At 33.6% G+C, this 144179-nt stretch overlaps 2 protein-coding genes across 50 annotated transcripts; one reads left to right on the top strand and one right to left on the bottom strand.

Moving 5' to 3' along the window:
• Window positions 1–29922: 29922 nt before the first annotated feature.
• On the top strand, window positions 29923–38485 carry LOC148954388 (uncharacterized). The gene is made up of 4 exons (XM_089086428.1): window positions 29923–30060; window positions 32173–32364; window positions 33950–34207; window positions 38124–38485. Exons 1-4 carry the CDS (start codon window positions 30046–30048, stop codon window positions 38388–38390), a joined length of 732 nt encoding a protein of 243 aa, XP_088942554.1. The 5' UTR covers window positions 29923–30045; the 3' UTR covers window positions 38391–38485.
• A 2419-nt stretch (window positions 38486–40904) lies between these two features.
• On the bottom strand, window positions 40905–138200 carry LOC148954387 (myosin heavy chain, muscle-like). Of its 49 annotated transcripts, none has more exons than XM_089086418.1 (34): window positions 137900–138200; window positions 136365–136508; window positions 132405–132561; window positions 130863–130890; window positions 129799–129901; window positions 123137–123229; window positions 120717–120879; window positions 116835–116938; window positions 113175–113312; window positions 105056–105175; window positions 99875–100024; window positions 97113–97283; window positions 94267–94446; window positions 92666–92822; window positions 91705–91763; window positions 85909–85996; window positions 83913–84030; window positions 79127–79244; window positions 76441–76577; window positions 74265–74601; window positions 71226–71354; window positions 65753–66244; window positions 64989–65254; window positions 61917–61995; window positions 57425–57670; window positions 55497–55693; window positions 54434–54641; window positions 53290–53467; window positions 48657–49035; window positions 47537–47816; window positions 45323–45527; window positions 43689–43924; window positions 42418–42599; window positions 40905–41184 (listed from the first exon to the last, which is right to left on the bottom strand). In XM_089086418.1, exons 1-33 carry the CDS (start codon window positions 138104–138106, stop codon window positions 42432–42434), a joined length of 5835 nt encoding a protein of 1944 aa, XP_088942544.1. In that variant the 5' UTR covers window positions 138107–138200; the 3' UTR covers window positions 40905–41184; window positions 42418–42431. The 49 variants fall into 49 exon arrangements, with proteins under 49 accessions (XP_088942544.1, XP_088942505.1, XP_088942510.1 ...); XM_089086379.1 differs by lacking the exons at window positions 79127–79244; window positions 129799–129901 and adding exons at window positions 81888–82005; window positions 126985–127093; XM_089086384.1 differs by lacking the exons at window positions 61917–61995; window positions 79127–79244; window positions 129799–129901 and adding exons at window positions 61759–61837; window positions 81888–82005; window positions 126985–127093.
• Between the last annotated feature and the right edge of the window lie 5979 nt (window positions 138201–144179).

Below are 144179 nucleotides of genomic sequence, written 5' to 3'. Positions count from 1 at the left end.
TAGCAGCCGCAGGTGTTGTAAAATAATTGCTGCTGCTCCTTGTATTTTCAATTATTGAATCTTCTTCTTTTTTAAATGGTGGTGGTGCTGTTGGAGGACAATATTCTCTTAGCTTATTAAAAATCTGATTATTGCCAATAAGGCTTTTGTGGAAGTTTGATACGCTTAAAAAGGTGTATAGATTAATTTCAATTGATAATACTCCTTTACGATTTCACACCATGTCAAAAATAAAATAAACTAGATTTTAAATTTTTTCCTGTTTTATAATTCGTTTCCCTGTGCTGTCGACTTGAACTTGATCACCAGTTTCCAATATGAGATATGATAATACTCTTTTACTCTGTTCACGATAGGTGAGTGGCAATAGGTTTCCAATTTTCGATACAATTGAATTCAATTCCTTCTCCTTTGATGCTGCTGCAGAATCTTGAGGAAATGTTTCCTGTTCAGAGGGATCGGCGACAGCGACGGTGGGTCTCTCACTATAAGGTTTATGTTTGTCCACACGTCGCAATGCATCTTGGAGTAAAAGCAGTTTTTTATCATCTGCAATATTTTCATGGTTAGTGAATTTGCTTAGATTGTCTTCAAAATATTCAACAGGTGAGAGGACAAGTTAAAATGGTGTCAATTTATAGGGTTTAGCCATTATCTAGAGAAAACTGTTTACAAGTCCAGCAATTATTGGCAGTAAAAGTGTGAAAAAGCTACCGCCCGCTTGAAGGAGTCGTTTTCTTTTAAAAAATTTTCACTTGTTTTTACAAGCCAAGGCGCGTACAGTGGAACGATGTTGCTTTGTCTGTTGTCTAACACCTTCTGGCAGTTGAACATTGCCCTCAGTTAAATTAAAACAAAGTTCAGATATTAGATTAATGAAATCATTGTCAACACCATGTTTGAGTATGACCTTCCTAAGCAAGGGTTTTGAAGTGCTTAAAACGGAAAATAAATGCCGTTGTTCGTGTAGTTTCTTCAGTGTCATAACGCCAACTAATAGCCTTTTCTAGTGTTCACCGGAAGATATACTGTAATTTCATTGTCGAAAATGTCGGTGACTACACGTAGATCCTCGGGTATGCTCTGATTAAGATCCAGCAAAATGTAACCGTAGGGCTTGCTAGTCGCCTGAGTGTACGCTGACAACAGAACTTTAGGGGCGCCAGGGTATATCTGTTTATTGAGAGTTATTAGTGAGGTAGAATCACGAACAACTCGATAGATAATATAGATAGTGCAATTCAAAGCAAGGGTTCGCATACATTTGCTCTGATGAAACAGATTGTGTAGAACTAGTCTTATGGAAATATGTTCATGATGGGAGCGAACAGTGAACAGTTGTAGCATTTCATGTGAGAACTGTTAAATGGGTTCAGACAAATTATCAATAATCAGCCACGAGTTCGATTCAATACTATTGAAAACATCAATTCCCTGTATGAATTGTATTGGTATGGTTGTGACAATAGCTTTTATTTTATCGTATGACTCCCGTCAAATACTATAGCAATAGTAGATTTTTTTCAGCTTTTCCAAAAACATTTTATCACAATTTTGAGTTATTTTAGCTAAAAGTGTTGTTTTCCCCGACATTGACGGACCACACAGAAACGATTTGAAGGCTATTTTAAATTTATACATGATACTGCTGCTGTTGACAACAGTTGGACTATAACTAACTGTAAATCATATGTGTCCAATGAATAAGTAGCAGCAATAATTTTCCCATAGATCTATCTAGTACGTTAACAAGAACAGTTGACAAAATTTCATGGCAACATTTATTTCGGCAACATGAAAACAAATATTTGTTCAACATGAACAACAACGATAAAAATGACACTTTATGTACAACAAAAAATAAAAACACTTTTTGTCCATGAAGAGCAACACTTATTGTCTTTAAAAACACTTTTTGTCCATCAACATGTACAACACTTGTTGTCTTTAAACACTTTTCTATACAACAAGAGCACTTGAAAACAACACTTGAAAACAACACTTGAAAAAAACACTTGAAAACAACACTTGGAACATGAACTAGCACAGTTGAACATTACAGTGAATTTAAAGGTGGGGTCCCACCCGCGGCCGGCCTCTGGCCCCGTGGCCCTGGGGAATCCATTGAACAGTTCTCACAGGAAATGCTACAACTGTTCACTGTTCGCTCCCATCATGAACACATTTCCATAACCCTAGTTCTACACAATCTGTTTCATCAGAGCAAATGTATGCGAACCCTTGCTTTGAATTGCACTATCTATATTATATATCGAGTCGTTCGTGATTGTAGCTCGCTAATAACTCTCAATAAACAGATATACCCCGGCGTCCCAAAATTTCTGTTGTCAGCGTACACTCAGGCGACTAGCAAACCCTATGGTTACATTTTCCTGGATCCTATTCAGATCACATCCCAGGAGCTACTTGTGTTCACGAATATTTTCAACAAAGAAATTACAGTATATCTTCCGGTGAACAGTAGAAAAGGCTATTATTTGATATTATGACACTAAAGAAGCTACATTAACAACGACATTTATTTTCTGTTTGAGGCACTTCGAAGTCCTTGCTTAGGAAGGCCATACTCAAACATGGTGTTGACATTGATTTCATTAATCTAATATCTGAACTTTGTTTAAATTTAACTGAGAGCAATGTTCAACTGCTAGAAGGTGTTAGACAACAGACAACGCAACATCGTTCCACTGTACGCGCGTGGGCTTTAAAAAACAAGGGAAAAATTTTTAAAAGAAAACGTCTCCTTCAGGCGGGCGGTAGCTTTTTCACACTTTTGCTGCCAATAATTGCAGGATTTGTAAACAGTTTTCTCTAGAGAGTGGCTAAACCCTATAAATTGACACCATTTGAACTTGTCCTCTCGCCCGTCGAACATTTTGAAGACAATCCAAGAAAATTCATTAACGATGAGAATATTGCCGATGACAAAAAACTGATTTTACTCCAAGATGCATTGCGATGTGTGGACAAACATAAACCTTATCGTAAGAGACCCACCGTCGCCGCCGCCACTGATCCCTCTAAACAGGAAACATCTCCTCAAGATTCTGCAGAAGCATCAAAGGAGAAGGAATTGAATTCAATTGTATCGAAAATTGGAAACCTATTGCCAGTGACCTATCGTGAACAGAGTAAAAGAGTATTATCATATCTCATGTTGGAAACTGGTGATCAAGTTCAAGTCGACAGCACAGGGAAACGAATTATAATTCAGGAAAAAAGTTATAATCTAATTGATTTAATTTGTGATATGGTGACGAATCTTAAAGGAATCTTATCCTTTGACAATAATCTATACACCTTTCTAAGTATATCAAACTTCCCCAAAAGTTTTATTGGCAATAAGCAAATTGTAAAGAAACTAAGAGAATACAGTCCTCCAACCCCACCAACATCATTTAAAAAAGAAGAAGAAGATTTAATATATGAAAATACTAGCAGCAGCAATGATTTTACAACACCTACTGCTGCTAGTCAAAAGCGAAGACGAATTGATTCACCCTCCAGTGTGCAAAAGGGGAGTGGACATTCTACTACATGTTTGCGTTCAAAATGGATGAATTTCTGAAAGGTGTCTATGAAAATATTGGTGAAGCGGGAAGTTTAAGTTCTCCCAAAACGGTTTCTAAAGCTGTCTCCGGCATCACATTGAAAAAAGCAAAAGAGTATCTAGAGAATGAACCGAGTTACACACTGCATCGGAATCACAGGCTTCACAGCAAACAATATCGACAAACTAAAGCCTTTTTCCCTCTGCATATAATGCAAACGGATCTTTTAATTTTAGACACAATTCAACGGCGTCACAATGCACCCTAAAAATATATTCTGGTGGCAATCAGTATCTTTAGTCGCTATGCATATGCCACTCCATTACCACCAAAGAGAGGTATTGAAGCTGCTCGGGCCATTAAAAGTATTCTTGAACAGGACTTGTATATAAATATTCATTGTGATCGTGGTGGTGAATTTGTTAATCCTCAAGTACAAAAGGTTCTACTGAGATATAATACAACACTTTATCATAGTCACAGCCCAATAAAAGCTGCATTGGCTGAACGATTAATAAGAACGATTCGTCTATTAATTTCAAGATATTTTACCCTGAAAAATAAACCGGCTTTTATTCATGATTTAGAAAAAATCATGCAGATATACAACCATTGACCTCATCGATCTCTGTCCAACTCAAGCCCTCGGGATGTTCACTATAGTGAAAATACATTTGATGCTTTTCTAAAGCAATATTCCAATGGTGGAAAAGAAAAAAAATGTGAAGAAGAAATTCAATGTTGGTGATACTGTTCGAATTAATAGAACCACCAATATTTTTGAAAAGGGGAATTATTTATGGAGCACCGAACTTTTTAAAGTGTCCAAAATCCTGATCACCCAGTCCACGACCTATTGACTGCGAGACACCAAAGATGATGAGATTCTTGGCGGTTTTTATGATTATGAGCTGCAAAAAGTTAGAAACACCAGTGAAATTTATCAGATTGAAAAGATATTAAAGAGTCGTACTCGTAGGGGGAAGAGACAGTTGCTTGTTCGCTGGCTAGGATACAACTCAGATTTTGATTCTTGGGTCAGTGCTGAAGATATTAACAATGCCCAATGATTTCTATGTGACTTTCATTTCCAATGTTTCTGATCCTCTCTACAATGACTTGAATAGAACAAGTGATTTTTGGACAAAACTCTCCCCCACCATCAAATTCGATGGTGCGTATGAAGTGGCTCTTGTTGACTGTATTCTCAAAAATACCTATGACATCCTGAGAAAGGACCGTAAATATGAAATAAAAATTAGACCCTATGATTGGCCGCCACCACCATCCTCAAGTGATCAAGAACAAATTCAAAAATTCAATTGGATGGATTATCCATATATTGAATTACCCTACGAGGAACTCACCTGTATGAACGATTTATGTCGTTCTATTAATAAAAGAATTTCCGCTCGTAAAAAAGGAGCTTTTCATTTCAACTATTCAAAGGAGGAGGGCAAGATCTACATTAGTTCACCTATTGCCACCGAAAAGGTTATTCTCAATGATAGCCTAAAGGATGTTCTTTGCTTTAAGCTCAATATAATCAATGGTAAAAGTACCGGAAACACTAATTTCATTTTTGCTGACTACCCGCCTGCCTTCTCTACAGACACTTGTATTTTTCTCTACGCTTCATTTGTGGAAACATCTCGGGTTGGTAATTCAAATGTTCCCATCCTACGAGTTCTTGAACGAAAAACCAATCAAGAGCATATTCACCACAACAATATAAAGCATCTTCAGTATATTCCCGTAAATACTTCCTAATTGAATCTCTGTCACTTAACACTAAGAACTGAATTGGGTGATCCCATAGCAATTTCAAAAGGTTTGGCTGTGATTACATGCCATTTTCGACCCATCGTTCAACAGCAAGATGTCTAATAGAAAAGTGGTATTCACTTGTCCTGATATTGACTGCTATGTTAATACTCTTAGCCCAAGACAACAGGGCAATGGAATGGACTATTACAAGGGTCGCTCGTCAATGTCTGGCTACGGTCTTGACAGTTGGTTTGCTAAGCTCTTTTGCTCTTCACTACCACTGGCTAGAAAATATCTTGTACCAGCTGCGACAGATTTTGCATCCTCTAAACTATACGATTGGGGCTCTGGCAAGGATTTCAAAAAAAGTGCTACGGAAAATCTTAGGTCCAGTACGCGAACCCTTGACAAGAAATTAAAACAAAATGATAAAGGTTTAAAAAGGTCGAGAAACAATGCATCACTCATCAGTCTCCACTCAGGTCCGAAACGAAAGACATCCTCCCTCTTGTCAAAGAAAAGAAGAAAAAAGCTGACACGTGCTGCATACAGAAGAACAAGCCCCTGGAGGAAAATTGTTAGATCAAAACTAGATTTCTTCTCCTAAGATGTCCTACCTACCGCATAAGGATTCTCAACCTTCACTCACCACCTCATTGAATGTCTTCATTGCTGAAAACGTTGTTTTGAGTGTCAAGCATAGATATTATGAACAATTTTATCCGCAGGAACCTCTCTCCGGTAATATCCGCTTTCAAATTTATTCCGATGAAGATTACTTTGTGGACATTTCTTCAAGATTTATAGATTTACAAATGAAATTCCGGAAATCCGATAATACAATGCCAATTCGGGCCGATGGAATATCCTATGAAAATTGTATACTACACAATTTATTTCGTCAAATTAGTGTCTACATCAATGGCACGCTGGTGAGCACAAGCAAAAATCTCTCAAATTATACTAGCTATATGCAATTCATGCTGATGACACCCAAGTCATACAAGGAATTGAGAGGCACCTCCAATGGATATGAATATATTACTAATACTGATAGTACAGATGCACTTAAAAATGGTACAGCTAGTGAATTACATCTAGTTGGAAAAATATATCATGAAATATTTAATATAGCCCAATGGCTGCCGCCCAATGTTAAAGTGGATATAAAATTGACGCTTGCACCCTTCAATTTCATATTGAGAAAAGAACTTGCTGTCAATCCTGATGTAAGTCTCTCCCTCACCTCAGCAATACTTCATGTACGCAAACAACAGGTCATGAGTTCTGTTGCTTTGGCAGTGGAAAAACTGAGAGCCAATGGAAATAATATTAAACTACTTGTTCCTTATACAATCACCAATCAACGTCATATTGCAATGGGCTCACGCACCTTCACCGATTCATCCTTTATCAATGGTGAAATTCCGTCAAAACTTGCTTTGGTATTTGTAAAAAGCGCCAGTGCAATAGGATCGTGGACTGAATGCCCACATAAATTCGAGATGTTTGGACTTTCAGCTCTTGTGTGCAAAGTAAACGGTATCCCACTCTACAATCTATCTTTTGATAAATCCTATAGAATATTGTATGAGTTGACCATGCAAACCCTAGATCATGACTCTCAACTATTTGAAAATGGTATAACCGAAGAAATGTTTGCTAAAACACATGGTATCATTGTACTGGATTTGTCTGGCACACAGGATATGAGCATAGTACGTACGGGAGAGTGTGCGTTTAGAGTGTACATTTGCCGACCCATTGGCTGAGAGTATTGCACTAATCTCACTAAATCAATATGAAACCTATTGGGAAATCACTCCCGAAGGCAGTGTTCTACTAAACTTGGCACCTTGAGCACCAGTCAAATAATCAATGTATTTAATATGGACCCCTAAATGTCCCAGTACAAATCCTATCGTCTACCTTCGGACTTTCTTGGAAATATTCAAAGTGTCAACAATACCTTAATTATTGTTAATCGCAGTCCGTCGACTGTGCTGACGGGTCATTGGTTGTGCACCTTTCAAACAATGAAGACTATTGAATTTTTTAATCCTCTTGGTCTACCCTATACATTTTACACACCCCACATCAGCAACTACATTGAGAGCAGTAAGAAAACTATTATTCAAAATCGAAAAAGGTTGCAGGATCTAATGACTAAAAGCTGTGGCTTCCATGCACTACTATATTTTGTGTTCCGATGTTGCGGTTATACTTACAAGCAATTTCTCAACATTTATGTTGACAATCCACGTCTGAACGACTTTCTAGTGGAAAATATCCTCTCAGACCTATACAGTATTGATTTCAGTGCCCTAAGAGTAAAGTGCTTTAAAAATGTTTGTGAATTTGTTTATTAATAAAATGCATATATATACAACAATGTCTTTAAATTTTAACTTTAGATTTCTTCTTCTTCGATGTATAGACAACTGTCGTGAACCACTAATGCCGGTAAATCATTTGGATTCGCTGTATATTGATCTTGATTGACTTCAAAGTCAGGGTCACATTTTCTACAGTACAATGTAACTTCAATCTTGTCATATCTCTTTGTATAGTCAATGATACTATTTGCATCCATAATATGAAATTCACGAGTTTCAATCTGTCTATTTGAAGCAATATCACATACAGTGTTTTGAAATGGTGAATCACATTCGTTAACTGCAAAATAAAAATCAATTGGTTTATAGTCATAATTGGCAGTTTCGTAACAACGATGACGTAGAAACTAAATTGTCTTGTTCCTCCAACAGTTTAATCGTAGACCAGATTCCTCTTCCCATAATATTTTAAATCCACGACGATACCAATCTCGTAGAAATAAACTAAAATCACGTTTGGGATTCTTTCCAATCATAGCGGGGTAAGTATTCTCCCACTGATCACATTTATCATAGTGACAATTGGAGCACAGGTGCCCTCTAGGGTGAGAGTCAAACACCTCCTCAAGACATGAATTACATCCTTTAATTTGTACTGCATAGCCTCTATGTAATTTACAAGGATTACATAATTTGCACTTTTCACTATAGTCATCAATAATTGTACAATTCTCACATTGAGTCCAACTGCCAAGAAGAGATAACTCGAGAAATCATCATCCAAAATCAAATGTTTTTCCATAAACACTAGATTTGATCTAATTCTCTCTTTCTCAAATTTATTCATTTTTCAATCCTTTCACTCTGACTGCTGACTCTAGACTGACCCAGATTCGTTAGTCCTATCCAGAAGAGAAAGGGAACATTTTCGATTTCGAAACCATTGTATTGAATAATTACAACAACATCAATAATACAGAGCATGTACAATTAGCGATAGAGTTTATTGTCTTCAATATGTTTCACTAATGCACTTAAAGCACATTGAAGTCTATTCACATGTGATATATCAACTTTAGCGGCGAAACATAATTGATCCTTCATTTTAAATTTGCTCAAGGATATCACATATCTTGCATATACTTCATCCCATTCCAGACAAAGCCGTGATCCTCTCGTGATTTCCACCGCAATTTTTGGTGCTCTTGTATTATTGCCATCAACTCCACTATCAACTTCTAATAGGGTAAACATTCCATTCGCCATCAACACAAATATATATCCAAATGAGTAAAGTCAAAACTGTTCTTCTTCTCACTCCTTTGAATTCTATTCACAGACTAATAAAACTTTAGCAAAAATCCTTTCCTTATATTCCCTCCGCCGCTAATATGTAAACCGACTCGCTGATTGGCTGAGAAGGAAACACGTGATCTAACTGTTTCCAGGATTCCTGGACGGCATAACATTCGTAAGAAGTTTCATTGACCCTGTTCCCGTTAGACTCAATAATCCATCAAAGTGAGAAAAATACTGTTTTTCCATTCTCACTGACAAAAACCATAAAACAGACTTGAATTGCTGTTGACATCCATGAAAAACATCAAATAAATTGACCAACACACATAACCGTCCAAGAAACATCCATCAAAGTGAGAAAATTCCTGTTTTTTCAAGTGAGAAAAATTCTGTTTTCCCATTCTCACTGAGAAAAAACATAAAACAGACATAAATTACTGTTGACATCCATGAAAAACATCAAATAAATTGACCAACACACATAACTGTCCAAAAAACATCCATCAAAGTGAGAAAATTCCTGTTTTTTTTCATTCTCACTGACAAAAACCATAAAAACAGACATAAATTATGTAAAAAAAAGTTGTAGGTGGCAGCGGGGGTGTCGTCCCGGAGTAGCACCCTCCTTTCTACTAAAACATTTATATTTTTTCAGTAAAGTGCAAATTTTGTTCTGGTCTTGGGAAGGCATAAGGGTTTTGTGCACAACATATGTTAATTTCTGCTCGTTTTGAGTTTGACTCGGTTATTTATTGTAATTTCTGTTCGCTTTGGGTTTCATTTATTTTTCGATGCTGATTTGTGGTAGTTTCACGCTTGGTAGATTATTTGATTTTATTTTTGTTCATTTTTTGTTTAATGGAGTTCTTTACTTTTCCTTGAAAAACTTATTTTGTGGAAAAAGTTTTAATTAATTATAGTAAAGATCGATGTGGGTACAATGTATTATTATTTTTCTTTTGTTTAGACCAGGGCACTTCGTATTGAAGGAGTTGTCGTAGGAGCTTCGAAAAGGGCTCATTCGATTGATAATATAAAGGGCTAAAGCCCTTTTAAATAGTCGAAAGTGATTAGAGGGCAACTAGTCCACCGATAGTGTCCAGTAGTGCCAGTGCTTGGAATTACTTCTTTTGCAACGGGGAAGCAAAAAATATAGTTGTTCATATTTCTAAAAATTCAAAATTTTAAAGTAAAGCGCTAGTTTTCTGTAATGTCACGAACATAGAGATATAACACCAGTTTGTTTATTTGCATTAGTTTTATTGATATATGCTAAAAGTAGTAAGCATGTATAAGGTCCGAATTCCACAAGGAATTACACATGAATATACAGTGCAGTTTGACCAGTACATTGGCTTACCACGGTCATTAATCTATTACTAGGACTGGTATATGCCTTAGAAGACAGGTTTCTGTGGCAACGCCTATTTTCTGTGCCAATCAGAGATGTATAAAGAATTACACAAGAATATGTGTGCAGTTTCCCGGGTTCATGCCTTACCATGGGTAGGTATATATTTCACAACTATAAGCCTTGTCAGAATTTTTTCCTAGGTTCAATAGCCAAAACTCGACTTCGTCATATTAAGTATTCAAAGGTTTAATACACTTTTCTGTAAAAAAAAAAAAATACTGGTTTCAGTCGTAGGGTAGGGTAATCATGTTTTTTCATATAAATAATGTTTTACTAAAGATACAGCCAAGCCAAGCATGTTTCTGAGTCAGAAATTGTCAGACAATAATAACCTCTAGCCTGAAGGTACCTTGCATCTTGTCCAGAATTGATCGCATATGGTGTTAAATATCAAAAAAATTTTGATTTGCTTAGGAATGAGTCATTGATAATTATAGAATGGAATGCTATAGTCAGAATTATTTTAAGTTGAAAGTTGTATCATTGCGTAAACTAACTCAATTTGCGAAAAAGGTATCTAATAATGATAAAAAGTTTTATCATTGCGTAAACTAACTCAGTTTGTGAAAAAAGGTATAGCATTTGCAAATTGGATTGTATGATGGTGGTAAAAAAGGGTTAAACTGCATACCAGTTAAGGTAAGCCCGAAGGGGTTGATAATTCAGGATAACATCGTTGGCATCAATCTATAGGAATGATTAACAATGACAAGATGACCTTGTGACATGACCTTGCCTTACTTCTCGGATTTGTTCTGTATAATACTCAAGTACCATTTGAACAGTGTTGTCAATATAAAATATGGTCTAACATTGTAGTATACTAAACATTTGATACTACTAGAGATGTAGATGCCAAGAAAATAATGTTAATAATGAAATTCAGAACAATCTTTAGAAATCCTTAGAAATCGAGTAGTGAGGTGATTATAAGTTTGGAGCATCAACGATCGCAACCATCAATGAACCTAATCACCAAGGACCTAAACCTCCAAAGGTCCCCTATCCCCAACCTCCAAGGACCCCCTCCCCCCACTTTTTGGGCCCCTCCCCCCCCCCCCATTTTCTTATACATTTTTTTAGTTTTTTTTACTTTTTTTTACATATATTTTTTTCAACTTTTTTTTACATGTCTTCGAATGTGATAAAACATACTTAAAGCATAAGAAATTGACATTTAATATTCTCCAAATTGAAAATGAGAATGATATAGATTTTTTAGTCGTGACTATTACTATTAGAAAAATAATGCTTGCAGTAGTACTTTTTTTAGTGAGTTTTTTATGCACTTACAAATTATTCAACTTGTTTTTACGTGTCTTAAAATATCGTGAAATATGCTTGCGTATCTACCAATCGTACTCTATACTTGCTCATTGACACGATGTGGCTTTCCCACTGGTGCTCTATGATGGGTTATCGACACTACCTAGTTTATTGCATTTATTAAATCAGTATTTTTTTAAGTAATGGAACGATAAACACGTAATTCATATCTTTAAAAAAATGACGATGAAGCATTTTATAAAAGTTTGTTCACGTGATACTGTTATTGTAGCATTGAATGCTGACATGGTGAAGTATTTGAACTATGAAACAAGTACAAGTGGTAGCACTATCGCAATCGTATGCGTGCATTGTCATGACGGTAAGGAATTAAATTTCTTTGGAGCACAAACAAAATTCCATTGTGCAAATGGCGGATATGCGAGATTGAGATCTCCGGAGATGATTGCACTCAAAGAGAATATCAATATAAAAATAATCGTTGATGAAGAGGGGTATCTAGAGTATTAGAGTGCTAAGTATTAGAGTGAATAAATTCATTATCAATTTCTTTTGAGAGATACGTTTGATAGCACTGACAAAATTTAAGTATCATAGTGAACAAACTCTTCATCAACATTCTTTTTCGATATCATTTGTCGGTTATGTTTGATAAAATTGACAAAATCTATATATTAGGATGAATCAATTCTTTATCATCATCCTTTTGTCAGGCACGTCGGATAAAATTGAGAAATTCTAAGTATCAGAGTGAATAAATTCCTTATCAACATCTATTGTCAGATAGAAATTTTTTATCAACATCTTTTGTCAGATACATCGGATAAAATTGTCAAAATCTAAGTATCAGAGTGAATAAATGCTTCATCAACATCCTTTGTCAGATATGTCGGGTAAAATTAACAAAATCTAAGTATCAGAGTGATTAAATTCTATATCAACATCCTTTTCTCAGATACAAAGGATAAAATTGAAAAAATCTAAGTGTCAGAGTGAATAAACTTTTATCAACATCTTTTGTCAGTAACATCGGATAAAATTGACAAAATATAAGTGTAAGAGTGAATAATATCTTTTTTATCAACATGGTTTGTCATAGTGTCATAGTGAATAATTTTGTTTTATCAACATCTTTTGTCAGATACATCGGATAAAATTTAAAAAATCTAAGTATCAGAGTGAATAAATACTTTATCGACATCCTTTGTCAGATATGTTGGGTAAAATTCACAAAATCTAAGTATCAGAGTGATTAAATTCTATATCAACATCCTTTTCTCGGATTCATAGGATAAAATTGACAAAATCTAAGTGTCAGAGTGAATAATGTTTTTTTGTCAAAATCTTTTGTCAGATACATCGGATAAAATTGACAAAATCTAAGTGTCAGAGTGAATATATTTATTTTTTACCAACATCTTTTGTCAGATACATCGGATAAAATTGACAAAATCTAAGTATTAGAGTGATTAAATTCTATATGAACCTCCTTTTCTCGGATATATAGGAAAAAATTGACAAAATCTAATTGTCAGAGTGAATAAATGTTTTTTATCAAGATCTTTTGTCAGATACATCGGATAAAATTGAAAAAATCTAAGTGTCAGAGTGAATAAATTTTTTTTACCAACATCTTTTGTCAGATACATTGGACAAAATTAACAAAATCTAAGAAGCAGAGTGAATAAATGCTCTACGAACATCCGTTGTCGGATATGTCAAATAAAATTGACAAAATCTAAGTATAAGAGTGATTAAATTCTATATCAACATCCTTTTCTCGGATACATAGGATAAAATGGACAAAATCTAAGTGTCAGAGTGAATAATTCAGAGTGATTAAATTCTATATCAACGTCCTTTTCTCGGATACATAGGATACAATTGACAGAATCTAACTGTTAGATTGAATAATTTCTTGTATCAACATCTTTTGTCAGATACATCGGATAAAATTGACATAATCTAAGTGTCAGAGTGAATAATTATTTTTATCAACATCTTTTGTCAGATACTTCGGATAAAATTGACAAAACATAAGTATCAGAGTGATTAAATTATATATCAAAATCCTTTTTTCGGATACATAGGATAAAATTTACAAAATCTAAGCATCAGAGTGAATAAATTTTTTCATCAAGATCTTTTGTCAGATAAATCGGAAAAAATGGACAAAAACTAAGTATCAGAGTGAATAAATTTTTATCAACATCTTTTTTCAGATACATCGGAAAAAAATAACAAAAACTAAGTATCAGAGTGAATAAATGCTTTATCAACATCTTTTGTCGGATAAAATTGACAAAATTTAAGTATCAGAGTGATTAAATTATATATCAACATGCTTTTCTCCGATATATAAAATAAAATTGACAGAATCTAAGCGTCAGAGAGAATATATTTTTTTATCAACATCTTTTGTCAGATATATAGGATAAATTGACAAAATCTAAGCGTCAAAGGGAATAATTTTTTATCAACATCTTTTGTCAGATACAACGGATATACCAACAAAATCTAAGTATCAGAGTGAATAAATGCTTTATAAACATCCTTTGTCGGATATGTCGGATAAGATTGACAAAATCTAAGTATCAGAGTGATTGAATTCTATATCAACATCCTTTTCTTGGATACATAGGATAAAATTTACATAATCTAAGTGTCGGAGTGAATGAATTTTTCTTTATCAACATCTTTTGTCAGATACATCGGATAAAATTGACAAAATCTAAGTATCAGAATGAATAAATGCTTTATCAACATCCTTTCTTGGATATGTTGGATAAAATTGACAAAATCTAAGTATCAGAGTGATTAAATTCTATATCAACATCCATTTCTCGGATACATCGGATAAATTGACAAAATATATATAAATGCTTATAGAGTGAATAGAGTGAATAAATGCTTTACCAACATCCTTCCTCGGATATCTCGGATAAAATTGACAAAATCTAAGTATTAAAGTGATTAAATTCCATATCAACATCCTTTTCTCGACTACATAGGATAAAATTGATAAAATCTAAGTATCAGAATGAATAAATGCTTTATCAGCATTATTTGTCGGATATGTCAGATAAAATTGACAAAATCTAAGTATCAGGGAGATGAAATTTTATATCAACATCCTTTTCTCGGATACATAGGATAAAATTGACAAAATCTAAGTGTCAGAGTAAATACATTTTTTTATCAACATCTTTTGTCACATACATCGGATAAAATTGACAAAATCTAAGTAGCAGAGTGAATAATTTTTTTTATTAACATCCTTTGTCAGATATATCGGATAAAATTGAAAAAATCTAAGTATCAGAGTGAACAAATGCTTTATCAACATCCTTTGTCGGATATATCGGATAAAATTGGCAAAATCTAAGTATCAGAGTAATTAAATTCTATATCAACATATTTTTCTCGGATCTATAGAATAAAATTGACAAAACCTAAGTGTTAGAGTGAATAATTTTTTTTATCAACATCTTTTGCCAGATATTTGTCGGATAAAATTGACAAAATCTAAGTATCAGAGTGATTAAATTTCATATCAACATCTTTTTCTCGAGTACATAGGATACAATTGATAAAATATAAGTATCAGAGTGAATAAATGCTTTATCAGCATCCTTTGTCGGATATGTTGGATAAAATTGACAAAATCTAAGTATCAGAGAGATTAAATTCTATAGCAACATCATTTTCTCGGATACATAGGATAAAATTGACAAAATCTAAGTGTCAAATTGAATAATTTTTTTATCTAACATCTTTTGTCAGATACATCGGATAAAATTGACAAAATCTAAGTGTCAGAGTGAGGAATGTTTTTTTTATCAACATCCTTTGTCAGATACATCGGATAAAATTGACAACATCTAAGTATCAGAGCGGATAAATGCTTTATCAACATCCTTTTTCAGATATGTCAGATAATATTGACAAAATCTAACTGTCAGAGTGATTAAATTCTATATCAACATCCTTTTCTCGGATACATCGGATAAAATTGACAAAAGCTAAGTGTCAGAGTAATAATTTTTTTATCAACATCCTTTGTCAGATACATCGGATAAAATTGACAAAATCTAAGTATGAGGGTGAATAAATGCCATATCAACATCATTTGTCAGATATGTCCGATAAAATTGACAAAATCTAAGTACCAGAGTGGTTGAATTCTATATCAACATCCTTTTCTCGGATACATAGGATAAAATTGACAAAATCTAAGTGTCAGAGTGAATAAATTTTTTTTATCAACATCTTTTGCCAGATATATCGGATAAAATTGACAAAATCCAAGTGTCATGATTGAATAATTTTTTTTATCAACATCCTTTGTCAGATACATTGGATAAAATTGCAAAAATCTAAGTATCAGAGTGAATAAATGCTTTATTAACATCGTTTGTCGGATATGTATGATAAAATAGACAAAATCTAATTATCAGAGTGATTAAATTCTATATTAACATCCTTTCCCGGGGTAAATAGGATAAAATTGACAAAATCTAAGTGTCAGAGTGAATAAATTTTTTTTTATCAACATATTTTGTCAGATACATCGGATAAAATTGACAAAATCTAAGTATCAGAGTGAATAAATTCGTTTTCAGTGTCTTTATTGGATACATCAGATAAAATTCATAAAATCCAAGCTCTATTTACTTTGACTTGATGCATCGTTACGTTGAATTTAGGTTAGACCGGTTATACATGACAGCACACGCGGTCAGACACACAGTCATAGTGAGAGAGACATGCAAAAAGTTGGATTAATTTAGGTTCACTTAGAGTGGCGCACCACTCTAAGTGAACCTAAATTAACACAACTTTTTGCATATCTCTCTCAACGTAACGTAATATCTAAATTCAACGTAACGATGCATAAAGTCAAAATGAATAGAACTTGGATTTTATGAATGTTATCTGATGTATCCGATAGAGACGTTGAAAACGAATTTATTCACTCTGATACTTAGATCTTGTCAATTTTATCCGATGAATCCGAGAAAAGGATGTTGATGTAGAATTTATTCATTCTGATGCTTATATTTTGTCAATTTTACCCGACATATCCGACAAAGGATTTTGATAAAGCATTTATTCACTCTGACACTTAGATTTTGTCAATTTTATCCGATGTATCTGGCAAAAGATGTTGATAAAAAAAAATTATTCACTCTGGAACTTAGATTTTGTCAATTTTATTCGATGTATCTGACAAAAGATGTGGATAAAAAAATGTATTCACTCTGACACTTAGATTTTGTCAATTTTATCATACATTTCCGGCAAAGGATGTTGATAAAGCTTTATTCACTCTGATACTTAGATTTTGTCGTAAGTCAAAATGAATCAAAATGCATAAAGTCAAAATGAATAGAACTTGGATTCTATGAATGTTATCTGATGTATCCGATAAAGACGTTGAAAATGAATTTATTCACTCTGATACTTAGATTGTGTCAATTTTATCCGATGTATCTGACGAAGGATGCTGATAAAAAAATTATTCACTCTGACACTTAGATTTTGTCAATTTTATACGATGTATCTGACAATAGATATTGATAAGAAAAATTCATTTACTCTGACACTTAGATTTTGTCAATTTTATCCGCCATATCCGACAAAGGATGCTGATAAAGCATTTATTCACACTGACACTTAGATTTTGTAAATTTTATCCTATGTCCTCGAGAAAAGGATGTTGATATGGAATTTAATCACTCTGATATTTAGATTTTATCAATTTTATCCTATGTATCCGAGAAAAGGATGTTGATATAGAATTTAATCACTCTGATGCTTAGATTTTGTCCATTTTATCCAACATATCTGACAAAGGATGTTGATAAAGCATCTATTCACTCTGATACTTAGATTTTGTCAATCTTATCCGATGTATCTGACAAAGGATGTTGATAGAAAAAATTATTCACTCTGACACTAGGAATTTTGTCAACTTTATCCGATGTATCTGAAAAAAGATGCTGATAAAAAAAATTTATTTACTCAGACACTTGGGTTTTGTCAATTTTATCATATATATCCGAGCATTTATTCACTCTATCCGAGGCATTTATTCACTCTGATACTTATATTTTGTCAATTTTATCCGATGTATCTGACAAAGAATGTTGATAAAAAAAAGTATTCACTCTGACACTTGGAATTTTGTCAATTTTATTCGAAGTATCTGACAAAAGATGTTGATAAAAATTTATTCACTCTGACACTTAGATTTTGTCAATTTTATCCTATTTATCCGAGAATGATGTTGATATAGAATTTAATCACTCTGATACTTAGATTTTGTCAATTTTATCCTACATATCCGACAAAGGATGCTGATTAAGCATTTATTCACTCTGATACTTAGATTTTACCAATATTATCCTATGTACTCGAGAAAAGGATGTTGATATGGAATTTAACCACTCTGATACTTAGATTTTGTCAATTTTATCCGACATATCCAAGAAAGGATGTTGATATAGAATTTAATCACTCTGTAATAAAGCATTTATTCCCTCTGATAGTTAGAATTTGCCAATTTTATTTGATGTATATGACAAAGGATGTTGATAAAAAAAATTCACTCTGACACTTAGATTTTGTCAATTTTATCCAATGTATCTGACAAAAGATGTTGATAAAACAAAATTATTCACTCTAACACTTAGATTTTGTCAATTTTATCCTATGTATCCGAGAAAAGGATGTTGATATAGAATTTAATCACTCTGATACTTAGATTTTGTCGATTTTATCCGACATATCTGACAATGGCTGTTTATAAAGCATTTATTCACTCTGACACTTAGATTTTGTCAATTTTATCCGATGTATCTGACAAAGGATGTTGATAGAAAAAATTATTCACTCTGACACTAGGAATTTTGTCAATTTTATTCGATGTATCTGAAAAAAGATGCTGATAAAAAAATTTATTCACTCTGACACTTAGATTTTGTCAATTTTATCATATATATCCGAGCATTTATTCACTCTATCCGAGGCATTTATTCACTCTGATACTTATATTTTGTCAATTTTATCCGATGTATCTGACAAAGAATGTTGATAAAAAAAAGTATTCACTCTGACACTTGGAATTTTGTCAATTTTATTCGATGTATCTGACAAAAGATGTTGATAAAAAAATTTATTCACTCTGACACTTAGATTTTGTCAATTTTATCCTATTTATCCGATAATGATGTTGATATAGAATTTAATCACTCTGATACTTAGATTTTGTCAATTTTATCCGACATATCCGACAAAGGATGCTGATTAAGCATTTATTCACGCTGATACTTAGATATTACCAATATTATCCGATGTACTCGAGAAAAGGATGTTGATATAGAATTTAACCACTCTGATACTTAGATTTTGTAAATTTTATCCGACATATCCAAGAAAGGATGTTGATATAGAATTTAATCACTCTGTGATAAAGCATTTATTCCCTCTGATAGTTAGAATTTGCCAATTTTGTTCGATGTATATGACAAAGGATGTTGATAAAAAAAATTCACTCTGACACTTAGATTTTGTCAATTTTATCTGATGTATCTGACAAAAGATGTTGATAAAAAAAATTATTCACTCTAACACTTAGATTTTGTCAATTTTATCCTAATGTATCCGAGAAATGGATGTTAATATAGAATTCAATCACTCTGATACTTGATTTTGTGAATTTGATCCGATATAACCGACAAAGGATGTTGATAAAGCATTTAATCACTCTGACACTTAGATTTTGTCAATTTTATCCTATGTATCCAAGAAAAGGATGTTGATATAGAATTTAATCGCTCTGATACTTAGATTTTGTTAATTTTATCCGACATATCTGACAAAGGATGCTAATAAAGCATTTATTCACTCTGATACTTAGATTTGTCAATTATATCCATTGTATCTGACAAAATATGTTGGTAAAAAAATTTATTCGCTCTGACACTTAGATTTTCTCAATTTTATCCGATGTATCTAACAAAAGATGTTGAAAAAAAAATTTATTCACTCTGATACTTAGATTTTGTCAATTTTATCCGATGTATCTGACAAAAGATCTTGATAAAAAAATTTATTCACTCTAACACTTATATTTTGTCAATTTTATCCTATGTATCCGTGAAAACGATGTTGATATAGAATTTAATCAATCTGATATTTAGATTTGGTCAATTCTATCCGATGTATCTGACAAATGATGTTGATAAAAAAAATTTATTCACTCTGACAGTTAAATTTTGTCAATTTTATTTTTTGTATCTGGCAAAAGATGTTGATAAAAAAATTATTCACTCTAAAACTTAGATTTTGTCAATTTTATCCTATGTATCCGAGAAAAGGATGTTGATATAGAATTTAATCACTCTGATACTTAGATTTTGTCAATTTTATCTGACATATCCGACAAAGGATGTTGATAAAGCATTTATTCACTCTGATAATTAAATTTTGTCAATTTCATCCGATGTATCTGACAAAAGATGTTGATAAAAAATATTCTATCTGACAAAAGATGTTGATAAAGAATTTATTCACTCTGATACTTAGAATTTCTCGATTTTATCCGACGCACCCGACAAAAGTATGATGATAAAGAATTTATTAATCTTAATACAAAGATTTTGTCAATGTTATCCAACATACCCGACAAATGATATCGAAAAAGATTGTTGATGAAGAGTTTGTTAATTTTTTATACTTAAATTTTTTCAGTGCTATCAAACGTATCTTTCAAATGACATTGATAAAGAATTTATTCACCTTAATACTTAGATTTAGTCAATTTTATCCAATATATCTGACAAAGATGTTGACAGAACATTTTTTTCACTCTGATAGTTAGATTTTGTCAATGTTATCCCATGTATCTGACAATAGATGTTGATACAGAATTTCATCACCCTGACATTTAGGTTTTGATAATAGTAGTAAGGCAATAGGGAATACAAAACTAGATGGTATAAAGCGACCAAAACCTCCCATATTATGGACCTATAACGCGATCAAACACGTTTTGGAACTAGGGACGAGATTTCAAAAAGCGACCAATCCCTTTATATTATAGACCTATAAAGCGATCAAACACGTTTTGAAACTATGAGTGAGATTGTGTAATGCAACCAGACTGGTTTGGATGATATATGCCTTAGCAATTTCATTCATTCTACATCATAACATGTTTTTTTCTTTCCTGATTCAATATTCAAAATTCTTTATATTACGTGTTCAAAGGATGGTCTCATTCTAGAAATACTGGTTTACAGCTGGAGGCCTTATAATCATGTTTTTTCGATATAAATTAAGATGCAATTGATCTTTCTGGATCAGTTGATTAATAGAACTTGTAATAAGCCTATTACAATCAAACATATTCGTTCTAATGGAGAAAAAAAGAATTATGATGGTAACATTATTCACATTATTCTTGAATTATCATAAGAACATAATCCTTTTTTTCCTATAGGTGTCTACCAATATGCCTTTGGGATTCGGTGATTAGCATCTCACCATACTTAAATGTGGCTTTTACTTTAAGTGATGAGCAAAGGTTTTTCGTTATAGCTGTCTTTTAATTACCTCTAATAGTGTTCGAATCAACAAAGGGATCGTATGTTTTTTCGGTAGCGTCAAGGCAGGTGTGCAGGTATATTTGGCTAAAGTAGCGTTGGCAACAATTTCTATTTCAACTCAACAGATAGCAATTATCCACAGTGTTATGTATAATAGAAAAATATCTGTAATTGTCATCTTTTCGGATAGTGCATTGTGGACTTGAAGGGGGCAGTGCCTAATGGAGGGTTCTGCCATTTTCGTTACTAATGAATTATCTAACGAAGGCTTAGATTTGTAAGAATAATAGAGCTTAGTTATGGCCAATATAATACTGGGAGGGGAATTAAATTTTGAGGGGGTGAAAAATGGTACTTATTTAGTACCCGGTAAACATGTGACTTGAAATGCTTCATTAGAAATAGATTAGCATTTAACGATATGTAAATCTGGATTTTACTTTAAGTGATGAGCAAAGGTTTTTCGTTATAGCTGTCTTTTAATTACCTCTCATGGTTTTCAAATTGACAAGGGATCACATGTTTTTTCGCTATCTTGAAGACTGTTGTGCATGTATATTTGGGTAAAGTAGCGTTGGCAACAATTTCTATTTTAACTCAACAGATAGCAATTATCTACAGTGTCATGTATAATTGAAAAATATCTGTAATTGTCATCTTTTGGGATTGTGTATTGTGGAATTGAAGGGGGCAGCGCCCAATGGAGGGTTCTGCCACTTTCGTTACTAATGAATTATCTAACGAAGACTTAGATTTGAAAGAAAAAAAAGAGTCTGGTTATGGCCAATATAATACTGGGAGGGGACTTAAATTTTGAGGGGGTGAAAAATGGTACTTATTTAGTACCCGATAAACATGTGACTTGAAATGCTTCATTAGAAATAGATTAGCATTTAACGATAATTAAATCTGGCTATTACTTTAAGTGATGAGCAAAGGTTTTTCGTTATAGCTGTCTTTTAATTACCTCTAATAGTGTTCGAATTGACAAAGGGTTCGCATATGTTTTCGCTAGCGTCAAAGCAGGTGTCCAGGTATATCTGGCTAAAGTAGCGTTCGCAACAATTTCTATTTTAACTCAACAGATAGCAAATCTCTACAGTGTTATATATAATAGAAAAATATCTGTAATTGTCATCTTTTCGAATAGTATATTGTGGAATTGAAGGGGGAATTGCCTAATACAGAGTTATGTCATTATCATTGCTAATGAATTTTCTAACAAAGGCAAAGATGTGTAAGAAAAAAATAGAGTCTAGTTAAGGTCAATATAATACTGGGAGGGGATTTAAGTTTTCAGGGGGTGAAAAATGGTACTTATTTAGTACCCGGTAAACATGTGACTTGAAATGCTTCATTAGAAATAGGTTATTGCTAATTATACCTCCTCGACGGATATTTTTTTATTGTATTTTATAGATTTTAGCCAAACGTTGCGTTGTGTTTTCACACCAAATAGTAAATATTTATCGGGCTTTTTCTCTGGTCAATTATTTTCACAGTAATTAATAACATAAAAATGGTGAAATTTAGAATTGACTAAGATCTATTTTGGCTACTTTATATGGGTGAGAGGTGGGGGCAAGTATTTAGTTAAAATAATGCGCGGAGGGGGAATTAAGTTTTGAGGGAGGTGAAAAATGGTACTTATTTAGTAGCTGGTAAAACATGTGAGTAGAAAATAAATGAAAAAGAATTTCTATTTCCAGGACTCTGATATTCAAACATCGAGTCAAAAGCAACCAAAGCTCGATGGCGAGTCTGCCATCACTGACATGAACATAATCAGAAGCATGAACTTGAGGAGGGATACGGTGATTCACTTCGCACCTCGAACAGTTTCTATCAACCTACCTGTAATTTCAACGGTAAGCACCATTTATCAGATAGCTTTCAGGTTTATAACGTAAACGAAAGGTTTATTTTTCGAAGGAATTAAAAAAAATAGATATTTTTCATTTGCGCATTTTTTTTTTAAACTAAGCACTAGTTTTACAATTACGAGACAAGAAGGGGTAGATATTCTGAAACTATTATAATAATTTCGTAAATCATTTCTTTCTATGTTTGTGGTCAATAGACTCTTTCGAGATTCTTATGATTCTAATTGACTTATTCTTTTATCGTATGTTGGCTTATGCAATTGTAGAGGGGGTGCACAGCACCCCTCATTAATATTCTGAATAAATAACAAAAAACGGACTAAATAATTATTTAGCTAATATAATGCTAGGAGGGGGGAATTAGGTTTTGAGGGGGGCGAAAAATTGACCACAATCATAGAAAGAAATGATTTAAGAAATTATTATAATAGTTTCAGAATATCTATCCCCTCCTGGTCTCGTAATTGTAAAACTAGAGCTTAGTTTTTTTTAATGCGCAAATGAAAAATATCTTCTTCTTTTTTATTCCTTCGAAAAATAAACCTTTCGCTTACGTTATAAACCTGAAAAATATCTGATAAATGGTGCTTACCGTGGAAATTATAGGTAGGTCCGTATAAATTGTTAGAGGTGCGAAGTGAATCACCGTACCCCTCCTCAAGTTCATGCTTCTGATTATGTCTGTTTCAGTGGTGCAAGACTAGCCATCAAGATTAGGTTACTTTTGACTTGATGTTTGAATATTAGAGTCCTGGAAATAAAAATAATTTTGAGTTCTTTCTACTCAAAGCTTTTACCATCTACTAAATAAGTACCATTTTTCACCTCCTTCAAAACTTAATTCCCTCTCCTAGCTTTATTTTAACTAAATACTTGCCCCACCCCTCACCCATATGAAGTAGCCAAAATAGAGCTTAGTCAATTCTAAATTTCACCATTTTTATGTTAATAATTACAGTGAAAATAATTGAACAGAAAAAAAGCCCGATAAATATTCACTAATTTTGTGGCAAACAGAACGCAACGTTTGGCTAATAGCTATAAAATACAATAAAAAAATATCTGTCGAGGAGGTATCATTAGCAATAACCTATTTTTAATGAAGCATTTCAAGTCACATGTTTACCGGGTACTAAAAAAGTAATATTTTCACCCCCTGATAACGTAAATTCCTTACCCGTATTACATTGGCCTTAACTGAACTCTTTTTTCATATAAATCTAAGCCTTTGTTAGAAAATTAATTAGCAACGGAAGTGGCAGAACTCTGTATTGGGCAATGCCCCCTTCAATTCCACAATACACAGTTCCAAAAGATGACAATTACAGATCTTTTTCAATTATATATGACACGGTAGATAATTGCTATCTGTTGAGTTAAAATAGAAGTTGTTGCGAACGCTACTTTAGCCAGATATCCCTGGACACCAGCTTTCAAGCTAGCGAAAAAATATACGAACCCTTGTCAATTCGAACACTATTAGAGGTAATTAAAAGACATCTATAAGGAAAAACCGTTGCTCATCACTTAAAGTAAAAGCTACATTTAAGTATCGTTAAATGCTAATCACCAAATCCGAAAGGCATATTGGCAGATATCTATAGGAAAAAAAGGATTATGTTCTTATGATAATTCAAGAATAATGTATATTTACTTACCATCATAATTCTTTTGTTCTCCATTAGAACGAATAAATTTGATTCTAATAGGCTTATTACAAGTTCTATTAATCAACTGATCCAGAAAGATCAATTGCATCTTAATTTATCTCAAAAAAACACGAATATAAGCCATCCAGCTGTAAACCAGTATTTCTAGAATGAGACCATCTTTTGACCATGTAATATAAGGAATTTTTAATATTGAACCAGGAAAGAAAAAAACATGTTATGATGATAGACGAACGACCTTGCTAAGGCATATATCCTCTAAACCCGTCTGGTTGCATTACACAATCTCACTCATAGTTTCAAAACATGTTTGATCGCTTTATAGCTCTAAAATATAAAGGGATTGGTCACTTTTTGAAATCTCATCCCTAGTTCCAAAACGTGTTTGATCGCTTTATAGGTCCATAATATAGGAGGTTTTGGTCGCTTTATACCTTCTAGTTTTGTATTCCCTATTGCCTTACTACTGATAATGTTAACCGACATAGTCGGCAAAGGATGTTGATAAAGAATCTATTCGCTCTGATACCTAGATTTTATTAGTTTTATCCTGACCTGTCCGACAAAAGGTGTTGATAATGAATTTATTCATTCTTATACTTAGATTTTCTCCATGTTAACCTATGTATCCAACATATGATGTATGCAAATTCCTTTTCTTACATCTCAAATTTTTTAATAGACATTCTAAACGTTTGATATGCTAGCATACTCTAAAAATAATGAACACATAACAATGTAATACATAATATACTTTTAATGAAATAATGTCATTTAGGATATTAGTAAAAAAAATATATTATTATACATTATTAATACCATTGAACAACTTTGGACATTTTGAATCTGTTCCATAAAATAATTCATCATGTTCTCTCTTGATACTGTAGTTACTCTCTTCTCATAGTTCGTAATCAGTAGAATAATCATTATTCCACTTTGAGTAATACACAATTTTTACTGGTGTGTCACCGACAGGTTCAATATGCGTTTCGTCTTTGTTGTTATTTGGTTCATTGACTGTTTGATTAATGATGCTAGTAACGTTTGCTGGCACTTTGTTTTTCATCGATTTATCTTTATATTCCTTAGTGATATTTTCTACCAATGCCCTTTTTATTTTCCCGGCAATTTCATTGTCTATTACCACTTTATTTTTACACAGGTAACAGTTCCAGCATGTAGACAAGATATGGTTTATGATATTAGTAGAAGAGTACGCCTGTCTTCTTCTGAGCTTCCGTTGAATGCTAATACCTGAAAGCTGATGGTATGATGTATCAGTAGGTAATGTGTTACCAGAAGCCCTAGCTAGAAGATACCCCACTTCATTAACGATTATTTTTATGTTGGTATTCTCTTTGAGTGCAATCATCTCCGGAGATCTCAATCTCGCATATCCACCATTTACAAAATGGATTTTTTTTGGTACTCTAAAGAAATTTAATTCCTTACTGTCATGACAATGCACGCATACGTTTTCGATAGGGCTACCACTTGTACTTGTTTCATAGTTCAAATACTTCTCCATTTCAGCATTCAATGCTACATTAACACTGTCATGTAAACGCACTTTCTTAAAATGCTTTATCTTTACTTTTTCAAACATATGAATTATGTATTTATCCTTCCACTGCGTAAAAAATACTGATTTAATACATGCATTAAAGTAGGTAGTGTCGATAACCTATCATAGAGTACCAGTGAGAAAGCCGCATCGTGTATGAGCAAGCATAGAGTGCCATTTTAAGATAGGTAAAAAAAAGTTGAATAATTTTTAAGTGCATAAAAAATTCACTCAAAAAAAGTACTACTACAAACATTATTTTTCTAATAGTAATAGTCAGGACTAAATATCTATATCATTCTCATTTTGAATTTGGACAATATTAAATGTGAATTTCTTATGCTTTAAGTATGTTTTATCACATTTGAAGACAAGTAAAAAAAAGTTGAAAAAAATATATCATGTTAAAAAATAAAAAAAAGTAAAAAAAACTTCAAAAAATAGTAAAAAATGGGGGGAGGGGGCCAAAAAGTTAGGGGGCCCCTTGGAGGTTGGGGATAGGGGACCTTTGGAGGTTGAGGTCCTTGTTTATTTGTTTGTTTGTTTTTTTTTGTTTTTTTTTCTTTTCCCCAGGGGTAATCGTATTGACCCAGTGCTCCTAGAATATCCTAGGAGGGCTCATTGGAACGGAAATTAAAAGTTCTAGTGCCCTTTTTAAGTGACCAAAAAAATGGAGGACAACTAGGCCCCCTCCCACGCTAATTTTGTTCTCAAAGTCACCCAATTAAAATTTTGAGATAGCCATTTTGTTCAGCATAGTCGTGTCTTTTAGGATGACTTAATCCCCCACAGTTCCCAGGGGAATGGCTGCAAGTTATAAACTTTGCCCATTCCTTACATATTGTATTGGTTATTGGGAAGTATACAGACATTTTCAGGAAGGATTTTTTTCTGGTGGGGGGGGGGTGGCTGGAGGAGGGGGTTCCTCGGGAGAATCTTTCCGTGGAGGATGTTTCTTTGGCGTAAGTGACATTTCTATGAAGAGGGCACCGGATTTCCAAAGCATTATTTAAAAAACGATCAGAAATTAAATTTTAAAAAAAACAAGTTTTTTCAACTGAAAGTAAGAAACAACATTAGAACTTAAAACGAACAGAAATTATTACGTATATGAGGGGGTTCTCCCCCAAGTCAATACCTCGCTCTTTACGCTACATTTTTTTTTTTAGTGTTTTCAAAAGAGCTATCTATTATAATTAAACGGCCTTTGTGATTCAGGGGTTTGTGAATTAAAATTTTATTTACTTTAAACTTTAAGAGCGTGGTATTGAATAAGGGGAGAACCCCATCATATAGGTAATAACATATACGTAATAAAAAAACAATAAAAAAAACAAGCGGTACGGCTCAATAGTAATCGAAACTCTTAAAAACGGAATTTTGATGTCAATAAATGAATCAAAAGAATGGCCTTATAATGCTGATTCTAAATATATAAATTTTATTAAGTTTAGCATTACTCATCAAAGGCTACGAGCCTGAGAAAATTTACTCGATTTTTTAAAGAGGGGGGAAATATCCCCTACAAGTGAAAGAATTTTAATGAAAATCACACCGACATATTCAGCGTATCAGAAAACCCTTTTACATAGGTTTCAAGCTCATATCTACAAAAATCTGCAACTTTGTATTTTTTGCCAGAAGAAAAATATACGAATATAGAAGTTCGTTACGTAAGTTAATTTGTAAATTACGTCAGAAACAAATTTAGAGACAGCCATTTAGAAAAAGAAAACTAAACATTTTATGCAAATTTTGTTTACTTATTCAATGACGGTGAACCAAAATAAAACCTGCATTAACTAAAAAACGATCAGAAATTAAATAAAAAAAACAAGTTTTTTTAACTGAAAGTAAGGAGCGACATTAAAACTTAAAACGAACAGAAATTAATCCGTATATGAAAGGGGCTGTCCCCTCCTCAACGCCTCGCTCTTTACGCTAAAGTTTGACTCTGTCTCACAGCTTTATTTTTAAAACAATAAAAACTTTGGCGTAAAGAGCAAGGCATTGAGGAGGGGACAGCCCCTTTCATGTACGGAATAATTTCTGTTCATTTTAACTTTTAATGTCGCTCCTTATTTTCAGTTAAAAAAACTTGTTTTTTTTATTTAATTCAGATCCAAAACGACAATCAATCACTGAACTGAGCTCATTGTGCAGAAGTGATGCCAAATTAAACGACAAAAAATCAAAATAAAACAATCTAAATATGCTTTACTTTTATACTGTTAAAATTGTCCTTAAAACGTTTACTCTTACCGTACCAAAACTCCTATATTGTTTTGTGTTTCTAGTAAAGCGCTAGTTTTCTGTAATTCTACAAACATAAGGAAATATGACCAGTTCATTTATTTGCATTAGTTTTATTGATATATGTTAGACAGGCTGTGAAGTACTAATTTTTGTTCGTTTTAAGTTTCAGTTTTGCTCTTTACTTCCCTCGGAAAAACTGTGCTTTTTAAATTAATCATCTTCAAAGACATAATTTTCGGACCTTTCAACAACGTTGAACGAAATAGCTATCTTAAAATTTGGATTGAATGTGTTTCGAGAAATGGTGGGCCTGGGAGGAGGGTTAGTTGGCCTACAATTGTTTTTAACTATTAAAAAGGGCATTAGCCCTTTCAATTCCCAATCGAATGAGCCCTTTTCGAAATTTCTACGACAACTCCTTCAATACGAAGTGCCAGTCCATCTTTAATAATTGTTAAACAATGCTGACGAAGAAATCCGCTGTTTATTAGTGTAAAATTATTAAGAAAGTAATTTTTATTGAAATGCACCCTTTTGATATAATTTGTGTGTCAATAGTTCCTCCATTGCCATAAATGATTTGGACATAAGTTAGTTCCGAATGTAGTAGTCAATTTGAAAGACTCGGGTTGCTCTTTACTAACATTTTGTTACACCGAACTCTTTGAACATGTAAATATAAAATGAACCTATTTCTATTTCTGTATTCGTCAATTTCTCAGATTCCATCTTTAATTATTCTTGAACGATGCTTACGAAAAAACCCATAGTTAATTGGTATTAAATAATTATGAAATATAATTTATTGAAATACAACTTTTCGTTATAGTTTTTGTGTCTATAGTTCGTCCATTGTCATAAGTGATTTAGATATTAGATAGTTCGGAATGTAATAGTCAATTTCGAGGATGTGGGTTGCTCTTTACTAACATTTTGTTGCACCGAACTGTTTGAAGATAAAAAAAATATATAAACCTATTTCTATTTCTGTATCGATCAATTTCTCAGACCCCATCTTTAATTATTTTTAAACAATACTGAAGAAAAAACCCACTGTTTATTGGTATTAAATTATTAAGAAGGTTAATTTTTATTGAAACACATTTTTTCGTTATAATTTTTGTGTCTATAGTTCCTCCATTGTTATAAAGATTTTGACATCAGATCGTCCCGATTGTCAATTTGAAGGACACGCTATTTTAAAATCTCGCTATTAATCTCAAATTGCGTCAATAAGTAGAAACCGTTAGGCAGATAAAGACCCCTTTTGAAAGATGAAAATATTTGACGCATATACCGTAAACCAAACAAGAAATTGCGTATAAAATTGACACAGATCTGAAGTTGGATCAGTTCAACTAGATTTGAGAAAGAGTTAGCATAATGACCTTCCTTCTTGTAAGTAAACATCATTTAAGTTATTCAGAATTTGTTAGTTTTTTTACTTTTGCATTCATGATTCCCACAATCAAATCTACTCATTTTGAAATCCTCCAAAATATATTTCGCTAAAATTCCACTTTAGCTATTTGGCTATTTTGAAAGGGGGTTGGGTTAGGAAAATAAAACTTTCAGGGTAAAATTCTACTTTAGTTACTTTTGGCTATCTTGGAAAGGGGTTGTGTTAGGAAAATGAAACTTTCAGGGATGGATCTACATGCTAAGGTATGTCCCGGGAAGGTACTTTGAAGTACCTACCTACACTCCTTCCCCCAAGGGGAGCACGCCCCTTTAACGTAGTCTCCAACCAAAATACCATCTCTATGTATTCAATATTTAATAAAAATATAACAACGTAGATTTCAACTAAGCTTAAGCTAATTGTCTCCGTATACAGACAGCTAATAAACCGGTTATTGTCTAATCTTGCGATCCAAATTATGGAGTATGTACTGGCTAAAAAGGAAGTACCAATGCTTCTTTTGGTATTAAAAATGGCTAAATCCCTAAAAGTTTTAGTGATTTTTTAAAATTACTCCTCTTCCGCCAGATTTTGAAACAAGTTTTGCCCCTCCCCTGAATTTTCATGAATTGACGCCACTGTCCATGATAAAATGTAAAATATGGAAATATTCTATAAAAGGTGATATGAAAAACGTTTTTGTTCCTTTTTGGAGGGTGGTGTCCAGTCCCCTCCTCCATGGATCTATGCTGGGATAAAGGATGGGGGATGGCCAATTTATTATTCTGATCGATGTATCGATTTTGGGGCAGCAGTAGAAACTGCTCATTATATTTGTTTACCCTTTCATTTTTACCGATTTGACTACCGTAATCCCGTTTAACCTTGGTAAAATCGTATTTATTGAATTTTGCTTAAATTTTCCGATTAACAAACTAATGACAGTTAAGAAATACACACCTTTAAAATCAGAATTTCATCTTGAATCCAAATAGGCTATAGCATTAATTTTCGTCGGAAATGAACTTAACATCTCCTCCCCCCAATTTGCAAATGTATACCGTAAATTGCATATATGAAATGAATTTCCCATTATTTTGACAAGCTGTTAAATGAATTTGATGAATAAAGTGACTTGCGAAGAATTCAGTGCATATTTACAGCTCAGGATATATATTTGTAAATGGGGGTGGGGATGTCAGTAAAGTTAATTTCCAAAGCAGATGAATGCTATATTTGGATGGAGCCATGGGCGTAGGGGGGGCCGCTGCCCCCCCCCTTTTAGACGTTCAAATTTACTTTAGATATGGCTGAAAAAGCAGATGGTTTGGAAAAAACAGTTGATAAAACTCCATCACACTATCGACTGCCCCCCCCTAGACAATATGCTGCCTACGCCCATGGATGGAGCTTAAAATCTGATTTTAAAGATATGTATTTTTTAGCTATTTAATTAGTGAGTTAATCGAAAATTTTGCCAAATTTTGACCTGAACCATAAATTATTCAGTGTATTGTTTGTAATTTTTGAACAATTCATCTCCAAACCCCCTCTTATGGTATCACACAGCCATTGGCTGTGTAAAAAAAAAAGAAGCTAGAATAATAATTGATGAAAACTGATTCAAAAACAGATAAAATTGGGAAAAACGAGAAAACATGGTTGATACTTGCTGCATATTATAAAGTAAGAATTCCATTATTTTTGGGTTAGTTTCTTTTATATAGCCAATGGCTGTGAGACCTTTAGAGGGGGGCTAAGAGTGAATTGTCAAGAATGTGAAACAAACCCTAAAAATGCACATAAAATTGACGCTATTCTAGACCTTCACCGAACATCAAACCAAAGAGTTGTCACTCTTCAAACTGGCTCCGATCAAGAAATTTAAATGGGTTCCAAACAGACAATTGAAACTAATTTAAAAAAAAATTGAAACCGATTCAAACAGGCAGGAAATGTTTTATTTTTGAACAGCCAAGATAATATTTTACTATTATGCCGTCTGGCTGCATCTTCCAGATCTTCGGCAATTTTATCAATGGACTCCACTTCACACCTCTTTAATTCACATTTTAATGTTTTCTCTACTTAGTTCGAATATTTTTCAGACCGTCGTATACGCAACTTTGGCGTGCTCGTATGCCGCACCCTCCAATTATGGGTATGCATCAGCAGCAGGACAAAGCGCGTATGCACCAGCACCCTCATACGGCGGTCCAGGCCCAATGGCAGCCACTATGACTGCCATGAAGGATACAGCAGCCATAATGGAGCAACTCCCTGTTGCTCAACCACCGCCAGTAAGTCATTATTTTATATTAGATGTACACCAGTTTACAAAAGACCTAACTACATTTTAACGGTACTGGTGCATTATGCGGACATCTCTATGTACTGTATCCAAGAAACCAGTCACGAAACCCGTCAGACTGCTATTTCATTAGCAGACAACGGATGATTTGCTAGATAAATTAATGGCAAAGCGTGGTTTCTCAATATTTAAAATATTTACAGATTATTTTTTTGGGTTTAGGAGGGAGAAAGGTACCTAGGTTAGATTAGGCTACGTATTTAATATATGCTATGCCTTACCCCCCCCCCCCACCTCCCCCTAATGTGCAAACATATAGCCCAATTTTTTTTCAAAAATATTATATATTCATCCAATTTTATTATATTTCATTAGCATTAACCAAAATTGACTTCTTCGCGGTGCCCGCATAATGCACCAGTACCATTTTAACATAAGCTAGCAAGCAATTGCGTAACATATTCAACCATTTTTTAATTTTCAGGGTCTCTGTATGTAATTAGGGTCTTTTTTGTCTTTTCTCAGTGGTATGAATTTTAGTGATACTCAGTAGTACACTATCATGTGTTAAATGATGATCTTTTTTTCATCTTTTCTCATTGGTACTAACTGTTTTGGTGGTACTCAGTGGTACTATTAAATCATACGTTCAATTGAGGTCTTTTTATAAGTTTTTGGCAGTGGCATTAAATTTTTACTGTTAATCAGTAGTACTATAATGTGTTAAACCAGGGTATCTTTTTTACCTTTTCTCAGTGGTAGGCTACTAACTTTTTGGTGGTACTCATTGGTACTACAATGCGTTTATTTAGGGTCTTTTTTTGCTAATTATCTAAACATATCCGCTTTTTCCCTTTTAAGGAATGCCCTGCAAAGGTTTGCAGGGCCTCTATCAAGACCCCTTCCAAGGTGACCTCAAAGGTTCGAAATACTTCTTTTTTTGTGAAATTATCTGAAAGAAAAATGGTAGAGATTCTATAATAGATGATCATGTTAAACGGAAGTTTGTTTTAAATTTGAGCGGGTAGGAGCCATAGGTTGTTTTTGTTTTTTTTTTTACCGGGAATCGAGCGTATTTTCGCCAAATATCCTGATTCATAAAATATGATCGCTTAAGGAAGAAATTTTGCCAGGCAAAACTAACATCAGGTATGCTAAATGAGGTTACATGAACGTGAATCTCTAAGCTCTTCCGCAAACAGTTTAAAAAAAAATTGCTGGGTCTGAACCTCACACTTGAAACATTAAACATTAAGGGTAAGCAAGGCCGTATCCAGAATTTTTTTTTTGGGGGGGGGATATGTTTTTGGGTGGAGGGGTTTTAAAACCTTCAAAAACATCAAAAATTTGTTTATATTCATTTGTGTTCCATTTTTGTGAGTCAGACAAACATTTCAGGGGGAGGGGTCAAACCTCTTACCTTACCCCCTGGATGCGGTCTTGAGCCACCTGCAAAAAATCGTCTCAAATTTTCAATCTGTCAAGTTTCTATTTTATAAGCAAAAGAAAAAAAAACATTTGAAAGCAATGCTCATGTCTTTTAAGCTAGTGTAATTTTAAGTTTTAAATTCCAGCGCGATTACCAGTTCAACTACAACATTAACGATGAAATGTCAGGAACTCTCCACCAGAGATCCGAGGAACAGAAGAACGGTGTCATCACCGGATCATTTGCTTACACCGCACCAGATGGAAAGCTGATGACAGTAAAATACGTCGCAGATGAGAAAGGATACCGACCAGAAATTAGTGAAGCTCAAGCACCAATTATGAAAACAAACACTGCGTCTACCTACACAATGAACCTTCCCGATGCTCCTGAACAAGTGCAGGTACTGACAAATTCAATAAGAAATAAAACACTGCATCTACCTACCCAATCACTGAAATAAAACACTGCATCTACCTACCCAAACACTGAAATAAGCACTACATCTACCAACACAATGAACCTTCCTGATGCTCCTGAACAAGTGCAGGTACTGACAAATTCAATAAGAAATAAAGCACTGCATCTGCCTACTCAAAACACTTGAAATAAAACACCAGCATCCACCTACATAAACATTGAAATAAAACACTGCATCTACCTACATAAAGGCCCTTCTTGATGCTCCTGAACATGTGCAGGTACTGACAAATTCAATAAGAAATACTGGGACGCGACACTCACAGAATAAGCGTAAATAGCAGTGCTTCTATTTCTACTATATTTTAGAGTACTTACTTTATTTTGAAAATTTCTCCTCATTTTTAGACCTACTCAAATACTTTATTTCTACTTTAAATTTTGATTTTCTATTTTTTTTTCTTGCCGAGCCTATGGATATTTTTTACTGAAAACTGAAACGGCAGTAGCGGTCTACACTACCCAGTTTTCCAGTTTTCCAGAAAATGCCGAAAGTAGACGCACTCTAACGAGCGCCTTTAGTGAACTAACTTCTGCGCAATCATCATTAAATAGGGAAAACTACAGACTGAAAACTATAGTTAATAAACCGTTCCAGGCTTGCAGTCAAGGTAGAGATGTCGTCGTGCGTAACATTTCTAAGGGGCAATTTTTCCAAATAATTTATATATGAGCAGATAGAACTCGATAAGACGAAATCGGCTGTTTAACGGCTTTCGATTTTTCCACCTGAAAATGCTTTATTTTAAAGAAAAATCAGGAAGACCAAAAGCACAAAAAAATCGGCAAAACCAATTCAAACGTTGAATTTCTACCATTTGAAATTCTTATCTGAAGCTATTTTGCCACTTTTGTATTTTAGTCTTCATAATATTTCTTAAAAACAGCTTTTTAGTTGAAAAATCGAAAGCTGTCAAAACAGCCGATTTTGTCTCATCGAGTTCTGTCTCATTCGAGGAAATACACATAAAATAATTTAAGACTAACAGTGAATAAAAAAAATATCAAGATTTTAAAGAATAAATATGAACATATGTATATTAAACTGGCAACACATTCATTTGTATTTTTTCAGTAGATTGCAAATTATGTTCTGGCCTTGAGAATTCATAGGGGTTGTGAGCCCTAATCATGTTAATTTCTGCTCGTTTTGAGTTTGACTTATCTATTTTAATTTCTGTTCGTTTTGGGTTTGATTTATTTATTGATGCTGATTTGTGGTAGTTTTACGCTTGATAGATTATTTTATTTTAGTTTTGCTTATTTTTGGTTTAATGGAGCTGTTTACTATCCTTGAAAAACTTATTTTTGTGGAACGTTTTTTGTAATGGAAATATATTTGGAGACATTTTCCTTGGTTTGTTTATTAAAGAAAAAATAATACCGGGTGCTTATTAAAATTTCTGAAGGGCGTGACAATTTTTTTCCATAAAAATAGTCATTTTCAAAATTGTTGCTGGTGTCCAGTAAATAAACTAGCTCATCTAGAGTAAAAAGAAAATAATTTCCATGTTTTTTGGAAAAAAACTGGGGTTTTGAATGGACAAGAAAAAAAATTAAACTAAAAAGCAAATTTTTCAATTCGATCACCGATAACCAATTTTCACCGATCGGAGGATAAAACCAGGGTACCAAATCAGGAAAATACAGGGAGGAAGCAAGGCTTTTGTCTAGCCTCTGTATAAATATGCGAAAAAGCACTTCAAAATGTCAAGGGTAATTTTTGCTTGGAGAAAGAAGGAAAAAATAATGGCAAAGAAAAACAAAGAAACAAAATATATTCATATGGTCCGGAATCTGAGATCTGGCACCGGAATCTATAAATCATAACCAAACTTAACTAGTCAAGAAATGCAAAGCATAGTTTTAAACGTCAAAAGAAAATATTTTGGTACACGTAAAAGGTCTTGAGTTGCAAAATAAGTAAGTCAGTGTAAGGCTTTACTTGTAACTTGGAAAGAAGTCAGAAAATTGGGAAACTTTTAGGGATTTTGGTATTGAAAATAGGGATTTCTAGGGATTTTCCACCAGCCTTTAAGGGATTTGAAAAAATTGTGGAAACACTTGTAATATAGCATAAGAATCATTTTTTTGTAGCATTCCTGTTCAAATAGTAAGCACGATAACATACTTACTTCTGGATTGTGTCCTACTATAACCCTACTCTTTATTTCGCACCTAAATACTTAATTCCCACATTAGTGGAATGACGGAACAGCTATTTTTCTATACACAAATTCAAAACTAGAATACTAAAAAGTAGTCTTGAAGTTGACGCAGTACTGTATTACCTAGAACAATTTTTGTCAATCCGCTTAAAATTTGAATAGCCTATTTTAACTAATTATTTTTAAAAATGCAGTAGAAATTAGAATTTTTAATTCTTCACTGCTTGAGTTTCAACTTTTAGCTGCCGTTTGTTGTGTTAGAACAGTTCATTAGAGATAATGCCACATTCAGGAAGAGGAGAGGGCGCTCAAACAATAGAGAAATGTATAAAAAATAAGAGTCTCAATCCGTTTTCTTCTTTTAATTGCAGGTCGAAAAGTTTCTCCTTTGTCGAGATGCAGGGTTAGAATGGGTTCCTTGTGAAAGTCGGGGTTTATTTTTTTTCTTTGTTTTTATTTGTGTGTTATTTATGATGTGATTTAATTAATTTATCCAATGTGCAAAAGTAATTTGGCCTTCTACTAGTCGTAATGTCTGGTTAATTGATTTTTTTTTATGAAAAAAAATATCTTCACGAACTGCTTAAATTTTAACTAAGCTGCTACGGCTATGACGTTAGAAAACGGAAAAGAAAAATTTCTAAATACTGAGAAAAATAAATTGTTCGTTTTATTTCTTTATTACATTTATGTGCATCGTTACTTGTTCTTGAACTGTTAAAAGTACTGCTACTAAGGACTCATTCCAGCGTTTAAACATTTGAAGCGACTACACTTGAAACATTTCACACAACTTAGATTTTTATTTAAACTCTCAAATTATTTTCTAGGGTCTTAGGCCTTGTTTTTTTGTGCATGTTGATCTAGCCCTACGGTTTCCTTTTCTTTTGCATCTTGAGGGCTACTTGGGGTCCATTTCCACTTGGCTGGTAGTGAGTACCTCCCATCCTCGTTAAAACAACCACTTGTTCAGCAAAATGGGTAGTCTCATCCAGCTGAGCGTAGACCAAATATACAAATTCAAACACAATTCAGGTCAGATTCAAATTTAATATTATTGGTTTACTTAACCTTGTTTAGAATAATTTTTGTTTTAATATATCCTATTGTTTACCCTCAAGTGTATACATACAAAAAAAAAGGATCACCAAGGCTTTTAATGCAGGGTGAATATCTAAATGGTTTATCATCAACCCTGTTTATGTAAGAAGAAATGCTACCGTTATAATTTTTAGCTAATTCCCAAAAAGTTTCCGACAAGTTTTGTTAGCTCATTCCAGTTTCATACCCGAGCTGAACGGGAAAGCTTCGTCCGGCTAAACCCTGCTTTAGGATGCTGAGCAAATCAACCACTTCGTTTCAATGATTGATATCTTGGCCACTACGCATTACTCATAAAATCAACCACTTCGTTTCAATGATTATCTCGGCCACTAGGCATTACTGATAAAATTACCCACTAACAGTTCTTCTGTGAAATTCAGTTCGTTCTATTCTCTTATCTTTAGAACCGACGCTTTTGTATCACAGTCCACTTAGTTGCGCATCATCATCATCATCTTTAAGGTCATATGTTGTGTTTCTTGATCTAATCGTTTCTCGAGCTTTTAATTTGAAATCTGTGGGTTTTGATTTTTGACTCGTTACAAATCAGTTTTTTTATTATTTAAGGTCTCAATCACTCAACAAGAGATGGATGCTTATCGTACCAAAGCAGGTGAGATGGAAAAGGCAGCAGCTTACGGCACATTCCAACAAAATTCACCACAGACACATATGACCTACCAGCAAAGTGCCCCACAGGCACCAATGATGTATGGATCCTATGGTGCTATCGCACCTGCTACACCCACTATGACGCCAATACAAGCACCAGTGATGCAACCGGCGCCAGCACAAGCTCAAGTTCCTCAAAAGACAATGCCTGTTAGATATTGATTTTCTCTCATTGCATAACAATTTTGTTATGAAAATATTTTTATATAATGCCCAAATGAATATATACTTTTCTCTAAATAAATCTTATAAATGACCATCTATATTTCCTTAATGCTTCAAACTGTAGTACAGGTCGCCTAGTCGGTGCTTGTTGAAAGAGGTGGATGGGGGAAATGGGACCCGTCCTTAAAGATAGTTTATATTGTTCAATTTTTCTAGTTTGCCTGCTTGTTATTGTTTTAAGAATTTGGTCAAAAACCCTCACCCCGAGGCAAATAATTGCGCATTCGACTATCCTACTATGTTTACCAGCACACAATATGCCCAAACTTATGGATGTATATCAACTTCTTACCCCCACCCACCAGAAAATCTCCCCCCCCCCCCAAACATATATACTTCCCAATAGCCAATACCATGTTTAAGCAATGGTCAAAGTTCATAGCTTTCAGACCTTCCCCCAGGGGCAGCGGAGGTATTAGATATTTCAACTATGCTGAACAAACCGGCTATCTCAAAATTTTGATGGATTACTTTGGTAAAAAAAATGGGGGTGGTGGGAGGGGAATAGCTGCCCTCCAATATTTTTGGTCACTTAAAAAGAGCACTAGAACTTTTATTTCCGCTAAAATGAACCCTCTCCAGATCTTCTATGATAACTGGTTGGATACGACCTTGCTTCTGACAAAAAATGTAAAATTCCAAATTTTCAATATAGGAGCTTGAAACCTCTACAGCAGGGTTCTCTGATACGCTGAATCTGATGGTGTGATTTTCATAAAGATCACATGATGTTTTGGGAGTGTATCATCCCTTTTTCAAAAAATCTGGCAAATTTTTAGGGTCGTAACTTTTGACGGGTAACATTCAATTTTCCATTTGATGAATTTTATATATTTTGAATAAGCGTCCAAATTCGATTCTGTTGATGTATCAATTGTTATCAAAATACAATTTAAAATTTTGGTTACTATTGAGCCACATCGCTCCTTACTTATAGTTTGTTACAATGAACTGTTAAATAAATTTATCCAAGATTCCATTTTTTAGAGTTTCGGTTACTACTTCGCCAAGTCTTTCTTTACCCCGAACTGTTTGATTCCGGGTGGGATTTGGAATGATTTTTATTTCATTCATCTCAAAATAAAAGTGCAATAAGTTCATACAACTAGTCCAAAAAGCAAGCAGTATCGGATTTTATAAAAGTATTGTGGTTATACCTGAAATGTCACTGGATCAGGTAATATTTTAATCAAACAGTTCGCGGTAACAAACTGTAAGTAAGGAGCGACCCGGCTCAATAGTAACCAAAACTAGTTTAGTCTTACCCATCAAAAGTTACGTGTCTGAGAAAATTTGCCAGAGTTACGAAAAAGGGGGAAACACCCCCTAATGGTCAAAAAACTTTTATGAAAAGCAAGGTTAGAGTCTTCGAAAGCAAGTGTAAGTCAAAGTTTCACGTCAGAGCTATTGCGGTTATCAGAAGAGTAGGCTACCAAGGTACAAGAAGTGGTTAATCGTTTCAACCTATCTCCTGCCTATGGTGATAACGGGTGGGCTGTCTAGTTTATGTCTCGTAGTTACCATGACCTTGGTCTTGCTGACATTGATCTCCATCCCGAAAAGCTTAGTGGCATCATAGAGCTTATTAGCTTGTGTTAGCAATTCTTGTGACGAGTCGGCTAGCACATCAATATCTTCAGCATAGCCAAGATTGTCTTTTTGGCGTCTTTTGATTTACTCAAGTACCCATGTCCAGATTATACATTTCGTGAAACTCTGTGAATCTTGACCTAGGAAACAATTCCTTAGAGTATTAACTAAAACCTATTTAAAAACACTGGCTAATTTACACAATTTAGGGACATTGTCCCCCGTGATTTTTGGGGTTATCTTGACCCTGGAATCTTACTTGTGGGACCTTTTGACGCTTTTGAACAGAATGACGACTTCAGTGGGGCTAGGTAGCAGAAAATGGCTTGGAAGGGAGGCTGGTTGCCCTAAAATCACTTTCGGCTCTTAAAAAGGGCATTAGAGCCTTCAGTATCTAGTCCAATGAGCCCCCTCCCTGGTTCGTTTCTACATCGGGGTTCTAATAGCCCAGAAACTCAAGGATACAAGTTTCAAGGCGATCAGGAAAAAAACGTTTTTGGAAAAAACGATCAGGAAAAAACAATCAGGAAAAAACACATCCGCCATCTTTACTTGGAATACTATCCAGGTAAGTTAAGCTATCCACTTGATTGATCTGTTTGTTACCCAATATCTCCTCCTTATTTTCCTTTATTCCAAGTCTAAGCGACTTAGTCTTCCTAACATTAATTTTCAAACCTAATATTGCACCCTTAACTCTCAAAACTTCCAAAAATGTATTATCTTTGGGGGTTACGGAGGGGGCAGGTAGCGCCTTACTGCGCTACTGTTCTACCATTGGTGGGAAAATACTTTTTGAAATTTAAGAATCAGAAAGAGCAGTCCTAATTTCCTTTACTTACTAAATGTAAATTACAAATATTAAATAATCAACAAAAATTTATCCTTGAAATTTTTTGAAACAAAAAATGCTACAACGAAGAACTTTGACATCAGCAGAAATAATAAGAAGGGACAGTTTTCAGTAGACGCGCATACACTGTTTTTGAACATACATGGAAACATGATAGAATTAATAAATTTTCAGAAAGCACACATTCACGCAGAAGAATGGCGATTTTCATTTAAAATGGCCGTCTCAAGTTGTCGGTCGATTTTCGCTGAAGTCATTATCGGTCGGCTGGGAAACGTCTACTGATTCCTGAAATAAAAAATGAATTTAAGCAACCAAGTTAGAATGTCACCGGGCTGCTTAATTATAATACACTTTTATGAATTAATTGTGACAACTACTAAAGAATTCAATCATATTGAAGATTTGTTGTGAAAAATTCATTTCAGCAGGAATGGAAGCAAAGACCTTGAGAATTTCAGTCCAGCGTCTTCACCAGCCGTCGTGCTGCATAAACACAATGAAGTGAAGGTATTAAACCAATGCAAAATAAATTTTACAAATAATGAATTTTTTGGTCAATGCATTATATATTGTACTTGTATATTGTATATTTTACGTTTCACGTTGCGGTGACTAATAACTTCTTTACTCATTGCTAAGTAATAACGTTGTATATTTTATGAGCAATAATATTACAAACAAAAGTAAAATAAAAACGGAAGTTAGTATGTAGGTAAATTAACAAAAAACAATATTTAAACAGTTTCAACGAATTCTGGGTCGGACCAAGGGCCGTTGATAGTCAATACTAGGCTAGGAGCCTCTGCGAGTGGGCTTCCTCCTCTCTCTTCCTTTTCTTGTATAGCAAAATCGTACCACAGCTTATGAATATGGCTCTGAGATGGAAAGCAAAAAGCTGCAGGCAGCATATGTGTGGCGGTTTCTTACAGAGGTTCAGGTTATTCCACTACAGCTTAAATTTTACCTAAGTTTTGACAGCATATTTCATTTATCTTTTTTTTAAATTTTTCGTTGAATGTGTTTTTTTTTTGTTTTTTTTTTAGCTAAATGGTCTTGAGATAAAACTTTTTCTAACTATAAATTAAATAAAGTATAAATTTAACTTACAAGTATAAACTTATAAGTTAATTCCACTGAATAAAAATCCTATACTTGGTCCCTTTGAGGCTTGGTCTCGATAAATTCCTCTATTACGCCCTTTTCCTTCTCGGCAACCTAGATGATACTTGAAAAATTCAAATAATAAAAATTAATAGAGTAAACGAGATGCATACAAATTTAATTCTAAAGTTGTGTTTGATCAATCAAATATTTTCTGAACACAATAGTTTGTATTCAACTCTTTTCAAAGTTTTGGTTAGGGTATATGTAGAAATATAGCAGAATAGTAAATTCTTTAGAAGTTTTGATTTTTTTAAAAGTAAATTTAATAGAAAAATAAAGAAAACGAAATTGATTTAATAGGACAAGATTTTTGCCTAGAAAAAACAACAACAGTTTAATAGAAAATTTACTTACGATTTAAAACTAGTCTATTTTCGTGGCTGGGGAGCGGGTGATAGCCTCTGAACTGATCCGCCACGACCCTTGGCGCGGACTTTACTGACAGTCTGCTCTGCAATATCTGCACGTTCCTCGGCTTCTTCGAGTTCTTGTTGGGCTTTACGGAACTTAGCCAAATTCAAGGCAGCTATTTCTTCCTGAAATATAAAGAATATCCATGTCAAAGATTCCATTTAACAGTTTTTAAACCCCTGTGCCCCACCATTACCTAAAAATATTAGTAATAAAGTGATGTTTTGCAGAAATAGTTTGTCTATGGTGCCACAACGATATTTCTGCTAATTAAAACGACTTTTCTATGAGAAAAATAAAAATCAATAAAATTGAACAGCTTTAATCATGATTCATTAGGTTTTTACAACAAAATGACGAATTCAGAAACTAGATTTATTTGCCAGATGTTTTTTTATTATTATTTCTTTGAGCGTCGTTAAGTACGATTCCAATTTTTAAAGATGGTGTCTGGCAATAGTGACACCAAACACGTGTTTTGCTGGCCAAACTCAGTTATAAATATTTAGGGAAAGTTAGTTTTTATAGAAAAAAGGGTACAGTGAAATGCATTTACGTTCTAGTATTTTCATTTTACGTTGTCGATCTTTGTCTGTTATTGTACCAAGTACTAAAAAGCAATGCCATTTGCCAAAAACAGTTTTATTTCATTTTTATAAATTTTGATTCATCTTTGCTATCCTACTCCATATCCTATTACCAAAACGATATGCTACCCTAGAGAGCTAACAACCAGAAGAAATTATTTATAACACTAATTCCTGAGTTGGATAAAATTACGAACTAAGAAAAAAAGTATCATGCTACAATTTTTGGTTAAAAAATATTTTTTTATTTTATTATAAAAGACAGCAATGACTTTGAACGTTTTCTGAGATTTGCAAAAATAAAAAAATCATATTTCAGTAGGTCAAACCGATTTACTACGATATTTACCCTCATTAAAAAATCAAGATATTAACTAAATTTAATTTAAAAATATATATGCTATAAAAAAATATTTTTGCTTGCATAAAAGACTAACTTTCAATTAAAACTTGGGAACGAATTTGGATAAAGTTTGAATCTATTCAATAAAATAGCATTTGAAGATCACTTCTACGATAAAAATTATCTATATAATTTTATGGAAGGCACTTCTAATATTGTGGCAATTAAGCCAAAATATTAACTAAAATAAATTTTCACTTGCTTGAATAAATAAAGAAACTTACAGCTTCTTCGATCTGTCGTTTGTATGTCTTGATCTTCTGTTGGAGTTTGTCAACAAGATCTTGCATGCGTTCGTGGTTCTTCCTGTCCTCGTCAGCTTGGAAGGTAAGCTCCTTAATACGGCGCTCAGATTTGCGGAGGTTCTTCTGGGCATCAGCATGTCGGCGTTGTTCACCATCAAGTTCTTGTTCGAGTTCGCGGACTCTTTGTTCGAGTTTTTGGATTGTCTTTTTGCCACCTAAACATAGAATAGATTGTGAAGACTAGTTGACGAGTAATTATCATTAATAATGATTGGGTAGTTGAAGATTCTTCAAATGATTCTGGTGGTTAGTTGATGATCAGTAATGAGTGGTCAGTCATGAGTGATCAGTCATGAGTTGATGATCAGTCATGAGTGGTTATGTTTGCAATGAGTAGAAGAGTTTCAAGTAGTTGAAGTACACTATTACTGAAAGTAATAGCACTCATTTTAACGATACCAGGTTCCCAAAACTTACAGTAATCAAAAGCGAAATAAAGAAAAAGGAAAAAAGATGGCAAAATGAACTTGTTCTTTTTCTCGCTTTGCAGTTTGTCACTTTTCCTTTTTACTATCCTGTACTTTCTACTTCTGTATCAGTAGCATTATATTTGTTAAATTACTGAACTAGTCATTTAGATTAGAGTTATTTCCAAAATACAGACGTATAGCATAACATCAAATAACAAATGAACGTGGAATCTTTAAAAGCTTACCTAAAACACTCTTTAATTTTAATTGACAGTTTAAAGCGCATATACTGAGAAACTACTCTTGTCCAATAAAAATGAAATGGAAGTGTTTCATAAAATGGCATGTGTTTAATAAGACCATTGTCACTCTGTCTACTTTTTGATTCCACGCTTTTTTGAGATTTTTTTATGCAATGAATAGCATACTAATTTCAAGACCCTTAGGGGTTGCGGCAGAACAATTTTTGGGTCTTAAATAGTGTATTTACAGGCTTAAAGTTTGGTGCTTTATATATTTTAAGTGTTTCGCTTTCTTACCAAGGTAGGGGCTTCAGAAAACCTTTGGGAGGATTATCATTTTATTCATAGTCCAACTTGGAGATATTGTACATTAGAGCAGTGGTTCCCAACCGATTTTGGTCAGGGCTCCACCTAGGCTTTTCTAAAAACCTGACCCCCCCTCTCTCTTAACACTTAAATTTTGTTATTCAAAATTTTACGTCTATTCACCTAAATGAAGCTTAAAAGGCCATTAACTTTTCTTTGTTCTTTTTTTGGGTCGTCCTCTGGGCATATTTTATGCTAATGAAAAATATTGCCTGTATAAAACACCTTTTATACAATGCATGATGTTATTGCAATGCTGTCATGTATCTTTTTGCTCTTTAAATACAGGTGAATGCGAAGTCATTCACAGGAAAAATGTGTCAAAATTAGGGCTCTAAAGTATAGTCAGCCAAATGATGTACGTCCTGCCCTTGACCCACCAAAATTTTGCCTTGCTCCACTGGTGAGACCTGGACCCACCCCCCCCCACCCCGTCGGAAATCACGACATAAGAATCTTAAGTCAATTTACACTAACAGTGAAATTATGTTGAGTTTTTCGGTTGGTAAGCTAGGAATGAGAGCAACTAACTTACCCTTTAGTGCGTTATTTTCTGCTTCGTCCAAGCGAACTTGCAATTCTTTCATTTGAGCTTCAATGGCCTTGCGTTGCTTTTCCTGGTTTAGCGCATGCTCTTGTTCAGCTCGTAGCTCATCGGCAAGGCGTGCAGCATCAACCATAGCTTTCTTGGCCTTTTCTTCAGAGTTCTTAGCTTCGTTCATTACCTCATCAAGATCGGACTGAAAATTATTTTTGGTTTAGTTGAAAAGAAAAACAAAATTTTGGGTTTAACCGGTTAAAATTCAATCAGAACATATTTTTATTCACTATTTTGGCTCATTGTGACATGAGAGAAAATTTTCATCAATTAAAATTTAGCTCTAAATTGATGTAAAAAAGAGGGTATCAAAAATATAATATTTTGTATTTTACCTTAGTACATTTTTTTAAGTGTACGTTTGTCGGAATTCTGAGAAGGAAAGGACTGATCTTAAGAGGATGAAATGATGCTTGAATTAGATAAAACACCGGTCCTTTAATTTGTAAAGGGCTTACATGAATAAATTTAAACTTCTTTATCTTCGTTTCCTTGCAATGCAAATAATATGCTCATATGCTCATTTGATATACTTCATTCACTCTTTAAAATCCGATTTGTTTGCCTGATTTACAAGGATAAATAATACAACTTAATGAAAATTGTGTGACTCGAATTAACATATCAATCAAAGAAAAATACTGAGAAGACATAGGCTATATAACTCAATTTTTACACTAGTGCCTGAGTTCTAGTTGACCTAGTAAACTTGGACTGCTTTCCCTTCTCAGAAATGACGTCCAAATAAATGTTTTTTTTTTCATTTTTTTTTAAATAATATTACTGTATACTGTATGAATTTGCGAGTCTAAGTGCAATGTTTGCGAGTTTGCTAGTTAAGCCAGCTTTGCTGTTCATAGATATTCACGACTAGCAGAAAACTGACAGACTGATCTTCACGAGCTAGCGAGGACTAGCTAGATTTGGAATGTGATTTAGTACCAAATTCAAATTATTACCCTCGTGGCTTTAAAGCAATCTATGGATTTCACAGTTTTCTCCATTTTTTACATTAATGATTTTCATGAAATGAACAGGAACAGGGAGACATGTGTCCCCCAGTATCAAAATTTCGTCAAAATCCTGGGGGGGGGGGTAAATCTAGAGCCTTTTTTCCCAAGTTAAGTGAAAATAACAATGAAAAATGGGCCATATAGCACCATAAAAGCAAAGGTGTACTAAACAAAACTCATCTATTTCCGTGAATACTTGAATTATGTAGACCTTAGTTTTGAGAAGATTTTCGAAGATGCTAAACTTCAGCTGGAGGGCGGGGGGCAAACTAGGGTCCGGGAGGAGGGCAGTTTCCCTCCCCTGCCCTATAAAAAATTAAGCCCCTGGTGTCTCCTAGATTTTTGGCCCCACCTACTTGATTTGGTAAATACCTGATTTGAGGGGGGGAGAGGGTACTTTTATTAAAAAAAAGCCTTTATTTGTATTTTCATTGAAAAAAAAAACTGGAAAAAAAAAGAAAAATTTGTCCAACTGCCTATATTTAGAAAAATAAATTTGGTTTATCTTTTAAATATTTAGTGTTAGACCAGCAAGAATCATTTAAATAAATTTAGTCAATTATTGTAAATTAAATTAAACGAAAATCAATGAAATAAATTAAATTTAAATTAAATTAAAAAAAAATTAGCTAAAACATATACTTTGGGCTTTATTTTTGACTTTATTTTATCTTTGCATTTCTTTTACCATTATAATGCATTCTTGTACTGCACAATTGTTAAACGTGAAAGCCCTTGCACCCACACCCCACCTAAGTCCCCATAGCTAGTCGTATGTACACATACGAGTGTTGAACACCGAAATAAGGTTTTGACTAGATTTGAAGGCTTTTAAGCCAGGCTTGAAGACAAGCTTTTTTTTATATTATTAAGTATCGAGAAAAAAAAATAAGGATTACGTTACGCTTGTGAATAATGTAGATTTAATCTGCAGATCATAAGGCATCTTTTTTCATGATTTAGTATAAACAAAATCTGTATGAGAATTACTTTGAGCAGCTGAGTAATTTTGCTGCATTTTTGGATATACTTTACGGAAATATGAAGTTTACCGTTAGCTGGACTACCAGAGCAACGTTCTTTTTTATATTTATTTCCTGTCTCAATCACAGTAATAATCATTGTTTATATTACTCACATGAAGAGCTTGAAGTTCAGATTCAAGCTTGCGCTTAGCTCCTGCTGCAGATTGGTATTGAGCATTGAGCTCGTTCAAGTGCTCATGAACATCACCAAGCTCTGTCTCTGCTTGACGGCGAGCGCGGTCGGATTGCTCGAGTAGGGCCCGGGATTCTTCCAGCTCTCCTTGAAGGGCATGGGCACGACGTTCCGCAATACCCATTTGCTCACGATATTCATCGCGCTGTCTTTGTTCTTCTTCGAGAGCTTGTTGGGTCTCCTTGATAGTTTGTTGATATCTGGGAAAAAATTATTTATAAATAGATGTAATCTCATTGTATGTATGATATTTATATATGATTGTTATTTGCTAAGAAAAACAGCCAGGCCATGGTAAGCAACTCAAGAACAATAAAATAGAATGTACACACACAAAAGAATAAATAAATAAACAAACAAAAAGTACAACTATTCCAAAATGTTTTGTCGATACGCTATTCCCACAGGGATGAATCTACAACAATTGTTAATGCTGCTCCCAATTTATAATGCTCTTTTATAAATCGTTTATAATGCTCCTAAACCCACTTTACATATTTATCATTTTTCAGCCAATTGGAGCATTTTATTTTAGTATTCTTAATGCTCCCTTAACTAATTTTGGAGCTCCTTTGGACACAATTTAATTTAGATGCACTAAGAAAACAAAACCATTAGAATAAGCCACTCAAACTCTGAGTTCTATGTTATGGTCATTAATTAACTACCCAGCGACTATATTTGGTCAGAAAAAGTTTCTAATTAAAGATATTTGTAAATTTTCTAATGAAGGAATATTCGTAATAGTAAAGGCGTAATGGGAATATTTTAAAGCAAAAAAAGTGCAAATACTGTTTGTAGGGAATTTTATTTATTTACAGTAAATGCTATTTATTTAAGCATTTCTTGGAATATAGTTAATCTCATGTTCGAATTATATTGTAAGTTTTGATACATAAGTTGTTTCGACAGTTTTATTTTTATCTAAATTGAGGTATAATGCATGGATATCACAGTATTTTGTTGAGAAGGGTTGTCTCTGTGACTACTGCAACCAATAGCTTACAACTTTGAGCTTTAAGGGTCGTAATGAGAATTACCTCTTGATATTTTTCTGAGCTTCGGCATTTGCCTTGTTGGCATGGTCAAGGGCAATCTCTAGCTCATTGATATCAGACTCAAGCTTTTTCTTCATCCTAAGTGCCTCGGCCTTACCCTTGGCTTCAGCTTCGAGAGATGCTTGCATGGAGTCGAGAGCACGTTGGTGGTTCTTACGGGTATTTTCAAATTCTTCTTCTTTCTCTTGAATACGCCGGTCGATCTCTTGCCGAACTTGGCTAAGCTCAAGTTGAGCACGGAGAACTTTATTTTCTTCTTGTTCAAGAGCAGCTTCAGCTTCCTCAAGAGCAGCTTGGAGTTCTTCCTTCTCAACTTCGAGACGTTTGCGCTGTTTTTCAATCTCGTGAACGTTGCGGCCACCTTTAGAAAATAGATTAAAAAATGATTTCTAGTTATTTGGAAAATGTCAAATAACTAAAAAGAGATAGAGCAGAGTACCGTTTCGAAATATTGAGCTCACCCTCTACTGTTTTAGATTTGAAGCGAAATAATCCAAGAGAAGAAAATTACTAAGAAGAAAAGAATATTAATTAAAAAAAAAACATTTCTAATTATGGCCTGTTTTGATAAATGCTATTAAAGTGAGTCCACTTGAAATAGTAGCTTAATTTTTAATTTTCTAAATGCTCAAGCCCAGCTTTCTTAATCTCTCTATTTCTTCCTCCCGATTTTTTATTCACTTCTTAGAACCATTTCATACCTATGATATTTTTTAGTAACCATGATATTTTTTTAATCATTATTCTAGTTTGTACTATCTATGTGTAATTTGGCTCCCAGAGTCTCCTTATTGTCCAGAATTAACACTGTAGCTAATGAAATCGATAGCCAATTTGTTTTGATAATTTTTAAATGGTGGGATTTAGTCCAGACCAATAGCCTAGACCTTTAACTGCTTAGCCCATTTGCCAATTCAAATGACTTGACTTACAACCAACCAAGTCAAACCACATATCCCTCTGGTAGACCCCGGCGCCATACCGGCGCATTGACCGAACGCCGCCAACGGGAGGCCCGGCTGACCGCCGCTGAAGTGTCGCAACGCCGCTGGTGCACCGTACGCGCACCACCGCCAGCAGAGGCGGTGGCGTTCGGCTGATTTTGAATTAATATTGCAGCAATTCTTTATTGCGTCAACCGCAAAGTCAGAGCTTTTCTTTTCTCGTGTGTTTAGGTATTTTGATTTTCCTGATTAGAAATCAAGCAGGGCTTGCACTATCCCTGAATTTTCGGGGATTTCCCCGAAAATCACCCAATCATGGTGCCACAACTAGCAATTTATCACTAGTGACTATCCCTGCCAAATATTACTTTGCATACCATAATTCTTCACTATTCTCTTGTTCGTAAATTTTCGTCTATTGTGTTACTTTGCATATAAACCAGACAGATACAATTGTAATATACACGGTTCTTCTTGTGTTGACAAATGTATCGTTTTTATGAAACTAAATAAAAAAAACAAGTTTTTTTAACTGAAAATAAGGAGCGACATTAAAACTTGAAACGGGCAGCAATTATTCCGTATATGAAAGGGGCTGTCCCCTCCTCAACACCTCGCTCTTTACGCTGAAGTTTTTTATCGTTTTAAAAAGTTGATTGGTGAAAAAGAGTAAAAAAAAAGTCAAAAAGCGTAAAGAGCGAGGCGTTGAGGAGGGGACAGCCCCTTTCATATATGGAATAATTGCTGTTCGTTTTAAGTTTTAATGTTGCTCCTTACTTTCAGTAAAAATATCTTGTTTTTTATTTAGTTTCTGAACGTTTTTCAGCCAATGCAGGCTTAATTTTGGCTCACCTTATATGAAAAGTTAAAACATAATTTATAAATTAATTTGGGCTGATTTATTCCGGATATGAAGGATCCCCCCGTCCTCAATACCTTGCTCTTTACGCTAAAGCTGTTAGCACTTTTTAAAAAGCTTCCCGTTCTAATTAAACAACCCCTGTGTTTTAATTTTAGTAAACAGTCAAACTTTAGCGTAAAGAATGAGTTATTGAGGAGGGGGCAACCCTTCATAAATGGCATAATTTCTGTTCGTTTTTCAAATTATGCCGGTAAATCTGGCTCACCCTCTATGAAATATACCCCTCCCCCTCGAGAAAAACTCCTCCGTGGAAATTTCATCCAACGTAAAGTGCACCCCCTCCCCCGTCAAATTTCCTCCAGACAGTTCCTTCCTCGCTAAGCATCCCCCCTTCTCTGTAAAATTGCTTGTGGACGATTCCTCCTGAAAAATTCTCCTTAGCATTTTTTCATTGGAATAAGACTTTAATCGCTATTCGGTAACTCGATCACTCCAGAAATGTCCCCTTCTGTGGAGATTATTTCCCAGAAAACAAAACGCGCGGAAAAAAGCCCCCAGATAATTCCCCCGGAACATCTCCATATAAAAAATTTGGCAAAGAGAATGTAAGACAATCAAAAAGAATTTCACATAGTAGTTCTGTCAAAACCCCCCAGAGTAACATTTCCCCTAGAATATTCACTCATCAGAAATTTCCCTCCCAAAGGAAAATTCTCCCCTTAGAAATACACCCAAAGCACAACATCCCACCTCCCCCACAAAAAAAGGCTGTATACTTCCCAATAACAAATACTATGTGTAAACAATGGCCAAAGTTGATAAGTTGCAGTCCTTCCCCTGGGGACTATGGAGGGTCATGTTAACCTAAAGACATAGCCACTAGATTTATTGACAATGCTGAACAAAATGGTTATATCAAAATTTTGATCGGGTGACTTTGGGAAAAAATGAGAGTGGGAGGGTGCCTAGTTGCCCTTCAATTTTTTTGGTCACTTAAAAAGGGCACTAGATCTCTTCATTTCCGTTCGAATGAGCCCTTTCGCGATATTTTAGGACCAATGGGTCGATATGATCACCCCTGGAAAAAAAAAAACAACAAATAAACACGCATCTGTGATCTTTCTTATGGCAGAAAAAAAAATACAAATTCCACATTTTTGCAAATAGGAGCTTTAAATCTCTACAAAAGGGTTATCTGATACGCCGAATCTGATGGTGTGATTTTCATTAAAATTCTATGACTTTTAGGGGTGTTTTCCCCCATTTTCAAAAATAAGGCAAATATTCTCAGGCTTGTAACTTCTGATGGGTAACACTAAACTTGATGAAATTCATATATTTGAAATCAGCATAACAATCCGATTCTTTTGATGTATCGACTGGTATCAAAATTGGTATCCGTTTTTTAGAGTTTCGGTTACTATTGAACCAAGTCGCTCCTTACTTACAGTTCGTTACCACGAACTGTTTGATAAGATTAAACCATTTCGAATGCAGTTTTCTAACTGCTATAAGATTCTTATATCATACATAGTCAAAAATTTTATTTTTTAGTTGAACGGAACTCATACACTATATAGGTTCATTTGGATTTTGAAATTGATAGCCAACAGATTATTGCGACAGCTGAATCGTAAGTTCGTAGAATTTTTTGTTGCCATTTTTAGATACATTTTCTTTAATGTTTAATGCACAATTTTTGAACACCTGATACATTAAAGAAAATAAAATATTCTTTCTGAAATATTTTTAACCCCCCCCCCCACCCCAAAAAAAAAAAAAAAAAACACCCATCAATTGAGACAAAATTTAGCTATAAACTATGTACAAGGTTGGGGAATTGAAGGTAGAAACGGAAGTGACCCCAAAAATAGGATTTATAGAAAAAATTGTATGCAATTGCCTATATGGGGGGATAGGGGACTATCATTTTTAAATGATAATACCTCAATTTGTTTTTATTGAAATGCCAAAAGCTAATTATTTTCTTATTTAAAGCAGAGACAGAAGAAATGGTATCAAAGTCCCTGGGAAACCATAGAAATATTTTGACATACCCAGGGCCCCCCATTGGGATTGTTCAATGTCTTGGTTATTTTTGGATTTTTCATAGGCTACTGGCCTAATTTGGCTTTTGTGTTTGCTCCCATTTAATTAGACTCCTTGAATCTTATTAAATGCCACGGCAAATCTATTATCTATTATTTCAACTATTATGCAAGGGTTCCGAAACGCCACAAGCATTTTGTTTCTTCGAAATTCCTGCTTCTCTTGAGGAATAACAAAGAAGATCGAAGTTCAGCCAGTGACTTGCAAAGTTTTTAACTCATGAATAGGCCCGAATCTTTTGTAAATTTTTGCTGGGATTTGAGAAAGACTGATTTAAACATTAATGTTTGTGGTCAACATTGATCGCGCTGGTGGCGCGCCGCCGACATCTCATCGGTGGCGCACCGACGGCGCGCCACTGCTACTATTTTAGCCCCCGCCGCCACCAGTCTTCCCTTATCAGCGCTGCACCATGGTCTACCCTCTGGTATAAACCTTTGAAAAACAAATTTCTTATTTATACTTATTTTATCAAATTCTAGTGAACTACGAATTTAGTATCACAACCATTTCACAGTATTAATCTGATCACAACTAGATGAGAGTAACAGATTGGTGAGTACCACTTCATTCCATTTAAAAGTCTAAGCACAAGTCATCTTTAATGGCATCCTAAGCCTTCTGTTTTATATTTTAATCATATAAAAAAACATGGAAATGGAGTTTTGAACTTAGCTCTAAAACAGATTGGTGGACATACCTTCTCCAATCTGGTCCATTAAGTCTTTGATTTCATCGGCGAGATTCTTGTTCTCTCTACGGAGAGCATCAAGCTGTTCAACACTCTCGTCGTAAGCCCCTTTGAGTCGGAACAGTTCTGTAGAGAAGTTTCGGCATTCTTTTTGGCTGGCGTCGAGTTCAGCAGAAAGGTCGTCAACCTGTAAAAGCAAAAATAGTTTTAAACTTCATTCATTATAGCAAGCAATATATTTATATCATACCTCATTTCAAGATACAAATTCAGAACGAATTTATAAATTTCAGCATAGTCTCAAATCTTCATTCCAGCTTTAGGCTAAAATGTCTTATAAAAAAGTGTCACATATTGCAGATAATTTAATATATTATTCGATTTGAGACGGACTTACACCCGCCTCAAATCGGACGGGTGAATCACGTGTCTCAATTGGCTGAATTGGCTGATCGTCAAATCACCCAAAATTGGCTGAATCGGACGAATAGGACATTTAATAGAACGAATCACCAAGAAAATTGTTATTATTATTATTATTAATTTGAGTTGAAGCTCTAGGAGATAATGAAATTTTCCCAAAAGCAAGAATCTGAAATTTTAATGACGAAGTAAGGGTATTGCCTTCTAGTATGCAGAAAGCATCTAATCGACTTTCTTATTTTCAAAATCAAAATAAGTTTATTCTTCCGATGAAACAAATCTTAACTTCTTATCACCATTATTCATTGGTTTTAAACATACTGTAGATTTTACGAATGGGGTAAGCTATTGGTGTAAAACTTGTTGGCTAAATAAATAAACATGGTCTGATTAAGCTGATCGGCCCTTCTGTAGTCTTATTGTTTTATTTATTTCGCTGGTTATTTGGTTTGGAACGGAGGTCAATGGCATGACTCTGTAAGCCCAGCCGGAGTCGACCCAGCTGTAAATGGGTACATGCAGAAATCTAGAGGAAAACGTAGGAAGTATTGGATGATTTGCCCCCCAACCACGCATTGGACTCCCAGCCTAAGGCATTGAATTAGGAGATCAGTACTTGCACTAAGCAAACCATTGGCCAGCATGCGATTTTTATATTTTTTTATTTCTATGTCTTATAACATCTTCGGTACTACTTTGATTGAGGATAAAAAAATCATTGAAAAATCACCTTAAGTTTCCATTCTGCAACAACCTTATCAAAGTTCTTGCCACGTTTCTCCATCTGGGAGGCAAGAGCGTTGGCACGGTCAACTTCAACATGCATGTCCTCAAGTTCTCCGCTAAGACGTTGCTTGACTTTCTCGAGAGCGACGACTTTCTGGTTGAGGCTCTCGACTGTCTCCTCAGCTTCACCAAGACGAGCTTGTAGTTTGCGTCTGCGAAAAGAAAGCGCATTCTTGTAGGAAGCTGTCTTATGAAACTATCAGTAGAATTAGGAAAATAAATGAGACATCAGATCCCTTCAGGTATCTCAGCATTTAATTTTTGCGCAAATCTAAGCTTGAAAGTAACAATAATTTTTCAGGACAGCGGAGGGGGCTGAAATAACTCAAGATATCATTTCTCTGAGTCTAGCTTTAATGTGAACAAATGTCGTTTATCGTTTTATAGATGGGGGTAGAGGTATTGGTATAAAAATATCTTATTTTCAGGATAATGACGTAATTTGAGCAGGTAGAATGAAATAAAACTCTTCATATGTATGTCACCGTTATGACTGTGAATGCTTTTGAAAATCTGATTGCCGTTTTTAAATTATTTTCTCAAGACCCAGTCTCATTTCTTGTTCTACTTATATTTTGATCTAAAAAAGCTTCACGGTTTGGTTTAGTCCTATAGTCTTATTTACTGTTATAAATCAAATTTGGAGATTAATTAGAAAATGAAATATCATCTATGAGAGAAACGCAGTCGGTTCCAAGGTTTTTTTTTATTATTATTTTCTCTTTTTACTCAGAAAATTTTCAAATATTTTACTGAAATACACATTCAAATTTTTTTTTTCGCATATTATTCTATGCATAGTTCTCGGACATTTTATATTCAAATTTCTAACATTATGAAAATAATCAATAATCCTTTTAATCAATAGCAATTTCCGCAAACTGGCAGTAGCTTTTCAGATGATGAATTTAGGAAGTCACAGCAACGGGATTTCTGCAGAGTTGCAAAAGTTCTAAAATGAAGCAACTTCTTATAGGCCTATAATAAGTGACCGACCATCTACTTACTTAGCGTCTTCAAGCTCTTCGGCACGGGCAACACCCTCTGACTCGTATTTGCTGCGCCACATTTGGAGCTCAGCGTTGGTCTTGCTGAGTTGGCGTTGCAGGTCAATCTTGGCTTCCGCTTCTTCTTCTTGAGCTTCACGAAGACCATCAAGATCATGTTCAAGGTTACGGAATTTGCCCAACAAGGTCGCTCGTTCCTATAAACATAACAACATGAGCCAACCGTAAGAAATATGGGATTGGAACAAGGCACATTTAAATAAACTCCTATCCCAAAATCCTGTACTAGCCAAACTACAAAATTTTTTGGATGGGGACAACTTCCAAAACCAAAAGAAATTGGCTAATCGTTCGAAAAAAAAAATCCATCAAGTGTTCAATATTTAGGGAGAGGGGCAAGTCCTAAGGCCCTCCTCTCCTACGTATATGTCTAGTTTCAAGAAGAAGAAGAGGGATATGCAGATAAAAAATTCAAGAGCCGTCAGAGTAAGAACATTCTAGTGACAAAGCATAGATATTCTTCGTCTCAAATATAAATTACAACCTAAAGAAAAAAAAATTCCCATTCTAAATGATTAACAAGAATATAATGTGCATACGCCTCGAAGCTGTTGAAGGTCAATAACCCCAACTCAACGTCCTATAGAACAAGCACGAATTAAAGTCCTTGATGTGCTATTCTTAGCTTTCTATTTTATACTTCTTTGGACATCCGTTCTACGGTTTGGCTTGTAGGGGGAAATGCAAGGGGAGATATATCTATTTGTAGAGGAAATATTTCCCGTACAAGGGGGAAATATACCCAACAAAAATTTTAATAATAAATATAATGACGTTAAGTCCTGAGAGGAGTCAAATCTCGCTTTGGCAGTCGAATTTCACTCTACCGGATGAAAAAGTTTTTGTACGGCCCGATATTCGGTTCGCTTCTGTTTAGGATAAGAGTCGGAAAATTGTTTTCTCCGGCCGGCCGAATTTAGTTTAAAATAAATAAATACATCCCTCTTAGAATTCGTGAAAATGTAGTATCAACATTCTTTATAAGATAAGCATTCAAAAATGTTTTTCCCTTCAAAAAAAGCTGGAGGAACACTTCAGAGAATTTTATTTTAATCAATAATTCCAGTCGGTATTCACTGATTTTGTTTCTAGATGATATTGATCAATATCGCAATTTTGGAAGACTGAATGTGCGAACTTGACAATACTAGCCATAACACTCGTAATTGGTAATCGCTAATCCATGAACACATGAATAAATAGATGTGCTTATGGGTAAACACCCTTGAGGTAAATATAGTCAAGAAACTGACAAATCTTTGCCTCTGTTACCTCAGGTGGCTGTTTGTGTCATGAGTTGTTTTTAGTAGTACTGTGTACAGTGGTGGATCCAGAGGGGGGGCGATGGGGGCCCCCCCTAACGTAGTCTAAAGTAGTGAAATTTACTTAATTAACGCAAGTTTGCGTTAAATAGGCCTACACTAGTTTCTAACGCAAGTTTATCGGATTAACCTATTTTGCGCCCCCCCCCCCAAAAAAAAAATAATCCTGGATCCGCCCCTGACTGTGTATGAATGAATTAACAAACACATAATCAATAGTAATATAGAATCATCCTACACATAACGAATTTAGTAATTAGGATTGCTTTAACAAATGTTAATTATCGCTTGGGGAGAATATGAAGTCTTAATCCATAAATCATGTGTATTTTTTGGCAATTGAACTTTCCTATGAACTGGACTATAGAGAGGTCAAGAGCCTATGATTGTTTTTGGGGTAGTCAAACTAAAAAGCAATAGCATTTATCCTTTCATCGTAAACCGTCTCTTCGGATTTATTTTTGGATCTCATTGAAGGGGGGGGGGGTATAACCCACATCCTTGCAAATGACGTATCTTGATTTTAGTATTATTCTTTGTACTCACTCGTGCTTCCTCATCAGCCATGCGCCTAGTATCTTCAAGTTGGGTGGTAAGGGAGATCTTGAGCTTAGCGAGCTGTGAAGTCTGTGACTCGGAATCTTCGAGTTGTCTGAGGAGCTCAGAGTTCTCAATTTGGAGCTTCTTCTTGGCAGAGTCGAAGTCACCAAGGGTGCGGTTGGCTTCGTCGTATTTGGCTTGGATCTCATTGTTGTGCTGTTGGAGTTGTTTATTCATCTTCTCAAGCGCAGCCTAAGTTGGGAATAAAATTTAAATTATTTTGTGTGGTATGTCTTGTAATTATCTATTAATTACACAGCCTTACGTTGCGGAGTCTTTATTGTGATTTTTTTTCTATTAATGGTAAACTGCGAGAACGTTATTGTCCTTTTTTTCTTATATAAAATTTGTTAAAAGTTGGGAATCAAGGGATTACAGCCATCAGGCTTTTTTAGTCTTCCTTGGGCGGCCGTGTGTGTATATTGTTTATTCTGTAAATAGTAGTAAATAAATTATATTAAGTCAAATTATACAAATTATATTGCCAAGAGCTCAAAAACTTCGAAGCTTTTTCAACTAAGACAGGAATATACAAAATCTGAGTTGCACGCTGAATAAATAATATTTGGAGAAGGTTTCCCAGTAAATGTTGCATTAGATTTTTTATTTATTTTTTTTTTTTACTTATTTTTAATTTTTTTTTATTTGACACAAATATCTCTTCAATTAGAATAAAAGGACTATACTCAGTATTTTTTTTACTTCAAGAGGCCAAATTTTAATAGTCTATTGTAGGCTAGGAGTTTTGAGCTTCTTGAATGTGCTTTTATATTAAGTAAGGAAATTGATAACTTGAGAGGAAACTTGAGGTTTACCTCATCTAAAGCGAGGCTATTTTACCCAAAGAATAAAAAAAAACAAGACTTTTAAAAAAGCTAAAAATAATGTACAAAAAATGAAAAGAAGACAAAAATTCCTCCAGATTCAAGCTTATTTTTCTTGATACAGAATTCTGATTTCAAAGTATAATCACATTATATTGCAAAAATTCAGAATTCCAAAATTCCGAATTGCAAAAAAATTTAATGAAGCTATGGAAATATTTATTTCAAACAGACGTGCCCAGGGAAAAATTGAGGGTTCCATAAGGGTTGCCCATTTTCCCTGTCTACTAGGAAGACTATGCTAAAATGTCAAGAATCATGATGTTTGGGGCTTTTTTATGAAAAAACAACATTTTTGTGTTCTTGACCCTATCATTAGAAAATTTTCTCCTTATTTAACGGCGACGCGAATCTGACAAATTCAGTCTCTAATTATACTTCTATACGTAACAGTCAATAATATCAGTATATCATATTCCTCTGGCAAGCTTAACTGATGTTGGTTTCAGTATGAATTTAGATTAATTTTTGAAGGGCACAAAGAAAGAAATTAATGCAAACTCACTTAGAACGAACTTCCATGTTGGGCGACAATTTGGCTTGAAACATTGGAAAGCAGCCCATTTAAATATGGCAATATTGGTATTTGACATTCTTAAATGCTCACAGAAAGCAGTTTGGGACTTCATATATTAGGAAACTATTATTGGTGAAAGCTGTTTTCCGACACATAATTAAAGTTTCTGAAATTCCCATTAGAACATTTTCTGCGGGGTCACTAGTGACTGATTAATGGACACTATGGCACAGCGTAAAAAATGTTGCTCTTAGTTTTGACATGCTGCGATTTGGGGAAAAACGCAGCTCGAAGTACGCATTTATTTTCCCAAAAAAAAAGCGTAAAAATAGTTTGAAAATCGCAGGCATGATGCGGAAAAATAGTTATTAACCTTACTTCATACTATAGAAGATGAGTTTCAATTCATATGGTACTGTTAAACTGCTATTATTACGGCGGAATTATCAGCATATTTTGTAATGTGCAACTGTTTACAGGCTGAAATCATACGCTTCTTAGCTGCTTTGATATTATAATATTCTATTGGTGAATACGGCCTCATTTAAAATGATGCTGCCCCAGGGATTTCAATCCACACAAATTTGGGGTGGAGGCCAATTTTATTTCCAAAATCTACGGAGGGGGGGGGGCATTGTGTAATTCTGCTGATACCAAAGAAGGTATTTTTCAACGAAAATACCTAAAAACGAGTTTTGAAAGTCTAGGACGAGGGGGCTGTTGCTCCCCCTCAACTGACATACCTTTGTTGTCTGTGGATATAGAATTTCACTAAAAAGCTTAATAACTTTGTTATTTGTTGCTTTCCCAAAAGTTTAAGGGATATATATATATATATATATATAAATGCATCTTGATATGATAAGAACAAAAATGCTTCCATTGAGCCTTTTAGACTCAGTCCAAGATGAATATTCTTAATCTTGATACGAAGTAGAACTTCCCTTATTATCATTAAACTAAATATTATTAATACGATTAAAAATAACATTTTTATCCAGCAGAAAATATTTCAGAATTATTGGGGAGGTACTTGACCAAATTTTTTAGAGGTATTTTACCAAATTTTTAGGATGGTTTTGAGGAAATAATGAACTACTATTGTAGTGTATCATAGCTAGGATATTTAATGAGTTTTTTCACTTGCTATGTAGCTATATTGGACAATTATTTGACAATTCTGGCTATTCCAATTTCGCTAATTGAAGGTTGAACCAGTGTTACCGTTTTAAGCTGTTCACAACACTTGAAACATACATTTTTATAAATAATTGATAATAAATAAAACAAGCTGTAAACAAACAAAAATTGTGGATTACAGGCACATACAGAATGTGCAAAATTGAAAGTAACACGAGGAAAATTAGAAAGAGAATAAACAAAGCACTTTGATAGAATTCTTATTTCGTAAAGGAAGTTTTAACTAGTCCTATTGTTTGTGTTTGCACAAAAAACTTAAAAGAAACAACTATTTATTGTAAAAATAGAATTATTAAAGTAAGTTATAGATAATTTTTAATTACAAGTTACTTTTATAGCTAATATCTGTTAAGAGTGTCATCAGCATAAAAATTAAAACGAGAAAAATAAGAGAGAGGCTAAGAGTAAGCACCCGGAAAAAATGTATTAGTAAGACTGAAAAACCCAGTCTTGAATTCTAGTTTCAGAAAAGAATGATAAGCTCCAATGATCGATCGAATTTACTAATAAAACAAAATATCAGTAATGTTTAACCCTCGATAATTTAAAATAAGTAAGATAAAATAATAATTTAATAAGGAATTAGATACAGTTTTAATTTCTACGAAAATTATCAGCAAAATAAAAAGTAAATAAAAAAGAGGGTGAGAGTAAGTAAATGGAAATAGATCAGTAAGTAAGCAAAAGCTGCGTGTTAATACCTTATCAGCCATTATATAATCGGTGGCTCGCTTCATTTCATCCACTTCGTTTCGCATAGAAGCACGGTCTTTCTCAGCCCTTGGAAGAAAGGTTAAAAGCAGGGGGTTAGATCAGTGAAAGAAAATAAGTAAAAATTAACTTGCTCTTTGCATTTTCCCTAATTTAAAAAACAGAAAAGCTTGGAATGTTTTGAATCTTAATTTATTTCAATCGTTAAAATTTTTTCTAATCTGTACAATCCTGTTTATATTTTGAAGCCTACCAGGCGAACAACTTTTCGACTTTAATTTTGTTTAGATTTTAAAAAATATCGCAGAGAAAAAAATTCATGGTTTATATTCTAAATGAATTACATTAAGCAATTTTGAAAGAACAGACTATTTAATTATTTGCAACCTCATTTTATTATTTAATCTATTATTCAAAACAATTATAAATTTCCATTTAAATTAGTAAGGGAACTGCTTAGAAAAGAAAATATTGACTGCAAGCCTTATGCACGAGCCACGCCATAGTTGTACATGTGGGGAGTGGGGATAGAAAAACCAAAAATTTTGTTAAGTGTGTGTTTCTTGATTTTAGCGTTATATTTGTACTACAGAACTGATCGGTCAATCCACTCTAATTGGTCAATCATAAATTTTACGCTTGGAAATCAAACAGTGTTTAGCTAGACAAATTGCGATAGGAATAGGTAAATATCTCAGTTGTTGTGCTTAAATTTAAGTTTATCTAGAAATGTGTCTATAATATGGCCCGCGCATTACAGCAATAGAATAAAAAAATTTATTTTATAGGAATTTCAGTTTTAAAAAACCTCACGAAGTTGGATTGAATACCAGAATAGGTTCAACTATAAATTTAGTTCAAGTAAATAAATACATGCTAAGCCTTTTTGTATGCCTTTGAAATTCGGTTTTACAAAGAGCAGTAAAAAGCTGAGGATTATACAGCTCGTTCATGTCAAGCAAGTTCACCTTTTCGTTAGCTTGGTGGTCCATGGCGTATCTTAATTCGTTGAGTTCGCTACCAATCTGTGCACGATCTTTTTCAGCCCTAAGGGTCAAAAACAAAGTCAAATAGGGTCAACTATTCTAAAGGATGCATGCAATGGGGGGGGGGGATTTGAGCTAACCTTTTCTCGAGCCACATGTTCAACTGAAGCTCGAGCTTCGTTTGCATCATGTCGATAGTTTTGTGAGTCTTTCTCAGCCCTGTTAATTTGTTAATGAATTAGTAACAAATAAAATATGATAACTTAGTAAATTAACGGTTTAGTGGAAGATAGACTTAGCAACTAGCCTTGGATAGAACGTTGTTCTATTTCAAAAATTGCCTTGGAACGCATTAGCCTGGATCTTATGTTTGGAGAGAATATAGGAAATCCTAAGGTAATGCACTTTTTCGTGCCATTATCTTTATAAAAATATAAAACATACTACAGAGCTCAGATTAAGAGGTTAGTATATTTCATAATTATGAAAGAGATTGCTGCTCACCAGGGCCCTCTTGGCTGCCATGGTTTTCCAAAATATAGCTCAACAACTTTCTGTGAGCTCTATTAAAATCTTAATTTAAAGAAAATCTAAGATTAACATGCCATGTTATAATTTTAATAAGATTATTGATTAATTAATGGTAAACCTAATTTACGATATACGCATAAATTATGGGAATATAATTCTGTAGGTTCATTATGTAATACTAACTATAATATAATTTTGGAATTAAAATATTGAATGTCGGTGAAAAATAAGTTCCATTTGAGATTAGTCAAGCTAGTAAAATCAAAAATAAACTGATTTTCAAAATAATTAGCTGATGAAAAGTTAGTTTATTGAATAAAAACTAATATATATATAAATATATATATATATATATATATATATATATATATATATATATATATATATATATATATATATATATATATATATATATATATATATATATATATATTGATATAGACCAATTTATTTGGCAAGCAAAAAAATTAGAACTAAAGACCACACCATCGACTATACTAGACTACCAAATGAAGATCAACAAAACCTGGTATGCTACAAAAGAGCTAGCTGGCAAGCGAGCTGGGGCCTACTAAAAGAAAAAAAGTTCTCAAAAGGCAGCTACGGAGATCAGTGGCGTAAATTCATGAAAATTTAGTGGGACAGAATCTATTTTTTTAATCAGGGGGGGGGCATCTTGTTTTTTTTTCAATTCTTTAAAAGAAAATACCAAAAAGGACATTTTTTCAATGAAAATACACTAAAAAAAACATTTTTATAATCCAGGAAAAGGAGAGAAAAAATCTAGGGGATCAGATATATCCTTTCTTTTCTCAATTGACGCCACTGACGGTGATTCAAAAGAAAATAAGTGACTTTTTTTTGCTGGACTAAGATTTATAACCTTTATTAGGAAGCACAATGTGCTCCATCGATTGGTCTGATGTATTTCCCCGTATTTAGTTTGATTCTCAAGATATTTAGAAATATGTGATTTTTACATAATGCGAAGTATTCCCTTTTCTTAAATAGAGATATAGTCAGAATTTTGACGTTCTCATATAAAATTTCCTTTGAAAATATGGTGGGGGGCCTGGCTAAGACCTTAGTTAGGGGGGTTCGCTTAGCTGTTCGGCAATAAAAATAGAAAAATCATTATAATTTTTATGTTTCCTATTTTATGTAACATGTTCAATTGTAAATTAGGGAATATATTTTTTATAGCATATTTAATTGTAGATTTAAGTAGCACACTTCAGTGTAACTGCATTTTAAATTACGGCAGTCAAAAGTTCAGGAAGAATTTTGAAGCTCCAAATAGAGGGGAAAGAAGAGTTTGAATTTAATGGAAGCCAACATTGATGCTTTGAATAAAGCGGGGTGGAGGAGAAGCGTGCGCATTTGTGTTCGGATCCCGCAACTTTGCATTAAGATGTATTGTTAGCAGTAATAATGTTATTCTGTCATTTCAAATTATGATTATACCATTTTATTCTGTGCTAAATTATTTTTGAACTACTCTAACTAGCCTCGAAGATGAAATGTTTTTACCTAATTTATTATACTACTTCGACTGTACCATTTATGAGTAAATAGCTATAGGCCTATGTTTAAAATTTGTTTGGGGTATCATCTACATTTGCATAAAACAAAGAATGCCTACTGTGTAATTTTCTTTGCAAAATTTACTTAATAGAAAAAGGATTAACATTAATCAACCGTAGAAATTCAACCATTATTTTGTTTACTGCGATGTTCCCCGTCAAAAGTAAATATATCGATGTTTTAAATTTGGGTTTCCCACCTGGAATAATGTCGACGTTTACGGAGGAAGACTGCATTGATTTGACCTATATTAGGAATTGGTTATATTGAGTTCTGCTCACTTTGTCTTCTTAAAATTTTGATAATGATTAGATATTTCATAGAAATCTAATTACGGCCTGTATAGCCTCCAAGAAAGCTACAAAAAAGAAAGGATATTTTTGCCATGTTGAGAAAAAAAAAGACAAAACATTCCCTTCAGACACTGTAATAATGAATTATTTTTGAATATTGAAAAACAGATTGGCTGGGGGTTTCCATATATATTATTTGGTTATTTATGCAATTATAGATTATTTACAAATTTTGGATTTGTTAAACTAGATATATTCTAGAACAAGGATATTAAAACTTAATTAAATGATTATAATTATATTATTTGTCTTGGTATTGTGGCGATATCTATTACCATATTAGCCGTTTCTTTCTTTATTTTTGAAGATCAAAGTTTAAAATTCTTAAGCAAAGTAATACACTTTTTACAAAATAGGTTAAGAGGATCTTTTTTTTCAGTTCTTTGTCTCGAATTAATTCAGCAACCGTCCTTAGTTCAAATATATATTTAATTGAGATTATTTAATGACGTCACAGACATGTTTTAGCAACATTTTATTTTGAATTTTCATATCTTTATTTGACTTTATCAGAGTAGAATTACAAAAATTTAGTATGGTAACAAATGGAGTTTCCACCAGGAAACTTTCCTGGTGGGGGAATACTACCAGAGGTATTGTTTTTACTAGGAACTAAATGGGAGTATTTCTCATTTTCCTCCTTCTGGTCATTCTTCCTAAATGGCCATTACCCCCTGGTAGCGCCCATGGTCAGTTTCATTATTTGTAATAGCCTATTAATACGGATATATAAGCTCTGCTTACTTGGCTTTGAGTTTGTTGAGCTGATCGATCTGCTCACCCATCTCAGAAACGGCCTCATTGTGCTTCTTTCTAAGGTTGGCAAGTGCAGCCTCGTGCTGAATGTTGGATTCTTCTAGGTCACGACGTAGCTTAGCAAGTTCAGATTCACGCTTCTTGTTCAGTTCAATTTGGGCAGCAGTTGCACCACCAGCCTCATCAAGTCGCTCACTGAGCTCCTCAAGCTCACGAGAAAGGTCGGCACGCTGTTTCTCAGCTTTGGCGCGAGCCTAGATTTTAGGACGAAAGAATAAACTTAGAAAAGCATTTCCATACAAAGACAGAGAGAAAGGAGGAGATTATAAGAGTGAAATTTATCAGTAGAGAGCGATTGAAAATGCGATTTGTCTCAAATAAGCACTCCCAGTTATAATTTTTTTTTCTTTCGGCAAACTTCTAGTAATTCTTTCCTGTTCGAAAAAGAATTTTCCTTCTATGACTCTGATTTTTAATGCCTTGCTTAAAATTATATTTAGTGTGGATCAGACATGTTTGACAATATTAAATCCGAAACTACGGATTGAATTTCGTTGAACATTTCTTTTAAATGTATGCAAAAGTCTACAAAAAAACTACTTGAACTGCAATGAAAAGATGAAGTGATAGCAAAGTAAAAATTCGGAGAAAGCAAAAGTATAAGAAAATGTACAGTAAAAGAGCCTGTAATCAAAGATCATGCTAAACAGAAAGAACAAATTTAGGAAAGTTGAATTGAAATAAAATCTTACCTGTCGTTCAGCTTCAACTTCTTCTTCAAGCTCTTCAATGCGGCTTTGGAGCTCCTTGATTTGCTTTTGAAGCTTGGAGACAAGGCTCTGCTCATCTTCTAGCTTAGCTCCCAAGGATGCAATTTCCTTATCTTTGCGTTGGATTGTCTGTTCAAGCTCCTTTTTGTTGCGTTCGAGGTCGGCAACCGCCTCTTGAGTGAGCTTCAAATCACCTTCGGTCTTTCTCTTGGTCTTTTCAATGTCAGCACGGAGTTTCTTCTCGCGTTCAAGACTATCTTCAAGTTCATCAAGCGTTTGCTCAAGCTTAGCCTTGACTTTGTTCAGGTGGTTAACCTTGTCTTCAGTGGCTTGAAGATCTTCAGCCGTCTTTTGCTGCACTTCTTGCATGTGCTTCTTTTCCTTGTTAATTTTATTAATGAGCTCATCTTGATGGGCAATCTCATCATTCAAATTGCGTATCTGGTGGTCCTTGGTAGCTTTATCTTGCTCAGCCTAAAATAAATTAAGGCTATCAAACTGCTTATGGCCCTATGGTATACATTAATTAAACTATAATTAATTGGACGCAGCTCATGTAATTTGAGTAAATTCTTCATACTAAAATTGCTCCCTACTAATGGGGTTTGTGACTTATTTGTATGGGCACCAAGCTTCCGAGTTAAAAAAAACAAAACCAGATGCTACAAATGATTCCTAATTCTATGTTTAGATTGTATGGACCTTATAAGTGAAGTGCATCCATCCTGCATAATATATGCACTAGGTACGAGATGCTCAGATAAACTGAAACATATCCACAGGAAGTAAAAAAACGGTATCCCTGAAAAATTTCTACTAAATAGACATAGACATAGACATAGACATAGACATAGGTTTATTAAGATCGAACAGTGTAGCCATGGCTAATTTATGTCGTATTTACAACAATATGAAAAAAAAAAAAAAAAATACAAATAACACTATAAAAACACTAACACGTGAATACAAATAACACTAAGTCTTGTTGTATGCTTCTACGAAAAAGGGGACAAACGTGATTTTGTAGCGCTTGGTCCTGCAGACCGGGGGTTGTAGCTTCGACTGGGATCTGGTTCTTTGGTTAACAGGAGCATCAGGTGGGAGGATCAGTCTGTGATGGGGCGAAGATAGCAGTGACTTGCCGAGGGACATGATCAGTGATAATCGTCTGTCGCTGAGAGATTCAAGGTTCAGTTCTTGCAAGAGTTTGTTGTAGTCGTCACTTCTGTTACCAACGATTATGTTAACAGCTCGTTTCTGCAAAGATTCAAGGTCATCGCAAAGGTAGTGGGTGCTCTGGACAAAAGGTCCCCGGACAGCGACGGCATATTCGAGTAGAGGTCTCACATACGTAATATAGGCATTTTTTAGGCTTTGAGTGTCACAGCCAAACCTGCGCATCAGGACTAGGGTCTGAAGTGATGCATTGCCAGCCATAATAACGTTCTCAACGTGTTCAGTGAATGTGCAGTCCGTTGATAATGTGCCACCGAGGATTTTTGCAGATGGAACAACAGGAAAAGGGACTTTCGGGATTTCCAACTCACGTTTTAAGGGGCAAAACCTGAGGATCATTGATTTATCTGCATTCAGTGTCAGCTTGTAACGTTCACAGTCCTCAGAGAAGGATGCCAGAAGGGTCTCGCTGAACTGACGTTCGATTACACCTTCTCTGACGAGGTATTTGAGGACAAATGATAAATCGTCGACGAATTTGAGTCGCTCTTCGAAATTCTGAAGGAGGAAGTTGATGAGGGAGATAAATATGAAACCAGCAAGTCTTGTACCCTGAGGGGCTCCACAGGTAAGTTTAGACCAGTATGAGATCAAGTCACCTTCAAACAATGGAAATACACACTGCATTCTGTCCTGAAGGAAGCTCATCACTAATGCAAGAGACCGCTTCTGTGCGCCCATTGCTCGCATATTTTTTGCTGCCGTAAGATGACAAATCAGGTCAAATGCCTTCCTGAAATCGGCGAGAGCTAGGTCGATGAAGGTACTGCCCTTGTCAAGCCACTTAAAGATAATGTCAACTAGGCGCACGAGGTATATCGAGGTATTGCAACCTTTGAGGCCGCCATACTGGTAACGGTCTATGTTTTCCCGCGTTTGCTTGAGCAATTCACGCAGAATGAATGACTCGGTGACTTTTGCAAAGGTAGATGTGATTGATATCGGTCGTAACTCGTTGCAACATTTGGGTGTTTTAGTCTTCGGTATAACACGCACAAATGCGCGTTTCCAGCACCACGGGAAAGTTGACTGGGCGAAACATTCGCTAAAGAGCTGTTTGAATTCGGAGACTAATTTAAAAAAAAAAATCTTTACAGAAATTAGACCCGAATGCTTGATTCAACTGTAAAATATAATAAAGATTCAGATCGAACCTTTGCAAAATTCTTATAAAGTAAAAGCCGGAATATGTAATGCTTTTTTACAACAAATATTGCGATGATAGAATAAACGATTGATAAAACAGAATATATAAATCAAATCAAATTGGCTTCAAGAAAACTAAGGCAAACTTCACATTCAAACTTCAACTACATTCTGTTTATACTTTAGAAATAGTTACTTAATGACCCTGGAAATCATTTTATTTCATAGCTATAAACCGATAGCATTTGAGGCATTTGAGTAAGGCATTTGATTTCAGCCCTAATTTACCAACAGAAAAATTCTACTTAGCTAGTATATCCCAAAGTTTTTGAGGCAGGAGAATAAGAAGTTGAAAAACCCAAAACTTGAAAAAAATAATGAAATTTGCTCAGATTGATGTAATGGGCTGAGGCAATTAATAGATACTATTTGGAAAGTGATTGGAGACGGTGGGCATCCGTGAACAAGTGCTAAATTAGGAGAGGAATTTGGGACAATATTTGGGGGCGCCCACCCGCCCAGAGTCTCGGGCAAGGCAAGTGACCCAAAAGTTTGAAAACTTTTTTGTGAAAAATTGAAAATTTTCTCAGAATGTGAGGCTGAGCTTAGGCAACAAATAAGTACTATTTGGAAGATAAAGATGGTTTTAAATAATTGTTTGCCTGTTATTTCAAGCAAATTAATGGTTCTATGTCAATTCTAAATTCTTGGTCAACCTTTTTAAGACATATAGGCGGGCGTGCCTTCTTTGCCTCTCATTCCAGGCAATCTAACGTTCCTATGTCAATTTTTAAATTATTGGTCAACATAACTGAGACTCTAGGCAGGCATACCTTTCCAAAAGCTAACCTGACAAGTATGTGTCCAATAAGAGAGTCATACTTACTCCCGCCATTTACCCGTACCCCAGCCATTTAAACATTTGCCTCTCAATTACTTGGACTACCTGTCTTGGCTTGTCTCTTTCTACAATTAACCATGGCTTGATGCAACCTACTGCAAAATACTTGATAACTTCAATTTCAGTCTAATTGACTCATATTCAATTAGTGGGGAAATTGTGAGTTTCATTTATATTTATATTAACAACCGAAGAGAAGATTCAGAGGTATAGTTAGAGGAAGGTGCATGGATCTAACCCCGTCGCAATTTCAAAAATAGTCAGTTCCGAAGGAGTTGATCATTTTTTGCTTATTTTTGATTGATATTTAACGGGCATTCATATAATATAGACAGGCACATACTAGAAACAGGCACGCAACATATATGAAGGGATTCCCTAGGCCATGAAAGATAATAAGGGTTTGAATTATTCAGTCACCGCCTCAAAAAGGGCTCCATAGCAAAACAGAATCCACCATTCATAAGCCGCGTCTTCATTCACCTTTCTCAGACGAAGTTGGTAATGGGCCGTCAAAACCAGTAACCAAGAAACGTACGCCTCGATGAGATAGGACCAAAGCCATCCTACACGGGTCTACCCTGATTGGTAGCCCATTTCTCCGTCGCATACCCAGCTTCGAATCAAGAAGGCACAAAGACTGGGCTTTAAACCTCCTAAATATCATAATAATCAATGTGGAGTTTATGGGTTATACCTCAAGTAGCAATATATTAAAAATTTGCCATTCTATAGGTGATGAATTATTATTATCAAAAATAAACGAGCAATAATATAATGTGGCAACTATCGTAATAGGAGACTAAAATCCTAATGGTAACCGAAACTGACCTAAGCTAGAAATGCCCCAAGCATAGTTATATTTAAATAATAGGGCAGTGAATGAAAAAAAAAGTTTTAAAAGAGACAATTGGTACTTATTCAAATATTAACTTGTGAAACAGCTATAGGTTGTAAGTGTCAATTTATGAATTTTGCAGGAGAGCCAAAATAAATTTTTTGTGTTTTTTTTTTATACTGAGACTGGAAAAATATTCAACATTAAAATACCAGAATTTGGTGACTTTATTCTAGTATATAGTCTTTAAGTAAGCAAAAGTGAATTCCTATTGGCTATCCCTATGAAATCACCTCTGCTTATTTGTCCCTAAAAATAAACAAAAACAAGTATCATTTTATTTCAAAACCTAAAAACAAGCGTTTAAATGACAGAGATTAATCTCCTTCACTAATTGCGGATTAGTGAAGGTGCTTTAAATAAGTGTTTTGTGTATATAAACTCCAAAACAGTCACAAGGAATTTAGCAGCACTGCCAAGAGTAATATGATCCATAAACCGGCAAAAGTCTTTAAAACTCCGAGGGAAACTGTAAACAGAGTAAAGAAAACAAGAAATGGCATCAGAGACCATAAATAGAGTAGATGATTGATATCTTAGGTTTTCAATCAAAGCAATGCTAAGTGCCAAAATCCAATCATTTAGAAAACAGCTGGATGTTTGCAGATTGAGGTTATGTACTGGAAATAGCTTTCTGTCTTGAACAAACGAAAAAATACCACAGTATTTGGATGAGAGGCAACAGCTCGGCCAATATCTTAAAGCTTATGCAGGATGTCTTGTTTCCTAGCCTTTAATCATGCTATTATAGTGACGTCAATCAAGGAGGAAGGCAGGTGGGCAGAGTCTTTCCTAGTGGGGGAGGAGGACAACCGGTTCTGCTATCCCCGGCACCGCAGTTGGAGGGGGAATTGGTACAGTGGCTGAGGCATTGGCAACTTAGATCAAAGTTTTCAACTTGATTCGGCTTTTTTGTATATATTTGAGTTAGGGGGGGGGCCTAGGGTTGGTAGTGCCTGGGGAAAAATTAATTACAGTGCCCGACTATGAACTCAAATATAATAAAAAAAACGAATCAAATGGAAAAATTTGATAAAGATGGGCAACCCAGCCGTGCTGCCCCTTTTCCCAGCCCCGGTGCAAGAGGCAGATGCCCCGTTCGCCCTTTTTTCCGCCTTTCAACGGCTCTGATTAGACATAACAGCCAGCCAATTCAAACGTCAGAGCGTTATAACTGATTTTTACTGATAATTATTAATAATGCATAGATGATAACTGTGAAAAATAATTTCCAAAACAGAGAAAATGGAAATATTATTTGAGAGAAAAATTACCTTTTGGAGACCAAGTTCTAAGTCCTCAATATCCTTCTTGAAGCCACCAATCTCTTGCTCACTCTTCTTCTTCTGTTGGAAGAGCTGGTTACGCTGATCCTCTTCTTGTTGCAAACGCTCTTGAGTGTCCTAAAGGGGGAGCAAAGGATATGTTATTACTTACTTTTAATCTTAAGATAAACTTGGTTAATATCCAAATCAATTGGTTCAAAAGGCAAGGCTTTTGAAATCTTAGAATTAAAACACTTTAGTAACTCTTAGTCCTCTGTGTCGGCAATAAATTGCTTTTAATCCTGAAGAAGAAAGGTAATATGTCAATAAATCCCTTTAATCCATAAAGCATGTGAAACTGATAAGAGATTAAGCTCAAACTCGTTAAAAAAAGGCCAAAAAAATTAACTTCACCCAGGGGGTACCATGTAAATAAGGCGTGGTTATTAAAAAAAATAAAAATATTAGTTGAAAGTCTACTTAGCCTTTTTAATAAAACTGTGTTGGTTCAAAAATAATAGATCCACTAATATCACAGAGGCAAAATGGTTGTAATTTTTAAATTTTTTGCCTAACTACATTAGCTGTATATTTGTAATTTGTATAATTTTTGTCAAACTAAATTTTTATGTAGCTTTCTAACCAGTTCTAAGTAGTTTAGAGTTTAAAATAATTATTTCCAGCAAAAGAATTTATAAAAAAAAAATCCAAGAAAGTAAATGGGATTGACATGAAGAAGACAGTAAATTATGGAAAGAAACAAAGCAGTGTTGTCATTTCAGTTTTCAAGAATTTCCTCTGTTTCGGCTCAGTTGTTAGGTTCTAACGGTAAACCGTGCCTGTATGATTGATGTGATCTCGAGGCACAAAATTATTGCAAAATCATTCATATCTAGATGTTGATAACAGTTTCAATTTTTTTTCTTATAAAAGCTTTCTTATAGAATTAGCATTGTTACGAGAATATGCGGATGAGTTAAAAGGGTTTAATTTTGAAGAATCTAGTATTTTTTAGACTTAGTTAGTATGTTTGATCACTTTTTAAATAAAGATTATGCCAAATCCTTTATTTATTGTATATTTGTGCCAAAGGGTTCTAACTATTACTGTGCTGATACTTTTATTCTTAAGAATCAACATTTTTAAAATTCAAGCTTGGAGTTTCACGAAGTTTCTTACTTGAACCTAAAGTGATAATTGAATACATTAACGTGATGAGTTAATATTGAAATAGATAAGCGTTAGACTTACTAGTGAAAAGTTGCATCAGCTGTTGCCAGATATTGTTAAGAAGCATCAAAAGCATGTTATTTCATTTGGTTTCCTTTTACCTGTCTTAGCCTTTCAAGGACTTGAAGAGCTTTGAAACGTTCACAACATACATCAAATTTATCAAATTCAAATTCAAAAACTGACATTTTGAGTAGAGTACAAAGCCAATATCAAAATTCCTTATATCCGTCACAATGAGATGCTAAAGTGTTACTGAGTTTAGAACCACTTAATTTACCTCAAGCAAATTGTATCTCAAATTTTATTGGTCATTTCTAAGCCAATCAGTGAGCATAAAGTAGCCACCTCTGGAACTGTTTCTAATAAATAGGAAACTCTCCGGAGAAAATAACACTCACCAGCTTTGAATGACATATTTGGCTACTGACTCACGAAAAGAAACAAAGCTAGAAAATGAAAAATTGAGGCAAAATGTTGTTTATACAACAGATACTGGATAGACTATATAAATAATGGTTTGTATTTTTAGAAACAAAATTGCACATGAGACTGACGAGAATATTTGCCACTAAGGACGGAAATAAATTGTTTGTACCTTTATTATTGAATTGACGCTTAAGCTCTGTCAGAAAAGTGTCAAGCTCATGAGCGTGTATGGTTTTTATTCAGTTATCCTGCTTTGGAGTTCTGTTTTATTTATTTATATATTTTTACAGTTGCTGTTTTCTTAGATTCTTGTATCTTTTGCAGTTTATAATTGTTAGGCTGGTTTTAGTTTTGCATAAAAGTCTAATAATTTGATGTTTTAAAATTAAGTTTTTTTCTATATAGTTAAAAATAAAGTACACATTGAGTTCCTAAAAAGTTAAAAAGAAAGTAAAAATTGAATTATATTTTTTTCTGTTCGTTTGTTTCAAATGTATTTTTAGCTGAAACCGAGGAAATTCTTTTTAAGTGATTGAAGTCAGAAGCCGAAAAACAGTAATGTCCTAAATAATAAGGAGAATCTAAGCTACCCGAAATTCCACTGCAACAATTCAAAAGATATACTACAAAGTCTACAAAACATAAAATTTCAAATCTTTATTAAAGGCTGTTTTTGTACAAGAAATGTTTTCCCGGTATAAAAGATACAGCAAAATTTTGACGCCTATATTCACTCACTTGAAGTAAAACCAGATATTTAATAGAAAAAAATAACAGCATACTTTAAGTCTAGATTCCACCAAAATTTCTGCTAGAGCAGCTAAGCGGCTGATGAGCCAAAATGCTTTTCAAAATTTAAGAAGAAAATTCTGAATCTTCTGAGGATCTCACAAACCATACTTATTTTCTAAAGAGATTGAGAGAATCAATAGAACATGCTGAGTTTAAAAAGTTTGGGTGACAATATCATTTTGACGATAAGTATTACTTACCGCCTTGTGAAGTACTGCAGCCAAATGGCTAAAATACGGCTGTGCATTGGGGAAGAAGCAGCACGTAATTATGGACATAAGTACACTCAACCAAAATATTAAGGGATCCACTAAAAAGTAATATTGTTCCTAAGCCTTCAAGGTTGTTAATTTTGAAACGTATAATTGTTAGAATTACCCGCGAAAAGTTGTGTCAGTTATGACCAGATCCATTCGGGCTTTTTTTTTCAACCGATGCAACAAGCAAACTTCCACGTTTGAGCTCATTACCTCTGTTGGGAAAAATTATTACAAATGGGAACTTTCATAGTCCGTTAATATTGCCTAAATGCTTAAAATTGGTTCTTTCGCTGTTAATTGAATTTGAATCTGTCTTAAAATTCTTAAGAATACTTACCGCAAGCTGGGCCTCAAGATCCGCCTTCTGTGCAGCTAATTTCTGCTGTTTTACCAAGTAATCGGATGCAGTTCCGGCCTCAGCCTCAAGGCGGCCAAGAAGCTCTGCCTTTTCTTGTTCTAACTTAGCCTTGGCGGCCTCAAGCTCCTTTCTAAGTTTCTCTTCCTTCTCAAAAGCTTCCTGAGCCTTTGCTGCCTTGTCCTCAAGAGCCTTAATTTCATCCTCAATACGGGTAACGTTGAGCATAGGCTTAACCTTTTGCCAGAGTCGCCACCAGCCCCAGTTTCGGAGTTTCATGTATTTGCGGATGTTACGTTGAACAACAAGGAGAGCAACACTGGGACAAAAATAAATGTTATTTAAACTCTTAAACATAATTACATGAGTTGGTTTGTTTCAAATAAGACAGCTACATCCTAACAAATTCTGAAAACAAAACACTGATATGCTGCAGATATACCAAGGACATTGGAAAGCAAAAGAATTTATATATAATCCCCCTTGATTTCCAGGAATATTTCTAGTCTACGCTGATATTATGAAATTAAAGAGCAGCATTAAACCCCAAAATGAACAGTATTTATTTCCTACAGGAAAGGGGCTGCCCCTTCCTCATCCCCAACCTCCCGCTCAATCATAGAAACTCCGGCTGCTCATTTGGTCAAAAACTGAGAGTTCTAGTCCTTTTTTTTTAAGTTGAAACTGATTGAGGACCAACCAGAGCCTGTCCTAAAACTGTTTTGATGTCTGGTCCTTTCTTTACCCCTTTGAACATGTGATCAACATTTTGTACTTGTCTCTGTGGCTGCTCAATTCCACGTGTGGGGGAATTTTCCGGGGGGAATTTTCCGCGGGGGAGAATTTTCCAGGAGAAACGCTGGCTACCGGAGGTTAGGGTTATATTTTTGCATAGTTTTAATCATTCAGCCTCTGTTTGTTTTGTTTTGCCCAATTTACTGCCAATTAATGTCAGTGTCTGTCTTTTGATACATCATTAAAACCTTTTTCTTTAAAACTTTTAGCAATTGATACATAAAAGTAAAACTTTATTTACAAACTGTTTCATACTTAATTTAATTTTCCACTTAGTTGTCGTTAAAATCTTAGCACCTTTCATAACGTTTTACTAGTTCGTCTACACTTGTCGTAAACACAGTTGCCAACAAGCTATTGAACCAGTCATTAAAATCTTCTTTAAGTTCTTCATCACTTTCATCTCAAAGTGATCAAGGTTTACCCTCAAAGTATTAACTTTTGGAATAAGTGAAAATCATTGGGAGCTAATTTTGGACTGTAGGGTGATTGCTCAAAGGCTTGCTGATTAAACAAACGAACAAAATCTTCAGTCAATCCCAACGACTGATGACACTCTTTTTCACAAAAGAGGCTGGCGCCACTGCTCAGTAATCTTTACTGTCTGACAGCATGCCTATGTATTTATGGTTTTGCCTCTTGACTTGTGACTAACAAGCAAAACCTTATAATCCCAAAATACCCAAGCGAAAAACTGCTTAGGGTTTTTTATTTTATATATTTTTTTTCGGGGGGGGGGAATCTGGTACTATTTCATTGAATAGGGTTGTGTTTTGTTTTTTCAGGAGTGATGTGCAAAATCTAACCTTTAATAGTAACAATGGAGTTTGAAAACTGATGGCTGTTGTTAGGATGACGACTGAAAAAGGCAATGCATTGTTCATTGGCTTGTTTGTGTGTTCTTCTGACATTATCCAAGACTATCTAGCATAGTTTTTTATACCCAAGTTTATCACTGACAGTTCCGTACAGCAAATTTTTGGAATTTTAGAAAATATATATTGCAGAATATAAATTGAGAATAAGGTCTATCCTTTTAAATTTTCTTGCAATTCTTCCTCTGAGCTTATCAATCATAGCAGAAGACCAGCCCTATAGCTCCTCATGAGGTTGGCCTCAGCGTTTTTCATCGTTTACGTGCGTCTGTCCTCTATTAAAAACAATGCATCACCTTTCAACTGATACTTTTTTCGTCTTGCAGGCCGTTTCATATACAAAATTCCGCATATTATAACAAAATGAATGTTTCTAAAAAGATTTACTAACAAATACAATCTGTATTTAAAACTATGTATTTATTAATGTTTGGGTGAAAGTAAGATTTCAAAATGCTGCAAGGGTCATAATTCAGTTTAAAACTTACCGTTGATCTTGAAGCTTTTTGAACTCTTTCCTAGATTGATAGCCTCTGATATAAGACTGCAGCCATGTGATGATTTTGGCAAGACGATCATCACGCAATTCTTCAAGTTGACCGAGTACACCAGCTTTGAAAAAGACCTAACCGCAAAATAAATTGAATTAGGTTGTATTCGTTTAGCCCATTGGTTTTATCATGGTTCAAGAGATAGAACAACTTTCAGAAGGCATTGGATGTATGATGAATTGTTTTTTAAGTACATGTTTTTTAAGACTTAGTGAGTTGAGTTTTAGATAATAAAGAAAAAGACACACATTCAAGCATAATTCATATGCTTTATTGGTTTTAGCGAAATTTAAAAATGCCCTAGGTAAATTGTTTATGTTCGTCCATTTAAAATTGTAAAACAATTGCTGAAATCATACAAATACGATAATGATATTATTATCATATTTTACAATTATTATTAGACGTTATTATTGTAGAAACAGACTACTACACTATTAACATATTATAACGTTAATATGTAAAATATCACTTTACTAGTAAAAACTTGAAACATAGTTTTCTTTTCCAAAGTAAAACACAAAAAATATAAATCTTATGTGATTGCTGTTTTGTACTTATTTACAGTTTTTTTTATTAACGGACATATTTACTCGCCGAGCCTACTAAACGTAATACAATCGGAGATTAGATACCCGAAATTCACTTTAAGAAAGAAAGACTTATGCTTGGTAAGTCTATAACAACACTCTGGTATCCGTATTTGGGTAGCCTTCTGTTTGTATTAATGCGCTAAGATCGAGATCCAGAAAAATTTCTCAAGAATTTCTTGAAATTCTCACAAATTTTCTGCATTAATTAGAAATTTCTTTTCTGTTAAATCTGAATAAACATTATTATTCCTGAGTCGGCACTTCTTCAGAAATGTTCAAGACTTTAAAATTAAAGGTCAAGATCCAGAAGACTTTACTGTTCAAGACAAACAAATAAATGACTGAAACACTACTTAAAATGCAGGCTATTTTTAACGGTCAAAAATAAAGAAAAATTTAACCCAAGTATGGAATATGTAGTATCAGCTTCTGGTTGCATACTTTTATGAAATTATAAATTTATGACAAAAACATGGATATGAGCAGTAGCTTTCAAACAAGTGCTTAAACACCTCTTTACGATCCACCAGTGCACCACTAGCGGCAGAAAGGCACTCTGTGATGCAGGGCCTTAAATATAATTTTCTCAGGTTTAAGAGATTAAGGCCTGAAATTCTCCGTTTGTTTTTTTTTACTTTTCTTGGAATTGATAAAACAATTGGGTTAGGTCAGGCTGAATTTTAAATAAATCAACTGAAAAGCTGTCTACATGATTTAAAAGATAGTCAGTTAAATTCAGATTAGCCAAATTAGGCACAAATTTTTTGAAAATAATTTTTGTAAATCCAGAAGCACTTGGTTACTTAACGAAGAAAAACAAGTACCAGAGATGAGGAACGATTGTCAGGGGCACCATAGATTTTCAAAACCGCATTTACCCCCATCCTCCTCTATTTTTCTTTTAAGGTGACGTCCGTGACTATGGTAGATACCCACCAAAGTGTAAGTTTGAACATGCATTTAAAACAACACTCTGGACTTTTTTGGATTTCTTTCCTCTTATCTGAGAAAATTCAATGCAAAGCAGAAAAATTCTAGTAATAATAGCTAATGCTGAAATTAGTATTAGAAAGCTCCGTAGTATCAAAAAGCAAGCATGCTAAAAAAGGAGAAAGGTTTCTGTGACTTTATCAGTTATTACCAATCAGGTTAGGTATAAAAGAGGCAGGTTTCAGATTTGAGATCAAGTGCTATGTGTGCAAGAGGTATATTTTGGCCTTAAGCTCTGGTTAGCATACAGTCCGCGATTTTCTAATAAATACTTAGCGTTAAAAATGTGTCATCAAAAGCAATTATAAAAGCCATTTTTATTATAGTAGCATTTGTATGTCCTCTTTTGAAATACTGAAGCTAATTTTTCCTCAAAAAGGTCACCTTATTGTGGCCAAGACGGTAGAAATTGGAATCGAGGCCGGCATCTTCTAATATAACCTTGCATGCCCATTCAGGTGACATGTAATCTTTAACAAGGTTTGAGCACAGCACTTTGTAACTACAAATATTTAAACTAGGTCAAAACACAAAAATAAAAGGAATTTGTTGAAAGCAAAACTGAAATAATTTAGATCTTATTTGGTTCAAAACCCTTTCAAAACTCTGTAGAACTAAAAATATCCTCTGTTTTCCTCTACAATTGAATAGCCTCTTTTGTTTGAATTTATAAATTTTTAAGTAAAACAAAATCATAGAAATAGGCATGGCTTTAGTGATGTTTTTCTCTTTAAGTGTCCCGCACAAAACTCGAAAAATTTAAGCAAGTCAGCGATAGAAAATAGGAGAGATATCTATTTCTTCATCAACATGCCTTTGTATGCCCCATTCTAAATAACTCTCTCTCTAGAGAAATCTCTGAAATTATGGCATCGGACGCTTTTTTAGGTTCTTCATGTCGCTTAGCCATAGCGGGGGCCAGAATAGTGTAGCTAAAAAAGAGAGAAAACACACACACACTCAATGGGTTGAAAACAGATTAAAAAAAGGAAAAGGAGAAAGGCAATATCAAATAAAGAAAAAAAAAATGGAAACCATGCCTTGTTGTGACCTAGACGGAACAGCTCTTGTCCAAGGTCTATTTTCTCAAGAATTACAGCAGAAGCTTTTTTGGGGTCAGCTTGAGCTTTTGCCTCCTTTGGTGCCAAAATCACGTAACTAGGTAGATCAAAACATGTCAGGTATTATTGCAAATTTCTTTAAAAATAATTCAAGGAGCATAAAATTTAATCGGAAAGGTTAAGTTTTCGTTTGATATCCATGTTCTCAACACATAAATACTATTCACCATTTCATGGCTGGTAGGTGTGACGTTATTAGGTAAAAATACTTATTCTATGGTCATTGCTTAACAATCGAACTGAGCTCCAAGTAGCTCAATTCCATAATTAAATCATCATTAATGGCAATTGACTTTTTATTATTCCTTTTAGTCAAAAATGGAGCATAACACTAAAATCCCGCTGAAATGTGGACCGTTTTGCAATTACATTGAGGACCGTTTTGCAATTACAGCAATATTAATTGTTTATGGTGTTCTGTTATCCATTTTTCTAGAACGCAGGTAATAGCAAATAGTCCATTATCATTAATGATAAATGAGCTCAGAAACAAACTATTACATCCAAAACAAATAATAGCGACACTACAACACACGAGCAACGAAAATGCATGGTTGTCGGGTAATGATAAATTGTGACTACAAACTACTATCCAAACGAGGATAAATTTAGTAAATTCAGGCGAAAGAAACGAAGCATCTAAGCTTCAGTACAAAAAGGATGGGACCAGGAGTAAGGTATATAGAGAAAAACTGGTATATAAAAATCAGAAACTAGCACTTTGGGTGAGAATGATACATTAGGAATGATAGGTATGGGTGTGGTCGATTCTGGGATATGTAATTAGTAATACGGTAAATACACTATGATGAAATAAATTGGGTAAATAAAAAACCTTAAAAACCAATTTCGTGTGATTTCTTGTAAGTTATCAAGGATTCTTGTACGAAATGTCAAAATGTGAGACAGAATGAGATAGGAAGGGGCTGCATAATTTTAAACTTAAAATGTAAATAAAATTAACCAATTTGCTAATTTATCTTCACTATGATGGGATAAGAATGAAAAAAGGAACTTTATTTTCGTGATTTATTTTATTGTCAAAATTTGCAGATTTTTTGGGATTCTAAATCAATTTTTTTCTGCAATTCTTAATATTTTTATTTAATACATGTGAATGCAAAGTATAACGGACATACAAATCTTGAAAAGTTGCTCTATGATAGGAACAGGCTATCACAGTGAATAAATTGGGCATATTGATTATATCAGCGAGCAAGGATTATATTAACTGTCGGAACTTTATTATCAGTACACTATTTGGAATTTCTAAACTTAATCATTTAGAAATATATTTTCTCTATAAAATTAGAAATCTTTGCAAATATCAAATATGTTCTTAAATAGAACATATTTACATTTCATCCAGTGAAGATTGGAAACTAACGTTAGAAAAGAACTTGGAATCTATAGTGTACGCTATTTTATATTTGGATTCGATTAAGTGTATTAATTCATATAAACTAATTTATTATTCTGATCCAACATTAAAAGCATTGAAATTCTATGCTTCCTAAACACTGACATTATTGTTGTATCTAAGTGAAAATACAGTTCTTACGAACGCACCGGGCAAACCATACAAATGTAATGAAAGGGGTGGGGAGGAGGGTGCTCATTAACCTTAGTGTGACCAATTCTGTATTGTTCTGAAGTAAGGCAGGCTTCTAAGATGGTGGAAGCTGCTTTCTTTTCTTCTGTCATTCCCTTAGCAGACGCGTTCAAAATGAGATAACTAATAAAAAAACTGAGTTAGAATCATTTTTTGGAAGGAATCTAGCTTTATGGTAATCCTTTTGAAATTGAGCTCTAGCTCCTTAGGACACCTATATAAAAGGAATTTAAAATTAAATACGAGTAAATGAATAAAAAGCTTTTAGTTATTTCAGCATAGATTAGCTGGCTAGAAAAGTCAATTGATGAGAATACCTATATTTTACCAATATGCGAAGTTTAAGGAGCCTAGCTTTTTCTAATTGTTAGTAATATCAAACAGTAATATCAGGGAAACCCACTTGAACCCTTAGAGCTGGAGGGGGGGTCAAATTACCTTAGATATCACGCTTTTTCATTACTTAACTTTTACCAATCTAAACATCATACCATATACAGAAACACTATAGCTACGAAATCTCTGAAAAGATAATAGCCTGAACATCTAGTGAGAACCTGGGCTAGTCTTTGAAATAAATTTTCTGGATGTTTTCCATCAAAATTCAAGGATAGTATGTTTTTATATGTTTAGGCTATTACCTTTAATAAGAAAAAAACATAAAAAAGAGACTAGTTGAGTTTCGTGTCCATAAACAAATTAATATGTAAAAAAGAAATAAGTTTTGCGTCTAAAGGGAGTCAAGTAACAGTTTGATAATTCAAAACAGTAAATAAAGAAGAAAAAAAGGACCGGACAAAAACTGATGAAAATAATCTTGTTTTTAAGTTTATTATGATGGTCACAACTGTTCAGTTAATCCTAAGAAATAGAATTACAAGCTTGGGTAGCTACAATTATATCTTTGTGATTACTTTTGTTTAGACTTCTTAGCTGTATGCAGCTGATATTACTGATGTTACGTCTCCATTTTCTGTTTTTTTGCTACTCTAGGGCAATATCAGAAAGGCATGCTGCTAAACTAGATCTGTCTAATTGGACGAAGGACGAATCAGGCCATTTACGTGCCTTTGTGTGACCCAACTTGAAGATGTTGGTGTCAAGTTCAACTTTTTCAAGGCAAGCAGCTCCTGCTTTCTTGTCATCTGCTGCAGCTTTCATTTCATTAGGAGCAAGAATCATATAGCTAAATTATCGAGAAATGAATTACTAAAGTTTTGCAAAACTCAAAAAAGATAATTACCAAAGAATTACTGATGTTCTATGGAAAAAGTCTTTCTACGGACGTTCGATCTTGACTTTCTATGGAAAAAATCGTGATGTTCTATGGAAAAAATCGTTTTATGGACGAAATCTGACACTAATGAGTTAAATACCAGGTTATTGTAGTCACACTTGGCACCAAACTTGACCGTTGTCACCACCTTTGTTTCGTAGTATACTGGTGAGGACGTGTAAGATCCCCAAATTATCTCAAAACATAAAAATCTAAAACTTCATCATCAAAAGCCTTAAAATTTTGGGTCCGAGGAGAGATTTAATACTTTCAGTTACTTATAGTTTTCAACTGTTATGTACAAACTTGCTGAGAAGAGATTGTGATTACAACCGTTTCTGCTTTTCGTTTATAGGGTTCAAGACTTATGCATATTTTTGTAAGTTTTTCCTTTTGAATTTTCTTTAATTCTATGCATTAAATTTCTTATTTTGAAAGCTTCTTTTGATCTTTTAAAATTTAAGACTTTTGAATGTGAAGCGTAAAATATAGAGAAAATACTGTTAGAAGAATATAATTCTGTAATTTAAGAGTACCTCAAATACTTGGTAATCTATATTACTGAGATGCAGAAACACTGTTTCTCCAGAAACACATTAAACTCCAGAAACACTGTTCCCAATTCATAAAATATTGAACATAAATGCATAGCTGTATATACTACTAAAAACAGAACAATTACAATTTTTTGTTTAACTTAAAATATTTGAAATAGTATAGCAATATAAAATTAAAGGAACGCAAAATTATAAACAGCAATGAAATAACAAACAACATAAAAGAAACATACGGGATTGCAACAACGTCGCTCCCCCCACCCAAAGTAGTTTTTGATACAAAGTAAAACCCCAATTGACCTGGTTTCTTACAATTATATTAAGCCCAGATTCAATATTTATTTCATAAGTTCTATATAGCCACTAATGTGGGCTTAAGTGATCGTTCGTTTTATACTTGTTGTAAATTTATATTTTCCGATTAAGAGCATAAGAAATGCATATTTTTCTGTTATGAATTCGTAAACATATATTTAAGCCGATCATTTTTAGTTAGGTTTTAACCTTTCACAAATTAAATTCACCCTTAACTTATTAGAAGTAAATGAATTAATAAATTAAAAGTTAAGTAAACTATTTTTCTTTTTTTTATAAATTACAAGTAAATTGTCTAGAATGTGAAGTGAAGTAACTTAAAGTAAATTCACTTAAAAGTAAGCAAATTGACTTACAAGTACTGCAACTATTTGATAATTACTGCAAGTTCCTAATTTCTTATGCTCGAATAAATTTCTGGGTCTTTTAATATTTTTAGGCTTTATATTTTGATTGTAAGAAAATACGAAAAATATGTTTGAACTATTATTAGATAAGCAAAGAACTTCTTTTTTGGTAGTTGGAAGAGTTAAGTAAGCAAATTTTTAAGCCATAAACTAGCTAGTCTACAGTTTATCCAGGCATATCAGTTCACTTTTTTTTGGGGGGGGAGAGGGGCAAAGTTTATTTTTTAAAACTTTGAGGAACTGTAATTATTTCAATTTTCTCAATGAAAAGACTAAAAAAAAATTTGAAATCTAAGGGAGATCGAAGGGGAGGGGTTTAATAGCACTTCCTGCCAAATTGGTACAACTAGTTAGATTGACAACTAGTTAGGTATTAACTAGGAATATACGTAAATATCATTTTGATAAACCTATTTCAATTAGGTGACGTAATTTGAAAAAGATTTTAGGTAAATTGAACTTAGAATAACACAGGCCTATATTTCTAATTTGCCATTTTCAAGCCTATACTGAATGAGGTATAGAATAAGGGAATTACCGGTGTTTGAAGTCAGGGTACAGCATCCTGTTGGGGAAGCCCTTACGGCAAATACGGATACCTTCAAGTACACCATTACAGGTCAACTGGTGCATAACTAAATGAGCATCAATAACACCTAAAGTGAAAGTGAGGAATGAGAGTGAATATCTTTCAGAAGAAGAAGAATAAAAGGAAAAATAAAATTGGCCATGAACATTCACTTCCTTTCAAACAGGTTTTACTTTACTTTCTTTACTTTCGCTACTATTTGCCAAGGTGAAAGGAATAAAAAGAAGCTATATAATTTACTTATCATCTTGTTCTGATGACTTGTGGGAGCGGAGTTTAAAGTTGAATTTTTGAAAGAATATAAGATTTCAATTTGAAAAAATGAAGCATCTGGGAATAGATAATTTATTCAGATTCAACGATAAATATAAATTCTGTTAATAGTAATGGTATAATAATCAAAAATTTTTGAAGCTTTTGTCGTCAAATAATTTTTTTCCTTTGGTGCTTCAAGAAAACAAGGTAATGTGTTGCTCTTTAAGAAACAGCTATATTTTTGTACTTCATCGGAAATAGAATATGGAACTTTTTTCTAAACAATAAAAGATAAAGTAAAGTAAATAAGAGTACTATGTCTATAGTATATTAATTCTACTCACAACTAAGACATAAAACTAAGAAAGAACGTTAAAAGTGAAAATGTTAAAACGTTTAAAACGTTAAAAGTGAGCCTGTTCCACTCATTGTAATATACATAAGTTTTTTTTTTTTTTTTATTTAAAAGTAGTCTTAAGTAAAAGCGTCAAAACACAAATTGCGACTGAAAATATATTTTTCAACTTTGAAAATTTTCTTAAAGCTATATATTAAAACTCGCTGTACGGGTGATGCGACTTTGAAACTTTAAAATTAGTCATAAATACATTTTTAGTAAAATTAAATTTTTACCTTTCGAAATACACCTTGCAAGTGTAATGAAATTCTATAGACTGAAAACAATTGTCACAGATCTGAGTATTAAAACTCACTGTGTGGTTGAAATCCAAATTTCTAAAGTTTCACCATTAATATTTATCCTAAAGGTGAATTGAAATTGAGCCCAAAGCTCAAAATGAATAGAAGCAAAAATCTTGAAATAACTTCCAATAACAGGGTTGCCAACTGGACACATTTTACGTCAAAAGGACACATTCCCATGCGCTGGGACACAATGACATAAAAGGGCAAAGAAGTGACATATTTTAAAAATTAGGAATAAAAAGGGGAAAACGAGACACATTTTGTAAATTTATAAAATAAAACGAAACATTTCAGAGCGGAATATATACTTCAGTACAAAAAAAAATTTCACTTTTCACCAAAGTAGGGCTTTTTCTCGTTTTTTTTTTTTTTTTTTTTTTTTTTTTGAGCATCCAGGTTTTGTCAGAGATCTCGTAAATAAAATATTTTCCAAAGTAAGGGATTTACATGCTTATATGAGTTTCAGGCTTTCACACTAGGTTGGTTTGTATGTATATTATATGCGGATTTTTTTTTTCACTTTTATTATGTCTGATGTTAACTGGTCACCTTGAAAGCGGAAAAGTCTTAGGAAACGTCTTTTGGTCAATAATACAACTGGTAAAAAAAAAACCTCTAGTTTTTGAAATTTCAAGATGGATACATTTTAGGTGAAAATGACACATTTTTGGATGCTCAGGCGAAACATTCATGGACCAATAAGTTGGCAACCCTGAGCCAGAGTGCAATATTTCTTAGTGCGGCAAAACTGACCATAAATGTAAAGACAACAAGAAAATTTTTATTTCAAATACTTTGGGATGATAAACTTTCAATTAAAGATTTCAAAAGATATTTCTTTTTAAATCTTAATGACGAACTATGCCTTCGAACCTTTCATTTAGCTCATTCGTTTGGCTTGCTTGCTATGTTTAAATTGGGCCCTATAGTCAAAAGTTCACCACAGCTTCTAAGGTAGGATACTTAAACTACAAGGTTGACTTACCGGGGGATTTGGTTTCATTTGGGATAATGCAACGGATAAAATGAGGTGCAGTGCTCCTCAGGGTTGTCATCAGGTTGTTCAACTGCTCCTATGAGGACAAAAAAGGTTATACACTGTTTCTAATTGGTTTGGTTGGTTATCGTTTAGCATGCTTTGGTGAGAAAAATCATGAAATCCAAAAAAATGCAGTGATGATCCAATCCATATAAGCTTAGATAAGAAAATATTTCTATGGATGTTGCGCTGACATCTGTGCAGATATCTTTATCGACACACGTGTCGACATCTGTTCCTATCGACTGACTTCTATGTCGATGATTTTAATGAAAACCATTTGGTTTCTTGGAAACCATGCATATGTCAAATAATTCTAACGTCCGGTCTTGGACCCAAATAAAAAGTAAATTCAAGCAGATCTTTAGACTAATCAGGGCTAATTTTTATACATATGTACATAGGAATGGTTAGTTGAATCATTATAAAATGTCTTGTTCTTGCTGAAGTAGGAGTGTCTATTCTTATATTTTAGCCTGAAAAAAACACAAATCATGCTTAGGCGTCAATTGTTATTTTGTTCATGGCTCTCTAAGAACCCTTCAGTTAATATTTAAAACTGAAATATTGAATTATCAGCCTAGCACAAGGCACAACTTTAAAAAGAATCTCAGAGAGGGGTTAATGCTCTTTTAAATTTTCAGAAATAATAACATATATTGCTTTTAACAATAGACACTAGATGTAACACCACATTTTATTAAATATATATATTTTTTTTATCCATTACTTTACAGAGCATGTAAAAACATTCTAAACCACAAAATAATCGTTTTTGAAAAACTTTCAGCAAAATGCCTGCATGTGATACCAAGTTTGTCATGGATGCTAATTCAAAAAAAAATTGGGGAGGGGAGATATTCCAAAATCTTGGAGAGGCCATTTTTAAGTTCTTTTTTAGATGAAAACACAAAAAAAAACATTTTTTTTAATTCTAAGGAGGGGTGCAAAATTATATATATAGAGATTTAATCAACCATTGCAACCTCGTTTGATGTCCCTGATGGTTGTACTGTATATGTTGACAAGTAGCTTTTTTTTATAGTAAAATGACAATTATTTGGGTCTTCGAAAATACAGCACGAAATACCGATCATCACTGAATTTTTAAGGATTGTCAAAATAAAACAAAACTACCAGTACAATCACTACTATAGGAGCTGGAGATACGGGGACAAATATCTACAAGGGGATTTTGACCTACCAGTCTGTTTGAATTCATTGGGAATAATACAACGAATGAAATGAGGCTGGGTGCTGTGAAGAGTCTTCATCAAACCATTAAGTTGCTCCTATAAGTGTAGTACCTGAGAATTAGTTAAGCGGAGTTATGAGCACAAGAGAGGAAGAGAGAGGTTTCGCCGTTCCTTGAAGAAAATTAAAGTTTTCTTTCAGAGAAATAATATTAAGAAATAGTCACAATTTATCATGGAAAATGATATTTTTTAAGCAAAAGCTATTCAAGCTATACTTTTTCTGTGATTCTATTCATCTAAAATTCAAATTGAAGTGAATGATTAATTTTAGTGTAAAAGTTTGCACAGAAAAAAATATTCAATTTACGAGATACTGTTTGATAAATGAGATGACAAATAACATAAACTATAACAGCGGTGTGCTATGAAGAGTGAATCTTAGAGAGCTTTGAAGTCGGCTTTAATATAAAAAAATCAATTTGCAATAAGAATAGACTTACAAAAAAATCAGTAAAACGTTAAGAAAAATCTAAATTTGTCTTGATTTTTTCAAAATCTTCAGAGCGTCACTTTTTTTAAATTAGCACATTCAAAGTCAAACAAATTGTAATCAGCAATGATAGTGTTTATGTTGAAAATATTTTTTATAGGTTGTGTTTGGTAACTTCTTTGAATTCATTTAAGCTAATAAATTTTTTGGTAAAACATATCTACTAAAGCTAAACGTCGTTTTTTTGGCATATTCAAAATTTTCTATGCTATAATCATACTTGGAAGGTGGACAATGAATTATTAAAGGATATTCAGCGTTGTCATTAATAGATATATAAATAAAAATTTAATAATATATACATAGAAAACATTGAAAATAACAAGGTAAAGAGACATATTTTCATACTAAATTTACTTATAAGTTTATTTTACATATGTGATTATAATATACACAAAACTGATAACAGAAGACGATTAAAATATTTAAATGTTCATAACATTCGCTTGTGAAGATAACAAATTACTTGTACTACTTGACATATATTTAGACATTTAACGATTAATCGAAGAAATTAAAATTATTATGCATCAGTTTAAACTATTTAAGTGTTTTTTTTTTTATAAGGAATAGCTGAAATAATGACACACCCTACTCGATATAGGAAAGATTAGAAGAGAGGAAGTTTAAGCCATGCTAACCCTGTAAGATGAAGATACAGTAGCCATGCTGCCAGATTTGCCTTTGCGACCACCTGTGCAGAAAATAGAATTGAAATTAGTATAGAATAAATAAATGAAACACTGCTCTGCCATCTAAATTTGAGATTGATTTATGAGGTCAAAGTAAGATGGCTTAGCATTGTTGGAATGAATAAAGTATATTAATATAGCAAACCCTGTATGCTGAAGAGACAGTTGCAAATCCACCTCCCTTGGAACGCTTTCCACCTAGTGGTATGAGAAAAATATTAGTGATTGTGAATGCAAAGTGAAGCAGCTATTTCGTAAGAAAAGTAAAATTAGTTCAAAAAGAAGGTTGCACTTGACGCAGCTTTTGACAAGCCAAGCAAACAAATATCTCGTCAGGAGTCAATCAGAAAAGAATTATCATACGTTCACTTAGCGCAAAGTTTTTTCAATAGGTGCCCTTTATTGATGCTTTGATTATTCACAGCGCTCAATATTCTAATCTGTGTTCAAAATATTTGAAAAATAAGTTAAAGTACCGAGGACATGAAATAAAAGCTTTTTATAAAATAAAATAAATTTCAATATAATATATGTAATGTAAATTAAATATAAAATTAATTATATGATGATTATATCATTAAATATTAAATTATAATAAATTAAATATAAAAATAAAATTAATTTTAAAAATAGAATAAAAACTATGGACCCAACTTAGGTCTATTCATTCCTGAAAACTACAGTTTTCCAAAAACTTTTTTCTTGGTTGTTACAAAATTATGAACTAACTAGGACAGATCCACTTTTTTTCAGTGCCACAATAGTAAAAATTAATAAGCAAAACTAATTAGATAAATTTGTCAACACTTTTCACTGTAAAAATTTAAACATTAAGAACCTGTTGATCCCTGAAGACAGCTATATTAACTTCTTATGTTTTGTAGTTCTGTGTTAACCATGGCTTATAAAGGTTTTAGTGTCAGTAAATGCTATATCACGACACATCCTATCTTCAAAGGAAATCAACTCCTTCTTAAGTTGTTTGGTGACGTATGTTTCTAGTTTTACGCTGTTTCATTACACAAGCTTTATTCTCAGTTTGGTACCCACCACTCCCAAAAACCACATAATTACGTGTGAAAGGTCTCTTTCAGTAAAAATTGAATTTGGGATTTTTCCTACTTTGTTATGCATATTAAACTTAAAAAAAAGATTATATATGCTGACCAATGGCCTGCGTAGCGCAGGTATCAATCTGTCGATGCATTGCCTTCGGCAGGAAGTCCAATCCGTAATTGGAGCAAATTATCCAACACTTCCTGTGTTTTTCCCCAGATTTCTCCGGGCACCCATTTGGAGCTTAATCGGAGCTGGCTGAGCTTACAGAGTCACACAGCTGACCCCCGTTCCAGACGAAACAACCACTGACACTGAGACTCGATCCCCTGTCCTCACAGATACAAGTCTAGCGCGCCAACCACCCGGCTAGGACGTATATGGTAGCATAAATTTCTACATAGCAAATTGAGGTATTTAGATTTCATTTCACTGCTCTTAAAGTTTCATAATCTATCGTTAATAGTGGGTGTTGTTGGTAAACAAAACTTAGAGTTGACAGACTTATTTTAGTAGTTTTATCAATTTGGTACTTGATTGGCTTAAAAAATTTAATAAATTCTTTTAGAGTGTAACTTTTATTTTACTAATTCTTATTTTGATCATTTTATTTTAATTAAAAAAGCAACAAAATTTTTTTTTTCAATTTTATGTCCACCAAGTTTGACCATGTCTTTTGAGGAGTATTAAATTTAAATTTATGCTTAAATTTTAAATACAAGCAACACTTTTATCTAATCAAATTCAAATAAAATTTTTGTAATAAAAATAATTAGATTAACGTTAAATATGTTTAAACTGAAGTAAATAAAAAAAGAACTGGGAAAAAGGATTATAAAATTTATTTCAATAAAGATGAATTTAGTATTGTAAAATTTTAGTATTACTATAAGATTATCTGTAAAAATCCAACATTTACATGTTCGATATTTTTTCACATCTGCTTCCGACCGTAAGGTGAGAAGTGCACAAAAAGACACGATTAGAAAGATGCCATTGACCAAATACTAAACGGGATTTTTGAATTGTTGTCATATTTGAGCCGTCTTTATTTTTTATACTCTAATATTTACAAAGATATAAATTCATTAACCTAAGTTCCATCCAAAATTGCTTCACCTGGTTGGAAAAATGTAAAGAATAACTAATAAAAATCAAATTTAGTTATTTGGTCTTGAAGCAGTAGAATTTACACACAAACGTGAGTAGCTTAAAGCCTTCTAGCTAAAAAGCCCTGTGCCATAAAAAGACATTAAATAAAAAAGCTGAAATTTAAATATACGAGTATTTACGCTAAGGATAAGATAATTCTAAGAGGAAATTCAAAAGATGTTCCGTTAAAACTTGAACAAAGATTCATGAAACTTGAAATTTAGCTCATTGATCTATAATAAGTGTTTCTTCATCCTTTGTTTTAACACTGATTTAACCAAAAGAGGATGGACAGAATTGTCAGAAAAATAGGCATTTTGTTATTATAGGTAGATAATGATAGGCAATTGTATTCTACTATCTATGATGGAAAAGGAAATACAGACAAGACTTGAGAGTCAAACACACAACCCTCAAAAGATATAAAATTTGTACCATGGGGTTTTAGTGCGAGGGATGATGCTAAGAAAGGATGCCTTTTTCTCTGACTCTGAAAAATGCAAGCTTTACCTTACTTTCAGACAATGTTTTTTCTTTAATTAGCTCATCAACAAATGTAACATAGTTTTCCTTTACAATGAGTGGTGCCAATGAGAGGGGGGAAAAGATTTGATCCCCTTCCAATGTTTTCAAAATACCATTTTGAGGCTTATTTTTCTTGAAATATGCTTTTTTTTCATTTTCAGAGAAAAATTGGAAAAAAACAGAAAATTTTCTCCCCTCCCTAGATTTGAAAAAGCTATTACTCTCTCCTTTGAATTTGGGATAATTGATACAAAAGTCCCCATGAAAATATTTTGTTCTAAAATTAAAACTTCCGACAGCAACAATTCAGCACCACTAGTAGTTGAAAAATGTTAAACATGGAGGTGTACGATAAAAGCAGCTTTTTGACATACCTTTTCAAGTGTCATTGACTTTAGCTAAGATTTATATAGATTTTTTAGTTTACTAATCTTAAGAGAGTTTTTTCACGATCAAAGCATAAGCCAAAGAGAAGTCGCTTGCATTTAATGTCTTTTTGAATGCATGTAAAAGCTATAGAGGCCTCTTGTGCATGCCATCAGTCTCAGTGAGTAACTGTGTATCTATTTACCCTGTACATCGCTGACACGGTCTGAAAAGCTGATCCTTTTGACCGCTTCTGCGTACTTCCTAAATAAATTTAGTGGCTATAATTTATAATTTAATCCACACTTACGTTAGTTTAACCATAGATTATACTGCAAGCTGGTCCAAAATAATACACATACATGTAGACATATACTTCACGGGTTTTGATTTGAAATGTAACATGGGCAGATTCTCTAGATACAAACTACTTAAAAAAATAAATAAATAAAAAATTAAAAAGAAAAAATTTTCAAATGAAAATAAGAAAAAATCTCTTTTTTAATTCAAAAAAGAGTTTATGTAGTTCTCTGTATATCTCAATGACTAATGGCTTTAAAAGATGTCTTTACAGAACCTAGAAAAATATTGTAAGTTGCTTATTCTAAGAGCAATGAATTATATAGTAAGCATACTAGAAGGATATGTCTTTCCATTGTACTTCATTTCATGCATACGATTAGATTGAAAACAGGGATATTTGGAAGTCTTGCCACAATGTTTTATATTTTAGGCAAAGACAATCGAAAATTTTTGCAAGAAAAGGAAAATTTTCAAAACTCTATTACAACTGAATGGATTTTCAGTACTCGCAAATAGGTTATAAACTGAAAGAAAAAGTATTTCCGTTTTCTTCAAGATGAACAATAAAACATAAAAAAAATTATCAAAATATATTTTATCACTTCTCTTAATTGTAATGCTTCTTTTTAAAGAAAGTGGAGATAGAGACAGCGTTTAGGAAAAATAAAAATAGTTATTAATAAGAAAATGAGTTTGTGTACACAAATAAGGATATTTAAATCAATATATTTTTTTTAATTTGAATTTTTATATTTAAAATTCATATTTGAAATTTTATTCATATTTAAAGTTAAATTTATGACTTAATGTCTTTATCTGTTGCTCAAAATGGTTTAGTTTTTACTTGATTCATTCGATCTTACCTTTGCCACCGGCATCAGCTGGACCACCAGATTGACCAGGATGATCAGAGAAAATCTCAACGACAAGAGCGTTGGATCCCTTTTTCAGTTGGTCGACAACAGTGTCGTTCAGTGGATCCTTGTTCTTCTCAAGCCATCCAGTAATGTTGTAAGCAACCTAATATAAAAAAAAACAATTTTATCTCGATGCTAAAACAAAACGTGGAAGACAAGATCTTGATTTTTTTTTTTTTTCTTATGTCCATCACGTGCCCAAATGGACCAAATTTCCATTTTGAATTCAAAATAACAACAAAATGGAGCAAAAAGAAAAATAAGCAATAATAGCAAAAACAAAACAAAAAACGCGACAATAAAAAAAATCGAACAAATAATTCATTTAACAGTGGGTCGAAATCTAATCCGATAAAGCTGGTAAATATACACAGATAAATATAAAGAAAATAGAAAAGGCCATATATCGAGAAAAATGCTTAAAACCGTAAAAACGAGTAAAATTTATAAATAAATTATAAAAAGTTATTCCAAGTGCAAAATTGAGGAAAGTGAATGAAAAGATATGAATAATAAGGGGGAGGGGGGAAACTAATTTGGTTGTTTTATTATTTTCTGATTATTTTCGAGAAAAAAGCTTGTGTTTCCATATTTGGAGGTAAAGCAGCAAATCGGGGACAAAATAGGCGGAATCTGAAGGGGATTATTTCCCCCCCCTTTGGAATCTCCGGGCGGAATCTAGGGAATTTTTTTTCGTACGAGGGTTTAGGATAGCAATTTTTGTGTTCTCTCTAAAATTAAGCCTCTGGTGCCCCGGTCGGTGCTCTGTTTCATCTAACATCGGTGCATGGGCTTGCTAGCTTCAGAACCCAAATGATCCTAAAGTCGGGTATTAGCTTAATAAGTCAAATACCTTTGGAAGACAAAAAGAGATTAAATAGATAGTGTCTCCGTTTATGCAAAGAAGCGGTACAAATTCTAGATGTGTTTTTTAAAGTTTTTTCTTATCCCCTCCCCCCAAAAAATGCCCTACCCCCCCAAAAAAAATCCTGGATATGCCCTTGGCTGCAATTATTGTTTTATTGAAGAAATAAGATAAAATTTCTATTGTTTGAATATCGACAAAAATTCTCAACCTGTTTTTATTTCGTTTGGCATTCCCAAGCGCAGATTTGTTCAATTCATCAATTTAACAAGTCAAACCAATATTCAAACTAGGTTATGTTGAAAACTTAAATCAAAATTAAATAAAGCAAGAGGGTTTAAACATTGATAATCTACAAAACAATATTAATGCTAATTAAATATTGAATATGCACATGTTAAGAATAAAATCTATAAAGAAAATACTAAATTTTTATCAACAAAATAAACAGCGTTTAAATTCTATTAAAGGAATCTCAGATAATTATATTGATTTTCTTCTATAAATTGCTTAATCTATTAAAAACCAATTAAGGAGTACTCAATTCAAGATACAACAATAATCTGTAGCTGTAGTTGCATCGTAATATCGTGTGATTTGCCAATGCAAATGTTTCATAGCTTAACCAAGAAGCTGCAAAAAAAAAAACAGAATAGTCAATCATCAATAGATATATACTTACAGTACCAGCGTAGTGAACAATGGCAAAGTGAGCCTCAGACTGCCCTGGCTTGGGTGGTTTTGGCTTAATAAAGTGGTTTGACTTGCCCAAATGGTTGGCATTTAGCTTATCAGCAAACGTCTTGTCAGTAGCTTTAGGAAACATAGACTCTTCCTCAAGAATAGAGAGGACACCCATGGGCTAGAGGGAAAAAATAAAATGAATATTAATTTAAACATTATATACTCTTCATTGAAATTTTTATGAAGTAAAATTTAAAGTTCAAAGCATTAAGGCTGAATTAATTTGCAGCAACTAAAGATTATCTGGTTTTATAAGAACTAGATTAAATTGAAACTAGATTACAAGAACTGATAACGAGATATTAAAGGCCTGTATGTATACAGAAATAAGCCAGATTAAATTCAAAGATAAGGAACTTATTTAGAATTTTATCATTAATTTTTCCTAATGAAAAGGAACATTTAATTTAAGCTAAACTATAAAAAAAATTAAATCCAATCTTATTATCAGGAAATACTTTTCATTTTAACGCTAATAAATATACAGTGAGTTAAAGAGATGAAGCTTGAGTTTGAGCTTGAGAAAAAATACTTCAGTTAATTTATAAACATCATGAAGGACAACTGTAGCCAAAGATGTTGGCAAAAGAAAGTTGACAAGCGTTAAATAAAAGTTCGTTAGTAACCGTAGAAGTTTGTTAAGTAAAATAACACAGCCAGAAGAAGAAGCTTTCACTAGTTTATAAATATTGGTGGTCGACAGCAGCCGTTGCTGGGTTGACGGCTCTTAGGTTGTGGGTAAAGTGCAGCAAAAACGACATATATCTGAGATAGCAATTCTTAAAAAAACTTTGTATAAAATCAGTCCAACTATAATTAAATAACATGACATGTACTTCGAATAATAATAACTTCGAATCAATAAACCATCCTGTATATAGGTAAAACGAATTTGTTATACAAAAGGTTAAAATGGAAGCTGCACAAAAACAGTTTAATATAAATTTTACTTTCATGTGAGGAAAGCTGTTTTGTTTTCGATTTATTTAACTATTACACAAAAGAAAAACTTCAGTTTGCTTACAAAACAGCTTCAAATACTATAATCACATATACAGTTTATATATTATAATGAATATGAAAATACAATAAATAATATAAGTAAATCATACAATTAACTTAGTTTGAGCTAATCAGACTGGATGTAGATGAAAAACAATTGTCACGCATAAATATATGGAATATAAGCTGTACAAAAACAATTCAATGAATTTTATAAATGCATCAAATATCCATTAATTTTTGTAATTAAAGTATTCAATATGATCAAAAAACAAAACTCAGAAACTGTGAAAAAAGTCCCAACATAGAAGAAACACCACCTAAAATCCTTCATCTGAACTAACATCCGAATTTTACTAATATGTGTTTTTTTGTAATTCTAGGGTAACGCAAAGGTACACATGGGAGTGAAATTTACTCATCACCACATTTTAATTTGAATGTGTTAAGATTTTAATTGCTTTATCAAGCAATTTATCAATATGGCGCAATTCAAGTTATATCGGCCAACTGACCGATTTTTCCACACAACAGTAGTTTTTGAAACATAGCAGCAACAGAATTGAAAGATACAAATAGTGCCGAAAAAAAATGCCAAAAAGACTCACAAGCTATTCGTGACAGCTCATTTGAACAAAATTATTGTCTAAAAGGGGAAAAGGAACGAAGGAAATGCAATTTTGGTTTTGAAAGCGTCTGAGTAAATATTGAGTTATCTCAGCCATACCCTTTCAATTCTGCAGGAAATGTTGAGGGACTTCTAAATCCTGTATAAAAATAACAACGAGTGAAATTGCCCATTGATGCGATTTACTAATATTGTCTATCGCAACAATTTTTTGTTTTTGAATCTATAGTAACTGGCCAAAAAAATTGCCACAATACCTCCTAGAGACCTTAGCCATATAAAGAATTTCAGCCATATAAAAACATTATAGAAAGCGTTACAGTAAGTAATTGTTTCAGAAACATAAAGTAATAGAGCAAAATATTTAAGCTGCGCTTTTCATATAATTTTAGTTTAAGCTGAATAAAGTTTCTAAATTAACTAGCTTACTTAATTATATAGCTCTAACCAATAAAGCCGCTTAAGCGCAGAGCTTAAGATATGTTAGATAAGCAATTAGGCTCGCATGAATTTAAAGCGATCTTAAAGCATAACTTAAAGATCCATATCAGGATACCTTTTCAATCAGGTCAATACAAGCCTGTAGATCTAATCCAAAATCAATAAATGTCCAGTCAATGCCTTCCCTTTTATATTCCTCTTGTTCAAGGACGAACATATGATGGTTGAAAAATTGCTGCAACTTTTCATTGGTGAAGTTGATACAAAGCTGCTCAAAACTGTTGAACTAAAGGTAAGGTATATGGTAAATAAGGGTAGAGAGATCTAAATAACAGGAATAAGTTACAGGCTGTGTTTCAGGGTAGCATTACTAATCCGACAAGTAGCAAATTCCGTTACAGTAATTTTGGGATATTATCGAAAATTGGCTGAAAATTGCTAGAAAATTGACGTCATTTCTCTTATCATTTATAATCCTCAAAGTGGCCCCAGAATATATCCCGTTATTCAGGTCACTATCTCTTCAAATCAGTAAAGTAAATTCACCAATCTATAAAGTCATGCCTAGGGAAGCTAATCCTGCTTTGTCAGATGAGTTTAAATACACTGAAACACAGTTATATTTTCAGTATGTAACTTATTTAAAAATTGACAAAAAGGGTGAAACCTATCAAATGGGTAGGGATACTCTATGGAGGAGTTCTCAACTATACCTTTTCCATAAGCTCAATACAGGCTTGCAAGTCCATACCAAAGTCAACAAACTCCCAGTCAATACCTTCACGTTTGTATTCTTCCTGTTCAAGAACGAACATATGGTGGTTGAAGAACTGTTGGAGCTTCTCATTTGTAAAATTAATGCAAAGCTGCTCAAAGCCATTGAACTAAAGATACCAGAAAAGAGGTTAATATGAATATTTATAGATTTGTAAAAGTTATTGCCAGTCTTACTCATGGAAGCCTTTCAGTTAGGGCAACATATCGCTTTTTGGTAAGTTCAGAATTTTTCTTTGGAGCATTCAAGCTTTCTAGGCACGTCACCTTTAAAAATTACCTAATAAATTAATCTATTTTTTATGCTACTCTTTGAAAGACAAAGCTTACTTTTTATTGACTACAGTTATTCTTGCTTGTTGAAAAATTAAGGAACTGGATGTTAGGCCATCAGCTATGTGAAGGAACTTAGTGAAATTGAAATATGGCGATAGTCATTATGTGTTATATTCTAATTAATTGGTTGAAATTATGGCGTAATGTGGAGCTAAAAATTAAGTAGTTAGAACTATGTTCCAAAAAGCGATTGCAGCGATCAAGGCTCTTTGGGCATTACTGGTTGATATTAGAGCAAGTCAATCAGAAAGCGGATATTTTGAAAATGAAGCCAGAAAGAACAGAAACAAAAATATAGCCACGGTGTTGTAGCTAGGAGAAAATAGATAAGATAGAAGTATTAATTTAGTTTGAAGATTGTCCAGGGGATTAAGTTATCCCAAAATGCGGAAGATTCTACAAAATAGATTTAACAAATGATCGTTATAAGACCTTTAAGAGATTTCAAGACTAGCACGTTGTAGTGTAAGGCTGGCTTGACCCTGACCTACAAGGATGAGAATATTAAGGATTTCATTCCAAAAAATTGAAAAAAAAACCTCCGATTTACTTGAATTCCCTTTTTTGACCAAAAACACCCTCAGAATGTTTATCAAATTACGCAAAAAAAAAACAACAACTGAACCCACCCTCCTAAAAAAAAGTGTGCTTCTTCCTTTCAGAAAGGAAAGTAAGACTTTGGTAAAGGTTTGCAGAACAGGTAAAGAAGAGGAAGCAGAAGTGAATTGTTGTTATATGCGATCTTTAGCAGTAAATATAGAAAAGCAGATAATCATTTTAAAATATGTTAATAAATATAGTGTTTTCAGCATTTCATGCGCCTTAAAGCTTATTCAATGTTCATCCTCCATATGGTTCTCATCTATGGACGCTCCAGTCCAACCATCATAAATGACGCGCTTAGAAATGCACAACCTACACCCTCTTCAAGCTTTCCATGACATCTCCAATGATTTGTTATCGGGATGTTTAGACCTGATATGAGTCTAATAAAAAAAATCTCATAAAAACCAATCAAGAAATTAATTTTGGAAATTGAAAACCAAAAACAGTATAGCTAAACCTGTATTTTTACAGTTTCTTACAATATTTATTTTGATGTCTTATTAATAGTACAGCGCTACTATCGCACCCCAGCGCCGTAATTCATTTTTACGATCTTGCTATTACTCTGTCCAACACAGTAATAAAGCTAAAAACAGTAGCAGCTTACGCACAGAGCGCGATAATAATAGTAAAAAATTACTTGAAATATTTAATACTATAGAAATTACTAAATAAGCAATATTTTTTGGTATTAACAACGAAAAAACGAAAAATGTCTCAACAACTGACCATCTACTGACCGTCTGTACATTAATCCTCGTTTTACCAATATCTTGGCTTTTTAACTCTGTGTTTATTAAATTATCAACTAATTGAAGAGGACTTATAATTCATTTAGGATAATTTACTTGTTAGTGGAAGGGTACTGTTTCAATGGCACTATTATATTCGTTTCTTTCTTGTCTTTCTATATTCTATATTCGTTATATTCGTTACTTTCTTGTCTTTCTATATTCTATATTCGTTATATTCGTTTCTTTCTTGTCAGTATAAAAAACCAAAATAATCGTCAGGTACAAGCAGTTTTTTTGTGGAGTATTTCAATACAAAATTGCGAGAAATAAATAATAATAAAATAAAAAACAACCCATACCTATATATATACAACGACTCAGTTGCTTTACTGTTCTCAGTGAAGTAACTCGTCACAGGAGTTTTTTTGTATGTGCAATTTTTTGTTACATTCCTGTATATATATATATATATATATATATATATATATATATATATATATATATATATATATATATATATATATATATATATATATATATATATATATATGTGTGTGTGTGTGTTTATGTGTGTGTTTTAAGTGTATGCACATAATTTGTCAATTAAATGTATTGATAAGCACGTGCATGTTTTTCTCCTTCCCCCCCCCCCTGTTTTGCCACTCCACTATCTATACATATCGTACAGTAGGTTATGAATAGATTATATTTTAAAATTATAGATTATTACTTGAAAATTATAGATGTATGAAAATTATATTATACAATCTTGAAAATTATTATAAATCTTAAATTGAAAGTTTCACAATAAAATCAATTTGAAATATGATCTTACAATTATGTGATGTAAATTATTCTTTCTTTCTTTGGTAAAAGTTAGATTCAGAAGTTTATTAAATACGATCAGTTATAATTCTGATATTATGATGTACTCTTAAAAATCAGTTTAAATACGAATTTTTACAAATTTTACAGGCTTTTGTGATGGGCGGTACTTTTGAAGAACATAAAGAGAGGATACTTACGTCGAAGATTTCAAACCCAGCAATGTCAAGCACACCAATAAATTGGACACGTTTTTGGCCCGTTTCCAGTGTTTCGTTACATTTCTTGACAAGAAATTTGAAAATTCTATCAAAGATAGCTTTGGACATGGCACCAATGGAGTAGCTACACTGAAAAAGATAGCAAGAATAAAAAACAACTTAATCGAGAAGATGAAGAACAAACTAAATGTAGGGATTACTGACACTATTTAAAAAGCATTGGGTCACCAACAAAAAAGGTAATTAATTCTGGTAGTTTGAGGAAAAGAAAGGACGTGGCACTCAAGGCCGTACCCAGGACTTTTTTTGGAGGGGGTTTTAATAAAAAAAAAATTCGGGGGGGGGGGGGATTACATAAAAAAAAAACTCAGAAAACGCATACAAAATTTTTTTATATCCATTTTGGTTACGTTTTTACGAGTCAGACAAACATTTCCTGGGGGGGGGTTCAAACCCCCCGAACCCCCCTTCTGAGTACGGCCTTGGTGGCACTAGACTCTATAGTTCAAACCGGTGGTGCTGATCTCTGTTTTATGTCCCTTTAGTCAGGAAGTGCCATAAGGATTGGGGGCCAGCCATCTTCACTGTCGTGCACCCTTCCTGTTTACCTTCCCCAGATTTTACCTTCCAAGTACCAATTTAAAGCTGGATTGACTCTGGCTGAGCTTAGAGAGTCACGTCACTGAGTCCTATTCCAAACCAAATAACCAGAAGACACCAGAGACACCAAAGGCACCAGACTCGAACCCCTATCCTCACTGACACAGGATTTAAAATCTAGCTTGATAATCTCTCAGCTACGTAGTTTAAACAAAACATTTTAACAGAGACATTAAGAGATATAGTTGACACTAGCACCAGTTCCTACTCTTATAAGTTACCCATGCTCTTTGCTTTGTACTTTAGGCAGTTCTCCCATTCTCAAGAATAATCAGGTAAATAGAATCCGGATAAATTGTTTGTAATTAATCTAACGATAATTCACATTTGTAAATAGTTCACATAAAAAAGATTTATTTCAAGTTCCGACCTTTTTTGTAAGCAATCTGTGCGTTGCCTACATAATTTCAAAATAAAAGACGCGGCATAGGAAACCCTCTGGTATGACTTATGGGTGTTCATCCCCTATTATTCTTTTATCCAACTTTCTTATTCAAGTCTGTAGCCATTAAAAATCAGTTCCTAGATTAGACCAAAAGTGGGAGTAGAAATTATTGACGACTATTCAACTGCATCCATGCTATTAGTCAAAAGTTCGTGGTAACGAGCTGTAAGTAAGGAGCGACCCGGTTCAATAGTAACCGAAATTCTAAAAAATGAAATTTTGACTACCAATAGATACATAAAAAGAATCGAATTTTTATGCTAATTTCAAATATATAAGTTTCATCAAGTTTAGACTTACTCATCAAAAGTTACGCTTGACTTGACTTACTTGACTTAAGGCTCCTGCCACGTTGGGGGTGGCATAGAGAGCGTCGCAACTCTGCTCCTCCAGGCTGACCGGTCTACTGCTATTAGTGGGGTCTCTTCGACAGCGATGTTAGCTATCTCAAGGAATTTGTTGAGGCTATCCTTCCACCTTGTCTGAGGTCTGCCCCTCGGGCAAGACCAGCCATTAGTCTTAGCGTCAAAATCGTAGACTATTCGGGCTGGGGTTGTCGTCGGCATACGCAGGAGGTGTCCGAACCATCTGAGAGTACGGTGCGCTATTTGGTCGGAGAATGGCACTTGGGAGGTGAGTGCGAGCAACCTTGCGTTGCTTACAATATCGTCCCATCGAAGTCCCTGAATCCGACGGAGCTGTTTTCTCTGGCAGACGTCTATCATGCTGAGGATTGCTGATTTGAGAGGCCAGGTTTCCGCTGCGTAGAGGAGGACCGAGCCTACGGATGCATTATAAATTTGCATCTTCGTGCGCCTAGATATATGCGGCATTCTCCAGAGATTGTTGAGCCTTCCGACGATAGACGAGGCTTTTGAATCTCGGTTGCTCACCTCTTCATCTATAGAACCTTCATTATACAGCACGGATTCAAGATAAGTGAAGATATTTATAACTTCAACAGGAGCTCTGCAAACAGTTATGTTCTCAGGGGATAAGAATGGGCTGGGGGGCTTAATTGCCGTTATCTTCGTCTTAAGCCAGTTTATTTTCAGGCCAAATTTTGCTGCCTCATTCTGCAAGACTTTCAGAGTATCAGTCAAGTGGTTAACCGATTCAGCAACGAGAACAAGGCCACCTGCGAAGTCAGCGTACATCAGAATGCGATTTTTAAACTGCAGACAAAAGGACGGGTGATTTGTTGTTCGGGTCATGAAATGGTCTATTACGCAATTGAACAGTTCCAGGGCGGTGGCACACCCTTGGCGTACACTGGTTTCGATGGCGAATGTCGTGCTCCGTTTGCCGTTTAATTGGACGCAACCCACGGTCTCTTCGTAAAGCTTTTCAAACAACTTGCAGTATTTATCTGTTAGACCTGTTGATCGAAGTATCAGCCAGAGCGAGTTACGATTCACCGAGTCAAACGCAGCCTTGAAGTCCACAAAGGCTACACATGCTTTCCTCCTGAATTCCTTCGTCTTCTCAATTAACTGGCGGATGCTAAAGATTTTTTTCGATAGTGGATATCCCAGACATAAGCCCCACCTGCTGGACTAACCTCTTTCTCCTGAGGATACTCGTATATGTATCCAGCGGAATCAGAACAAAGATTTTTCTAGGTGCAGAAGATAGCTTTACGCCATAGTAACTCAGACAGATGTTCTTGCACCCATTTATCTTCCATAAGGGAAGTGTTGTACTTGCTCGCCAGTCTTTCGCGATCCATTCCGTGCGCTAAAGCACAGAAAACACCATATGAAGCCAAAGTAGCATCGCCGGTCCGGCATACTTCAGGAGCTAAGCAGATAGTCCATATATGCCTACTCCTTCGTTATTCCTCAAGCGTTTTAATGCTGTGTAGATATCTCAATACGCGAAGGGATTGTTTGTGTCACTTGTCAGAAGTGCCTGGGTGCTAGTGGGTAGGCTAATGATCTCCTGGTCAATCTACACTATACCTTTAGTGTTCAGGAGGCTAGAAATAGTGTCTTAACTTTGACAGAGCTGGGCAGCTTTGTCACTGAATGGCTGACCATCCACTGAGACAACACATGCAACCGAGTGTTTATTTATTTATTTTTTCAGAGGTAATCGTATCGAACCAGTGGTCCTAGAATATCACAGGAGGATTCATTCGAACGGAAATTAAAAGTTCTAGTGCCCAATTTAAGTGAACAAAAAAAATTGAGGGCAACTAGACCCCCTCCAACGCTCATTTTTTCCCGAAGTCACCCGATGAAAATTTTGAGATAGCCATTTTGTTAAGCATGGTTGAAATATACAATAATTATGTCTTTGAGGATGACTTAATCCCTCACAGTCCCCAGGGGAAGGTCTGCAAGTTATGAACTTGGCCCAATGTATATAGCATTGGTTATTGGGAAGCATACAGAAGTTTTCAGGGGGGATTTTTTCTGGTAGATGGGGGGGAGTGGGTCGAGGGTTACATGGGAGGATCTTTCCATGGAGTAAGTTTTATTGGAGAAGGAACACTGCTATGAAGGGGGTGCCGGATTTCCCAGCATTATTTAAAAAAACGATCAGAAATTAAATAATAAAAAAAAAACAATTTTTTCAACTGAAAGTAAGGAGCAACATCAAAATTCAAAACAAACAGAAATTATTAGTATATGATTGGATTCGTCCCCTAGTCATTACCTCGCTCTTCATGCTGAAATTTTTTTTTGCACTTTCATCAGAGCTATTTATTGTAATTAGCGGCCTTTGTGATTAAGGGGGTCATTCTTACAGAACTGGAACAAAATTTGAACTTTATCATAAAGAACGAGGTATTGACTAGGGGAGGCACCCCCTAATATACGTAATAAAAATATACGAATATAGAAGTTCGTTACGTAAGTTAATTCGTAGGTTACGTCAGATCAAAACTTCGTGAAAGCCATTTAGCCAAAAAAAGGAAAATTATTATGAAAATTTCGTTATAATTATTTATTTACGGTGAGCCAAAATCAAAGCTGCATTAATTCAGAAGCATTCAGAAATTAAATAAAAAAAACAAGTTTTTTTAACTGAAAGTAAGGAGCGACATTAAAACTTAAAACGAACAGAAATTATTCCGTATATGAAAGGGGCTGTCCCCTCATCAACGCCTCGCTCTTTATGCTAAAGTTTGACTCTGTCTCACATTTTAATTTTTTTAAACGATAAAAAACTTTAGCGTAAAGAGCGAGGCGTTGAGGAGGGGACAGTCCCTTTCATATACGGAATAATTTCTGTTCGTTTTAAGTTTTAATGTCACTCCTTACTTTCAGTTAAAAAAAACTTGTTTTTTTTTTTAATTATATATGGAAGCTTGGTCTCCACACTTGGTCTCCACAAGGGAGTTGATAAATTTTTGGGAAAGGGGGATAAATTTAGAGCAGCGTAGTGTGGGATTAAGGAATAGAACATAGAAATTTCCAAATTTTAGGGGGATATGTTCGATCCCCTTCTCTTTTTCATCCTCTCTCCCTGCCTGCCTACATGGTTTTACGACTGTCTATAATTAAATCAATAGAAAAAAATGACCTTTAACTTCGATTTTTGATTTCCAAGCTGGTTTTGAAAGAAGTTGAGATTATTACGCTGAATTTACTTATACCGAAACCCGTATCCTGCGGTTAACTCAGTAATTTAGTTTGCAATTCAGTAAAAGTTACAAATCCATTCTTCATTGCTATTTCTAAGCAGATAACTAATATACCAATTTCTCGTCATTGAATTATGTAAAAAAAAAATATTATAAAATTAGATTTAGGGCCTATTAATAGGCTAAATTTATTCTAATAATTGATCAAACCGATACATACTGAAAAAAGACAAATTTAACTTATTGATTAGTTGTTTAGGTACAATCCTGATCGTTACTCAATAATAATAAACAAAAATAATAAACAAATAATAATAATAATAATAATAATAAACAAATAATAATAAACAAAGTATAAACAAAAATAAATCGAATAAAAGTGATAATCATTTAATTAAAAAATTAAGCAAATAAGGAAACTAAGTAAGTCAAAAATTTACTAATAGAAAATAAACTTCCTTACCTGGTCCTTGTTACGACCTTGGGTAACAAACTCGTTACCAACCTTGATTCTGGGTTTCAAGAAGTTCATGTAAAATTGTTGGGCATCGACACCCATGAGTGTAGCTACACGCTCACCTTCCTGTAATTAATGTTTGTAATTAATTAAGTAATTTGGTCAGATTCAAATGTCTAATTAATTCAAATCATATTCCTTTCTTCTGATTTCTTTTGTCTGTTCCTAGTTTCATAGCTCTTCATGATTTGTATTTTCTTTCTTCAATTGCTCTTTTTTGATGTTTTGCTTTTCCTCTTTGCCTTTGATCTTGGGTCTCAAATATTTCGTTGCTTTTTATGCTTATAGATGTTTTATCTTTTATTCAAATATGTCCAGATGTCTCTTTTGATTTTTTTTTTCTTGTTCTAAGCTACCTTATTGTTGGGACCTTTGGCCCCTTTTGTTTCAAAAAAATGCCCTTTTTATAAATTTAACTTCATTTATCTTCAATATCTAAACTCTGGGAAAGCTTTTATTATGAGACGTCTGAAGAAATCCACTAATTAGCTAATGTCTGAAAAAGCCAGGTGAGCTATGAGTCATACAGCTTAAATTTATAGCTTGAAAAGCTTCAAAGGATGCTGGGAGTTTAATTTGATTCGGCCATTCATCGCCTTTGGTCAGAGGTGCGCGCGTAAAGGCGCGTCTCAAAGTGTTTTTATCAATTGTAAGAGTTTTTTAGCTAGTTCAGTTTGAGTTGTTGTACAGAGTTGAAATAGGGAATACAGTAACCAATCTTATCTTTACATCTTTGACCTATTTTGATTGGCCTAGGTAGGGTCGCGAGACTGAGATTAGATTAGCTTGGTATAGAAAAAGAATCGTATACTAAGCCAGAGACCTTTCCTTGAGGGGGGAGTTCGATCTTTATGGTACCTGAGGCCAAATAGTGTGGCACGCTGAACCACGCGGAAAGTATACTTGCCAGAGAACCCTGACGTTTGTTTAAGCCGCCAGAGATAGGACAAGCAGAAATTTATCGCGCGTAGGAGTTACACTGGCTTTTGGGGTACCGCCAAATTACTCTGGTGGCATTAGAGGGTTTTCCCCCAATTTCAGTCGCGAAGGCCATCATCTTTGCCCTCCCCCCAATACTGTATCCAGCAAAAAAAAAGCTATAAGCAGCACTGATAGCAAAAGAACAAGCGTTTCCGAAGATACCGGTGAAAATTAGCCTACAGTATAGGCTATAGGCTGTAAAAAATCGGCACGGAAAGACAGAGTTGAAAGATTGCGAATTTAAAATTTGATGAGCCAGGCTCCTACCTAGGAAAGACGCAGTGCAGGAAAAAGAGTGTAACCTCTTTTCATTAACTCCTTTTATCAAGGTTTGGGCTGAGCCTAAACGGAAATTAGAGACAAAGAACAAAAAAAAATACGGAATTATGAAGATCTAAATGTGCTGTGCCTTGTTAGACAATAATAAAAAAGAATAACTTGAAATTAAGTGAGTTTAGAGTGGGGGAATCTCCGTATTAGAAAGTAATTACAGGGCTTAAGAACGGATAAGAGAAAGCCAAATTCGGGTTGTTATTTAAGTGAATTGGCGGATTTGAATATAATCTTCAATGGCGAAGGTAATAAGATTATTGAAGACGGCAAATTAGAAAAATTTGTCAGTTTTGTGCGCACATTTGATAAGGAAGGTGGAAGGTACATGTCCTATTGAGTAATCGGCCTAAGAGGAGATTACATTGAAAGTACGGGTATCCAGGGAGGGTACGTGATTTATTTTACAGGGTAGTTCCCCAGTTCGAGTTTTAGTCCAGGTAATTCAATAGTGGAATATTCGTGCGGTTTTTCAGTTTACTTTCTTGTCAAACCCCTGTTAATTCATTTTGCGGAATATTTCTCTCGCGTAAAATTGCTTTCTGTGAAAGAAGTTGTTATTCCCTAATGAAGTCTAGATATTCTGTTTATTTGAAAAATTGTTGAATGTCTTTACACTGCGCTAATAATTCACAATAGTAATTGCGTACAATAATTTTTGCGTGTCGCAGTTTTTGAGCTTACCACGATTGACTAATTAATTAAGAGGCAACATAATCGGGAAGGAGTACACGCGGTTAAATGAGGAGGTACGAACTAAACAAGGAAGATATAAAATATGAAAAAACAAGACAAACTCACCCTCAGATGCTGTGCCAAATGAAGGGGAGTTATGAGTAAGAAAAAATACAGATAGAGAACGAACAGATTCAGAAAATGAATTACGAAGATATAATGACAGAAGGAATCAAAATAGTCCGAATAGCAGGAGTAGCAGAAGCTAAAATTCCAGCAGGGGCTCACGAAGAAGTAATCATGTAGATATGACACAATATTTATTAAATTGCATGAAAGAGAGAAAGGAAGAAAGAATAGCTAGAGAGCAAAGAGAAGAGGCTGATAGAATATCCAGAGAACAAAAAGCAGAGGCTGATAGAATAGCCAGAGAACAAAAAGAGGAGGAAGATAGAAAAGAAAGAGAAAAAGAGAGAATAGCTAGAGAGCAGAGAGGAGAGAATATTAAAAAAGCTAGAGAATGAAAGGAGGAAAATAGAAAAGAGGACGAAAGGGCTAGAGTAGCCTATAAAGAAAGAGACATGAAAGAAAAGAAACGGAGAAATGAAGCAGAAAGAGGCATAAAGGCCCATATGGAGGCTTTTGAGAGAGATCAACTGAACAATTTCTGGTTTCCGGATGGATGGAGATCAACTAGACTAAGAAATGTTAGCTCTAAATTAAATATTTGTTCCAAGATATTTAGCAACCAAGATCTTCTAGAAAGAATCTTGTCTAAAGACATTAATAATAGCAATACGGAGTTTTTGATAGGACTAGTAGAATTCAACGGAGCCAGTAAGGCAGAAGATATTGCTTTCATAATCCTTACGGAGGCCGATGAAAAGCAATTATAAATATATGAAGAAATTGTTAAGGAAAACGAAAAAGAACGGTCGGCAATTTTTGAAATGATTCAGAGTCATATTTACATTTTAAGAGGCAAGATGAATGGATATAAGGAGGATAAAAAAAAATGTTTTTAAACGTCAACAGATTATTGAGGATCTATATAATGAATTAGATAGGGTTCATCCCTCTGGTGAAAAGGAAAACATCGCTTACGAGGCTTGCACAACAGCACTCAGAGAAAATTTTCAACCCTACGAAGAGTTAAATAAGAGGGTTGACAAATTTCAGATGAAAATTATTGGCAGGGTTCTTCTATTAATTAAAAAATTCTAGACCGCAAAAAGAATACACCTCTCAATTAAACAAAATAATTGAGGAAAATATACAAGAAGAAAGACATGCCCGTAGGGAGGCCGATAAAAATATTACCAGGAGTCCGCAAAAACAATTTACAGACTAATGAAAACTCGCTTGGGAAATTCACAGAGTGACCTTTTATCGCTAGTCAGTCATGAGGCGTCGGACAGCTATAATAACTTGCCCTAGGATTAATCGGGAGAAAATAAAATTACCAAGGACTTAACACTTTTATGGGAAACAAGCTACTTCGTTGACTACGGGGGGAGGTGTACCGGCCCAAAAAACAAAAGGGGCGGCTTAGCCACCCTGTCGAAAAAACGAAATGCTTGTTACTCCAGTTCAAAGTGTTGATAATCCAGTTCAAAGTGTTGAGTAAAATTTGATTCCTCTCAGCCTTTTTCTAAAAATTGCCATAATAGAGATGAGAAAAAAACCTACAAAAGAACAAATCGGGCTATAGCCAACTATATAGCAAACATTGATAAGTTTATGAGATCGCATGAAATAAAAGGAAAACTAAACAGAAAGTTGACTAATATTGTAGTTAACTCAGGAAGAGAACAAATTTTTGTGCAAATGGACCTAATTAAAAAGACAGAAATAAACCATAGAAATAATATTACAACGGTATGTTATTATGGAGATAAGCACCAATGCCCGTCTGCTTGCGTAAGAATAGAAATGGCAAAGAAGGACGGTACAGTCCAGAGAAAAACTATAAAATCAGGCTTAGTATCTACTCTAGCACAAGATTATTTATTAGGAGGAAACTTTAGGGATACCGGAAATCTCCTATCCTTAAAAGCGACTTGTTTAACAATGAGAAAATTACAAAACTACACTAAGACGGAAAAACATGCAACATTGACAAGGGGAGAAGGTGGACCGGCCCATAAAACAAATTGGGAGGCTGAGCCACCCCTCTCAGAAAAACGAAATGCTTGATAATCGTTTTCGAAATGTTTATAATCCACAAAAATGGGATGCGGAAGTAAAAAGACCACATAATATTGAAAATAAGACGTGCGAAAAGGATTTTTCGGGAAAATTTGCAGAAAATAGAAAACTTGAGAACACTTTTAACGAATAGGAGATGCCGAAAAATATTTACCAAAATGAAGCACTGATTGTACCTGAGAAAAATGAGACGAAATTTATTGTACGCGCTTTTCCTCGTATAGTTCGTGAAATTTTAGTTCAATATGAAAAACCAAATGTTGGAATTCAGTTCCCGTTCGATAATGAACTATTTGTATCGGTAGCAAACACAAAAAAGCTTAAAAGAGAGTAAAAAGATATTAAACGGAACTACAATAAAGAAAGGCAGTGGAAGATGGTGGACACTGGAGTCCAAATCCGATTTAACGATGATTTATTATTTTGCACGAATGATAAAATTGAGAAAAGTAGATGAAAAGAGAAATGCAAAAAAGAGATTCAGCCTGCAGTGGCGAAAAATAAAAAATTAAATGGGCTATGCCTAGCTAATATAAATAATAGGGAGTAAAAAGAGGTCCAAGACCCAATGGGAAATTTACAAAATTACAATAAGATGAAAAAGCATAGGAAGGAGGAAAAGGCCCATGACATATTAAAAGAAACTTCCCATAATCAAGAAATAGACTCGACTTGTCAACAACGGTTTACGGAAAAATTGGAGGTACTGAATTTTGGGTTGGATTGAAAAAATTTGTGAAGAAATCAGAGACTGGTCTTATCAACTCAAAAGAGATTTTGATCCTTTATGAGGGGGGGGACTCCCTTGGGGAAGATCCCGTGCGGGAAGTCGTGAAAGATAGCCCTTTTCCTCAATGCACAACTGGCGGACAAATTGTAATCTCTTTACTGAGATTTGGCCTCTCTGATCTGGAGTCTTTAGGGGATAGTCGCTCCCAGTAACTTCATATTTCACCCAAACCTTTGTCCAATAACCCTATTCATAGTTTTTACTCTTCATGGGAATCGACAATTATTTCCGGCAAACCGTATTCAGTATCCAAATTTCATCTTCAATTAGTATCAACGCCTATTCTTCATTTGATTATCTCAGGGGAGGGAACACAGAATGAACTGATTAATGATTCACTGAAACTCTTTGCTGATTTCTTTGTGACCCTTTCGTATTCAGAGGCCTGTTTGTATTTGGCCTTGTATTGTGTAAAACTATGCCAAGGGTCAATTTACATTTTAAGTGAGATGTGGTGCTGTTTCCACTGACGGAAATTAAGAGGCTAGTTCAGCCAACTTCTCATGATGGCTGGCATTGTCGAATGTGCCAGAAACTGATTCTCTGCTCCTCTCAAATGTAATTTCGTGAGAGCAAGAAAAGTTGTATTTTTGTTTGTGCTGAGTACAATCATTTTCTGCGAATCTTGGGAACTTCAATTTTCAAAACCTAATGCGGATGCCATACGATAGAGACCATGGTGGTTCTACAGAAAAGACATTTGGATGACGACAGATCCTGAGCCAAGCAGTGGAAGCACAGGCACTGGTGGAAGAAAGAAGAGAAGATAAACAAGTTTGGTGATTTGAAGTTGGGTTATTTATTTTATGTTTTGTGTTGTTGTGCTCTGACCTATGGCGTGGTGGCGGTAATTTTTCTTAGGAGGGAGGTGTTGGGATCTTTGGCCCCTTTTGTTTCAGAAAAATGCCCTTTTTATAAATTTAACTTCATTTATCTTCCATATCTAAACCCCGGGAAAGCTTTTATTACGAAACTTCTAAAGGAATCCACTAATTAGCTAGTTTTCTGGAAAAGCCAGGTGAGCGATGACTCATACAGCTTAAATTTATAGCCCGAGAAGCTTCAAAGGATGCTGGAAGTTTTATTTGATTCGGCCATTCATCGCCTTTGGTCAGAGGTGCGCGTGCAAAAGCGGGGCTCAAAGTGTTTTTATTAATTTTAAGAGTTTTTAGTTAGTTCAGTTTGAGTTTTTGTATAGAGTTGAAATAGTGAATACAGTAAGCAATCTTGTCTTTATATCTTTGACCTATTTCGATTGGCCTAGGTAGGGTCGGGAACCTACAGCGAGACTGAGATTAGATTAGCTTGGTATAGAAAAAGAATCGTATACTAACCCAGAGATATATCCTTGAGGGGGGAGTTCGATCTTTATGGTACCTGAGGCCAAAGAGTGTGGCACACGGAATCCACTCGGAAAGTGTACTCGCCAGAGAACCCTGACGGTTGTGTAAACCGCCAGAGACGGGAAAGTAGAAATTCATGGCGTGTAGAAGTTACACTGGCTTTTGGGGTACCGCCAGATTACTCTGGTGGCATTAGAGGTTTTTTCCCCAATTTCAGTGGCGAAGACCATCATCTTTGCCCTCCCCTCAATACTTATGCTTTAAAAAATATATATATAAAATATCGAAAACCCGCAGGCTCATCTTATTGGAGGCTGTGTTTAAAAACAACCATTCCTTGAACCACACTGCCTTTTCGTTTACATAGTTAAATAAATGAAAACAAAGAAAAACGGGCATACTATTTTAAAACAAGACAGTCGACAAAAAAAGCGTTAAAAAATAAAGAAATTCAAATAGTTCGATGTGTATTTTTTGTCCACTGTTTTGTTTTAAAATATTAGCCTACACCCGTTTTTTTATATTTTAATTTCTTTAATTTTGCTTAAAGACACTGAGATTTTATTGAATTTCAAATTTGTTTTGAGTCTGGAACAAAAATACTACAGCATGTAGATTCTACATGTCATATGCTAGATTCTTACAAGTTTATGCATTAAAAAACCCTGTATTTTCCGTAACATGAAAAGTCAAATATCAGAAATGTAGTTTCAGGTTACTAACACTTTGGGTGAGTCCTAGTAAAAATTTCAAAAATTTTCAAATTTAAATGTAAAAACTTCAAAAGACTTTTGGCTGAGTCAAAGTAAAAATTAGTTTATTGAATATTGTGAATGAGATACTAATTAAGCGCAAAGGATGTAAGTACAGCAAAAACAAATAAAGAATTTTAAATTTCATGTGATGAGGGGCGGGGCAAGGGGGTGATTTTCAATCCCTCCTCTCTGGATCGTCACCTAAAATCAATGTAAATAGCATAAAATCCATGTATAAACGCTACCAGTGGGATGCTTATTCGCTAAAAGAGCTCTGGTAATAGCTTAATTCAATTGCATAGATAGAAGACAACTCGGAACATTTTTCATTGATGTTTTTTTTTTATCTCTAACCCCCTTCCCTGGAAGGGCCAAAAATGTAAAGTCGTTAGAAATGAAATCTTGATTTACTATAAAATATCCGTGGACTTTATAACAGAAGAAAAAGACAGAAACAAATTTTTCGTTTGACTAAATCTCGGGAAGCTAAAATTAAAAAATTATAATAGCTGGAAAATTATTTAATTGATATAGTTTCCAAGAATTTTGAAGAGCACCTTTTGGAAAAGGAGGGGCTATTATGAACTTTATCTTATTTATTAGATTATTCGATGTCCTAGGGCATCAGAAATGGCAAGCCACCATCAAGACTTTAGAAGTAGTTCGCTGCTGAAATTAGAAAACTGTTATCCTGGTTTTAGATTCCAAAGTGTAGTACCAAGGGTACCAAAGACCCTGTTTTACTGAGATTTGGATTTCTGCCCCTCCAACAGCTAATCTTGAAGAGATTACCTGATCAGGTTACAAAATGTGGGCTAAGAAAGCAAAAATTATAGGGTTGTGTTAATTAAGTTTGCTCTCTAAGTAGTATTTGGAATGGTTTTGGAATATAATGTTACCCCCCGCCCCCCCCCAATCTACGTGCAGGCATGAAATATAAGGTTCAATAAGATGATAAAAGTGCATTAAAAAGGTAAACTTACGACTGTGCCATCAGCTTCAGCCTGTTCTTCGCGACCTCTCTGCTTGAATTTCATTTCACCCATGTGCATGACAGCAGCAGTGCCTTTGTAAACGTTGTCTTTCTCTTGTTGAGTGAAGCCAAGGATGTCAAAGGCTTTCTGATTGTGAAAATATGATTTATTGATTAAAAACTGGATTTCTTAAGAAAAATCTAAGAATTAATTCAATTATAAACATTAAAATATTGCTTTTCTTTTAGTATGCGAAATATTTTTGAGAAAAATTCGCTTAGAAACACCAAAAAGCTTTTTTTTACTTGAAAATGATGATTTTCATTTTGCATTTACAATTATATATTTATAACTTATTTGGTTTTTCAAACAATTCGAAATTTATTTTTATGAAACAGTAAGAAATTCTGAGATCCATTGCCCTTTTTCGCAGAATTTTATCGTATCTTCTAAGCAAGTTTTCACTTTCAAATATAAACATCAATCTTTTCAGGAGAATAATTAAAAAAGTAATAAATAACATTGAATATAGGAGTAAATAAGGTTAGTAGTGTAATAGATGCAGTATACCCTAACAACCAAAATACATTGAAGAGAAAAAAGGAGTTAAAAGGAGGCGACATTGGTGCATTAAAATCGTATACGGATTTAATTCAAGATTTCCTTTTAATCAAAAATATTAAGTTTCTCGAAATTTATTGGGCTGATTGGAACCTACTAATGGGAACATGAGTTTATAAGAAAAGTGTCATAGCTTTAGCTAACATTTTTAGTCAAGAAGTATCCAGCTGCACTACTATAAACTTGGGAATTTAAATAAGTGAATTGTTGGGCTTATTAATCAAATCAATGTTGGCAACGAAATTTTATACAGTGATGTTTCTCCATGTAACGTATATACAACTCAGATAAGCTAATGACTGAGCTCACTTTTTTAATAGCTATGGAGCTGATGAATGCTCTCAACGCAGATTATCTATTAGGTTTTATTAGTTATCTCACTCCTAGCCAAATACATCGGCCGAAGTATTCTTCAATTACATTGGCTATCTGACATAACTAGCGCGCCCACACAATGTCGCGCAATGTCATTGGATTGGATAATGCTACACCCGCGCTTGAATTGGATTGTATAACGCTCCGCCTGGTCAATTTCATTGGATATCGTCAACCTTTAGGGAGCCAAATTGTTTGATCGGATGACTTTTGAGCTTTGCAAAAATTTTGAACCGAGAAATCTTTATAAGCATCAATAATCTGTGCTCTCAATACATAAATTGAAGAAGGTTAGGTTTAGCCTTATTGTGTTGTTGAAACGGGATAGAACTCGAGATGATGTTATTTTTCGTCTAGTCCATAGAGTGTTAGTTAACAAGTTGCTCAAACAGTGTTTGCTGCTATCTTTCGCGGGTTAGGCCTACATCCAAGGAAGTTAGCGTTAAGCCGATATATCGGATAAAGACATGTTAGAATGTTCTCTGTGTGAGCTGTATTTGGAATCCCTGTCGTTAGTATGTATTTCAAGATTTAGAAATGATATCGTAGAGGCACTATAATACTCAGCTTGTAAAATCTTGCGGTTTAAGGGTTTACATACAGTGTATTAAATAAAAAAAATTAAATGATTAAAACTTATTTAAATAATCTATAATTTATTATAAAAAATATAAATGATTTATTAAATAAATAAATTATTTTAAAAATTGATCATGTTAATAAATCCTAGATAACAAATTAAACTATAACTGTAACTTAGAACAACTTAAATCCTAGATAACAAAATAAACTATAACTATAGCTGGGAACAAATAACTGGGAACACAAGTTTATGATGAAAGAGTTATTTTATATACAGTTGACTTTTACACCTATTTTTAATACTCATGGACGGAAAAGAGAAAACATAAACAAAAAGAAATCTTTTTTTATTTTTTCTTAGGGCTTTTGGTAATGCAACATTTAAGAACATGCAACGTAATTTACTTGAGAGCCATGAGCAACTGGTTTTAATAATCCTTTGAACATGTCACTACGTGAAAGCAAATTGTACTATTGCGTTAGTATCCAAAATTTTAGAAATCCACTATCTAACAATAATTTTTCATGTTCTTTAAATGATCGATGTGGGAACTTCGTGTAACCTTGCATTGCAAAAAATTCAAATTTGTCATAACTGATAATTAAGAACTCATGATGTTAGCGAATTATTTTACGAACGAAATGATTTTATACCCTGCATCTATTTTCACCTTTGTTAACAGCCAAAAACGCTTAATATAATTTTTTTTTACCTAAAGATTCGAAAAGGAATGTGTTAATCGTGTTTGTCTTCGAATAAGTTTTCGATTTATCCGACCATTTGGCTATTGGCTGATTGGGATTTTTAGGCAGCCAATACCTTCTAAAAAAGATAACTTTTGACAACAAGCTGGATGAGGATATTCTGGATGAGGATGTGCTGGGAGAGGTTTGCCAAGTAGTATCAATTTTATTTTGGGGATAAGAACATAATAAAATCGATCGTCTGAAATAAACCTGGCTTAATCACTATATTTTACTGTTTCAAGAAGGCAAATAAACTAAGGTGGGTCAGGTGGAGCTGTGGAAATGCTTCAGATCTCATGAGTGGTGTATAAGGTAAGGAAGGTTATCTTGTTCTAAGATAATAAAAGATTTTTATTTCAAAGAGTGTCTATCAAGAGCCTTGACGGTCCAAATTCTTATTTTGGAGTAAAAAAAGAGTGAAAGTAGGAAAAAAAAGAAGGAAAAACAGCAGTAGCCAAAAAGGGGAAATAAATTATAAAGGGGGTCAATCAATTTGGCATAAAAACATAACGTGGCTAAAAACATTGGACTGACGATAAAGCATCTTTTGTGGTTTTGAAAAGGGTGAAAATCCAAGCTATAGGAGATGAGGTCATGGGCATGGTATGAAAGTGTTTTGATGCTTATATTTGGTCGTGAAGGTTGTAGGGGAATGACTTACATCTGTAAATGCAAACTCCTCTCCATCGTCAACATTTGGGATAGTGAGCTTACCTTGAGCTACATTATGATAGTCTCGAATATCGTTAGACAGGAGACACATCTCTAAAGTTATAAAATGTAAAATTAGAACACATACAATTATAGAAAATTTAGATTACGGCACAAGAGTCTTTGTAAAGAAGTTAGAACTATCAAAGGTTATAAAAAAAAATTGTAACATTTAGGTGACATTGGTCACACCTGTCATGTAGAATGAAACTGAACCGTTTCTGGATGAAAAAAGCTTTTAAGTAAATGCGTTCCCTCCATGTTAGTAAATATTTAGTTAGTTATGCTCGGAAACCCAAAGGATTACTTATCATACAGCAAAAGCTAACTGTTCTACCGCTTGTCAGCTAAGGAGGCCATAAAAAAAAATTACTGACTTCCTAAGAGTTATTCTGCAATACAGTGGGTACAAGGAAGGATTTTAAATATATATTAAAAAACTGTTTATTATATATCACTATGATAGAAAAGCCAGTTTTTATATATTTCAGTAAAAAGAATAGCTCATTCCAGGATTAACTCGGATAAGTAACCTTTTGGGTGGAGAACGCAGGCAATAAATAAACACTACTAAGAAATTGGGTTAAAAAACAGCACAGGACAACTACTACTGCCTATAACTGACCAACTTACATCTGTCATATCGAATTCCTCACTATCATCAACGCCAGGAATAGAGGTTTTACCCTGGCTCACAAAGTGGTAGTCGAGAACGTTGTTGGAAAGCAAACACATTTCTAGGTAAAAACAAAGGATCAGAAGGGTGGAGGGTTAAAGTTATTTCAGCCAGAGATTTTCGACTTTCGGTAAAACAGTAGCTCAAATACTTTTTTTTTACTACGTCAAAGAGTATGGGTAACTTATAAGAGTGGAAACTGGCGCTAGTGTTAACAAAAATATCAACACCATCTAGCATTTGGCGACTGTTGGATATTTTTTCAGTGTAATGATAAGAATAATTGATTTAATCGGTCGAATTAGGGCAGTAATAAGTATCTGATCTCAGTTCCTGACAGAAAAATGATTACAAAGCTTGAAAAAATGCCATGTGTCGTCATATGCTACATGGCGTTGGTAGTTTTTTTTCTGTCGATACTAGCGCCAGTTTCTACTCTTCTAAGCTACCCATATTCTTTGGAATAGACAGTGAAACGTAAAGAAGGGGATTCAATGTGGAAATTTAGTTAGAAGGAAAATATTCAAATTTTGTATAGAAGGAAAAATCAGGTTAATACAATAAATAAAGCACAGTACAGTTGAAACAAAGTGTCAATCATTTTATTTGTCATGAGTAGAAAATTTTTTAACCCCCAAAACCCATGTTTAAGCTCAATCTTTTCAAATTTATTATCATTTCCAAGAAGAACAAGAATTCAAGAAGACCTCAATGGCGAATAGATTCCCATAATATTAGAATACTATCGTCATCCAATAAATAAAAAGCTGAGAATAGAAAACAAAAAAAGCACCCAGTACTGTCCAATTTAAAACTAATATGTTTTTCATTACTGTTCTGGATACATCAGGAATTAGGAAAAATCATGATAATACAATAAATAAAGCACAGTATAGTTGAAACGAAGTGTCGATCTTTTTTTTTATCATTAGTAAAAAAATTTCTAACCCCTAAAACCCATGTCTACGCTCAATCTTTTCAAATTTATTGTCATTTCCAAGAAGAACAAGAATTCGAGAAGACCTCAATGGCGAATAGATTCCCATAAGATCAAAATACTATCGTCATCAAATAAAAAAAAAGCTGAGAATAGAAAACAAAAAAAGCACACAATACTGTCCAATTTAAAACTAATATGTTTTTCATTACTGTTCTGGGTACATCAGGAAACAGGAAAAATCATGATAATAGAATAAATAAAGCACATTATAGTTGAAACGAGGTGCCGATCATTTTTTTTATTAATTAAAAAACTTTTTCCACAAAATAAGTTTTCCAAAGAAAAGTAAAGAACTCCATTAAACAAAAAATGAGCAAAAATAAAATTAAATAATCCACCAAGCTTGAAACTGCCACAAATCAGCATCAATAAATAAATGAAACTCAAAACGAGCAGAGATTAAAAGAAATAATCAAGTCAAACTCACAACGAGCAGATATTAACAAAATTTGGGCTTAAAACACCCATGCCTTCCCAAGGCCAGAACAGAATTTGCAATTTACTGAAAAAAAAATAATTTTTTTTACTTTTATAACTTTAATAAATCAAATAATATTAACATTTTGATTACTTAATATCAGTATATGTATATTAAACTGACAATGCAAATTCATTTGTATTTTTTCAGTAAAGTGCAAATGCACCTTATGGGCATGGGGGGGGGGCTAGTTGCTCTCCAATCACTTTCGACTATTAAAAAGGGCGCTAGCCCTTTGAATTTCCAATCGAATGAGTCTTTTTTGAAGTTTCTACGACAACACCTTCTATAAAAAACCTTATATGCCCCCAGGGCATAATTTATAAACCTTGCCCTGAGGGCTGTGGGGCAGTGTTTTCCTCAAAAAAATAATTTCTTTTAGAAAACCAGCTATACTGAAAAAAATGGCTATCTCAAAATTGTGACTATGTATTTTTCGGGAAATAGTGGGCGTGGAAGGGGTGTTGGCTGCCTTCCAATCACTTTCGACTATTAAAAAGGGCACAAGCAATTCCAATTTCCAATCGAATGAGCGCTTTTCGAAGTTGTTACGACAACTTTTTCGATACGAAGTGCCCTACTCTAAAGGACAAAATAATAAATGATACATTGGGCCAACATCGTTCTTATATGCTCTCAGGGTATAACTCAAAACCCTTGCCCCGAGGGTTGTGGGGGAGTGTCCTCCTCCAGGATATATTTTCTATCTGGAAATCAACTGCGCTGAACAAAATGGCTATCTCAAAATTTTGATTGGATGTGATTCGGGAAATGATGGGTGTAGGAGGGGGGGGGGGGCGAGGTGCTCTTCAATCACTTTTGAATATTTGAATGGGCACTAGCCACTCCAATTTTCAATCGAATGAGTCCTTTTCGAAGTTTCTACGACAACTCCTTCGATAGGAAGTGCCCGGGTATGGAGGAAAAAAAAACATTGTGCCCACGTCGTTCTTTACTTAGGCAGCGCTATCCCGCTGCCTATGATCATGAATAAAATTTATTTTAACCCCCAATACAAATATCTAGGCTCAATCTTTTCAGATTTATTATCATTTCCAAGAAGAACAAGAATTCAAGAAGACCTCAATGGCGAATAGATTCCCATAAGATCAGAATACTATCGTCTTCCAATAAAAAAAAAGCTGAGAATAGAAAACAAAAAAAAGCACACAATACTGTCCAATTTAAAACTAATATATTATTCATTACTGTTCTAGATACATCAGGAAACAGGAAAAATCATAATAATACAATAAATAAAGCACAGTATAGTTGAAACGAAGTGTCGATAATTTTTTTTTTTCCTGAATAGAATTTATTTTAACCCCCAACACCCATATCTGGGCTCAATCTTTTCAAATTTATTATCACTTCCAAGAAGAACAAGAATTCAAGAAGACCACAATGGCGGATAGATTGCCATAAAATCAAAATACTATCCTCATCCAATAAAAAAAGCTGATAATAGAAAACAAAAAAAAGCAAACTATACGGTCCAATAAATTGAGGTTTAAAAAAAACATCAATGGTAAATAGAGTCCCATAAAACCAAAATACTATCGTCATCCAATGAAAAAAAAAGAAGATGAGAATATAAAACTAAACTAAAGCACAGTACAGTTATAAATGAATAAACTGTCGATAATTTTTTTTTTATTATCAGGAGTAGAAAATATTTTAACCCCCAACATCCATATCTAAGCTCAATCTTTTCAAATTTATTATCATTCCAAGAAAAACAAGAATTCAAGAAGACCTCAAGGGTGAATAGATTCCCATTGGATCAAAATGCTATCGTCATCCAATAAAAAAAAGCTGAGAATAGAAAACAAAAAAAAGCACACAATACGGTCCAATTTAAAACTAATATGTTTTTTCAATACTATTCTCTAGAAAATATACGAGAATAAGACAAATGCGAACTAGGCATCATTTTAAACCTTAATTTACCTTTTTTTTCTGAATTTGTTTATGTTTCGGTCATAAATTTGGTGTTTTCTATGTGCGTTATCCAATAGCCTATTAATTTCTTAACCTCAAGTTGTACCATGGAGTGTTTGGCACTTGTTGTGTCCTTCCATGTTAGACTAAACCACGTTCAAAAATTATTTCCTGTCCCTAGTATTCAGTTTGATGTAATTTTGACCCCTCCCTCCTTTTAACATATATGTTTTTGAAACAACCGAAGCCAAAGAATAATTAACCTTTTCTGGTATTTTGCTGATTTTCGAGCCCCCATCAGCCCTAAGAGAGCTCAAAACTCACCAAAGGCGTTTATTGGAGACTCTGGTCATAACTAAAGTGCTAAATAAATAAGGTACCCTGAGAAAAGAAAACTAGTTTTAGAATAAAACAAAGTACCTTTGACACCAGGGACAGCACCGGACATGATCTGGTAGAAAATATGGTAAGAACGTTCAAGAGACTGTTGGGCAATGACACGAGCTTTCTCCAAAAGATAAGATTCGATATCAGCACCAGCTAGTTTGCCAGAGTTGCCAAAGTGAATACGAATAAATTTACCCTAGGGAAAAATGATTAGCTTTTTAGTCTAACTTCGGCAAAGAATTTCGTATTTCATTTAGTGGAAAAAACTGGAAAATTTAATTAAAAACACAATTTCAATCCCAGACGAACTTTTATTCATAGTGTTTTTACCCAGTCCCGATCCATATTAAAGTTTTTTGAAAAGAAAACAATTCAAAACCATTGGTTGTTTAAGTTTAGTTTAATACTTTGACTTTCTTGTTTAGTGATAAGATATCAAGTAATATAGCATTAGAAACAATAATAACAGTAAACGTAATATCTAGAATAACATATACGATAATTATGATTGCATTGAAAGCTGCAACCTGGTAAGGAATAAAATTAATAAAGGAATTGTGAAATAATAAAGCGATAGTAATGAATTTACAAGAACGTACCCTTATTAGAGGCAATGCTAAGACGTTGCCTATGTTAAAGAGCCATAAGACTTCAATGTGTGTTTTTATTGTTATTTCTTCTGATTATTTCATACTGGAATGGTGGTTGCATAAAACTTCAGTGGGGGCTCATTAAAATATAAATTGACATTCCTAGTGCCTTTTTATGAGTCACACCCTTTGTACACCCTTTTAACTGCCCTCCCCCCAAAGACATCCTATTAAAATTTTGAGGTACTCATTATATTCAAAGTGGTCTAAAAGTCAAGTAACTATCCTCCGGGGTTGACACAACTCCCTCACAATCCCCATGGCAAGGACTGTAAATTATATAAGTTGCCCATTATTCACATATAAGATATTTTATTGGGGAAACGGGGTATATTTGGTCCTAGGTCTCCATAAGGCTTAGGGTAGTAAATTGAAACTTTCAGGAAATATTGAGAGGTATGTCGAATAAAACAGCCCCCTTGTCCTTTTTAGATCCCTCTTCCCCTTAACAGTGATAGAAGTTTTGAAAAAGCCATTTTGTTCAAAATAGTATAAAGATTAAACGATTCTGCATTCGGGGACTAAATAGCCCCTCACATTTCTTAGGAGTAAGCGTTGTAAATTATTCGAGTTTCCCATTAATTTCATACAATGTTTTTTTTTGAAAATGGGGTATTTTTTATCCTGGGTCTTCAAAAAGGCTACGGGCAACAACACCATGTGCATCCAGGTTATCAAAAAGCCTTAGGAACATCTGAGAAGTCTCAAGTTGAAACTTTCAGGGCATGTTGAGGGGGATGTTGAAGAGTTATTGGAGGGTAGCCGACCCTCCCCTCCGCTTGCACTTTTTAGATAAATTCATTAACACTAGACCGAGATTTAGAAAAAAACATTTGTTCATAATAGTCAAACAGTGTAATAACTTGTAACAATGTTGTAAAAAGAACTTATGTGCAACATCTCGCGAATGGCTAAGCTTATAAAGTTAAAAAAGCCAGAGAATGTTGACAAGGATGTTTCACTAAAGCAGAAGAGTGTATTTGGCTATATATAAATTAATTTTGGGAACGGCTACGGACATCAAGTTGAAACTTTCAGAATGTTAAGGGTTAACGGCCTATGTTTAATTTTTAAAAAACAATTAGGGAAGGGTATTAAGTAGAAACATTCAGAGAATGTTGAACGGAGTGCTAAACTTTGATGATGGAGATGCTAAACGATTGTCAATGAGTGGGGTTGTAATACTTCAAGACCAATTAAGATTATTAAGTTGAAAACTGTTAGAGAATGTCAAATGGGACGTTGAACTAAATCAAAAGACATCATATGCGTTCAGGTTGTTAAAATGGCACATGCGCAATATCTCGCGAACAGTTTATGTTTAAACTTTCAGAGAATTTCGGGAGGGAAAGTTGAACTTGGTCACAATACGACTATATGGATCCTAGTTTTCAAAAGAGCGTACCTACAATATCTCAGGATAGGCTAATGATATTTAGTTGAAAATTGCAAGGGTTGTTGAACAAAATCAAAATATACTATAAACATCCAGCTTGTTAAAATGTTGTATAAAATATCTCAGGAACAGTTAAGGGTATTACGTTGAAACTTCCATAGAATGTAAAGGGGATGTCGGACCTAGTCAAAAGACACTATGGACATCCTGGTTGTCAAATGGACATATCTGCAATATATCCAAACCGGGAACAGCATCTAGTTAAAACATTTAAGGAACGAAGAACCAGAGGTTAGAACTGTTTGTATCCAATTTGCCCAAAGAGCATGTGTGAAATATCTATAAATTGGCAAAACTTATTTTTCGAAAAGTTTTTGTTTTAATTAATTATAATAGAATCTACTTACGAAACGTGAGGAGTTGTCGTTACGCACTGTCTTAGCGTTACCAAAGGCTTCAAGGACAGGGTTTGTTTGCACAATTTGATCTTCCAATGATCCCTAGAGTATAAAAAAAAGAGGATTTGTAGAATAAGACTGTGTATATCAATTTGCAGAGACTAAATATGATGTTGTTACCACTGGAGCAAAATCATTGGAGCAGAGGTTCCAAATAAGTATTTAATTCAAATACTTGGGTAAAAAAAAACTAGGCTTCTACTAAAGGTTTTCTCTATGTAGAAATTATGCTTGTCAATAAAGTAATTTCCAAGGGACTGTCAACTTTAGTTGTAGGCACCCTTGAATTTAGATCTAAGAAATAAGCTGGTCCAAATCAGTTTTAAAAAGGATCTAAGCTTTAGAAACTACATCCCTAAAAGCAGAACGTGCAAAGTATCGACCTTAATTCATACATTAGCAAAATCGATCTAGTAAAGAGCGAACCCTACGGAATCAGGCAGCATAGTACTCAAATGGGACATCATACATATGAAGATGTGGATTCGTCAAAATTATATTTTATTTTAAGATTATGTACATGATTATATACACGCTTAAGATTATGTACAATTTTTATTCAAATGAGCCCTTACACATCTTTCTATGGTTTTCAGGGTTCTTTCGAATTTTTATTAGTAAGATTAATTGAAACAAAAGTTTTCATTCCTGAACCAGGCTCAAATGGTGATTTTATCTTACTTGACAGTTTTTTTTTTAAAAACACGTTTTAAAATTTTGCTTCAAATGGGCTAGGGCTCGTTCTTTCTCCCTAATTAACCATGATATTTTGTACTCCATAATTTATGCAATGCGATTTTAAGTTTATTTTCTATTATTGAGTTTCAATTGGTAGACAATCCTAAGTCTTCAAGGCAAAAAAACAAAAAAGATTATGTAACTCCGTTCCATGGAACGTAAGATGCAAATCGAGCTCAGGTTCGATTTCCCTCTTTCGATGCGACTCAAATGCTGCTCCACACTTATTGTCACCATGAAAATCTGATGGTCATCTTGTTTGGAGCTCCATTTCTTTGTATTTTGTGCTCACATTTTTGCAACAATAAATTACTTTCTGAAATTCTGGAGGTCTTACCAATGCAAAAATGTTTGCAAAAGAGTTTAGGAGGTTGGAATTACCCAACTAGACATTGAACCTTCAGAATAGAAAATAAAATAAAAAAGCTACTAATTATAAGCTGCGCTAATTTTAAATAAATTGTAGATATCGCCTCAATCTCCTCAAACAATTCAGTAAAGGGGGTTGTCCCACTCTAAAAAAAAGTTTTAAATTAAAAGATTTAGATCTCAAAAATTATTTAACTAAATTGATTTTGTTTTTCAGATTATTGCGCTTTACAGCTAAGTTTTCTGTTCGAGAACTGACATTAATATTTGATTATTATGTTTAGTTTTAAGTTTAAAACTATATAAATTAATTTTATAGTCTTATAATTCTTTAGTAACTTATTTTAATGGTAGCTTTTTATAGAACTAAATAAAAAAGAAAATTTTTTTTTCAACTGAAGGTAAAGAGCAACATTAAACCTCAAAAACAACTAAATTATTTCGTGTAGAAGTTGTATGCTCCCTCCTTTATCCATTGTTATTTACGCTAACGCTTGACTTTTTTCTCAGTTCTCTAAGAACAATTGGTGAAGCACAAAGACTGTTGAACTTGGATAAGAAGCTTTTTCGAAGCACTAGCAAATTTTAGCCTTAGGAGCATCACTTTCTCTGTAACTGGAAAATTCTATACATAGTTTCTTAAGTACCGTAAGCCGATGGGTTATCTCAAAATTATCAATTCCTGTCAATTTTGGCCCTCTTCGGGGCAAAATCCTAGTTTGGTGCCACAAAATAAAACGCCACTCTATCGTGGCACAATCGTTTTGATCACAGATAAAAGAAGCAAAGTTTTCAATTTACATTTAAATGAGCCCTCTTCCAATCATCTTGGACCATTAATTCGATGCGATCACTTCTGGGGGAAAAAACCCAACTAAACACGGATCCGTTATATTTTTTTCTGGCATAAATGTAAAGTTCCCCATTTTCGTGGATAGAAGCATGTAAAGTCTATAAATTGAAACATATTTTTTTTTAAATACAAATTAATTTTTTACAGGCTCGTAGCTTTTGATGGGTGACATTACAGTTGATGAATTTTATGTATATTTAATCAATGCAAAAAGATAATTATTCTGATGTGTTAATTGTTATCAATATTCCGTCTTTTTAGAGTTTTGGTTACTATTTGGTGGATTCAGTTGTTACTTATTGTTTATTACAACGAACTGTTTGACTGAACAAAATAATTAACATTCCAGATTTTTCCGAAATCTTATTGCTTGGCTTGTGCCATCGATAGCGTGATCGGTTAACAGAACTAAAACTAATATAAATATAACGACACAATGTAAAGGAAAAGGATCAAATTTAAGGGATAGGGAAAAAACTGAAAATGACCTAATGCAAAAGAAATGTAAATGAACAGTTATACTTACGGTTAGACTGAAAATAAAAGATTTTATGATTAAAATTTGTTAAGAAGTGGTGCATGAAAAAAAGTTGAAGGAGAAGTCACATGCAAAATTTTTAACGTTTCTTTTATTGATTTTTCAATACATTACACTTTCTGTTTAACTTATTGTTTTATTCGTAATTCTAGTAATATCCTTATATTAAGATTATTTATTTAAATAGATCATTTATCAATCTGAAGATTATTTAGCGGTTGCTATTGCTGCACTGAGTAAATCAATGTTTAATGGAACACTTTTGTTCTTAATCTTAACTTTTTAATTTTCTTCGAAAAAATTCCTCTTTTAGTCAAAAATAAATTTACTTACTAAATCTGAATATTTTCGACAAGTCAAAACTTGAGATATTTACAAGCCTTTACACATAAGACTTTGCCTTAACCGAGTTTTTTTTTAAGTAAATAAACTGACATTGAACGGACATAAACAGGCTGAGTTATAGATACTTGGTTAGAATAAATGTTAAGAGAAGCTAAAAAAAAAAAAAGTTAGTGTCAACACCACCAAGAAATCAAAATCGTAATCAAGCAGCAAAATTTAGCTAGTTTGGTGTCTATCAAGCAAAATTCATAGAAACTGAAAAACAGTAACAAAACAATTATCTCAGAAGCTCTTAGAACTAGAAGTTATTCTAATTTATAGCTTTTTGAAAACTATTTCCAAAGAAAAATTAGGTAAAATAGATTTGTAAAAGAAAAAACGGAAAAGGAAATTACCAAGGCCGTATCCAGGGGGGGGGGGTTACCCAGTTTGAACCCCCCCCCCCCCGAAATTTTTGAGCGAGTCGAAAATAAGTCGAAAATTAGTAAAACCTAGGTAAAAATCAGTAAAATTAGTCGAAAACTGAGTAAAAAACTAGTAACCCCCCCCCCCCGAAAAAAAATCCTGGATTCGCCCTTGGAAATTATTCATTATCATGCAAAACAGTAAATTGTAAATTTTTAAGCGTTATAAACAAAGAAATCGGTTTCAAGTAGCAGGTAATAAATACTCTGTCACTTCAATTTCAGACACGGTAATTTTTCCCTTGTACCCAGGATAACACCCTCATGCGCTTAAAATAAGGTCAGGTTGAAAATAGTAGCGGTTTTTGACACTTCTCAGCCATTTTTAGTTTTATCATGGAATTGCGTCAAACGTGCTACCATTGATGATCGTAGCTTACCCTTCTAATATTTTGAGCCTGAATGAAGAGGTTAAAAGTGGTAGAATAATATTCAAACTACATAACAATAAGGGACTGATTCATGAAGGGTTGTGGGGAGGGTTTTATACCTTCTTTTCGGAAGCAGCTTGGTCTGATTTCTTTGTAGAGGCAGCGACACCAGCGAAATATGAAATGACCTTTTTCGTGTTTTCTGTTTTACCGGCACCAGATTCACCACTGTGGATTAATCAAAAAGCTGTTAGAGTCGTAACTTAAGCACTAGCTGGACGGAACAACAAGCTCCTTGTTTTGAAAATGAAAAATAGGGCTTAATATATTTTACTTTTCAAATATACCATGGCACGTAGACAGTTATATAGCTACAAACAAAATAAAAATCTCTAACACGTATATCCTACAATGTTGAAGAAAAGCTATCCAATTTTAGGTGTGTCTCGAAGCTATTCGTAATGAGCGTGATCTATGGAAGAACCCATGGTTGCCCTGTTTATTGAGCCATCAATTCTTTTGAACCATCGGTTCATGCTTATAAAATAAAATTTATCAAATGGTCAGAAGTTAAATTCCTTTTTGTTTCTCAATTTTTTTTCTTTTTAACTTAATTAGAGTAAAACATTAAGATGTACAATTTTTTATTTAAAAATAGAATCTACAATTAATGTACAGCAAATGATTAAGTTATTTCAGAGTAGTATTCTAGTACATAAGAAAAAATTCTACGTTTCATAATAAGGGAATTCAAATATTTTGAATTATTCAATAAATTATATGGTAAAGACCCAAGCTTTTGCTTTGAATATTATACCCTCATAATTTCTAAAAACTTCTTAAATTTAAGCGTTATTAAATTTATCTTGGCCTTTGAACACTAAGTAGCACGCAATGGACCAATATTAGTTATTTGTACGAGAGGAGTAATTTAAAGCAATTCCAAAAGATGGCTATTGGTGTATTAGAGAGAAGAATAAATTCTATAAGTTTATTACGGGAACAGTTCGAGAACCATGGTAATATAAAATCTTCAAAAATTTACTGCTATTTAGTAAGCACTTTAGAATAGAATGACAAGAGTTTACTTCAACATTATTTTAATGACGAAATTTGTACTAGGTTAATAGAAAATGAAGGAAATTTTGGATAATATCTGTTTCTATTGATCTATAGATTAACAAATTCTTCAAGCCCGTTTTTTCCTCTTCAACACAAAATTTCAAATAAGGTCGAAAGAATTTAGTGAAGGAGAATTTATGTGTTCTTACTGTAGCATAAATCATAAAAACTACAAGAATTTGTTTTAGAGTTAAACTTTTTTTAAATTGATTTATTAAAAAAAAAATAGATTTTAAAACTAAAATATTAAAATTAAATAATTACAGCAACTAAAATATTAAATTAGAGTTAAAATAAATTAAATAAGAATTGAATTACATATAAAAATTAAATAATAATGAAAAAACTAAAGAGTTGAAAATTTATTATTTTAAGAAAATGTAAAAATTTGTAAGCCATGATGTTTCAATAGCACAATTGTTACATAACTGAGCCCCTATTCCAGTATTATTAACTAAAAAAAGTATGGTTCTATTTGTTAGCTCATTATCGATTGCTATTTCGCTACATTACAATTGAACATTATATTTGTAAATTCCATTCAGCTTTTCTTTCGACTTTATTTGCAAAAAGCATAATTTATCTGACATATAGACTTCAGAAAACCGGCTTAATCTCTTACTGTTTTAAAATTTACAATTTGAAAAACCAGTTTATGTTGGAAACAAATAGAAATTAATGCATAACCACAATCTTACTCAAATTATAACCACTTTTGTAGCCAATAAAGCAAAGCCAGTTTTCTTAAAGTCAAAATAAGCACATTACAGTAAGCCAAATTACAAGTTACTTTCAAATAAAAAACCTAAATGATCAAAGCAAGATCACTAATCTTTGAAAAATACAATCTTTTTTTTGTCGAATATTGCGTCACCTAAAATTTGTAAGGTGGCTCACTTGGAAGCATAAACTATTTAAAGCTGAATCAACATCTATTTTAATGTTCATTCTAAAACAAAACAAAGCCTATAAGCCTTGAAAGCATAGCAAGAGCAGCAGAGTTTTCCTCATAGCTGTCATTTAGAAAAAAGGTTTATTCCAAAAGGAGCAAAAGCAATTACCCATTCAGCCAAAATGTCTGATAAAACATGATGAATAACTATAATTCCTGAGCAGCATTTAAGTCCCAATTCTGAGATACTGGTTAAATTGGATGGTTGACTTTTATAAATTAATTTTTTTTTAAATCCCCTAATTTATTATTATAAATTAATTTATTTAAACTAATAAACTAATTTAAATTATTGTATAAACTTAGATTAATGAGTTTAAATTAACTTAAATCGTTTGAGTTCATTATTTTCTTATAAGTTATAAATTAATTAATCCCATAATAAAAAAAATATTCTCAGAAGATCCAAAACTGTTTTTTTAAATAGTTTAGAATCTATGCCGGTTTGTATCAGACAAAAAGGGTGAAACAATGGTTATTTCTAAGGAAGAGCTTAATAATTCATCTTTGAAATTTGAATCCCGTTTCTATCAACAGAAAATAATAATGATCATTTTCTGTAAAGAAATAAGGAGCAATGACTACTGAAAATATCCCATTTTTGAATTTTTTTATTAATATTGATGGGGTAAAAACTTGTTCATAGCGTTTTTTGGTTAAATAAAGCCATCTTTGCTAAATTAAACAAAACTAAAAGAATATGAGGAATACTCTGAATTGGCTCTAAAAAGCAACATTTATTACGGCGTTAATTTTGACATTTAGATAAGCCCAGAAATTTTTTGCTCGTGAAGTAGGTTTTATTTTGCGAAAGAGAGCGTAGATGATTTGCAGATGCAATTTCAAGTCCTTAACTTACGCCTGACTTAAACTGTGTTTTTGCCATTCCTGATCTGGCAATGTTTGCAAAATATGCAATAACTTTTTTTGTGTTTTCAGTCTTTCCTGCTCCACTTTCTCCGCTAAAATTCAAAATAAAAAGATTTATTTTCAGCTTTCTCTCACTTATGCTGCTTGCTTAAGAAGTAAGAATTTTTGTGACTTTATAAGGATATCCTATGACTTTTCCTTTCTCTCTTTTTCCACCTTTTTATGTTGGCCTTCTTATTTTCATTCTATTTTACTCTCCGCTTTAATTTTACAACGAAGTTAATATTTCAATTTAATAGCAAATAGCTAATATAATTCAATTTCGCTTTATGGACATCTGTAAATTGAAAATCGAAATTGTCCATCCTATCTACACATAAATTTATTGTAGGATAAGGTAAAAATTTAAAAGAGTCCACGCCAATTCTTGAAACATAATTTAACACAAACATTACAGAGAGAATTTTTTTGTTTCTATAAAAATTTTATTTGTACAATAATTATTTTTATCAAATTTAGATTAGTTGAAATATTATGTTTCCCTTTAAATTATCCATTTAGCTCAACTGGGCTTTTTATCTCCTTCTAAAGAATAGCCTTATTGAAGTCCTCTGAGATCTACTGAATAGTGGCCACTATTCTGCTGAATAGTGGCCTTATATTATCTAAATTGAAGAGTCTGTTATGTTTTTTTTTTGTTTTTTTTTTCTACTTTTGAAAAACATCATTTAGGTTTGTGTTTATGCTATATTTTTCTTAGTATACTTTAATTATTCATTTTATTTTTTACTTTAATACGTCTTTATATTTATATGTCACTTTCATACTATTTTACATATTTTAGTTTTTAATACCTAGGTTTGCTTAAATACAACTAACATCTTTGTAGGATACCTCACTAATTTTTTTTTTGAAAAGGGAAAATAACCTAATACAAAATAATTTTTTTTTACAGTAATCATTCTCGTTCTTGAAAATCATTTTGTTCTTGAAAAAGCTTTAAAAGGTTACGCTGAAATTTAAGATATAAATATTTAATAAGAAAATACTTACGTAATAAGCATAGATTGATTTTCATGATCTGAAAGATAAAATCAAAACTATGAGACAAGAAATAAAATAAACGTAAATAGTAAATGGAAAAGAAAAGGCTATGAAAATCAAGAAAGCCGCACCAAGGCCCTTTCCAAAGAAAGTACAGAAGGATGGAATATAAGAACTGAGACAAAGTAATTGATTCAAAAACTAGTCTCTAAGTGTGAAAAGCATCTGGGGCTGGAGGGGCGTCACGGACCTGCTTTCTTTTAGATATTTTTGAAATTTTTCGATTTTGCAGCAGCTTCAATAGTTTTTCATGAATAGCATGTTTTTGGAGTTTGATATACCTATCTCCCATGCCATAATGGATTTAGGCTTCATAAACGGAAGGGAGAGGGACGGGAAGTATACTAAATTTCAGTTCCGACAATTATTTAGTAAATTAAGTACCTTAATAGGATTATAAAATAAAAGGAGTTTAATGTCAGATGTAAAAAAAACTGGGAGTAGCTGCCCCTTCCTCCTCAGGCCTAGAAACGCCCCTACTCCCATGAAATTGAATTCCTAACTGATGACGTCTGTAACACATGTAGTAAAAATATATTTTCTTTCTCTCATTTTCCTTTTGTCTTAGCTTGAAATTAATTGTTATATTTTGAGTTTCTTACTTAAGAGAACTAGGAAATAAGAAAAAAGAAGACTTCATTCATTAAAATCCAAACTGCTACGAATGTTAGGTTTCTTCTGTTTCTTCCAAATCCCCTGAAATTATACTGTATTCTATATCGGAAGGTCTAAGAAAATTAATGTATAATAACATTTTCAAACAAACTAGAATTATCTCATAATATTTGGATGTTAAAGTTTAAAGAAGATGAATATTTCCACTTTTTCTAATATTTTTAACATACAATATTGCGGACCCTTTGGAGGGGGGGGTCATATTTCTACAACTTTCGAAGTTGAGACAACTCTCACTAGTTGAAGCAATGACACCAAAGCAGAGGATGATATTAAAAAACTGAATTCTTTTTAGTAATTCAACACCTAGTATTAACGTCGAATCCGTATTTGGGCTCGTTCATTTAGTCTCCGTAAGGTTTCGTGGAATTCTAAACATTTGAGGGAACTTTTGGCAGTATCTCTGTACATTCTATAGTGCATATTTGTTTTTATACGCTTAATTGAGACTTGCTTAATAAATCTGGAGTGTAACTCAAGTTAATTGAGGATCGGAATTTTCAAAACTTGGTAGATTTTGAAGAACTTTTCTTTTGCTCTTCTAATTTGTATTTCTATTGTGTTTTTCTGTTCTTGTAAATAGATGCAAACTAGTGCTACTAATATTAACAACTAACTGCAGTTTTAAGCCATCTGAGGCAATCACAGCTACGCACGCTCCTCCTCCATATTTTTACATTTATTAAAAGAAAAAGAAAAGAAAGGATGGGGCTTTTGTACCAAACTAGGGATTATAATCCTACTCTACACCATCCCTCTCTTCATCTGAAGAATTTTCAGTGTTACTTTATCCTGAACTAAAAAACTGTTACTTACTTGTCAACATGTCACTGTAGGCACCGTCTGAGATGGCAAAAATGTGAGGTGGCACTTCATTTCGCCTTCTGCCCTTGTAGATTTGCACTACACGGTTGGTGTAGATTGGATAACGTTTGTATGGGTTGATAGCCACGCAGAAAAGACCAGAGTATGTCTGTTGATAGAAGAAGAAGATAAAATTAATTAACAACCGTAAAATTTAGGTGAAGGCAATGAAATTGGATCCTACGAAACCATCCCTAAAACAATCATTCATAATTTATTTTCTTCCTTTATTGGTTTTACAACTAGTTGATTACTGAAAATTCAGTTTTTGGATGAAAAATCTGAGTTTATATTTGCTAATTTAGCCAGTGAAATTAATGGCCTGCAACAAAATAAAAAATAAAAATAGAAAATCATAATGATTCATAAGATATTTTAATTGTTTGTTACGTCCTAAATGTTAACATATCTTCTAACTCTTTAACATCTTCTAAATCTTCAAAATTAAAAATAAAATCTACTGCTAATTCATATGGCTATAGGCTAGAATTTATTACTTGATTTTATCCGGATGCAGAAGCTTTGTCGCAAAACCTTCTCAGAAGAAACCTTAACAGACAGTCATAGTACATATTCTATGTAAGCGTTGTGTATATTTAGACATCGCACAATAGACTTTTATACTTACTTTTATAGAAAAATTAATAATGTTTTTAAACGTTTTTAACTTTCATTTGCACTTTTTGGACGTGTCACCTTTTGGTGATTAAAAAAAACAAAAAACTTTTAAGTTAGATTTTGAATTAATTAATAAATTCTAAGATCTTCAGTCTGAGCAAAATCATTTTTCTTTAAGAATGGAAATATAGATTTTCAGTGACTTCAATTTATAAACATACACGGAAAAGGGGGACAAAATGTGTTTTTCATTATCTAGGGGGGCAATTTGGTTGTTGTTTTTCCAAAATTTTCAATGAAATTACCTAAGAAAGGTATTTTCCAAAATCTAAGAGAGATGAGGTTTGTTGGGTCCTAGATGTTAAAAAATCTTCTAACTCGGCCATTCGAGATTAATTTTTGTCACAAGTTAATTAGAATAGCTATTTAAACATTGATAACGGCAAAGGAAAGAGGGACTAACTATATTTCATCTGCAAGCCCAAATTTCTGTCTAAGAAATTGTAAATTAGATATAATTTGTACAATATATACTTAATTCGCAAGCTAATTTGAATTCTGACGGTTATTTTTTCTAGCCGAATTAGAGGCTCTTTTGCATAGAACAATTCTTCCTAAATCACAGAGTATATTTAAATATATTGTTCAGTTATTTTAATTCTCAAGCTCAGATATATGTTTAAATAATGTAGATATTATCAAATGCGTTTTTTAATACCATGCTTATAGTGTATTTTCGATAAGTCAACATTTTTTTCTTTTCTCAATTAAAAATGGGAGGAACGTTTTCTAATTTAGAATGAATGTTTATTTTTTTTAGATCAAAGTCATTCTACTCTTTCTTGAACATTTCTATACTATAACAAATTTCTGACTTTCCTTAGAAATACAATTTTCCTCATGTTTAATGACTTCCTTAAATGAAATAAATTGTAATACGAAATAGGAACTTAATATCTTCACAAATATGGAATAAAAACCATATTTCGTTTTTTCTGTTGTCCTTGCTAATATAGGATCTTTAAATGTATAAAAATAATAATAATAATAATAATAATAATAATGAAAAAAATTCTTACCTGATTTCCAACGACGAAGAAAATAGAGAAACAAAACTATACAGCAACACTGATTGGAGGAGAATTTATCAAAACTAATATACAAACACCTTGTCAAAACATCTTTAGATTTTCATTCTTTTTGTTAGTATTAGTTTCTATTCAGTGTGAAAAGGAGTTAAACGCTATGATCAAAGCAAAAATAAATCCTATTATTAGGTCAGATAGCTGTAGTCTAGAATTTATTATTTAATTTCATTCACATGCAGAAGCTTTGTCGCAAAAGATCCTCAGAGGGATGACTACTCTTAGAAAAAATATTTATACCTCTTAGACGAAGTTAACTTTCATTTGTAGTTTTTCAACACCTCCTATTTTATATTATTTTTTACCAAAAAAACTCTAAGGTAAGATTTTTTGAAATAGAAATAAGTTTTATTATCTTTAATCAGGGCAAAACTATTTTCTTTAAGAATGGAAATATAGATTTTTACTGGCGTCAATTCATAAAAAAACAGAGGGGAGGGGGTAAAATGCATCTTTCAAAATCTAGGGGGCAATTTTGTTGTTGTTTCTCGACTTTTTAATGAGATTATCTAAAAAAAGGTATTAGTCAAAACCTAAAAAAATATGAGACCAAAAATTCTAGCCCCCTGCCCATCTAATTGACCTCATAGTGGCTTTTCTCTCAATAGCATAAAATCTCCCAGTAAGAGTTGTAAAACTTGATTTTTGTAAGTCTTCTATGTACGATGTTGTGGAACTAAAAATATATAACAGCAGTCATCCCCCCAAAATCTGAAGCATATATATGAAAAAAAAACTTTTGGGCGAGTTTAGATTGATATATTAAAAAGAATAACTTGAATAGAATTGTATACAACTGAAGCGTTCATTCGAATCATTATTGGAATAAAAATATGCTGAACACTGGAAAAAAATCAACTAGATTTTTTGGATTATCCAAAGGAAAAAAATGGAAATATCAAAGTAATAATATAAAACATTGATAAAGTATTTCAAAAGTCCTGTTTTGATAATTTGTAGAATCAGAGAGTGTTTTATTTTTTATTTTTAGCCCCTCCCCTAATTACCGGACTTGATTGGGGGCAAAAATAGTCTTAAAGACAATTATAAGTTGTTACTGCTGGAAAGGTTTCAAAGCCTTAGACATTAATGCTGCTGAAAATATTTCTTTTTGTGCATTGATGCATTGACACTTTCGGGGATTGATTCTAAATATTGGTGCTAGTCAAGCGAATAAAAACTAGTATTAGCATTGATTACAATCAATTAAGTAATTAGGATAATCATGCGTATATAATAAATAAAAAGATGGAAGATTTGTTTCCATTAATAATATTAGTTGTGGGTCTTTTTATTTATCACATTTTCATACCGTGACTTCTTGCATAAAAACGCTGCTGCTCATGCAGTGTCTCGTTGTCATTTTTCAAATTGTGATATGCACCCTTTATCACCCTTTTTATCCTTTGTACCGTTTATTTTTTTTTTTATTCTAACTTAGAACAAAAGCAGTTTTACGAATCGTTTTTAGGAGTTTAGTTTAGTACTTCTGTGATGCAAACATCAATTTTTAAAATCAGATGTAGTAAAAGTGGCAACAGTGTTTTAAAATCTTCAAGGAGAAACTGTTTTTAAAGAATGGAACTGCAGATAGTGAAACACCAAATGTCATTTCATTAAATAAATCCTAGCAAAGGTAAAAAAAATATTGGATATTATTCCCAATAACTTGTTTACAAATTTTATTCTTAGCGGGCAATTGGCAATATGTAAAATATATGTAACATTTATGAGCTTAATTTGACTATAAGAGTTATTCGTTACAAATTTGGCAATAGTGCTTTCAATCATTCAGCAAAAAATCTCAATTTCATTGAAAAAAGCTAAACTATAAATAGTGAAACAGCTATTGTTCTTAGAAATATATTGGTAAAAATACAAATATATATTCGAAATTATTGCTTGTAATTTTTTTTTAAACAATAGCTTTAGTAAATGATTGATATTATTAAAAGGGTAGCAAATAAATGGAGGGATAAAGCCATGTGTAAGGGAAAAGTGATGTTTTTTGGTGGACAAATACGAGCAACATAGAATAAAGGTTTAAAAAATGGAAGTATTCCACAAAGACATATTCAACAGGGTGGACGCACAACGAAGGGACGCACAAGGAGGGGACGCACAACGAGGGTTAGTTGAAAGCACTTACGTAAATAAGCTTGTTAACATAACGTTCTCTCAAGTTATGTAAGACTGAAGCATCGTTCAAGTATGTCAAGTTTGACATATCTTCGCATTTTTCATATTTCGGTGGGTTGACTTGTTGAATTTGGTCTTTCTTGATTGTCTTTTCCTAAAATTTCAGAAAATAAAATGAAGTAGCTAAAGAAACGTTGACAATTTCAAGAAACCACTTACATATATTAACCTTGCGTAGTATCGCTGCCTCAAGTTATGAAGGACCGTAGCATCATTGAGATAGGTCAAGTCTGCCATGTCTTCAACCCTTTCAAACTTGGGAGGATTCACTTGATAGCATTGCTCTTTCTTTATGACTTTCTCCTATTTTTGAAAGACAACATTAAATAAAAGTACAAAACAGAGCAGTGAAGACACTCTCAGCCATTTTACATGAACACGAAACTCAATTTTTAGTGATAACACTTTCAAAGAATACTCAACAATCTTGACTGTCTAACTCCCCAAGAAATTCTATACGGTAAATTTTAAGAATAACATATATGCAACATACATAAACATATATATATATATATATATATATATATATATATATATATATATATATATATATATATATATATATATATATATATATATATATATATATATATATATATATATATATATATATATATATATACGTATATGTATATATGAGACAAGAGATGAGACTGTCAAATGTTACACAAGAATCATACTTTTAAAGGGAGTATTTATTAGGCCTACATGAATTAATACAAAATCTATGCAAAACATAAATAAAGTATATAGCAAAACTAATTCTAGATCAAAAAGCCTTTTTTTGAAAAATAATTAATTATGGCATATAGATCAAAACTATTTCTAATTTGAAATTAAATAAAACATGCAAAAAACAATTTACGAACCAAAAGCTATTCCTAAAAAAAAAAAAACACCCATTGGTGAGAAAATAAGATACGCTGCATTTCAGGAAAGTATAATTAGAAGCTTATAAATATCTTGAGATATAAAGAAGATGGAAAAAATTACTAACATAACCAATAGAACTTCCTTAGTTTACAGGGTTCTGTTTCCAAATAATATTCATTTTAATTGATATTTAATGGATTTTATTTATTGATTTATATATTTATTATATTTATTTTGTTATGTCTATTATATTTAATTATTTTACCATATTTTATTTATTTATTTTATTACTGGACATTTTATTTTATTTTATTATAGTTATTTGATTTTTCGATAAAATTTCAATATTATTAATTAATAATATTTCAATAATATTCTATTATATTGTATTATATTGTATTATATTTACTTCACAATATTTAACGATAATATAATAAAATATATAATACAATAATATAAAATACAATGATAATTTAATAAAATATTTAATAATATTTTATTAGATTTATTCAATTTGACCATTTAAGTGATAAAGAATGCAATATCTCATTTCCTCTCAGCCTCTTTTTTCATCAGTTTACAATCTAGCATAAAAAATGGAATTTAACTTACACCACCACCAGGAAGAGCAACAGTAACCAAATCACCCTTAGTTCCCTTGATGTTTCCGATGACGAAACCTTCTTTCTCATCAGCAATCCAGGTCATGGTTTTACCATCGTAGGCCTTAGTTTGGTCCTGACGTTTCATCTCCAACGATACAAACAAGTACTCAGTCGGATCTGGATCAGGTCCTACGTCTTTCCTGACAGCAGGCATGATGACTTTTTAGGCTTCAATAGACAACAAACGTTTAAAGAAAGTAGGCTTTCCTCTTGAGACGGCGCACTTACAGAACAGCAATGGAGCTTTCCTGAAAAGAAGATTAAAGAAAGTGAGACAAATCTCTTAACTTTTCTCTTTTCACCAACCCTGTTCAAGTTTCTATTGGGGACTTGTATATTTTATATTTAGCAAAATGGCGTAAAATTTTATTATACATATTTGCTCAAATATAAACCAATTTGTTTTACTCTTAAATGGTACCAATTTTGATGGGAAGCCGACCCCCCCGCCAAAAAAAAAATCAGGATGCTTAAAAGCCCTAAAAGTAAGTGTGTTTTCCAAACCCTAATATTTTACTAATACATTAACTGCAATCGCAGGTTATATAATTTGTAAAAGCGCGCGTAAACATCCAATCACTAATCTAAGAGCAATCACGTGGTGATATTAAACCATGCCATTGCTAAATTTCCTTATTGCGCAATCAGTAAGCTTTTGTTCTTACAAGCGAGTCTAAGTTTTTTTTCTTCTGTTTTTAAGTTGGTAGTGTGACAGGTTCTGATGCTGGTAATATAACAATGGTTTCAAATTGAGTTGTTGAAATTATTATTTTTAGTACTGAAATTGTCTTACAAATCAACTGTTGAGATTTGATAATACTATCCATAACATATTATTTGACTAGGTACTTGTATGATATAGCCCTTACCATGGGCGCCCATATGAGGGGGGTTCCAGCCCCCCCTGGCTGATTGATGCTGCCTTATATTTTATATTTTTGTTTTTAGATTTCTATTATACAGCATTCGAAGTACCAATTAGACCAGCTAAGCCCCCCCTAAAATTCACTTATGGGCGCCAATGGCCCTTACCGCTCAAGTTGTTCATTCATTGACGCAATAGAGAACCGTTTTTTTTTTCGTTAATTTCTTTCAGCTTAGCGTGAGACAACACAAAGAGAAATGACAGAATAGATGGAAAAAATATAATTTATATTTATATTTGCTCAGTAGGGGGTGGGGATGGGGGTAAGGTATTGGGACAGTGTGAAGTTAGAAAACAATCCTTACTTCATAATATGCAGAATAATTGTACCTAACACATTAGGCATGCAGACCCGCTATGCTTTACTCCCCCCCCTAATGTGCAAATATATAGCCCAAATTTTAGAGTTTGTAAAGTATCTAAAGTGTAATATTTTATAACACTTAGGTATATTTCATTAGGATTGAGTGTCAGAGAAATATGTTAGAAGAGTGTTAGGTAGGGGCTATTTCTTACAAGTACATTTGACTATTCTGTTTTAAACAATCACTGATGCAAACAAATTTTTTTCACCTGATCAGTTAAAATCTTATTTTCTACAACTTTGAACCACATCCACCCAAGAAGATGTCTTATAAGTAGTACCCAGGAGCATCAAATTCCGGAAATGCAAGAAAAGCGAGTTTTTCAATGACAATATTAAAGTAAAAAGTATTTTTTAATGAAAATACCAAAAAAAAGTGTTTTCAAAATCAAGAGGGGGCTGTTGTTTAGTTAGTTTTTTTTATTTAATTTGAAGAGATTAACAAGCAATTATTCAAATGTTTCCACTCTTGCGCCGCTCATATTTGCAATTTAATTTTCTTAACTACCAATAAAATTTATTTTTGATTTCTAATATGTTCTTTAAAGCTCATATTAAACAATGTAGCTACTGATATTTTTGGTTGTAATTATCTTCTTTATCTACATTTTCGCGACAAGTTTTTTTTCCTCTAGTGAATTGAAGTATTACGAAACATTGTATACGCAGTCTGCCACAATGTCGAGACATAAATATAAGCTCCTATTTAGGTGGAACTTGGCGCCTATTTTTGTAGCGAAATTAGCAATTTAAAAGGTGCTTTGAAATTCGTGCACCGAGCATGAAAATTTATTTCACTGAAACAGTTTTATGTAGCTGAGGCGCAAAATTAGCCTCAGAAATTATAATATCACTTACAGAAACAGTGGTGCAGCTTATAATTAGCATATAAAATTGGTCTCATCTGAGTTCGACCTTAAGCCTCTCTACTCTACTATTGTTTTGATTTTCTTTAATTTGATCTTTTATTTTATTCTGCATACATATATAAAAGAACTTTCTGAAAAATGTGTAAGTTCATATTTATTAATCAGGTAATAAAGCAAAAGTTACTGAGAAGGAATTTTAAAGACTGGAGGCTATATACCTCTAACGAGAATTATAGTTTTTGAGCAAATATAGACTAAATAGATTCAATCTTAAATAGATCGGTTAACTTCGTTATCACTTCCATTTTCTCGTGTAAAATTTCTTCCAAGACATAATTTTTGAAAGATTCTAAAAAAAGGGTGAAATCTCGAAATTCTAAGTTTTTGCTATGTCCTGAAATAAACCATATACTGCGAATTTTATTTCATTTTTTAAAGGTTTTGGAATTGAGTACTAAAACATTACATTAACCAATGAATGTAACTAAACATAGGCCTAATTCACCAAATTAATCCAATAAATAATATCCAACTCAAATGCGTAGCACTACAAGTATATTCACGCTTCTATATCCACAAATTATGACAATACAGGATGTTACTCACTGAAGTTCGAAAGCTGTCCTAATGTCTGAATCAAGCCATAAGTCCTATTTATAATAGTGAAAGCGATATCTTTCTAAACAAATCTCGTGCTCTGATTGGCTGGCCTTGTGTGAGTAGCCAATGGGAACAATTCCTAAAATGCTTTCCGGATGACGAAAGCAATCTCGCTTTTTACGGGCCTGGAATTTGTAATTCCAGGGGATAAACAAAAAATGTAGTCCCTCGCCAGAAAACAATAGAAGTACTGATCATCTGGTCAAAAATTTGACTAAACTAGCTGGCAACAAAGAAAAGTACTAGGAAACAATTGGGATTTTTGAAGTACTATTTTGTTACAGTTTTCTGATATATGAATGTTAAGCAAAATTTAAAATTAAATAGCGCAAGTTAAAAAACAAAGTTATGTAAAAAATGAGGTAAATCTATACAATTGGAAGAATAAAACGTTGCACAAAGATAAGAGTAAACAAAGCTAGTTTCAAAAATTAATTAATTTCCTTCAGTTCAACTAACAGGATAGAGATTTCTGGAACCCACCTAACATTTTGAAATCAACAGCTCAGTGTTTACGCGTTCACAGTTTCCACTGGAGGCTAAGAGTTTTCAAGCCAGGGATGTCAATTTTCAACGACATAGGGGAGGGGGACATTGGTGTTTATATTTTTTTTTTTATAAAAACACAAAAATCTATTTTTTAAAACCTAGAAGAGTGTGCATTTTTTTTTCATCAAAACTGCCGAAATAAGATATTTTTGAAAATCTAAGGGAGAGGATTCAGAAAGTAATTGCCCTCAGCCCCAAATTTGTGCTCCTGGTCATGATAGTGAGTGTTTTTAGGGCTTTGCGTTGTTTTTATCGTTGTTTTTACGGTTTTGCAGCCCAACCACCCCTTGTACAACATATGGAAATCATGTAGTTCTTCATTTACTAATTTAAAATCTGGAAATCTGTATAATTTTATGTCTTCTAGGGTGGTGGAGGGGTAACCATCAACATTTGATTGAAATTTGATCTGCAGTAGCTTGCCAAGAAAGAGAAGGGAATGTTTTAAGCACAGTTTATAGAATTAGCAGTATGATCATTCCTTATCTCACCTATTATAAAAACCCAGACCGGGGTGCGAGTGCTCCAGAGAACGTTTTTGCAGATAGAAACATATGCGGCGTCTGATATCTTCACGGGTAGAAAAGTTAGATTTCTCTAGGCCGCGAAACTTTGGCTTCAACGTTGGAACACTAATTTTGAAGAAACTAATTTTAAATTAATTTATTCCAATACATACATGAAAATCGGTAGTTAGTAGTGTAATGTTATTATTAGATGTTTTTAGGGATTAAAAATAGGTTTCGAAGTCTCAAGTTGGTTTCAAAGGCATTTTGAGAAAGTTTCTGCCAAAATACGTGTTCCAGGGTAATTGGACCGCTGATGGCAGATCAAATGAGAGGAGCTGTCTGTACGCGCCGATATATATATATATATATATATATATATATATATATATATATATATATATATATATATATATATATATATATATATATATATATATATATATACATACGTATATATATATATATATATATATATATATATATACATATATATATACGTATATATATATAGATATAGATATATATATATATATATATATATATATATATAGAAAAGATAAAAAGTAGCCATATTAAACTTAAGATCAGTAGAAATAAAATTTTCTAAAAGTTCCCTAAGAATTTTACGAAAAACACTTCTTAACCCTATAGAGGCAATTGTTATAAAAAAAAACAACACTGTACTTTTCGAGCTTGGATGCCATCTTGCTGCCAAAAAAATACTGCTTTTATCAACATCTTTCGATGGGGCTGAAAGATGGCAGTCGATTGATACCTTCGGGGAGCTGCTGTGTGACATGTGGCCTAAACAGTGAGTGACCAAACCAAGGGATAAGAAAAATGAATGAAAAGGTAGGCAATTTCTAAGCTAGAAACTGGAAACAAAACGAACAGGTGGGAGATTCCTTGCATGCCATATGCGTATAAAATATATACCGTTTAGAATTACTGTAGTTGAAATTCACGAAATGTGCAAGAATTTGGATCAGTAGCAAGATAAACTTCCTCCTGTTGTAAAAATACAACATCGGACGATCGTGGCTCAAAATTGTGAAACGAATAACTAATTTTTGTTTTCTTTTTAGATGGCGGAATCTTATGACAGAATAAGAAAACGAGCTCAAAATCACCGAATTGACGCAGAAGAGGCGGCCAAATATATTTTTGACATTCGAGAAGACATGTTGTCTGACTTGTTCGACGATGATGATGACGATGATCCAGACTTCGTGTCTCCAGAAGATCTTATCAATGATCCTGATGCAGACTTGTTGCCTCTACTGGACAATCTCCACTTCTTCTTGGAACAGGATGACGTGGAGGCTAACACTGAACCCAGTGCCGATGACTCGGGGGAAACTCCACCCTCCAGTCAACAACAGCAACCGGTAACAGCAAGTACTGGAAAATCAAAGAAGAAATCGAAAGTCCAAGAAAAATATAGGTGGCCGTCATAGAGCCAGATTTTGGAGTCGGAGGCAACATAGTTTTACGTCTGATGAGTACCTTGCCAGAGAAAATGAACTACAAGATTTACTTTGACAACTGGTTTTCGAGCTTGAAACTAATGAGTTTGCACAAAATTAAAGGATTCCCTTGCATTGGTACGTTGAACAAAGCGCGACTGAAGGGCTGCCCGCTCCTCACAGATGGTGAAATGAAGAAACGAGAGAGAGGAACGTCAGATTACAGGACTGACATTCATTCGGGCGTTATTGTAGTGAAATGGTTAGATAACAACACGGTTTGCTTGGCTTCAACGTATGCAGGAATAACGCCACAGGATACGTGCAGACGCTGGAACGTTAAGGATAAATCGAGGGTTGAAGTTTCAAGGCCAGCCATATGAGTACAACCGTCATATGGGTGGCGTAGATTTAGCAGACATGCTGGTGGAGATGTGCCGAACTCATCTTCGGACACGAAAATGGTATATGAGAATCTTCTGGTGGCTTATTGACACAGCAGTCTGCAATAGCTGGCTTCTTTTCAGGTCAGACATCAAAGCGCTGACTTCAAGCACAGACGAACCGATGATCTTGAGAGCCTTCAGGTCTGAAGTTGCTGCAGGGTTGTATGCCTCGGCGCGTGTGATGCCCCAACGTAAACGTGCTAGACCATCCGCAGATGTTGAAGCAAGTCCCAACCCCATTCGAAGTCGCAATCGAATCCAACCGGCAATATCTGCTCAAGCCGAAGGACTTGATCACTGGCCAAAAGAGACTGAAAAGCAGAGCCGCTGCAAAGAGTACAAATCGGGATATACCACTTTTGAATGCAAATAATGTGAACTTCCACTGTGCCATAGTGCCAAAAACAATTGTTTTAAAGCCATACACAACAAGTGAAAA

Source organism: Artemia sp. Qi Xiang Cuo, chromosome 3, assembly GCF_049724085.1.
Source record: "Artemia sp. Qi Xiang Cuo chromosome 3, ASM4972408v1, whole genome shotgun sequence".
NCBI classification, from domain to species: Eukaryota; Metazoa; Arthropoda; class Branchiopoda; order Anostraca; family Artemiidae; genus Artemia; species Artemia sp. Qi Xiang Cuo.
This window is presented reverse-complemented; position numbering and strand designations above follow the sequence as displayed.

Bases quoted from the DNA above. Each gene is read 5' to 3' on its own strand.
- LOC148954388 (XM_089086428.1), top strand. The intron at 32,365-33,949 runs GTAAGTCATTAT...TTTAAATTCCAG, and splicing joins CTGTTGCTCAACCACCGCCA to CGCGATTACCAGTTCAACTA. The intron at 34,208-38,123 runs GTACTGACAAAT...TTATTATTTAAG, and splicing joins ATGCTCCTGAACAAGTGCAG to GTCTCAATCACTCAACAAGA.
- LOC148954387 (XM_089086379.1), bottom strand. From the start codon at position 138,106: ATGCCTGCTGTCAGGAAAGACGTAGGACCTGATCCAGATCCGACTGAG. The intron at 94,447-97,112 runs GTATAGTTGAGA...TTTTCCCTCTAG, and splicing joins GTATTGAGCTTATGGAAAAG to CCCATGGGTGTCCTCTCTAT. The intron at 92,823-94,266 runs GTAAGTATATAT...TTTTTATATTAG, and splicing joins TTGTTCACTACGCTGGTACT to GTTGCTTACAACATTACTGG.